Genomic DNA, 144,179 nt, shown 5'->3' on the forward strand with positions numbered 1-144,179 from the left:
TGAGGCGGGGGTAGCAGTACATACCTCGGAAAAGATAGCGGAGGCTTTCCTACAATATTATAGAGCATTGTACAACCTCCCCGCTCCGGCGGAACCCCAGAGCCAGTTTGGGGAATCCCGCTCACTGCCGAAGTACGTGCTAGACACAGCTCTTCCCACGTTGGCCACTGCAGATATTGAGCTATTAGAGTCCCTCTTTACACTAGAGGAGTTAACGAATGTAATTAAACAGCTGCCAATGGGTAAGAGTCCGGGACCAGATGGGTTCACAGCAGCCTTTTATAAGTCTCTGTCCGACGGGATTTCTCCAACATTGTTACGTTCCTTACAGGCGCTGTCTGGGGGGGGGGCACCGACACCACCTGAGTTTTTACTAGCTCATATCACCGTTATTCCCAAAGAGGGCAAGGATCCACAATTGTGCACTAGCTACGACCTATCTCCTTGATAAACACAGACGCAAAAATATACGCAAAATTATTGGCGAATAGGTTGGGAGGCCTGCTGGGGTCCCTAGTCCACCCGGATCAGGTTGGCTTTGTCCCCACCAGAGAGGCCCGAGACAACACGTTGAAATCTTTCTCTCTTATAGACCATGCAAAGCGGACTTCACTCCCCTGCATGTTGCTCTCACTCGATGCTGAGAAAGCCTTTGACCGGGTGGACTGGGGATTTATGTGGAAGACTCTGGAACAGATTGGAGTAGGCGCATCTATGTTGCACAGTATAAAAGCGCTGTATTCGGGCCCGCAAGCTAGGGTCAGGATAAACGGTCAGCTATCCTCTACTTTTAAAATAAACAACGGTACCAGACAGGGCTGCCCCCTATCTCCCTTTCTCTATGCCTTAACCATGGAGCACCTTTTACAGGCGATTAGGCGTAACCCGGACATCAGCGGCATACAGGTCGGGGCACATCACGTCAAATGCTCCACTTTCGCAGACGATGTACTGGTATACATCACGCAACCTCGTATCTCCCTGCCGGTACTGATGTCCACTATTGAGGAGTATAGCCGACATAGCAATTTTAAGATCAACCTCACTAAGAGCACAGCGTTGAACGTATCTCTTGATAGCAGCACCTTACAAGACTTGCAGTCCTCTTTTGGCTTTATCTGGCAACCTAGGGCGATTAAATACCTGGGTATAATGATACCCTCGGACATAACGCAAATATATGCCTTGAACTATGTTCCCCTCTTACAAACTATAAGACGAGACTTGTGCACATGGGAGGGAAAGTGGCTGTCCTGGCTAGGGAGAATCAATGTCTTAAAAATGAATGTATTACCCCCCTTACTATACTTATATCAAACGCTACCCTGTACCCCCCCTAAGACGCTGTTTCGAGATTTAAATGTTTGCTTTAAGAAATTTGTCTGGGCTTCGAGAGGGCCAAGGGTGGCACGCCACATCCTGGTACAACGGAAAAATAATGGGGGGTTGGCTTTACCGGACTGCTTCTTTTATTACATGGCTGCAACCTTGGCGAGGTTACTTGACATTGCTCGTACCCCATCGGACAAGAGGTGGATACAGTTAGAAGCAGCCCAGACAAAACTACCACTGATCACCCTTCCTTGGGCGCCTAGGCCACCAGGCAGTAGGATGGCATCCAAGTCCTTACCTATGGTAGTAGGGGAGCTATTGCGTACCCTAGACAGGTACCTTGCCAGGACTGGCCTGTTCTCTAGAAATGGGCCGTTGACGCCAGTAGTAGGGAACAGGGATTTCGCCCCGGGATTGCAGCCATCCTTTTTGGGTAGACTGGGAGGTGATGGGGTCTTGGGTGTCCCGTTTAAAAACGTGATGGTATCGGGTCAATTAAGACAGTATGAAGATTTGGTCACAGTAGACGCCAGGTCCTTACGGTCGAAGTGGGACTATCTTCAGCTGCAGCACTATTTTAGCAAAAATAAACACTCCCTACACCTGTCCAGGGAATTGACCCCTTTCGAGTCTCTGGTCTCCTCGTCTTCCGCAGCGCCGAGACCGATAGCGCTGGTTTATGCTCTTTTACTGGAAGAGAAGAGGATATCCAAACCTTCCTATGCCCTAAGTTGGGAAAAAGAACTGGGGGCATCTATTCCACCCACTGACCGGTCCAGGGCATTTACTTTATGCCATAAATTCTCAATCTCATGCAAAGCGCAAGAAACTAATTTTAAAATCTTGTCTCGGTGGTGTAAGGTGTCCTGAATCGGATATACCCGTCTACATCGGATCGGTGTTGGCGCTGTGGACTAGCGAGGGGAACAATGACCCATATATGGTGCGATTGCCCTATCCTTCGCCCATTTTGGGGATCGATACTATCTTTGATCAAGAACATCCTAGACATATCCTTAGAGGACAGCCCAGAAGTATTACTCCTATCCATAATACCGGGGGCAACCAAGGGACGGGCCCGCTCGTTATTGGGCTACATACTGGTTGCAGCTAGAACGGTGATCCCCAGACATTGGAAAAGTCCTGTTATCCCTACGGTGTCGGAATGGATTAGGGAAATGTCACATATACACGACATGGAAGAGTCGATAGCTATAGTCCACCAGCGCTCTGTCTCACACTTTCAGACTTGGCAGAAGTGGCATGATTTCCGTGCCACTCCAGAGTTTGAGGCGCTTAACTCTTAGGCCTGATTTACACGAGCGTGTGCATTTTGCGCGCGCAAAAAACGCTGCGTTTTGCTCGCGCAAAAGGCACTTGACAGCTCCGTGTGTCATCCGTGTATGATGCGCGGCTGCGTGATTTTCGCGCAGCCGCCATCATAGAGATGAGGCTAGTCGACGCCCGTCACTGTCCAAGGTGCTGAAAGAGCTAACTGATCGGCAGTAACTCTTTCAGCACCCTCGACAGTGAATGCCGATCACAATATACACCAACCTGTGAATAAAGAAAGACGTTCAAACTTACCATGAACTGCCTGCTTCCTCCAGTCCGGTCTCCCGGCCGTTGCCTTGGTGACGCGTCCCTCTCTTGTTGTCCGGCCCCACCTCCCAGGATGACACGGCAGTCCATGAGACCGCTGCAGCCGGTGATTGGCTGCAGCCTGTGCTTGGCCTGTGATTGGCTGGAGCTGTCACTTGGACTGAACTGTCATCCCGGGAGGTCGGACTGGAGGAAGGAGCCGGGACTTATCGGTAAGTCCGAACTTATGTTTTTTTTTACACGTATATGTATATTGTGATCGAAAGTCACTGTCCATGGTGCTGAAACGGTTTAAGTCTTTCAGCACCGTGGGCAGTGACTGTCTCCTGACGTCGCGTACCCGAACATTTTTTGCCGGGTTCGGTCAAAACGAGTTCGGCCGAACCCGGTGAAGTTCGGTGCGCTCATCTCTAATTTGACACTCCGTTTGGATGTTTGTAAACAGAAAAGCACGTGGTGCTTTTCTGTTTACATTCATCCTTTTGACAGCTCTTGCGCGAATCACGCAGTTCGCACGGAAGTGCTTCCGTGCGGCATGCGTGGTTTTCACGCACCCATTGACTTCAATGGGTGCGTGGATGCGCGAAAAACGCACGATTATAGAACATGTCGTGAGTATTACGCAACGCACTCACGCTGCGCAAAATTCACGCATCGTCTAAACTGCCCCATAGAGTAATATAGGTGCGTACGACATGCGTGAAAAGCACGCGCGTCGCACGCGCGTATATTACGCTCGTGTAAATGAGGCCTTAGGGTATGTTCACACGTAGTCAACAAAAACGTCTGAAAATCCAGAGCTGTTTTCAAGGGAAAACAGATCCTGCTTTTCAGACTTTTTTTACCAACTCGCATTTTTCGCGGCGTTTTCACGCCGTTTTCGCGGCGTTTTTTACGTCCGTTTTTGGAGCTGTTTTCATTGGAGTCTATGAGAAAACAGCTCCAAAAACGTCCAAAGAAGTGTCCTGCACTTCTTTTGACGAGGCTGTATTTTTACGAGTCGTCGTTTGACAGCTGTCAAACGACGATGCGTAAATAACACGTCGTCTGCGCAGATGTTTGCCGACGTATTGGAGCCGTATTTTCAGACGTAAAACGAGGCATAATACGCCTCGTATACGTCTGAAATTTGGCCGTGTGAACATACCCTAAGGCTGTGTTCACACTGAGTTTTTTGACACGTTTTTTGACGCGGAAAACGCGTCGGAAAACGCGCCAAAAAACGACCCAAAATGACTCCCATTGATTTCAATGGGAGACGGAGGCGTTTTTTTTACCGCGAGTAAAAAAAACGCCTCGCGGCAAAAAGAAGGGACATGACCCATCTTGATGCGGTTTCCTCGTCCAAAACCGCATTGAAATCAATGGGGACACGTAAAAAAACACCTCGAACTAGTGAGGTGTTTTCTGACGAGTATATTGCCGAGTGTTTTGGAGGAGTTTTTTGCAGGAGTCGTCTCCTGCTGCTAGTCCAGCCCAGAAAGGGGCTGTCATTTCCTGTCTGCTCGTGGAGCCTGAAAAACATCGTGGACAGAACTCGGGATACAGAAAACCGAAGTCCTGCATCCAAATACAAGTAAGTGCAATTGCTCCTATGTTCCATACATGCTATACATGTATGGAGCTGTGCATTTTATTTGTAATATTTTTTTTTAATATTTTTTTTTTCAATTTTATTTTTCAATTTATTTTTTTTAAATTGTTAAATTTTGTTATGCAGTTGTTCATGTATGTCATCTCTCTTTTTTTTTTTTTTTACATTTCAGGAACAGAAATGACGACAGCAGAGGTGTACCATCGAATGGACATTGATGTTGGGAAATTGATTCAAGAAGTAAGTATACTTTTTTTTTTTAATGTGGGCCTGTTCACATCTGCGTGGTTTCCGCCGGTGCTTTCAGTCAGGGGAACCCCTCAACGGAAAGGCAAGTGTGAAGTGGTGACAGATCCGTTGCTAAGGGTATGTTCACACGCACTAATTACGGACGTAATTTGGGCGTTTTTGCCCCGAATTACGTCCGAAAATAGCGCCTCAATAGCGCTGACAAACATCTGCCCATTGAAAGCAATGAGCAGACGTTTGTCTGTTCACACGAGGCGTAATTTACGCCCCGCTGTCAAATGACGGCGCGTAAATAGACGGCCGCGTCAAAGAAGTGACCTGTCACTTCTTTGGCCGTAATTGGAGCCGTTATTCATTGACTCCAATGAATAGCAGCGCCAATTATGTCCGTAACGGACGCGGCGTTCAAGCGCCTGCACATGCCGTTACGGCCGAAATTACGGGGATGTTTTCAGGCTGAAACATCCCTGTAATTTCAGCCGTTACGGACGCCCTCGTGTGAACATACCCTAATGGTTTCTGTTTGTCCCCGTTGTGCAAAGGGTTCTGTCGTTTTGACGGAACTAATACCGCAGTGTAGGGAATCCCATTAGCAACGCATCCATCAGCATTGAAGTCAATGATGATGCAAACAGAAAACAATGTTTTTTTTAATGTGGGCCTGTTCACATCAGCGTGGTTCTGCTGAGGGGTTCCGTCGGTGCTTTCAGTCAGGGGAACCCCTCAACGGAAAGGCAAGTGTGAAGTAAGTTCCGTTTGCATCACCATTCATTTCAATGGTGACAGATCCGTTGACAGAAGGATGTCATGCATGTGAAAACCTCGGCAAAAACAGCCTGAAAAACCGCATGGAAAACCGCCTCAAAAACCACGTCAAAAACCACGTCAAAAACCACATCAAACATGAAAACCTCCAGGGTCAGTTTTTACAGGAGGAATTTTCCTCCTGCAAAAAACTCTGTGTGAACACAGCCTTAGGCCTCATTTACACGAGCGTATTATACGCGCGTGCGACGCGCGTGTTTTTCACGCGTGTCGTACGCACCTATATTAGTCTATGGGGCAGTTTAGACGATGCGTGAATTTTGCGCAGCGTGAGTGCGTTGCGTAAAACTCACGACATGTTCTATAATCATGCGTTTTTCACGCAACACGCACCCATTGAAGTCAATGGGTGCGTGAAAACAACGCATGACACACGGACGCTCATGCGTTGCATGCGCGAAAATCACGCAAGAGCTGTTATGTCCATGCCAAACAATCTATAAAGCTAGACAAAGCAAACCAAAACCAGGAAGTGCCTGCCTTTCCAGTGCGAGGGGGCAAGTCTAGCCAGTGCCTGGAGACTTCAGTCAAGAATTCTTGGAGTTTATCATCTATTCTACAGCCATGCCGCGCGGGATGGATGTGGAGCGCCTCATCCTGTTTGTCCAGGACCATCGTGCTATATGGGACACCAGATGTGAGGAGTACCACAATAGGACGGTAAAAGAGGACGCATGGGAGTTGGTGGCAAAAAACATGTTTGAGCAAGAGTGTGAGACTGCCAGAACCCGGGACCGCACTCGGTTGGGTGAGTACCACGCATTTTCTGTAAATGCCTGTCATGCCTATTGTAAACCTGGGGCCCTGTATGTTTATTCCGCTCATTAGTACGAAAAACTTAGGTGGAGCAGGTGCTTCCCCGTGTCCCACGTCATTGCCACTGCAGGGCCCTTCATTTAGAAGTGAGAGGTTATAGTTCTGATGGCGTGTTATGTTTTTGTTATATCCTACAGTCCAAGATATCAAGACACGGTGGCGGAGCTGCCGTGATCAATTTAGGCGAGAGATGGGTGACAAGGGACGCAGCGGAGATGGGTCATCTCGCAAACGGCCCTACATATACACCAAGCAGCTCATGTTCTTGAAGGACATCATGGATATGCGCACGTAAGAGTTAATGCCGTTGCATGAGTCTAATGTGTGTGTGCCAATGTCCTGTTTGCCAACGTGTTGTTGTCGCCAATGTTAGATATTGGATTCATACGTTTTTTTCTCCTTGTAGAACCACCGACAATTTGGAGGACACAGCAGAGGAGACTGACGTGGGGGAGGCTATGGGAGAACCTCCTGCTCCCAATGTCCTGCCGCCCAGCCCCGAGCCGACACCCCAGGAGCCCGCACCAGGGCAGTCTGCACGGCCGGTCGCCTCTCCAGCCCAGGAGCGCCCCGTGCGAGCCCGCAGTCGGCGTGTTCGTGCACCACAGCCCTCCACAGCAGCCCAGGTCGATACTCGGGTACTCGACTATCTGAGGCGAGCGGCAGAAGAGGACGGAAATGATGCCTTCGGCCGCAGCATTGTCCCCCTCCTACGCCTGGTGCCCATGGACCGTATGGGCCGTCTGCAGGCGTCGATCGTCACTTTGATCGACGCTTGCAGACCGCCCCACAATCCCCATATGTGTTTCACGGCGATAGAGCAATGGCGAAATGCATACATGCCGCCATCCACGCCCCAGGTGGCTGGCCAATTCCACCCTGTTCCCCAGATGGGCCGGCCGCATCCATACATGCGCCCTATGGCTCCCCACTTCGCAGGGCCCACATTCCACCCACCACATCAGCACCACTATGCTGGCGAGGAACAACCTACCCAGCTCCAGGTCCAGCATAGTGGTGCTGAAATGCAGGCATATGCCTCCCCAGGACAACTATACCAACACCTCTGAGTGTGTTGGTGCCAATATATTTGGACGGCACTGTTGTGTGTGGTGCAGGCCTGGCCACGTTTGTTGTGGGATCATGTTTTTATTTTGTATTTCGTTACACCATGTTGGTGTCTACGTTTTTGTGCCCAAAATTTGGGTTTGGTCCTAATCCGAAAATAAAAATATTCATGGTTAATGGTTTGATTTCGTTTTATTAATCATTTATACCACACAACACAAGGTTTGCCACACATTTCCTTTGCCTACACTCTCACACACTTCTGGCCTTTTGGACCAATGCATGCCCATGTGATATGAGGTTTTAGTTAATCTCTCGGGGTTTGACATGGCTTGAAAGGGATTGCAAAGTTTAGGTCCTGCCATGGGTCCCGAAGCAAAATAAGTACACTTGCAATTGGACTTCCCTAACTGGAGTCCGCACAACAGGATATATGGGGAAAGTAAGTCGGCAACTGTGTAAAGTTCTGCTCAAACCCCGAGAGATATAAGCCCGCAACCCGCGTCAAGGGTCCTCATGTTTTGCGAGTCCCTACCCCAATCCCAACCCCCAAAATAAACCCAAAAAAAAATGGCCACATCTCACGTGGGTAGTGAAGCCTCAAAAGAACATTCACCCCTTCAAAGGTCATCAGCCCCCCACGGTGCTGGTCCAGATGGGCACTCAAAATATGCGGCAAAAGTATCACGCACTCGAAGGCCGGAAGAGACAGATCGGCCTAGAGGATTCACCGGGACATTGTCAGTGGTGCCTGCATGTGTTAGGATATATTCTGCATCAAAGTTAGCATCATTAATGCGGCAGAAGTTATGCAGAACTACACCCGCTTGTATAACACGTGTGACATTCGGCATGGACAATTGCATTGTTGAGAGAAAGACACGCCACCTGTTTGACATAATGCCAAAGGCACATTCCACACATCGCCGAGCTCAGCCCAGGCGGAGATTGAACATGCGCCGACGGTCATCCAAGCCCCTTCTTGCAAAGGGACGCATGACTTGCCTTGTGAGTGCAAACCCCTCATCCGCCACGATAACATACGGGATTGGGGGCCCGCTGGAGCCCGGGAGGATGGAAGGTTCCGGCACCGCCAATCGCCTATTCACGAGTCGTTTTCCCATTCTTGATGAACGGAATATGCGTGCATCTGCGGAGCTGCCATACGAGCCAATGTCTACAATACTGAAACAATAATTCGTGTCCGCCAAGGCTAACAATACCATAGAAAAATACTGCTTGTAGTTAAAGTATTGGGAGCCACTGCGTGGGGGCTTTCTCACACGAATGTGTTTGCCATCTAGGGCACCAATGCAATTTGGAAATTCTGTAGCTCGAAGAAATCCCTCTGAAATACTTAGCCACTGTTCTGTCGTGGGCTGAGGCATGACCGTGCTCTTTAACCTCTGCCACAACACGACACAGGTGGATATGACAATGAACGAAATGGTGGTCACTCCCAAAAGAAATTCAAAATGCAACGAATGATAACTATTGCCTGTGGCCAGAAATCTAGAAAACAACGAGAAAGAAAAACAAAGGCAGAACACATGTTAGTGGGGGGCTGTTGAAGCAGACAGCGGCATGGACTAAGTTCTAGCAGTTTCACACATACCTCAAGGTCACAAGCAGCCGTTCCTCGGCCGAAATGCAGCGTCTCATGTTGGTATTCTGGTAGGTGAGACCAGAGCGAGTTTGCGCAAGCAGAAGGTCAAATGTGGCCACAGACATGCGGCAGAAGGCACGAAATTTGTCTGGATGCCGGCGTAAGTCCTCATACAGGGTATGAAAATGGCCTTTTATAGTACGTTGGGCCACAAGTGGATGAACCCAAATGTGACTTCTTACAGGCGTTTGCTCCTGCAGCATGTGTCGGCGCTCGCCAAACCGACGTGAGATCATCCAGACAAGAAGCACACGCGCCAGCGCTGGCGAAGCCATAATAGTTGGGTGGCAAGGCAATTCCAACGTGAAAGGAAAAACACACACGGTGGTTTCTGCAGAGGCGGAAATAAGGTTCTAAACATGCTTCTACCAGCAAGCATGGGTTGGGCCAGCTGGCCTATTTGTAGGCTGGCGTACCACTAATCCCCTGTGCGTTTTTTACGCGCGATGCAAACGCTAGTCGTGCGCGCGTTTAAAACGCAACAAGGCTGCGTATACGCAGTGCATACGCAATACAAACGCGCGCAAAACGCGGCGTTTTTTGCGCGCGCAAAACGCACACGCTCGTGTAAATGAGGCCTTAAACATACGTCTGTCTGATGCATTTTAGTTTGTTCTTTGTCTTTTTCTTTTCTCTCTCTGTTTTATCCATGCCGAAAGGTGCCTATTCCTGCCTACCCCCTAATCCTATGAACAGTAGGTACCTGGATTACTCCTGGTAGTAAATTTTAGTAGACGTCACGAGTGTTGTCGGTAATTATAAGATGATTGGTTCTCTGTGAAATAACAGCATATCAGATGCAATGTTAGGAATATTTTATGAGAACTTGTGATATTTGCTGCATATGCACCTATGTACTATTGATAACTTGTTTTATGATATGACAAATTTGAGATATGTATCTACCCCCCTTACTGTGTATTCCCCCTTTGTTTTTTCCTTTCTGTATCCCCTTGCATATGTTATGGAAAACTTTAAAATAAAGAATTTTAAAAAAATAAAAAAAGTGTAAAAAAGTTACAAAAATAAAATTTTGAAAACAATAAAAGTTTCAAGTAATAAAATAAAACAAAATCGCCCTGTTCCGTTATGAAGTCCTTTATTATTGAAAAAAATAAATAAACCATACGTATTGGTATTGCCGCGACCATAACGGCCTGACCTATAAAAATATTATATTATTTATTGCTCGCGGTAAACAGCGTAAAAAAAAACTATACCAGAATTTCTATTTTTTGGTCACTTTGCCCTTTAAATATTGGAATAAAAAGCGATCAAAAAGTCGCACATATCCCAAAATTGTACCTATAGAAACTATAGCTCTATAGTTATGGCTCTCACAACTTGGCGACAGAAAAAAATACATTATTTTTACAAAAGTAATTTTATTGTGCAAAACGTTGTAAAACATAAAAAAGTGCTATAAATTAGGTATCGCCGGAATCGGACTGACCCGCAGAATAAAGTTAACATGTAGGATAAAAAGTGATCAATAAGTCGCATGTACCCCAAAATGGTACCAATAATAACTACACCTCGTCCCGCAAAAAAACAGCCCTCATACCACTACGTCTAAGAAAAAATAAAATTAGTTAAGGCTCCAATACGTCAGGAAATAAAAAATATGCAGTTGTGCAGGTCCGAGGCGAACATTTCTTCAAGAGGCGATTTATCAAGGCCCTAAAATTAGGGAACCAGGAAGGGTAGGGCCCAAACATATCCGCTGGAAGCGACGGTGCCCGTATTATACCAGGACAACACTTCCCAGTAAAATTCACTAAACTGCAAAGGTGTGGAGCGTGTACCAAAAGGGGGATAAGAAAGGACACCATTTATCGATGCGAAACCGGCCTGTGCAGAAAGGATTGCTCCACAGAGTAACACACATCTATGGATTATTTTATTGTTTTTTTACCCCATTATTATACCACTTGCCTATGCCCCTGATATACTCTGCCCAGCTTACATATGCCACCACATTATAATCAGAAACACCAGCAATACTCAAACAAAACTACTACCAAGCAAAATCCGCCCTCCAAAAACCAAATGGCTCCCTCCCCTCTGAACCCTACAGCGTGCCCAAACAGCAGTTTACTTACACATATATGGCATCGCCATACCCGGGGGAACCCTTTTAATAATTTTTGGGATGTGTGTCTCCAGTGGCATAAGCTGGGCACTACCTATTTGCCACTGAAATTGCATATCTAGGGACAAATATACATTTTTAATTTGCACCATCCGCAGCGCAATCATTTATGGAAAAGACCTGTGGGGTGAAAATGCTCACTACACACCTTAATAAATGCCTTGAGGGGTGCAGTTTCCAAAATGGGGTCACTTTCTTTTTATTATTTCACATCTGAGCCCTGCAATTGTAAATGCTCACTACAGCCCCCCAATACTTTGTAAATCGCCAAATTGGGCCTCAATTTTACATGGTACTCTTTCACTCCTGAGCCCTGTCAAATGTCCAGGTAAAAGATTAGGGTCACATGTAGGGTTCTAAAACCAGGAAACACTGCATAATAATTAGAGAGCTGTCTTGTTATGGTGGCACAAGCTGGGCACCACATATTGGCATATCTATGAAAAAAATCCCATTTTCACTCTGCAACATCGAGTGCAGACTAATTTCTACAAAACACCTGCGGGGTTAACATGCTCACTACACCCCTAGGTGAATGCATTGAGGGGTGTAGTTTCTAAAATGTGGTCACTTCTGGGGGGTTTCCACTGTTTTGGTCCCACAGGCGCCCAGAAATCAATCCAGCAAAATCTGCACTCCAAATGGCGCTCCTTCCCTTCTGAGCCCTGCAGTGAGGCCAAACAGCCGTTTATGACCACATATGGGGTATTGCCGTACTCTGGAGAAGTTGCTTTACAAGTGTTGGGTTCTTTTTTCCTTTATTTGTTGAGAAAATGAAAAATGTTGCGCTAAAGCTACGTCTTTTTGAAGAAAAAGGATTGTTTTTATTTTCTCTGTCCATTTCTAATGAATTCTATGAAACACCTGTGGGGTCAAAATGCTCACTACACCCCTAGATGAATTCCTCAAGGCCTTAGTTTCCTAAATGGAGTCACTTTTTGGGCGTTTTCATTATTTTGTCACCTCAGGTGATTTGCAAATGTGACATGGCCTCCGCAAACCATTCCTGCTAAATGTGATCTCCAAAAGCCAAATAGCTATTTTTCCCTTCTAAGCCTTGCCGTGTTTCCAAACAGCCATTTATGACCATGTGGGGTATTGTTTTACTCGGGATAAATTGCTTTACAAATTTTGCAGTGCTTTTTCTCCTTCAGTCCTTGTGGAAATTAGAAAAAATTAGCTAAACCTACATTTTCTTTGAAAAAATGTAGATTTTCATTTTCATGGCCTGCTTCCAAATATTTCTGCAAAAAAACTGTGTGGTCAAAATGCTCACTATACCCCTAGATAATTTCCTCAATCGGTGTAGTTTCCAAAATGGGATCACTTGTGGGAGGTTTCCACTGTTTTGTCCCCTCAGGGGCTTTGCAAATGTGACATGGCCTCCGCAAACCATTCCTGCTAAATTTGAGCACCAAAAGCCAAATTGCGCTCTCTCCCTTCTCAGCCCTGCCGTGTGTCCAAACAGCCGTTTATGACCACACGTGGGGTATTGTTTTACTCGGGAGAAATTGCTTTACAAATTTTGCAGTGCTTTTTCTCCTTTAGTCTTTGTGGAAATGAGAAAAAAAAAATTGCTAAACCTACATTTTCTTTGAAAAAATGTAGATTTTCATTTTAATGGCCTAATTCCAATAATTTCTGTAAAAAACCAGTGCGGTCAAATTGCTCACTATACCCCTAGATAATTTCCTTGAGGTGTGTAGTTTCCCAAATGGTGTCACTTTTGGGGGATTTCCACTGTTTTGGCACCGCAAGAGCCCTTCAAACCTGATATGGTGCCTAAAATATATTCTAATAAAAAGAAGGCCCCAAAATCCACTAGGTGCTCCTTTGCTTCTGAGGCCAGTGCTTCAGTCCAGTAGCACGCTAGGGCCACATGTCAGATATTTCCTAAAACTGCAGAACCTGGGAAATAAATATTGGGTTGCATTTCTCTGGTAAAACTTTCTTTGTTACAAAAAAATGGATTAAAAATTAATTTCTGCAAAAAAATATGAAATTTGTAAATTTCACCTCTACTTTGCTTTAATTCCTGTGAAACATCTAAAGGGTTAAGAAACTTTCTAAATGCTGTTTTGAATACTTTGAGGGGTGAAGCTTTTAAAATGTGATGACTTTTTGGGGGTTTCTAATATATAAGTCCCTCAAAGTCACTTCACAACTGAACTGGCCCCTGTAAAAATAGCCTTTTAAAATTTTCTTGAAAATGCGAGAAATTGCAACTAAAGTTCTAAGCCTTGTAACGTCCTAAAAAAATAAAAGTATGTTAAAAAAACTATGCCAATCTAAAGCAGACATATGGGGAATGTTAGTTATCAACAATTTTGTGTGGTATAACTGCCTGTCTTACAAGCAGATACATTTAAATTGACAAAAATGCAAATTTTCGCAATTTTTCGGCAAATTTTGGTGTTTTTCACAATTAAATACTGAACGTATCGAGCAAATTTTGTCAGTAACATAAAGTCCAATGTGTCACGAGAAAACAATCTCAGAATCGCTTGGATAGGTAAAAGCATTCCTAAGTTACATAAAGTGAAACATGTCAGATTTGAAAAATGAGGCTCTGTCAGGAAGGTCAAAAGTGGCCAAAGTGGGAAGGGGTTAAAATTATAGCTAAATGTCTTTAAGTGCACATTCAGACATGGCGGAATTGCTGTTGAATTCCGCTGCGGACAGTCCGCAGTGGAATTCTGCAGCGGACGTTTTTTTCATTTCTTTCTATACATTTTTAGGAAAGTTAGTTCAGACGTTGCAGAAAATAACTGCGGAAATTAGGCTGCGGTGCAGATTTTTCCCTCCGCAGCATGCTCATTCCATTGTGGAGAAGAAGCGGAATTTCACTGCAGATTTCATCCTTTGCAATGCAAAAATAGAAATCTGTGGCAAGTCCGCTGTGATATCTGTAACGTCTGAATTACCGGTCAAATATGCAAATGTTGGTGCAGATTCGTTGCGTAATTGCCCCAAATCTGCACCAACATTTGCAGCGGAAAAATTCCGCCACGTCTGAACATGGCCTAAGACTAACTCCACCTTAAGCAAACAAAAACTTTTGGGTGAATTTATGCGAGTATCAAAAATGTTTAACCCCTACCCGCACCAGGACGTAACTGTCCGTCGTTGCGGGAGGTTACTTCCCGCACGAGGACGTATAGTTACTGAGCTTTTCCCGGTGCACACTGTCGGCGACTGTCGGCGACAAACAATGCCATCGACGGTAGCCCCTCAGGACCAACCTTCGGCTGGTCCTGATAGGCTTCCTGTCAGAGTGACAGGAAGTCACTGTGTCGTTCCCGATGGCACACTGTCGGCGACAGTGTGCATCGGGAACTTGGAGATCAGCTGTCCCCGACAGCTGACACTCCAGTGTTGCCGATCAGCGGCTCATCGCCGCTGATTTCGGCAATTAACCCGTTACATGCGGGGCTCGATTGCGATCTCCGCATGTAGCGGGTTTGTAGCGCATCAGCAGCCCCCATGCAATCGTGGGGGCTTCTGATGCTTGTGATGGCACCCGGGGGCCAGACAACGGCCCCCAAGTCTGCCATGTATGTCAGCCTATGAGGATCAGCCTCTGCTGATCCTCGTAGACCAACTGTCAGAGTGACTGTGATGTCACACTAACAGTTGGAATACGTTACACTACCTAGGTAGTCTAATGTATTCTAGCAGCGATCAGAGCTGCAGGTCAAAAAATGAAAGTGTAAAAAGTAAAAGAAAAGTTAATAAACAAAAATATAAAGTGTAAAAAGTAAAAAAAAAGTTAATAAAAATGTTTTATAAAAGTGTAAAAATAAAAGGTTTTGTTTTCCTATAATAAGTCATTTATTATAGGGAAAAAATGAAAGCGTTAAAAAATGTACACATATTTGGTATCACCGCGTTCGTAATGACCCAAACTATGAAACTATAATGTTAATTTTTCCGCACGGTGAACGCCGCAAACAAAATAAACGGAAAACTGTCAGCATCGCTATTTTTTGGTCACCACCCCTCCCAAGATATAGAATAAAAAGTGATCAAAAAGTCGCATTTACCCCAAAATGGTACCAATAAAAACTACAACCCGTCCCGCAAAAAACAAGACCTCCCACAGCTTTTTTGACGAAAAAATAAAAAAGTTACGGCTCAGAATAGCGTGTCTCAGAAAATAAATAATTTTATAGAAACGTAATTTTATTGTGCAAACGCTGCAAAACTTTAAAAAAACTATATACATATGGTATCGCCATAATCGTACTGACCAGCAGAATAAATTAAAACATAATTTATTGCGCACGGTGAACGCTGTAATAAATAAAGAATTTAAAGCGCCAAAATCGCAGTTTTTTGGTCACCTTAGCTCTAAAAAAGATCCTGAGTGTCCAAAATGCTCACTATACCCCTAGAAAAATTCCTTGAGGGGTGTAGATTCCAAAATAGGGTCACTTTTGGGGGGTTTCCACTGTTTTGGTCCCTCCGGGGCGTTGCAAACCCGACACGGCACTGAAAACCAATCCAGCAAAATCTGCGCTCCAAAATCCAAAAGGCCCTCGTTCCCTCCTGAGCCCTGCTGTGGGTCCAAACATCAGTTTATGACCACATATGGGGTATTGCCGTAATCGGGAGAAATTGCTTTACAAATGTTGGGCGGCTTTTTCTCCTTTATTCCTTGTAAAAATGAAAAAATTCTATGTTTCCACAGAAAAATAGGTGATTTTCATCTTCACAGACTAATTCCACTAAATTCTGCAAAAAAACTGTGGGTCAAAATGCTAAGTATACCCCTAGAAAAATGCCTTGAGGGGTGTAGTTTTCAAAATGGGGTCACTTTTTGGGGGTTTCGACTGTTTAGGTACCACAAGACCTCCTCAAACCTGACATGGTGCCAAAAATATATTCCTAAAAAAAAGGAGGCCCCAAAATCCACTAGGTGCTCCTTTGCTTCTGCTGCCTGTGTTTCAGTCCATTTGGACACTTGGGCCACATGTTGGATATTTCTAAAATCTGCAGAATCTGAGCAATAAATATTGAGTTGCGTTTCTCTGGTAAAACCTTCTGTGTTACAGATTTTTTTTTATTACAAATGAAATTTGGCAAAATTTGTAAATTTCACCTCTACTTTGCCTTAATTCCTGTGAAAATACTTTCTGAATGTGGTTTTGAATACCTTGAGGGGTGCAGTTTTCAAAATGGGGTGATTTATGGGGACTTTCTAATATATAAGGCCCTCAAAGCCACTTCAGAACTGAACTGGTCCGTGAAAAAATGGCCTATTGAAATTTTATTGAAAATATGAGAAATTGCTGCTAAAGTTCTAAGCCTCGTAACGTCCTAGAAAAATAAAAGTACGTGAAAAAAAATGATGCAAACATAAAGTAGACATATGGGGGATGTTAACTAGTAACTATTTTGTGTGGTATTACTATCTGTTTCACAAGCAAATACATTTAAATTTAGAAAAATGCTAATTTTTGCAAATTTTTGCTAAAATGTTACGTTTTTCACAAATAAATATTGAATTTATCGACCAAATTTTTTCACTAACCTAAAGTACAATATGTCACGAGAAAACAATCTCAGAATCGCTTGGATAGGTAAAAGCGTTCCGGAGTTATTACCACATAAAGTGACACATGTCAGATTTGAAAAAATCATCTGTGTCCACAAGGCCAGTGGCGTAACTACCGCCGTAGCAGCCGTAGCGGCTGCTACGGGGCCCGCATGAGGGGGCCCGTGTCGCCCGCCGGCACGGGCCCCCACCATGGCCGGAGGCTCCGCTAGCAGCCGCTATGGCTGCTACAGTGGGACGCTACTGAACACTACGGCAGAGCAGGGAGGTATCTCCCCGCTCTGCCATTAAACAAAAGACATGTATCCCCTATCCACAAGATAGGGGATACATGTGTGATTGCTGGCAGCGATAAGGAGAACGGGGGACAAAGTCCCCTGAAGTTCTCCATCACAAACCTCGGACTTCCGGGGTCTGTGTCGGCAGCTCCGTAGAAATGAATGGAGCGCCGGTCACGCTTGTGCGCATGCGTAACCAGCGCTCCTTTCATTTCTATTGAGCTGCGCAGACGCCGGAAGTCAGAGGTTAGTCATGGAGAACTTGGGGGACTTTCGGTCCCCCGTTCTCACTATCAATGCCAGCGATCACACATGTATCCCCTATCCTGTGGATAGGGGATACATGTCTTTTGTCTTTTCACACTGTAGGTCGCATTTTTTGGGGGGGTTGGGGACGCTGTATAGCGTTCACTACAGGGGGGGGGCTGTATGGCGTTCCCTACAGGGTGGGGCTGTATGGCGTTCCCTACAGGGGGGGCTGTATGGCGTTCCCTACAGGGGGGGCTGTATGGTGTTCCCCACAGGGGGGGCTGTATGGCGTTCCCTACAGACCCCCCCTGTAGGGAACGCCATACAGACCCCCTGTAGGGAACGCCATACAGACCCCCCTGTAGATAATGCCATACAGCCCCCTCTGTAGAGAACGCTATACAGCCCCCCTGTGGATAGCGCCATACAGCCCCCCTGTAGAGAACGCCATACAGTCCCCCTGTGGATAGCGCCATACAGCCCCCTCTGTAGATAACGCCATACAGCCCCCTCTGTAGATAACGCCATAAAGCCCCCCTGTAGATAACGCCATACAGAGTCCCCCCTGTGGATAGCGCCATACAGCCCCCCCCTGTAGATAGCGCCATACAGCCCCCCCTGTAGATAACGCCATACAGACCCCTTTGTAGATATCTACAGGTGGGGCTGTATGGCGCTATCTACAGAGTGGGCTGTATGGAGCTATCTACAGGGGGGCTGTAAAAAAAGGCACTATCTACAAGGGGGGGTTGTGTGACACCCAATGGATGGGGGGGGGGGGCCCAGTCAAAAGTTTGCTATGGGGCCCAGTCTTTCCTAGTTACGCCCCTGCACAAGGCCAAAACAGGCTGTGTCCTAAAGGGGTTAAATGGTACAATAACAAAAAATAACAACAATTTACTAAATCTGTCATTAGAGAAACCATCCGATTCACTTCTGAGACAGCTGTAGATCTTTATGAGATCTAGTGCAGCCAGAAATAGTGTGTGTAACCTGCATATTTTGGGTAATTTTCTCCTGGCTTCACACCCATAATGTTAGTCTCATGCACTGGCGTAGCTATAGGGGTCGCAGCGGTCGCAATTGCGACCGGGCCCCGAAGCCAGGGGGCCCACGGCCCCCCACACCACATCAATAAAAAGTTACTATAGTAACATACTTTACTTACCTTCCTGGTTCCGGATCGCAGCGGAGGTCCTGACGTCAAGCGCTGTGCGCAGCGCATGACGTCACCACGCTATGCGCCGCGCACAGCATCGAGACGACAGAACTCCCGCCGCGGCCGAAGAGGAAGGTAAGGTTAGCCCTGACTGGCGGGGTCCGACTCCCGGGACCCGCCAATCAGCTGTTTTGAAGGGGCCGCAACACTCGTACGAGAGCTGCTCCCCTTCATTCCTGTCACTTCATTCCAGTCACACTGTGAATCCGTGTCGGCGATTCCCAGTGTGAGCGAGTAGTGAAATGAAGGGGAAGCAGCTCTCGTACGAGTGCTGCGGCCCCTTCAAAACAGCTGATTTGCGGGTCCCGGGAGACACATCAGCTATTGATGGCCTATCCTGAGGATAGGCCATCAATGTTTAGGGACTGCACAACCCCTAAGCCTACGATGTAGCAGGCTTAGGGGGCCCATGAGACCGGATCACAGATTGTGTGATCCTGTCTGCTGGGCCCTGAATCTAAGCCAATCACATGGTAGGCTTAGATACATGGCCCATGCGTGATCCTGTCTGCTGGGTCCTGTATCTAAGCCAATCACATGGTAGGCTTAGATACATGGCCCATGCGTGATCCTGTCTCCTGGGCCCTGTATCTAAGCCAATCACATGGTAGGCTTAGATACATGGCCCATGCGTGATCCTGTCTGCTGGGCCCTGTATCTAAGCCAATCACATGGTAGGCTTAGATACATGGCCCATGCGTGATCCTGTCTGCTGGGCCCTGTATCTAAGCCAATCACATGGTAGGCTTAGATACATGGCCCATGTGTGATCCTGTCTGATGGGCCCTGTATATAAGCCAATCACATGGTAGGCTTAGATACATGGCCCATGTGTGATCCTGTCTGCTGGGCCCTGTATCTAAGCCTACCACACTGTAGGTTTAGATACAGGGCCCCAGCACACAGTAATCTTATACTGTATAAGATTACTGTCTGCTGGACCCTGTATCTAAGCCTACGTTGTGGTAGGCTTAGATACAGGGTCCCACAGACAGTATCACACATGGGCCCTGTATCTAAGCCTAACACATGTGTTACTAATCGTTTTTTGTGTGTTTTCTTACAGGTTCGGTCGTTGGACTACGTCGGATTCCAGGACTACTTCGGACGACGGCTTTTTTTTTATTAATAAAATGGTTAATGAGGGCTGTGTGTTTTTTTTTTATTTCAATAAAATATTTTTTCTATGTCTTTGTGTTTTTTTTTAAACTATATTACTACCGCCTTAGTAATGGCCGCCGGCTGATTGACAGCGTCCATTGCTAAGGCGGGGCTTAGTGTTAGCCGGTGCAGAGGCGAACACTAACCCCCTTTATTACCCCGGTACCCACCGCCACCAGGGGTGCTGGGAAGAGCCGGGTACGATCCAGTACCTGACCATCTGTAGTGATGGTTGGGCACTAGGGCGGCCGCAGGCTGGTATTATCAGGAGGGGAAAGGCCAAAAACAGTGGCCCTTCCTACCCTGGTGATGCTAGGCTGCTGTTGCTTTATTGTATCTGGCTGGTTATGAAAAATGGGGGGGACCCCACGTCATTTAAAAAAAATAATAATAATAATTGGAAAGAACGATGTGGGGTCCCCCCCATTTTTCATAACCAGCCAGATACAATAAAGCAGGAGCAGCCTAGCATCACCAGGGTAGGAAGGGCCACTGTTTTTGGCCTTTCCCCTCCTGATAATACCAGCCTGCCACCACCCCAGTGGCCGACCGTCACTACAGATGGTCAGGTACTGGATCGTACCCGGCTCTTCCCAGTACTCCTGGTGGCGGTGGGTACCTGGGTAATAATGGCGGTTAGTGTAACCTCTGCACCGGCTAACATTAAGCCTCGCCTTAGTAATGGAGGTTGTCAATCAGCCAGCGGCCATTACTAAGGCGGTGATAATAAAGTTTAAAAAGATACAAGCACATAGAAAAAATGTTTTATTGAAATAAAAAAACACAACCCTCATTAACCATTTTATTGAGAATAAAAAAAACGCCGTCATTGAAGTCCTCGTATCCGAAGTCCAACAACCGAACCTGTAAAAAAACACAAACACACAAAAATAATCAGTAACACATAAAGAAGCAAAATTATTATTCTTACCTATCCTGGGTCCAGCGCTGGAGACGCAATGTCAGCGAGCTGGGCCCTGTATCTAATCCAATCATGTGTGATACTGTCTGCTCGGCCACTGTATCTAATCCTATCATGTGTGATACTGTCTGCTGAGCCCTGTATCTAATCCAATCATGTGTGATACTGTCTGCTGAGCTGTGTATTTAATCCAATCATGTGTGATACTGTCTGCTGGGCCACTGTATCTAATCGTATCTTGTGTGATACTGTCTGCTGGGCACTATATTTAATCCGATCATGTGTGATACTGTCTGCTGAGCCACTGTATCTAATCGTATCTTGTGTGATACTGTCTGCTGGGCCCTATATCTAATCCGATCATGTGTGATACTGTCTGCTGAGCCACTGTATTTAATCCTATCATGTGTGATACTGCCTTCTGAGCCACTGTATCTAATCCTATCATGTGTGGTACTGTCTGCTGAGCCACTGTATCTAATCCTATCATGTGTGATACTGTCTGCTGAGCCGCTGTATCTAATCCTATCATGTGTGATACTGTCTGCTGAGTCATTGTATCTAATCCTATCATGTGTGATACTGTCTGCTGAGCCACTGTATCTAATCCTATCATGTGTGATACTGTCTGCTGAGCCACTGTATCTAATCCTATCATGTGTGATACTGTCTGCTCAGCAACTGTATCTAATCCTATCATGTGTGATACTGTCTGCTGATCCGCTGTATCTAATCCTATCATGTGTGATACTGTCTGCTGAGCCACTGTATCTAATCCTATCCATAGTTTATAGGGTCGTAGTGCTATAGATATGCTATGCTGTTTCCTATACACACATTTTTTTGGGGCGGACACATATGTATTGGGGCTATTTCCCTGACATTTTAAGCCCTGAGGGTATGTTCACACGGCAGCGTCTGTTACGGCTGAAATTACGGTGCTGTTTACAGGAGAAAACAGCACCGTAATTTCAGCCGTAATGGCATGTGCAGGCGTCTTTCGCTGCGTCCATTACGGACGTAATTGGAGCTGTTTTTCTATGGAGTCCATGGAAAACGGCTCCATTTACATCTGAAGAAGTGACAGGCACTTCTTTGACGTGGGCATCTTTTTTACGCGCCGCCTTTTGACAGCGGCGCGTAAAAAAAATGACCGTCGGCACAGAACATCGTAAGACCCATTCAAATGAATGGGCAGATGTTTGCCAACGCTTTTGAGCCGCATTTTCGGACGTAATTCAATGCTAAAACGCCCGAATTACGTCCGTAAATAGGGTGTGTGAACCCAGCCTTAGTGACGCCCCCGGCTGCTAGTGCTGCATTGTTGGGTCACTTAGGAGACCCAGCGATGCAGCTGAAGGCTGCGGACCGTCAGCCATGAGAAGTTTGCGCGGGGGGGGGCACAGTAAGAATTTTTGCATCGGGGCCCATGAGCCTTTAGCTACGCCCCTGGTCTCATGCATATGTTGAGGCAGCAAGGGGGAACCATACGGAAGCATATAGGATGCCTATGTCTCCGAAATGCGGTGGGACTCTGTGTCACTATACAGGCTGGATGCACACAACTTTGCCATGTGCATGGGACCTAAGGCTTTGCTTACATCAGCATCAAGACTTCCCTTTCTAACGGATCCTAAGGGTATGTGCACACCACAACGCCAAATACGTCTGAAATTACGGAACTGTTTTCAGGAGAAAACAGCTCCTGAATTTCAGACGGTTTTGCATGTACTCGCGTTTTGCGCAGTGTCTTTTACGGACGTAATTGGAGCCGGTTTTCATTGGAGTCAATGAAAAACGGCTCCAATTACGTCCCAAGAAGTGTCCTGCCGTAATTTTAGGTGCCATCTTTTGACAGCGACACGTAAAATGACAGCTCGTCTGCACAGAACATCGTAAGACCCATTGCAAGCAATGGGCAGATGTTTTTTCGACGTATTGGAGCGGTCTTTTCAGGCGTAATTCGAGGCGTAAAACGCCTCCATTACGCCTGAAAATAGGTCATGTGCACATACCCTAACAGATGCCATTGAATTTAAATAGGTCTATCAGGTTATCCGATTTTTTTCGCTCCCATGAGTAAGCAGAACCGAGATTTGGAGACACACGAGGGGCTTGCTTTGTAGTGTCCCTCTTACCAGACCATCACCATTCCCTATCATCATCAGATAGTTACACTTTCAGCACTTTCTCTTTTTCACAACATTTGTGGCCAAGTAGTTCAACAGTAAGGGCCCTTTTACACGGGCAAATGATCAGCAAACATGCTTTTATATGAACGCTCGTTCCCGATCATTGCCCTGTGTAAACAGGGCAACGACCAGCCTATGAATGGGCAAACGGTCGTTCATCAGCTAATTGTATCATTTATGCACCAAGAAATATTATCATCGTCAGTAGCAAATCTACCTTTGTAAATAGGGAGATGACCAAAAACAAAACAAAAACCATTGTTGGACATAAACCATAAAATAGGGAGATGTGCTGCTGACATGATGGAGATGGATGGATAGTAATAATCGCTCGTCCCTGTACATTACTGATTATTGCTTCTATTGAAAGGAGCTTTGTTGATCCGCACTCATTTTCAATGCCATAGCGAGATATGTAAGAGGACCTTAAAGGGGTTGTATCAACTATTTGATTGTTTGTAACTATTTCTGTCTGGTTATTCTCATATTTTTGTCGCTACAAAAGGGTTACATTATTGACAGTTACTCTTATGATATATATTTTTTCCAATGTTTTTAACCTTTTGTCAGATGTATTGTTTGTTTATAATGAAATAAAAATTAATGTCTAACTATATAATATCATGGGTAAGCACACTCTTTTTTGTTTTATCGCTCACTACTATTGTCCATTAGACACTAGTGTTGCACCCCTATTGTTTGACAATTTGTTGTATGGTTCACAGCATTTTCTACAAGTTCAAAACTAAAAAAAGATTTCTTATACTGCTAGCTCTGGATATCATGGCTCATATTTTTCTTAATGAATGCCTGAGTATTGCTATTGACATATGCCTGCATTACAATACTATGGAATATGCTACTAAGTTATCATTGAATTTTTCATTATAAGGGTATGTGCACACGATAACGTCAATTACGGCTGAAATTACAGAGCTGTTTTCAAGAGAAAACAGCTCCTGCATTTCAGACGTAATTGCTCGTACTCGCCTTTTGCGAGGCGTCAATTACGGACGTAATTTGGAGCTGTTCTTCACTGGATTCAATGAAAAACGGCTCCAATTACGTCCCAAGAAGTGTCCTGCACTTCTTTGACGAGGCTGTTATTTTACACGCCGTCTTTTGACAGCGACGCGTAAAATTATAGGTCGTCGGCACAGTACGTCGGCAAACCCATTGAAATGAATGGGCAGATGTTTGCCGACGTATTCAAGGCTTGTTTTCAGGCGTAATTTGAGGCGTAAAACGCCTCCAATACGTCTGAAAATAGATTGTGTGAACCCAGCCTTATTCATAATAATAATAATAATTCAAAACTAGAATGAAGGTCTGCATGTCCTGTAATCAAATAGTGAAACTAAATATAATCCATACAGCCCAGAGGATTACGCTGGAGCATTGCTGCGTACACAGACGTCAGCCTTTCTGGCGTTTTTCTAAAATAAGTGTCACTTTGAATATGAGTGACTCAGTAGACAGAGACAAGGAAGACTGGGAGCACACTGGCAGTCAGTCCTTGTTTGAAGGGTGAGATGATGAGTATTATCAGCAGGCAGCTCAAACCTAGCCTGTACCTTGATGACTGCAGTTCTTTGTAGTCCTGTTAACTCATTGTTTACCAAGTAAACAGATATTTTAGGAAGCTAAGCTAAATGATCATAGGGAAATGTTAAGTTTGTGGATGTCTGAAATCAACTGTGAATGTCCACCTTTCAGGACCATGTCTTTTAGGTAAGAAAAATTCTGTGCCTAATAGAGTCCTAATATAACTTCACTGTGGTCTTATATCTAATATATCTTTACTGTGGTCTAAACTCAGTTTTCCTCATGCACAGCTACGAACCCCCTGCATAGACATACGTTTAAAACATGCTGTAACATTCTGACTGCCTGCAGCAAACCCCTAGAGGGAGCTCAGGAGTTTACTGCATACTTTGTTATTATTACTGCATTATCATTATTACTGTTTTATTATTACTGTATTATATATTTTTTTTCTTTATAAACAGTATATAGTAAACTAATGTTTTAAACCTATGTCTATGCATGGACTTTGGAAATACAGTGCCCGACCACTATAAAGATATATTAAGAAATGTATCAGCACAGAATTTTGGACCTATTTAGATTTAAAAAATAAAATTATATTCAAGGGTGCACATTCACTTTAAATCTTGCAAGGTATACTATTAATGTAATGACAGGGATAGGGAAACAGACAAGTGATCCCTAATCTACCCGCCACTCAGTCCCTGCCTACTTGCAACGACCCGCCCTTGGCGACGGGGTACAACTGGGCGACGGTCCCTACACTCAGTAAGTGCACGACAGACAACCAGACAAGGAAACACATAACAAGGGAAACGGGGCAGTTTCCCACGGCAACACCGTGAGCAACAAGAGTGGTGAACGAGCCGAGTCAAACCAGGAGAGAACGAGGTGCCAAACGCAGAGCAGGAGAGTAGTGAACAAGCCGAGTCAAACCAGGAGTGTACGAGGTACCAAATGCAGAGCAGAAGAGTAGTCAGAAAGCCGGGGTCAATACGAAGCAGAGACAAGTAATTCAAGATGCTGCAGCAGGGCCAGGAAACCAACAGAGAAGAATCACAAGCAAGGAGGAACAGGAAAGGCAGGTATAAATAGACAGAGGGCGGGAGCTAGCTCCGTCTGGCCAGGCTGTGATAGGCTCTCCCACTCCTAAGCCTGCCATCCTGAGTGGTGGAAGATGGAGTCAGTCTCACAGATATAGAAGCAGGTGCAGACTGATTACCTATTGGCGTGGATACAGAAGCTGTGTCTGGCAGATCCTTAACAATTAATGCAAAGAAATGTACACTTTTATAACAGTTCTAGGAGTAATGGGCATTATTGATAGTGCTATTAACATATTTTATTAAAGAAGATATGTGGGGACTGAAAAGTATTAGCAGTGTACTCACTGCAGTATGTGAGCACATTCGGGTATTACAGCGCTGGCGGGGGACCAGAATTCTGCAGTATTTTCCAAGTCTGGCAAATAGCTGGTACTCAAATTCTCTTCACAAATCATGGTGTAACTTTGTTGGTAAGCCAAAGTTTAGCACAAAATTATTAAATATTTTGTCTGCAGCCGTTCTACCAAATTTGCTTGTGGTTGCATATGCCTGTGCTAATCTTGTAAAGTGATCCATTACAACAAGGATGTACTCATAACTAGGGTTGCACGATGCATCGAAACTTCGATACTGTTTCGATACCATGCACCCTCAAACTGTTTAATACCATTATTTCATGTATTTCGATACTACACATCTTAGCATTGTAACACATGAATGTATTTAGAGCAGGACAGCGGCTGTGTAATACAGCCATTGCTGCGCTCCTGAGTCCTGACAACTGTGCGCGTGGTCAGCATGATTTGATGCGACCAGCGCTGCACTAATGAGCACTGTCACTGAAGAAAGAACATGGCCGGCGCCCTACAAAACACCCCCATGTTTTGCCTCCAGTGACTGCGCCGCTGCTCATTAGTGCAGCATCGGCCGCATCACCTTATGCTGACCGCGCACTCACAAATTGTCATGAGCGGTGCAATGGCTGTATTACACAGCCGCAGCCCCATGGCGGAGATCAGAGAAATCTCTCATCTCTGCCGTTATTCCCATGAATGCTGCAATCAAAGCTGACTGCAGCATTTAAGGGGTAAATGAGAAGGGGGGGGGGTGCCCTTTGGATCGCGTCACAGGGAATTCCTTTGAGCGATCGAGGGACATACCATTTATGGGCAGACAGCCCAGGGTCAATTGAAGGACCCTAGGGCTGTCTGTCACGAAGCAGGTTAGTGGACCCACTAGGCCGTACCGCCATAGCGGGAAGGCAGCTGGCAAAACCACAGGAAACCCCAGAAATACAATGTCCCGCACAAGGGTACCTGAATAGTCCAGACGGAGCAGAAACTGGAAACGGGTGAAGAACAGTGACCACCTGGCTTGACGAGGATTCAGTCTTTGAGCGGACTGAAGGTAAGTAAGATTCTTGTGGTCGGTGAATATCAGGATGGGGTGAGCAGCGCCCTCCAGAAGATGTCTCCACTCCTCCAGAGCCAATTTGATGGCCAACAGCTCCCAATCTCCAATGGAGTAATTGCGCTCAGCAGAAGAAAATAGTCTTGAGTAGTAGCCACATACTACTGCCTTCCCTTTGGAGCTCCTCTGGAACAGAAGTGCACCTGCACCAACAGAGGAAGTGTCCACTTCCAGTGAGAACTGCCGAGATACGTCAGGATGATGGAGGATCGAGGCTGAAGTGAAGGATTTCTTGAGGCTAATAAATGCGGACTCTGCCTCTGAAGTCCACACTTTGGCGTTCACACCCTTCTTGGTAAGGGTCGAGATGGGAGCCGTCAGAGAAGAGAAGTTAGGAATAAACTGCCGGTAGAAATTGGCGAATCCCAGGAATTGCTGTATGGCCCTTATGCCTTGGGGACGTGGCCACTCCAGGACAGCCTTCACTTTCTTAGGATCCATTTTGAGGCCTTGATCCGAGATGATGTAGCCCAGGAAGGGCAGAGAGCTCTTTTCAAAGACGCACTTCTCCAACTTGGTGTATAAATGATTCTCCCTCAATCGTAGTAGAACCTGACGGACATGCCTCCGATGAGTCGTCGGATCTGGGGAGAAAATCAAAATATCATCAAGATAAACAACAACACAGACATAGAGTAGATCCCGGAAGATATCGTTAACGAACTTCTGAAACACTGCGGGAGCGTTACACAGTCCGAAGGGCATCACTAGGTATTCGTAGTGCCCGTCCCGGGTGTTAAATGCCGTCTTCCATTCATCATCCCGGCGAATCCGGACTAGATTGTAAGCCCCACGCAGGTCTAGCTTAGAAAAAATTTTGGCCCCTCATATGCGATCAAACAGCTCAGAGATGAGTGGCAACGGGTATTTGTTCTTGACTGTGATCAGGTTGAGGCCCCAGTAGTCAATGCAGGGACGAAGGGATCCATCCTTCTTTTTAACGAAGAAGAATCCAGCCCCGGCCGGGGAGGAAGATTTTCGTATAAAAACCCTCTCCAGATTCTCCTTGATATTGGCCGACATGGATAGAGACTCAGGCAAGGAGAGAGGATATACCCGTCCAAAGGTAGAGAGGCATTAGGAACCAGTTCAATGGAGCAGTCATAAGTCCGATGTGGAGGCAGCGTCTCAGCCTCCCTTTTGCTGAAAACATCTGCATACTGAGCAAATTGGGAAGGAAATCCCGCCAACGACTGAGGCAGAGGAGGCTTGACAGGATGGATCTGCAACAGACAACGACCATGGCACTTGGAGCCCCATTGGAGAACCTCTCCAGAATTCCAGTCCAGGACTGGGGCATGTAGTCGAAGCCAAGGCAGGCCCAGCAGAACGGGATTGATGGCCTTGGGCAAAACAAGGAAAGAAATAAATTCAGAATGAAGTACTCCAACCTGGAGCTTCAACGGCTTGGTTTTAGAGATGATGGGATCAGGCAGAGGCAGTCCATTAACAGCCAAAGATGTCTCCAGGGGAACTGTGGGCAACTGAAGATGATCCACCAGCTCTTTCTGGATGAAGTTTGCAGCAGAGCCAGAGTCAAGATAGGCAGAAACTTGATGCGTCCTCTCGCCGGATACCAGGGTCACAGGAATAGTAAATTTGGAAGCGAATGCTCTGTTAGACTCCGTTCCACCTAAGGTTGTCTCTCCAACCAATCCTAGGCAATGGGGTCTCTCCGGCCTCTGGGGACACAGACGCACAATATGGCCTCCATGGCCGCAATACAGACAAAGTCCAGAAGTGCATCTGCGTTGTTTCTCCTGGGTGGACAACTTGACATAATTACCCTGCATCGGATCCACTGGTGGGATGACTGAGGAGGATTGCGGGACAGCAGAATCCAGCCTGGGAAGTTCTCTCCCCCGGAGAACATATTGGGAACGTTCCCGGATCCTCATGTCGACACGGGAGGCGAGTAGGATAAGATCGTCCAGGGTAGATGGCAGATCGCGAGCAGCCAGCTCGTCCTTGATCCCTGAAGACCGTCCCTGCCAGAATGTAGCCACCAAAGCCTCGTTGTTTCAGGTCAATTCAGCAGCCAGGATACGGGACTGGATGGCATACTCGCCCACGGAGAGGTCTCCCTGGTGTAGGGTTAGCAAGAATGCAGCAGCCGAAGAAACTCTTCCAGGTTCCTCAAAGATCGAGCGGAAGGTCCGTAAGAAGCACAGCAAGTCCCGGGTCTCTGGTCCCTGATGTTCCCACAGAGGATTGGCCCATGCCAGGGCTTTGCCAGTAAGGAGAGAGATGATGAAGGCGATCCTGACGTCATCTGAACAGAAGGACCTGGCATGTAGTCTGAAATGGATCAGGCACTGATTCAAAAATCCCCTGCAGGACCTCGGATCTCCGTCATAGCGTGGAGGTAGCGGCAAGAAACACAGGGGGTTGGTACCGGTACAGACAGGAAGTGTAGCAGGCGGAAACGCAGGAACGGGTGCGGTGACGACTGTGGTTGGAGCGAGCAAACCGATGGGCTATGGCGTTCACCGACAGGAGGAGCTGGTCTTGTCGTGACTGGAGATCCTCCATCTCAGCCAGCATGGCTTGTGTCGTCAAAGTCTCAGGTTGACCATCGGGGTCCATGGCCTGAGCGTAATGTCACGAAGCAGGTTAGTGGACCCACTAGGTCGTACCGCCGTAGCGGGAAGGCAGCTGGCCAAACCACAGGAAACCCCAGAAATACAATGTCCCGCACAAGGGTACCTGAATAGTCCAGACGGCCGCAGCTCTGGCACAGATGAGATGGGTGCAGCAAATGGCGCCAAATGTGGCGGATGACACAGGAGCCGCAAGTTGCGCCAGACGTGGCGGATTCCTCCGGACGTGGCAGATGACACAGGATGTGGCGGATTCCTCCGGACGTGGCAGATGACCCAGGACGTGGCGGATTCCTCCGGACGTGGCAGATGACACAGGACGTGGCGGATTCCTCTGGACGTGGCAGATGACACAGGACGTGGCACGACTTGATACTAAGGCAAAGCACGGGAAACAGGAACGGGGAACAAGGCACGGGTAACAACAGGAACGGGAAACACTAAGGGACCATTTGCAAGACAGACTGGGAAAACTAACAACGCTCAGGGGACCTGCGCTCACAGATCCATGGCTGCGGGCGTCGGGAGATGAGTGAACCCGACGGCCCGCGGCCATGGACGTTACACTGTCTAACCATATTTCCTGTTGTTAGGGCATACTTAGGTATGTCCAAACAAATGCCTCTGTACTATCCGTACACAGGATAATGTACTGGCATATAGATATATGCCAGTACATTAAAGTTGAAAAAAAAAAAGTAAAAAAATAAAAAAAAAAGTAGTGTTAAATAAAAAATACAAAAAAACTATTTTTTTTACAATAAACATTAAAATAAGTCTCAATACAGAAGACATACACATATTCGGTATCGTCGTGACCGTAATAACAGATTTCTAGCTTTCACTTAGGCCTCATTTACACGAGCGTGTGTGTTTTGCGCACGCAAAAAAACGCAGCGTTTTGCGTGCGCAAAAGGCACTTGACAGCTCCGTGTGTCATCAGTGTATGATGCGCGGCTGCGTGATTTTCGCGCAGCCGCCATCATAGAGATGAGGCTAGTCGACGTCAGTCACTGTCCAGGGTGCTGAAAAAGTTAACTGATCGGCAGTAACTCTTTCAGCACCCTCGACGGTGAATTCCGATCACAATATACAGCAACCTGTGAATAAAAAAAAGATGTTCATACTTACCAAGAACTTCCTGCTTCCTCCAGTCCGGTCTCCCGGCCGTTGCCTTGGTGACGCGTCCCTCTCTTGACATCCGGCCCCACCTCCCTGGATGACGCAGCAGTCCATGTGACCGCTGCAGCCTGTGATTGGCTGCAGCCTGTGCTTGGCCTGTGATTGGCTGCAGCTGTCACTTGGACTAAATTGTCATCCCGGGAGGTCAGACTGGAGGAAGAAGCCGGGAGTTATCGGTAAGTCAGAACTTCTTTTTTTTTTTACACGTTCATGTATATTGTGATCGGAAGTCACTGTCCAGGGTGCTGAACCAGTTTAACTCTTTCAGCACCCTGGACAGTGACTGTCTCCTGACGTCGCGTACCGCAAAATTTTTTGCCGGGTTCGGTCAAAACGAGTTCGGCCGTACTCGGTGAAGTTCGGTTCGGTTCGGTTCGCTCATCTCTAAGACACTCCGTTTGGATGTTTGTAAACAGAAAAGCACGTGGTGCTTTTCTGTTTACATTCATTGTTTGACAGCTCTTGCGCGAATCACGCAGTTTGCACGGAAGTGCTTCCGTGCGACCTTCGTGGTTTTCACGCACCCATTGACTTCAATGGGTGCGTGATGCACGAAAAACGCAGAAATTTAGAACATGTCGTGAGTTTTTTTCAGCGCACTCACGCTGAGCAAAACTCACGGACTGTCTGCATGCCCCCATAGACTTGTATAGGTCCGTGCGACCCGCGTGAAAAGAACGCGAGTCGCACGGACGTATATCACGTTCGTGTAAATGAGGCCTTATGATGTTTGCGCTGTTATAAAATATAATAAAACCTGCTTTCTTTCACTTATTAATGTGAGGCACAAGGTATTATGAATTTTGAACCTCCATGTGCCTCACATTAATAGTAATTAACCCCATCATGTTCCTCACACATTAACCCAATGTTGTCCATTATGACTGAGGAACATGATGGGGTTAATTACTATTAATGTGAGGCATATGGAGATTCAAAATTCATAATGCCACGTGCCTCACATCAGAAAATGGAAGAACTTTTTTTTTTATTGTTGGCAAAATTATCGTTTTGGTATCGAGTATCGCAATACTCCACGAAGTATCTGTATCGAAGTCCAAATTCTGGTATCGTGACAACCCTACTCATAACCACCTTTACACGTTTCCAGATGCAAAAAGTCAATGGATACCAGTTCAAAAGGATACGTTGTGACAATGTTGTTTAATGGTGCTCTAGTTGGTTTGTTGGGACGTATATCTTTTAAACAGCTGCATTCTCTGATGACATAATGCTAAATATCCTTCTGCATATATGGACAGAAGAATTGTTCTCTTACAAGATTTACAGTTCTTTCTACTCCCACATGTCCCATTTGCTCATGGAGTTCTCGGAATACTGTCCGGTGATATACTTTTGGCAAGACTAATTGTAAATTATGCCTAGTCTTCCTATACAGAATACCATTAGAGTTCACGTACAATTTAGGCCATTCTCTGAATAACGCAGCTACAGCAGGTAGTTCTGTTTTTCTCTCCTTTCTACCTGGAAATCTTTTATTACTTTTGTAGTGTAAGGGTATGTGCACACGACCTATTTTCAGACGTAATGGAGTCGTTTTACAACTCTAATTATGCCTGAAAAGACGGCTCCAATACGTCGGCAAACATCTGCCCATTGCTTGCAATGGGTCTTACGATGTTCTGTGCAGACGAGCTGTAATTTTACGCGTCGCTGTCAAAAGACGGCACGTAAAATTATGCCCACATCAAAGAAGTGCAGGAGACTTCTTGGAACGTAATTGGAGCCGTTTTTCATTGACTCCATTGAAAAACAGCTCCAATTACGTCCGTAATGGACGCCGCGAAAAACGTGTGCAGTTGTAAAAACGTCTGAAATTCAGGAGCTGTTTTCACCTGAAAACAGCTCCGTAATTTCAGATGTATTTTGCGTTGCCGTGTGAACATACCCTAACACTCTCCCAATGATCTTGTCCTCTTCTTGTGGTTTTCTGATTGTATCTTTTGGGAGCTGGTTAACTGTTGTTGTAGAGCAGTGTTCAGCTTCCATAGCGGCAATATCTACTGTTAGAGGATACGATCATAGCGTACACTCTTCCTGTTGTATTTGAACTGCCTGCACCGTGCTAGCAATAGCTTCCATGCTATCATCTCAGGAACATTGCTGCATGTACTTCTCAGGATCCATCATTGACAATCCATTAGAATCTCCATTAACTTTTCCTGGACGGTATTTGATGGTAAAGTTAAAACCTGCATGTTCTGACACCCACCTATGGCCAGTTACATTTAATTTCGGTGTAGTGAGAAATTAGGTAAGTGGATTGTTGTCTGTATATACCACAAATGATGAACTGTAATACAGGTAGTCTCACATATTGCCCATTTTATGGCTAAGAACTCAAGTTAACCAGAATGCAAGTTTTTCTCTGCTGCTGTAAGAGTTCTTGAGCCATATCCGATCACTCTCAATTTGCCATTTTGCCTCTGATATAATACAGCACCAAGTTCTTCCTGGGATGTGTCACATTGAAGTATAAATGGGCTGTCAAAATCAGGGTACCCAATCACTGGTGGCTGAACCAAAGAATCAATTTGTTTCTTCAGTTTTTCTTGATGGTTCCACATGTTCACTGAAAAACTTTCTGTGAACCAGGTTGTCATCAAGATATGGTTGACAGATATCATCTCTTAGGCCTTCTTCCATGCTCCTTTTGAATTCTGCAGGGGCTGAGCTAAGTCCAAAATACGGATCCATTCATATAATCCCCAGGGTGTAATGAAAGCTGTCAGAGGCCTACTGGATTCCTCCATAAATCTTTGGTGGTAGGCCTTTCCTTGATCAAGCACAGAACACCAAGAACTTCCTGATAAGCTATCCAGCATATCTTGAATTCGAGTTATTGGATGACGGTCAGGGACTGACTTTTGGTTTAGTTACCTATAGTTACAGCAGAGTCTCAGGGTGCCATCCTGTTTCCTTCCCTATACTATAGGGGAGGAATAGGAGGATTTGGACTTTTTAATCCATCTTCTATTTATCAGGTCTTGAAGGTATTATTTTACCTCTCTGTGCAGTGGTTTTGGTGCAGCCGTATAAGTTTTTGTAACCAGTGTTTTTACGTTTAATCGTCAATTGGAGGGACGGAATGTATCCAATATCAGAGTCGTCTTTGGAGAATGCATGACATTCCTTTCTTAACATCTGTTTTACTATACGTCGTTCTTTAGCATCAAGATGATTTATAGGAACTGGAGGATCTCATTCCTCTTTTACTGGATACAATTTACTCTCTGGTTGTTCAACATTTGCCAATTTTTGTGTTCACAGAAGAAACCTGAACAGGTTTTATACTGGCTGGGTATACTGCTTTGACTGTTTAAATGTGACCCAACACAGGTTTTTTTATTCAATGCAATATCATGTTTAGTGGAGTTCATTACCGGAATGGTTACCCGAGCAAAGTTGTCATGAGGTACAGTCACAATAGTCTCACCTGAAATAATTCCCTCAGGTAGTTGTGCAGTGTCACTCGGCACAAAGAGCATTTTCTGGTTCTTTTGATGAGGTCCCACATGAACACCATACCTCACTCTCGTTATAGTGCCTGCTGGAATAATGGTATACCGTCCTACAGTTCTTGCCTCCTTAGAAAATGTCTCTGTTTAACTCACTTGGACAAATTTCACCACCATCTGCTTTTCTTGCTGGCAGTGAAAACGATTAGCAAGTGAATCCACTAAAGTTGCTGAAGGCGTTGTTCTAAGGACCACTTCCTCAATCATATTATATCCAATAATCGGCTCTTCGGCGACATTGATGTCATTAGATACTAGGAAAGGCACCAGAAGTTCTACTATGTTGTCTTTATGAGAGTTTAGTTTGAAATTCACTTCAATCCATCCAATGAAGGGAATTTCTGTCTGATTTACTGCTCTTCCATTTAAAGGTTTAGGACTTAATAATTCTTCCACTGCCCTGACTTTTGTTTGGGGAAGGTAGTGCTGCCTCCAACTTTCATTGATGATACTTGCTTGAGCTCCAGTATCCCATAATGCCTGGACTGGAACACCATTCGGTTTACATAGGATGAAACATCTTTTTCCTATTACATTGATGAGCTTTCTTTGACCTTTGATACATTATTGCATATCTGTAAGTTAGTTGTGGTGCTCTTGCTATTTGTAACTTGCTGTGTGTTGCTCTGTTGAAGCTCCAGTTGTTTGATGCGCTCCCACACATTTTGGAAAAGAGTGTGTCTCTGGCTTCCATACCTGAGGATGTCACTTGCTGTGGTTGGGAATAGAGCTTGGCACAGGTTACTGGTTGTGCCTCAGATCTGGGTGCACAATGTCCTCCAGAATAATGTCCCTCTTTGCCACACTTGTAGCAATGACAATAAGTGTTACTTTGGTTTGTTGCTTTACAGGCCTCACATGGATTCCGCTTACTTGAAGTTACTTGGGATGTGGCAGACCTTGGCACTTGATAAGTAATGAGTAGTTTTTTAATTTCTGCCATCTCATTCCTCAGTTCTTTCAAAGCCTCCTCCCAATTTCTCCCTGCTGTATTCCCTGCTACGTGGGACTGTTGTGCACATGTGAAGCGACTTGAGTATCAGACACATCTACTTTTGTGGGCACTCCTTGTTGGATGGTCTGAGTACCAGCCGCATTTCATTCAGTTTGGTGATCTTGTTGGAGGAGCACTTCTTTAATTTCTGTTCTCTCTCTAGTTCTAAACTGGCAGCTTCATTAATTTTCTCAATTAATACATCATCAGTGACAGTGGGATCATCCAAATAGTGTTTCAGTTGGAATTTAATGTGTTCACTAAGTAGCCCTGTTCCCACTGACCTCAGAAATTTAATTTGAATCAAATCAGCTCCAAATTTCTCCTCTGCTCCCACTTCTCTAGAAGCAAAGATAAGTTTGTCTTTAGATCTATTGCCCTGAAAAAGACTATTTAGCAAAATCAGCGAAAAATAACATTTGCATAATAATTTGGAACGCGGTGTAGTGTCATATTACAGGACCGGTATATTGCTATAATACGAGCGTGTTCGGTCCATGATATACGGTCTGCATGTCGGCTGCATTTTCCGGACCGAACACGCTGCAGGGAGCTGGGCTTCTAGCGTCATAGTTATCTATGACGCGAGGAGTCCCTGCCTCGCTGTGGAAAACTGTCCTGTACTGAAAACATGATTATAGTACGGGACAGTTTTTCTGCAGCGAGGCAGGGACTCCTCGCGTCATAGATAACTATGATGCGAGGAGCCCGGCTCCCTGCAGCGTGTTGGCTCCGGGAAATACTGCTGGAATATCACGGACCGTATGTCACAGACCCAACACACTCGTGTGAATCCGGCCTTAACATCATAATTTTATGGGGGTGGGTAATTCTCAGAGATGAACTTAAAGAGGCTCTGTCACCAGATTTTGCAACCCCTATCTGCTATTGCAGCAGATCGGCGCTGCAATGTAGATTACAGTAACGTTTTTATTTTTAAAAAACGAGCATTTTTGGCCAAGTTATGACCATTTTTGTATTTATGCAAATGAGGCTTGCAAAAGTCCAAGTGGGCGTGTTTGAAGTAAAAGTCCAACTGGGCGTGTATTATGTGCGTACATCGGGGCGTTTTTACTACTTTTACTAGCTGGGCGTTCTGACGAGAAGTATCATCCACTTCTCTTCAGAACGCCCAGCTTCTGGCAGTGCAGACACACAGCGTGTTCTCGAAAGATCACGCTGTGACGTCACTCACTTCCTGCCCCAGCTCCTGCATCGTGTCGGCCACATCGGCACCAGGGGCTACAGTTGATTCTGCAGCAGCATCAGCGTTTGCAGGTAAGTAGCTACATCGACTTACCTGCAAACGCCGATGCTGCTGCAGAATCAACTGTAGCCTCTGGTGCCGATGTGTCCTCGCTCGTCCGACACGATGCAGGACCTGGGGCAGGAAGTGAGTGACGTCACAGCGTGATCTCTCGAGAACACGCTGTGTGTCTGCACTGCCAGAAGCTGGGCGTTCTGAAGAGAAGTGGATGATACTTCTCGTCAGAACGCCCAGCTAGTAAAAGTAGTAAAAACGCCCCGATGTACGCACATAATACACGCCCAGTTGGACTTTTACTTTAAACACGCCCACTTGGACTTTTGCAAGCCTCATTTGCATAAATACAAAAATGGTCATAACTTGGCCAAAAATGCTCGTTTTTTAAAAATAAAACCGTTACTGTAATCTACATTGCAGCGCCGATCTGCAGCAATAGCAGATAGGGGTTGCAAAATCTGGTGACAGAGCCTCTTTAAAGGAAATGTGTCGCTAGAAATGTTATTTTTTTTTTTCAGTTAAACAGTTAGTATATAAATGAGGGGGTTGAATGTTCAAACCTCCTACACTGTGTGCCGCCATTTTCTGAGCGAATGCACAGTGTAGGAGGATTAGATACAGTGGTAATCAGACAGTATAACACTAACATACACACACATCACATACACAAACATAACTTACCTGCTCCTGCCGCCGCTGCCGCCTCCGCTCCTAGTCCTTGCGTCTGCGCTGCCTTAAACATATGGCCGGAAGACGCGACCGAAAGTCATCATCTTACTGTCCGGCCGCGGCTTCCGGTCCACATGAAAATGGCGCCGGATGTCGCTCTACCAAAGACCTTCCTTTTGGTTTATGTGGGAGCGGCGCATGCGCCGTTCCCACACAGACGGCGTACGCTATAGTGAATGGAACGGCTCCCATTCGCATTCTCTATGGGGATATATGTGCCGTATTCCATCTCTGTATGTGTCGTTAATCGACACATACAGAGATGGAAAAAAAATGTCAGCCCCATAGAGAAGTAAAAGAAAGAAAAAAGTAAAAAGTACAACACAAAAACACAAATAAATAAAATGTATTTTATTGACACTAAAAGCAATATTATATAAAAAAAATAAATTCGTGACACCTTCCCTTTAATGGTACACAAGCTAAATGGGATATTTGTAAAAGCCTCTTAAATAGGTGCTGTGAAAGATATATATGTTATAGGAATAAATTTCTTAGAAACAGGAGGAAACAAATCTGCTTAAATAAAACTGTAAGGGAAGTAATAAATGGCAACATAAAAGCATTTAACCTACTAAAGCAAGAAGGTAACGTCGAGGCATTAAAAAATTATAAAGGAATTAATAAATTGAGTAAAAGACATAAAGGCTGCACAGATTGAAACAGAGATTTTTTGCAATGGAATGTAACAAATAACACTAAAATATTGTTCAACTACATAAATAATAAGAAACTTATCATGGATCACACACAGTTTTGATGCAGTTGTGGCAGTTTTTGGCAGATTATTTTTTTTAGCCAAAACCAGAAGTGGATCCATAAGGAAGGAAAATTAGGGCACGGCCAGACGTGGCAGAGTTTTTCATCTGCAAATGTTGGTGCAAATTTGGGGCAATTACGCAACGAATCTGCACCAACATTTGCATATTTGACAGGTAATTCAGAGTTTGCAGATATCACAGCGGACTTGCCACAGATTTCAGTTTTTGCATTGCAAAGGCTGAAATCCGCAGTGAAATTCCGCTTCTTCTCCGCAACAGACAGTGCATGCTGCAGAAGGAAAATTCCGCACGCAGCCTATGGTCCGCAGCGGAGTTTTCCGCAATGTCTGAACTAACTTGCCTAAAAATGTATTGAAACAACTGTAAAAAACGGCCGCTGGAGAATTCCACTGAGGACTTTCCGCAGCGGAATTCCACAGCAATTCCGCCACGTCTGGCCGTGCCCTTAAAGGAACAGTGTCATCACAATTTTTTTTTTAATATGTTAAAGATGTTAGTGCTTTATTAAAAACGTTTATATTTATTTGTGTGTTTGTGTTTTACTTTTTCTTATTTTTACACTTTTTCTTCCCTATGGGGGCTGCCATTTTTTGTTCCATTTCTGTATGTGTCGATTAACGACACATACAGACATGGAATACGGCAGCCACAGTCCCATAGGGACTGCGAACGGGTCCCGTCCCATCCACTTCTGTGTACGCCGTCTGTGTGGGAACTGCGCATGCGCCGCTCCCACACAGTCCAATTTGAAATGCGCGCCGTCCGGCGCCATTTTCCTGTGGACCGGAAGTCGCGGCCGGACAGTAAGATTACTACTTCCGGTCGCGGCTTCCGGACTTGTGCACTTGGACCAGCGGCAGCAGACGGAGCGGACGAGCCGGAGGGAGCCGCGGCGGCAGGAGCAGGTAAGAGATTTCTATGTATGTTCGTGTTTGTGTACGTTTACTACTGTATGTAAACCTACTACACTGTGTGTTAGCTCAAAAAATGGCGACACACAGTGTAGGAGGTTAGACCGTTCAAACCCCTCGTTTATCCCGGCACTAGCCAGGATAAAGGAGGGGGGATGCTGAGAGCTCACTAGAGCGAGGGCTTTTTACCCAATTTTGCAATGCTGCAATTTTGGGAATAGCTCCATCTAGTGACCAGCAATGGGAAATATCATAAATTAGAATCTAATTTATAATATTTCCTGACTCGTGAAAAAAATAAAAAAAATTTGAACAATGTTTAATCACCTACACACTAAATGTTTAATTAAAAAAAAAAAAACATGTTTTTCTGGCAACACATTCCCTTTAAACAGAAAAACTGATGCATCTCCTTTCTTTTGTGTTCTTATCTGTGTTTGGCTCAAAAAACTGAGCCAAAAACTGCATAAAAACTATGTGTGATCCCGGCCTTACAGAAATGATCTGGGTATAGCGGTGGATGAGGAAAAGGCTAATATTAAAAAATGCCTTCTTCTCCACTGTATTTACACAGCAAAATCAAGTGATAGATGACATGATTAGGCATAAAGAAAACTTTTTATTAAATATCACCTGCTTCACCCAGCAGGAAGTGCAGTGCCACCTTAAAAACACTAAAATAGACAAATCACTGGGTGTGGATGGAATGCTCCCTTTTCTGCATGAATTAAATATAGTGATAGACAGACCATTATTTCTAATATTTAAAGGGGTTGTCCGGTTTCAGCAAATTAATGTTATTATTTTATTTTTTGTATAATTAGAATACAATTTTCCAATATACTTTCTGTATTATTTCCTCACAGTTATCAAGATCTCTGCTTGTTGTTATTCAGTAGGAACATTCATTGTTTACAATTACTTAAAGGGAATGTGTCACGAATTAAAAAATTCAAGCAAGTTACTTATGTTTATTATGGTTTTTTTGGTGTATTTTTTTTTTCTTCCACAAAGTGGAAAGTATTAAAAATTAAATAATAAATTGACATGTTTTCCTAAATTGGCCACCAGAGGGAGCACTTCCCAGAATTACAGCAAGGTGAATCAGGCAAAGTGACCTGACTCACAGCGCTGTAAATGTGGGAGGGAGGGAGGGAGCCAAATATAGGGAGCCCACAGACTCACCCCCCCCCTCCCTATATTTGGCTACAAGTGAGGAAAAGGTGTCTCCGAATTGTCAACTAGTGTCTAACTGCCATTTTTTAAGAGATTGTACAAATGCTAGCTGGCAGAAGCTCTAGAACACACCAAAAGGCTGAGAATGATGCAAGTTAAGAGGGAGACTCTGTGGTGAATGACTTGACAGGTTGACAGTTGACAGCTTCACACGGCATGTACTTTACATGTTTTGTGGCACATTTTATGCGCCAAAAAAGTGTAAAAAAAATGCTGGATTAGGCTTCCCATTTACATCAATGGTAAATTGCGCTGTTAGTCCATACAATGCGCTTTTATACGCGAGCATTGTTAAAAAGCACGTTGCGTAAAAGAGAGGCGTTGGGTCAACTCTTTGGTGCGTAAAATGCTCCAAATGTTCCCATAGTCAGTGGACGTCCTAATTTTGCAAAAAACTTGCAAAAAGCGCAAACAAAACTGTCAAAAAACGCTTGTATTTTAAAAAGGGAGAAGACAGAAGTCTGCTGTAGGTAAGTTTTTTATTTTTCATATTACTCACTTGGCCAAAAACCGCATCGAAAAAATTGCCATAAAAACGCATGCATTTTTCGATGTGCTTTTTCGGCCACGCAGGAAAACCGCACTGTTCACACAGTTTTTTTGCAAACAGAAAAAAAATCTGACTCAGAATTCCTTCAGGCAGAATTGAACTGCCTGCGCTTTTTTGTCCGCGGTTTTCGATGTGGCTTTTGCCAGCGGCGATTAAATCTAAAGCAAGGACTGCGGTCAAAAAACACCACGAAAAAAAGCTATGGAAACGAGTGCCGACGGTTTTTTCTGCCTCCAATTAATTTCAATAGGAGGTCAGAGGCGGTAGCTGCACCAGAAAGGACACGCCGCTTTTTTCCCCCGCGAGCCGCAAAAAAACGCCCGGGAAGAAGACGCATCTACATTACATTTTATTGTGCTGATTCCAATGCGGTTTCTGCTGCAAAAATCTCTGTGTGAACAGGGAGTTATTTCTGTTTACTTTATTAGCACCTTAGTAATGGCAGTTGCCTGTTTGACGACGTCCATTACTAAGGCAAGGTTTAGTTCTAGCCAGTAAAAAGGCTAGCACTACCCCCCCATTATAAACCCACTACCCACCGCCACCAGGGGTATCTGTAGTGACGGTCGTGCACCGTGGTGGCCGCAGGCCTGGTAATGATAGCCTTCTGCTGCTGTGTTTTATCTGACTGGTTCTGAAGATGAGGGGGACCCCACGTCATTTTCGTCAATTATTTATTGATTTTTTTCTTTAAAAAAACAATGTGGGGTCCCCCCATTTTTCATAACCAGCCAGATACTATAAAGCAGCAGCAGGCTAGCATCACCAGGGTGGGGAGGGCCACGGTTTTTGGCTCTTCCTAGCCTCATAATACCAGCCTGTGGCCGCCCCAGTACCCGACCATCACTACAGATGGTCAGGTACTGAATTGTACCCAGCTCTTCACGATTACCCTGGTGTCGGTGGGTACCAGGGTAATAATGGGGGGGGGGGGGTTACTGCTAGCCTTTTTACTGGCTAAAGGGGCTTTTACACTGGGCGATTATGGTGAAGACGAGCGTTCATATAACGCTCATTGCCAGGGCAACGATCAGCAGATGAACCAGCAAACGCTTGAGTGATCGGAGTAACGACCGCTCATCCCCAAGCATTGCTCCTTGTGACAGGAGCAAATGAGCTCCATTTAACGATATCTAGTTGATCGGCACTCGCTGCACCGGCCAATTATCGGCCGGTGTAATAGGGCCTTTACACTAAGCGCCGCCTTAGTAATGGACATCATCAAACAGACAACTGCCATTACTGAGGCGCTAATAAGGTATTAAAAAAACACAGAGACATAAGAATATATTTATTTATTGAAATAGAAACTCGCCCACAAGACCCACGTTAACCATTTTATTCATGTGTAAAAAAAAAACTTAGATCATCGCAGTAGTCCACCGATCTATGATGTAGTCCAACGAATCTACGATGTAGTCCAATAGGTCCAGCGGAACATGCAAAACAAAAAAAATAAAGTTAGTAATATGAAAAAGAAAAATACTAATACTCACTTACAGCAGACATCTGTCTTCCCCCCTGTGCCGCAAAATAAACTAGAGGACAATGAACTGGGACGGGAACTAGACATGCAGCAGAAATATTAATAGTTATTAATAATTCTGGTGCATCATGGAGCTCCCCCCACAAACCTCCCCCACACGTGCAGCCACTCCCAAAAAAAAAAAAAAAACACACTACCCCAATGTACTGCCCCACACACACATACACGTACCCCCCCCATACACACACGTACCCCCAAACACACACACGCACACCACCGCACACACATACTCCCCCCCACACACACCCTCCCCACACACAAACACGTACCCCCCACACCCCCGCACACACACGTAACCCCCAAACACATACACACGTACCCCCACACAAACGTACCCCACCACACACAAACACACACACGTACCCCCACATAAAAAACGTACTTCCACACACACAACTCTCCCACACACACAACTGCCACACCCACGCCCATCCTCACACAATCCCCCTCCACACACAAACCCCCCCAAACATTCAGCCGTGCCACACACAACCCCCCCCACATGCACACCCGCACACAAACCCCCCAAACATGCAGCCACACTGCACATAACCCCCCACATGCACCAACACCACCCCACCCCGAACAAAAACCCCCCAAACATGCAGCCGTGCCACGCACAACCCCCCCACGCAGCCCCGCCCCCCACACAAAACCCCCAAAACATGCAGCCACGTCACACACAAACTCCCCCACACGGAAGCCCCCACACACACACACAAACCTTCCCAAACATGCAAAACATCCGCACGCACGCACACACACACACACCTTACCTGCAGTGTGGCCGGTCTTCACTAAAATGGCACCGACTTTCCCCCTACAAACCAAATCTATGCTGGGTCGCTCTGAACTGAGTATGCCACAGAGCATGCGCAGTACAGAGCTAGACGGCAGAAGCACAGGAGATAGGACACAAGCAGCCCCCCTTATAAATAGTGCCCCCTGTAGAATGTGCCATACAGCCCCCCTGTAGACAGTGCTATATAGTCCCGCCTATAGACAGTGTCACACCCCATTTGTAGATAGCGCTCCCACCTCCCCTTTGTAGATAGTGCAATACAGCCCCCACTGTATATAGTGCCACACAGCCCCCCCTTAGTAGAAAGTGCAGCACAGCCCCCCTTAGTAGAAAGTGCCACACACAGACCCCTGTAGATTGTGCCACACTCAGCCCCCTGTAGACAGAGCCACAGCCCTCTCCCTTGTAAATAGTGCCATACTGTTCCCCCATGTGTATAGTGCCACACAGCTCCCCCGTGTATAGTGCCACACAGTTCCCCCTTGTGTATAGTGCCACACAGACCCCCCTTTGTGTATAGTGCCACACAGCCCCCCCCCCACCCTTGTGTATAATGCCACAAGGCAATCGCGCATCCGAGAAAGTTGTATCAGCCAGGGAGATGTCACTCAAACATGGAAAGGTGGGTTTGGAGGCAGGACTATGTGACTCTTCAGGATAGCGGCACTGCCCCATGACCCTCTAATGAGTAATAGGCATATAGCGTGCTTCGTTATAAAAGTGGATTTTAAGAATTTTGCTGCATATGAAAAAAACATACAAGGGAATGTTTGGAAATATTGTCAGGTCATGTATTACTGCATGGTGGCGGTTCAAGGGGTTAAAACTACCTGACAGATTCCCATTAAATATACAATGAATTGAGAACAATTCCATCTGCCCTGCAATTTTGTTACTATAAATATATCCTATATAAACTACAGATCCAGAACCAAGCTCGGACATATATACAGTACCACAACCAAGCTCAGTACATAAATACAGTACCACAACCAAGATCAGTACATAAATACAGCACTAGAACCAAGCTAAGTACATATAGACAGCACCAGAACAAAGCTCAGTACATAAATACAGCACTAGAACCAAGTTATGACATATATACAGCACCAGAACAAAGCTCAGTACATACATACAGCACTAGAACCAAGCTCAGTACATAAATACAGCACTAGAACCAAGCCCACATATATATACACAGCACCAGAACCAACCTCAGTACATAAATACAGCACCAGAACCAACCTCAGTACATGAATACAGTACTAGAACCAAGCTCAGTACATATATACAGCACCAGAACAAACTTCAGTACATAAATACAGCACCAGAACCAACCTCAATACATAAATACATCCCCAGAACCAAGCTCAGTACATATATACACAGAACCAAAACCAATCTCATACGTATATACAGCACCAGAAGCAAGCTCAATACTTACATACAGCATCAGAACACGAACAATGGTGAGGATATGCTGGGAGATGCTGTTTCACAAAAAAAATCATATCATAATCATCTCGCTGCAGATCACACAGTGACTACAGTGCTGATTAGAGGCAGAATAAACATTTACATTAAGTGGCTCACTGGTGACATCTCAGATTCTAGTTCTTTTCTTCTCCCTCCGGTACAGACATCTTTGATAAATTTCTACCGGCCATGACCCATTTCTGCAGTTTTCCGCTCAGATGCCTTCAGCTTCTCACTTTTAAAACATTTCTGCACCTATAAACAAAGTTAAAATTCTCAACACCTCTTGCACCTCTAACTATAATAGCGCCATACACTGTGTCCCTGATTATAATAGTACTATACACTGTCACAAACACACCGTGCCCCCTGTAGATAGTGCCCCCATAGCCACCGTGCTGCCCTACATATAGCTTCCCCTATAGGTAGTGCTCCATGTATAGCCCACCTCTGTAGACAGTGCCCTACATATGGCCACCCTGTTGCTAGTACCCCACAGGTAACCCACCCCTGTATATAGTGTCCCACATATAGGCCACCCCTAAAGAAAGTGCCCTAAAAATAGCTCCCCTATAGATAGTCCTCTACATATAGCTCACCCCTGTATAGTGTCTCACATATAGCTCCCCCTGTATATAGTGCCCCACATATAGACCACCCTGTAGATAGTGGCCCACATATAGACCCCCCTGTAGATAGTGGCCCACATATAGACCCCCCTGTATATAGCGGCCCACATCCCCACATATAGACACCCCGGTAGATTGTGCCCCACATCCCCATATACATACCACCCCTGTAGCTAGTGACCCACATCCCCACATATAGACCCCCGCCCTGTATATAGTGGCCCACATATAGACGACCCCCCTGTAGATAGAGCCTCCACTATAGATAATGCCATTAACAGTTTTATGAGATAAAAATAAAAAAAATCTTTACATACTCACATGATCCCGTTCCTGTTCACTGGCGATGCAGATCTGCTCTCTTCTGAGCAGGTCTGCAGGAGCTGAACGAGCAGCGTCATTGTAAGGTGCTGAATGGTCGGGCATGAGAGGGCCTGTGTAGCCCGGCCCATACTTATTGGAGGCTCGGCGGCGTGGGCCCCATAGTAGCGGCGCTACTGCTGTAGCAGCCATAACGGCTGCTGGCAGCGCCACCGGGCATATGGGGGGTGTGTCGGCTGGTGGCACTGGCCCTTTCAAGCCACGGGCCCCGTAGCAGCCGCTACGGCTGCTACCGCGGTAGTTATGCCACTGGGCCTCATGACTGAATAACTTTATGATTAATGAACAGTTTCTGAATGTGTCCTATCTGATTTGCAGGTGAAGTTTTTCAATGTCGGGGTCCTGTGAAGTTTCACATTTGGCTGAAGGTCTTTTTACATGGAAAGGTTTCTGCCCAGTAACGAGCGCCGATTGACGATAATGACATGTCAATTGGTGCTCATTTGCTCCATTTACATGAAGCATTGATAGAGGCTATATATGGGGACGAACAATCATTAATACAATCGTTCGTACGCATACAGTTTTCATATTGTCAGCAGCACATTCCCTGTCTACACGGGGAGGTGTGCTGCCGCCAAACGATACATTTTAAGACAGCATAAAAGATCTGATCAGCTGACAAATGAGAGTTTGCCCGTTCCTTTGCTGATCGCTGCCTCGTTTACATGTGCTGATGATTGGGAACGAGTGTTTATATGAACGCGCTTTCGACCGATCATCGACCCATGAAAAAGGGCCTTAACTCTAGCTCTTTCCCTTTTATCTCTTCTCTCTCTCTCTCTCTTTTTTTTCCTCTCTCTCACACTATTAGGGTATGTTCACACGCTTAGCAAAAAACGTGTTCCCCCACAGCTCCTGATTTTCAGTTGTTTTTTAAGCCACTCGCATTTTTCGAGGCATTTTTTACGGCCGTTTTTGGAGCTGTTATTCAATCAATGGAAAACGGCTCCAAAAACAGCTCAAGAAGTGACATGCACTTCTTTTTGGCGGGCGTCTTTTTACGCACAGTTTTTAGAAGATGAGGCGTAAAAAAAAAATGCCTCGTCGGAACAGAACGCCGTATTTCCCATTGAAATCAATAGGCAGATGTTTATAGGTGTTCTACTTACGTTTTTTCAGACATTTTTCAAGGCGTAAACGCCCCGAAATACGCCTGAAAACCAGGGGCGTAACTAGGAAAGACTGGGCCCCATAGCAAACTTTTGACTGGGGCCCCCCCTCCCCTGGGTGTCACACAACCCCCACCTTGTAGATAGTACCTTTTTTACAGCCCCCCCCCTGTAGATAACGCCATACAGCCCCCCCTCTGTAGATAGCGCCATACATCCCCCTGTAGATAACGCCATACAGCCCCCCTGCAGAGAACGCCATACAGCCCCCCCTGTAGAGAACGCCATACAGCCCCCCCTGTAGGGAACGCCATACAGCCCCCACTGTAGGGAATGCCATACAGCCCACCCCTGTAGGGAACGCCATACAGCCCCCCCCTGTAGGGAACGCCATACAGCCACCCCTCCTGTAGGGAACACCATACAGCGTCCCCCCCTGTAGGGAACGCCATACAGCGTCCCCCCTCCCAAAAAAATGCGACCTACAGTGTGTCCTACAAAATACATGTATCCCCTCTCCACAGGATCTCCACAGGATAAGGGATACATGTGTGATCGCTGGCAGCGATAGGGAGAACGGGGGACTGAAAGTCCCCTGAACTTCTCCATGACTAACCTCTGACTTCCGGCGTCTGCGCAGCTCAATAAAAATGAAAGGAGCGCTGGTCACGCATTCGCACAAGCACGACCGGCGCTCCATTCATTTCTACGGAGCTGCCGACACAGACCCCGGAAGTCCGAGGTTTGTGATGGAGAACTTCAGGGGAATTTCAGTCCCCCGTTCTCCCTATCACTGCCAGCGATCACACATGTATCCCCTGTCCTGTGGAGATCCTGTGGAGAGGGGATACATGTCCTGTGGAGAGGGGATACATGTCCTGTGGAGAGGGGATACATGTCCTGTGGAGAGGGGATACATGTCCTGTGGAGAGGGGATACATGTCTTTTGCTCTATTTTGCGCCTTCAGGACCAGACACCGTTTAGCCATTTTTAGCACGTGTTAGTTAAATGGGTATAACTTTTTTATTTGTTGGGCTAACGACGTGATTTTTGCGACGTTTTTTCCGTAAACAATGCAGGTTTCATTTTTTATCGTTTTTATAGACACCTTTTTTGCTATTTTAGAATTTTTATTCATAAAGTTTGAAAATAATAGTAAAAAAATAAGCTTTTTTACAATTCAGCTTTTTTTTTTTTGGTAATAACATAGTTTTACCCTAAAATAGACCTTTTATTTGTGATCGCCATTGTCTACGGTAAATTTTTATATATTACATGTCTATATTAGGGTAATTGGGTCAGCGCTAGCGTTACAACAATGATTGGCGGGGGGGGGGGGACGTTTTTTTTTTGGGGTGGGTATTTTATGTGCATTTATTATTTCAATTTTTTTGCACTTTACTTTATTATTTTTTTATTACTATGGTCTGTCCCCCAAAGGTCAAAGAAGACCTTTGGGGAACTTTATATATTTTTTTTCTTTCTTTTAGGCCTCATGCACACGACCGTAAAAACTCCCGTTATTACGGGTCGTAATTACGACCCGTAATAACGGGCTCATAGACTTCTATTGGCGACGGGTGCCTTCCCGTTTTCTCACGGGAAGGTGCCCGTGCCGTTGAAAAAGATAGAACATGTCCTATTTCAGGCCGTAATAACGGCACGGACAGTCCATAGAAGTCTATGGAGCTCTCGTAATGACGGGTGGCTACATGTGTGCACCCGTCATTACGGCAGCGTTGCTAAGCAACGTCAGTAAATAGTCACTGTCCAGGGAGCTGAAAGAGTTAACTGATCGGCAGTAACTCTTTCAGCACCCTGGACAGTGACTACCGATCAGTATAAACCTGTAAAAAATAAAAATAAAAGACTTTCATACTTACCGACAACTTCCTGCTTCCTCCAGTCCGGTCTCCCGCCCGTTGCCTTGGTGACGCGTCCCTCTCGACATCCGGCCCGACGTCCTGGATGACGTTTCAGGCCATGTGACCGCTGCAGCCAATCACAGGTCAATCACAGGCTGCAGCGGTCACATGGACTGCCGCGTCATCCAGGGATGTCGGGCTGGATGTGAAGAGAGGGACGCGTCACCAAGACAACGGCCGGGTAAGTATGAATTTCTTTAACTTTTATTACAGAAAAGGCTGTCCCTTCTCTCTATCCTGCACCGATAGAGAGAAGGGGCTGCCGATTAGTGCAGTGCTATTTTGCCGCCAAAAACGTGCCTGTAAATACGGGTGGAATACGGGTGACACCGGACCCATATTTACGGGCACGGGTTCGTAAATACTGGTGCAAAACGGGTGGAATACGTGTGACACCGGACCCGTATTTACGCCAGTATTTACGGGTGGGAAAAAATACGGTCGTGTGCATGAGGCCTTACACCATGTTTTTCCACTGTAACTGGAGCTGCACAGCAGCCCCAGTTACAGGGGAAATCAGCCCTCTCATAGTGACGATTGTCACTAATAGGGCTGTGCTGGGTCTAGTAAGACCCAGCAACAGTCTGTCACTAACGGCACCCGGCGATCATGTGACCAGTCACATGATCACCGGGAGGAATAGAGACAGCGCCGCTGCTGCTGTCTCTATTCTTCGGGTATGTGCACACACACTAATTACGTCCGTAATTGACGGACGTATTTCGGCCGCAAGTCCCGGACCGAACACAGTGCAGGGAGCCGGGCTCCTAGCATCATACTTATGTACGATGCTAGGAGTCCCTGCCTCGCTGCAGGACAACTGTCCCGTACTGTAATCATGTTTTCAGTACGGGACAGCAGTTCCACGGAGAGGCAGGGACTCCTAGCATCGTACATAAGTATGATGCTAGGAGCCCGGCTCCCTGCACTGTGTTCGGTCCACTACTTGCGGCCGAAATACGTCCGTCAATTACGGACGTAAATAGTGTGTGTGCACATACCCTTCCTGTACACAGCGCGCATTGAGCGCTGTGTACAAGTGATCAGAGAAGACAGAAGCAGCGAAAGCTGCTTCTATCCTCTCCTCAGGGTCCCCGGCAGTCACTGACAGCCGGAGACCGGACATTCAGCTGCCCGATCGCGCGGGCAGCAAGTTAAAACCCGAGCCGTAGAAAGTCTATGGCTCGGGTTTTAAGGACCCGTCCCTGACCGCTGGCCGTAAAAATACAGCCAGCGGTCGGGAACCAGTTAATGGCAGAGCGGGGAGATACCTCCCTGCTCTGCCGTAGTGTTCAGTGGCGTCCCGCTGTAGCAGCAATAGCGGCTGCTAGCGGAGCCTCCGGCCATGGTGGGGGCCCGTGCCGGCGGGCGACACGGGCCCCCTCATGCCGCGGGCCTCGTAGCAGCCGCTACTGCTGCTACGGCGGTAGCTACGCCACTGCTGAAAACACTACGTGTGCACATACCCTTACTGTTTCCATTTAATCTCCCCAACAAGGGCTTTCACTGCACACAACTCAAATTGCTTCTCCTCTTTTCCAATATATTTCTGTTTCCTGATATAAGCGCCAATTCCACATTGCGGTTACATTATTGTCTGGTTGTTTTCATGACAAATGTTATACTATGTACTTACAATTTACTAATATAGCCTTTGGGATATTTCTCTACATTTATCTACTGTTTATTTTTGTATTATCTGTGCTGAATGAATTTGCTGTGCTTCCCTTTGTTTACTTATGTGTGAAAGTGAATAAAAATGTATTGAAAGTGTTGGAATTATCTCGATGACACATATGGATTCCCAGACATACCTTTAACAGGTTGGATAAAATAAAGGAGAACTGAACTGTGATAATAAATAGACCTGAATTGCCCTCTGTTAAAATCCAGTAGGTTGTATCTTGCTTCATAAAAACACAGACAATCCCTGCTTGTTTCCACACACTGGATGTTTATATACCTCTACCAGACTTCTCTAGATCTGACCGATTAGCATGTTTCTACATTCAAATGCCTAATCCCAAATCCCTGTATTCATTTATAGTAGCAGAGGACAGGTCAGATTAATGCCTCCTCCCCCAACTATACACTGTTGCACAAAAAACAACAACACTATTCAGTATTTAGACAAACTCCTTATCTTACAATAATAATACACAAAAAATGGTTTTCCGCAACCAATGTCCTTACAATATAATGCCCCTTTCACTTACTTACATCAGGAATGTTATATTATCTTATTTTGGAGATGGCAAGGTTTGTTATTTGCTTAAAGGGGATGTTCCACAATTAAAACGACACTCCGGTTTTACATAAAAATTTAACCGTAGCTGGGGAATGAATTGTTCATGTACGTGGTGCTCTCTTTTGTTGCTGTTGTGCCGCCGATCCACTGATTTCCCAGGCCCTTCTTCTTTCACCCAAAATGGCCACATCGCTTCTCAGACTTCCCAATGCATACTGTGCTTTCGGAAGTCCAAGACACTGTACCCTGCTCTCGGATTGGCCAGAGCTGCTGACAGTCCTTTTTTCTGAATGTTATTTATCATTATCTTTGTTCCACGGATGTTTTCTTCTGAGAGATTCCAGTCCAACTTTCCTTTATATGTGTATGACATAAATTATCATCATCTCTCGCTGCCAGTTAAAAAAACATAATGAAAAAAGATGCCCTTGTTCACCATGGATGTAGGATAGCAAATACATGGAAGCCATATCATGAAACAAAGGGCACATATCTGATGCTTTTATAAAACTTGTGCAATAAAAGATGAAATTGTTAGTTTGGTCAATGAGGTGTACGCTCGAGAACAATTGTTTTATCTGCACAAATGTCATGAAGGCCTCATGTGTGCCCTCAGTCAACAGACTTAAGATCCTTACATGAATGTAAATAGACAGAATGCAAGGGAAGAGAGGCTTATGTTAATCATTCAGTTAATAGCAGTAATTGAATTACAGACATTTAGAAGACTCAGGGTTCAGGTTGAAGACAGTCTTCAGAGCTTGTGTTTCCTTCTCTTTTAAATATATAGTGATACAGTCATTACATACTAAGTCGAGTCAAGACCAAAAGATGATGTGACAGCTGAATGAGGAAGATCTAAACCACCACATCACCGTTATTTAGTTATCAATATAAATATCTTTAAAAGTGGAGTTAGTAAAGGAGGTGATGCCACAAGATATTCTCCAGCCTGGGAAGATCCCAGATCCTATAGAACATGGGACCTTGTGGGATGCATCGCTTGAACTACAAGACAATGGAAACATTGGTAAGATACCCACTGTATGTGTGGAAGAGACAGATCCACAACAAGATGAATACAGGGAAAATGAAAGGCTTCTGCAAAGGATACCTAGTTTTGGAAAGACAGTCAAATTTATTTTGCCGCCCATCACCATTGAGGACAACGCACCCCAAGAGGAGGAGATGCAGTTCTTTCAGGCAGTGGAAGATGTTCTGGGAGGTAGAGCCTACAGCTTCAAAGATATTTTCTCCGCAGGCCGCTGGATAGATATTACAGGTATTGAAATATTTTATTTTATGTTTTCATTATGTTACTAGTGTAAATTATATTCTTACTTTGAACGTATCATACATTAGAGGTAAGGAATAATGCAGCTGCTGCTGTTGTCCTCCTTGTGAAGTCTTTTAATATTCCATTAAGTTATGTCTGACGTATATCTTGTTCTCCCACTGGTGATGTGATACTGGGGGGTGACAATTTGTGGCAGTAATTTCAGTGCCTAAGCAATTTGCCATACAGCTTTCCACAGACATATAAATGCTGCATCAATCTGAATTTCTAAACAGTGAGTTGTATTAAACAACTAGTTGGGTGACACTGTAATGGCTGCATAAAGCAGTTGTCAACCACCATCTATTACCCATGCAGAAAAAAAACAAATAGATAAAATATTGAACAACTCTGCTGAAGTAATTTTATCTAAATTACCAAATCTGATGAGTGCATAGCAGAGATACGTATAAAATGCCACATGCTTCAATGAAGTAAAATATACCATACTTACAATATGTACGATTTATAGTCAATGCTAATAATTCGTAACGCTTCAATACTGTAAAGACAGTACAATGCAATGCTGAGAACCTACTACATCATACGTTATCATGGATCATTAGCAAAATGGTCCATTATTTTCCAAACATATTTCCTAATGTTTCTAATACTTGTTTTTTGCTATTGTACTCATTTGTCTGTTCCAGGTATGATTAAAATAAAAACTTCTTGGTAGGCTAAAGTTTTGCTAATGGCCAGTAGACTATTGCTGTATTATTGTAGTTGCATGGCTGATAAAATGGGCTTACTGCAATGCAACTACAGGTGCCCATTCACGTTAGATGAACGTAGGCCGAACCTGCAGCAGGAACGGCCAACCATCTAATGTGTATGGGGGTGTCGAAGGATCGATCATGATGGATCTCATGGGATATAAGCCATTTCCGAAGGTGTTTGGTAGTGGCTTATTCCCCTCTCTTCTTCTTAGCGGAGCTTGACTGTGTATGGGAGGGGGGGGGGGGTCTGGAGAAATAGCTGTGGGCTGAACAAGCATTTGGCCGACAACTAAGGTGTATGGCCACCTTAAAGGAACAGTGTCATCACAAATTATTTTTTTATATGTTAAAGATGTTAGTGCTTTATTAAAAACGTTTATATTTATTTGTGTGTTTGTGTTTTACTTTTTCTTATTTTTACACTTTTTCTTCCCTATGGGGGCTGCCATTTTTTGTTCCATTTCTGTATGTGTCGATTAACGACACATACAGACATGGAATACGGCAGCCACAGTCCCATAGGGACTGCGAACGGCTCCCGTCCCATTCACTTGTGTGTACGGCGTCTGTGTACAATATAGGCCACTTATAACGTGGTGACAGAGCCTCTTTAACATGCTACAAGCATCCTTATTTCTCTTTTTCTGTGTCATTATTTTTAAGGATCTGCCAGGCACAGCTTCTGTATCCACGCCCATAGGTAATCAGTCTGCACCTGCTTCTATGTCTGTGAGACTGACTCCATCTTCCACCACTCAGGATGGCAGGCTTAGGAGTGGGAGAGCCTATCACAGCCTGGCCAGACGGAGCTAGCTCCCGCCCTCTGTCTATTTACACCTGCCTTCCCTGTTCCTCCTTGCTTGTGATTCTTCTCTGTTGGTTTCCTGGCCCTGCTGCAGCTTCTTGAACTACTTGTCCCTGCTTCGTATTGACCCTGGCTTACTGACTACTCTTCTGCTCTGCGTTTGGTACCTCATACACTCCTGGTTTGACTCTGCTTGTTCACTACTCTCCTGCTCTACGTTTGGCACCTCGTACTCTCCTGGTTTGACTCGGCTCGTTTAGTACTCTTGTTGCTCACGGTGTTGCCGTGGGCAACTGCCCCGTTTCCCTTTGTTCTGTGTTTCCTTGTCTGGTTGTCTGTCGTGCACTTATTGAGTGTAGGGACCGTCGCCCAGTTGTACCCCGTCGCCTAGGGCGGGTCGTTGCAAGTAGGCAGGGACTGAGTGGCGGGTAGATTAGGGCTCACTTGTCTGTTTCCCTATCCCTGTCATTACAATTATCTTTTAAACTACTTTTTTTTTATTCCTATATACATACACCATTCAGCCATACAATTAAAACCAATGACAGGTGAAGTAAATAACATGGATTATCATGTGACAATGGCACCTCTGAAGCATATATTAGGCAGCAAGTGAACAGTCAGTTCTTGAAGTTGATGTGTTGGACTCAGGAAAAATGGTCAAACAAAAGGATCTTCATGGCAGGAGCATTACGTAATGGCAGTGGACTTTTCCAGTAGGACACTGCAAGAATTGTTCAAGAATGGTTTGAGGAACGTGACATAAGAGATCAAGGTGTTGACTTGGCCTCCAAATTACCCAGATGTCAATCTGATTGAGCATCTGTGGGATGTGCTGAAAAAATAAGTCTGATCCATGGAGGCCTCACCTCACAACTTACAGGACTCAAAGGATCTGCTGCTAAAGTCTTGCTGCTAGACACCACAGGACACCTACTGAGATCTTGCAGAGTATTGTGGGACCTACACAATATTAAGCATTTGATTTTAATGTTATGGCTCATGTGTATATCTGTATTATGTTCCGTGGGGCTTTTCAATGTGGTAAACAGGGATAACTACATAATGATACACATACAAAGAAGCAAAAAAACAACAACGACAAAAAAAGTAGAAGCAAGAGTCAGTCTAAAGCAGGAGTGCACAAACTTTTCACTCCCAAGAACCGCAATAAAATTTAACGTTGTTTTCCAAACGGAAACTTTTATGGCATATCGACATAATACGCTATAAATGTCTGATAGGTGGGGTTCCACTTCTAGGACTCTGATCTATCAGAAGAATGGATCCTAATCCGCTTGTTTGTCGGTCCTGAGAAGAGGAGACAAGACGGCAATTGTTTTACAATTCCTATAAACTGCAATGGGAAGAGCTGACAGGGCCGGCCTTAGGATAGATGGCGCCCCATGCAAAATTATCTTTCGGCGCCCCACCCCATCATAAAAAAATGCCCCATAAAAAAAGTATACTGCCCTTTATAGTGCGCCCACATAATACAATGCCAATTTAGTGCCCCCCATACAGTATAATAATAATATAATATATTATAACATCTCCATGGACAGTATTTTGTCCTCTAATTGTGCCCACACAGTATTATGGCCCCTAAGTGCCACACACAGGATATTGCCCTCTGTAGTGCCCTTGCACACTATGATGTCCGCTTAGTGGCCTCCACACAGTATAATGCCCCCCCTTATAGATAGTGCCCCCCTGTAGATTTTGCCATACAGCCTCCCTTTAGACAATGCCATATTCCCCCACCTCCTACTTGTACATAGTGCCATACAGTTCCCCTCCTCCCCCTTGTAGACAGTGCCCCCCAAAAAAATGTTTTACTCACCTAGGCCCCTTTCCCATGAAGAAACTGAGTAGCCCCACAACGCCGACGACTGGATCCTTGTGTAGGCCAGCGTGATGCTGTAGCCTAGTACAGAGTTTCCCAACCTTTTCGGACTCGAGGCACCGCTGGCAAAAAATAAATCCTCAGGGCACCCCTATCAAAAATTGTTTTGAGAAAGACAGAAAACGGCTAAAAACAAGCACTACACTCTTAGGGTATGTTCACACAGTGTTTTTTTCTTAATTGACAGCGTTATTTGACCTTTTTTTGACATTTTTTAAAGCCGTTGAAGCTAATGCAAAAGACGCAGGCAAAAAAGCAATCCAAACGAGCACCGCAGGTATTTTCTGCCTCCTATTAATTTTAATTCGAGTTCAGAGGTGGAAACCACATCAGCCCCCCACTCACAGTAATATGACCACCAGCCCGCCACCCACAGATGCCCCTTGTAGATATTGCTACACAGCCCCATAGATAGTGGCACACAGCCCCTTGTAGGTAAGGCCAAACAGCAACTTGTAGGTAGTGCCACACAGCCCCCTTGTAGGTAGTGCCACACAACCCTGTGTGGGGGAGAGAATTCTAGCTGGGGTGGCAGAGTATTTAAACTAGGGCTGAGGAGGGAGGTCAATGTAGAAAAAAAAGGGGTAGCCAGGTTAGAGAGGGGTCAGACTATATTGGTGGGGGGAGAAACAGAATGTGGGGAGAGGACTAGACAACAAGATAAGGAGATCCTTTCGTTACAAAACATCAGTGTAAATAAAAAGGCCCGATTAATGTCAAATCACATTTCTGATAATAAAAGTGAAAAACTGACAGGCAAGTTAAAGTGTATGTTCACAAATGCCAGAAGTCTAGCAAGCAAAATAGGGGAGCTGGAGGCCTTGATACTAGAAGAAAATATAGATATAGTTGGTGTTGCTGAAACATGGCTGGACTCTTCACATGACTGGGCTGTAAATCTACAGGGTTTTACACTTTTTCGGAAAGACAGGACAAATAGGAAAGGTGGTGGTGTATGTCTGTATGTGAGAAGTGATATGAAGGCGAGTGTGAAAGAGACAATAGTGGGTGAATACTGTGAGGAGGTTGAAACCTTGTGGGTGGAACTAGAAAGGGAGGTAAACACTGAAAAAATTACTTTTGGTGTAATCTATAGACCCCCCAATATAACTGAGGAGATGGAAGGTCAGATATATAAACAGATGGAGCAGGCTGCACAGGCGGGTACTGTAGTGATAATGGGAGATTTTAATTTCCGGGATATTAATTGGTGTCATGGTTCGGCTTCAACTGCAAAGGGGAGACATTTCCTCAACCTGTTGCAGGAAAATTTTATGGGCCAGTTTGTGGAAGACCCGACTAGAGGTGAAGCTCTGTTGGGTCTGGTCATTTCTAATAATGCAGATCTTGTTGGGAATGTCAATGTTCGTGAAAACCTCGGTAACAGTGATCATAATATAGTTACATTTTACCTATACTGTAAAAAACAAACGCAGGCTGGGAGGGCAAAAACATTTAATTTTAAGAAAGCCAATTTCCCCAGGATGAGGGCGGCAATTCAGGATATAGACTGGGAAGAACTAATGTCAAATAATGGAACAAATGATAAATGGGAGATTTTCAAATCTACTTTGAGTTATTATAGTGCAAAATGTATTCCTATAGGTAACAAGTATAAACGACTCAAATTAAACCCCACATGGCTTACACCTTCTGTGAAAGGGGCAATACATGACAAAAAAGGGCATTTAAAAAATACAAATCTGAGGGTACAGCTGTAGCCTTTGTAAAATATAAAGAGCTTAATAAAATCTGTAAAAATGTAATAAAATTAGCAAAAATACAAAATGAAAGGCAGGTGGCCAAGGATAGTAAAACAAATCCTAAAAAATTCTTCAAGCATATAAATGCAAAAAAGCCCAGGTCTGAACATGTAGGACCCCTAGATAGTGGTAATGGGGAGTTGATCACAGGGGATCAAGAGAAGGCAGAGTTACTAAATGGGTTCTTTAGCTCTGTACATACAACTGAAGAAGGAGCAGCTGATGTAGCCGGTGCCAGTGCTGTTAATATATCAGTTGATATACTGAATTGGATGAATGTAGAGATGGTCCAAGCTATATTAAATAAAATAAATGTGCACAAGGCCCCGGGACCGGATGGGTTACACCCTAGAATTCTTAAAGAGCTTAGTTCAGTTATTTCTGTCCCCCTTTTCATAATATTCAGAGAATCTCTAGTGACTGGTATAGTGCCAAGGGACTGGCGCAGGGCAAATGTGGTGCCTATTTTCAAAAAGGGCTCTAGGTCTTCCCCAGGTAATTATAGACCAGTAAGCTTAACATCCATCGTGGGGAAAATGTTTGAGGGGCTATTGAGGGACTATATACAGGATTATGTGACAATAAATAGCATTATAAGCGACAGCCAGCACGGTTTTACTAAGGACAGAAGTTGTCAAACTAACCTAATCTGTTTTTATGAAGAGGTGAGCAGAAGTCTAGACAGAGGGGCCGCTGTAGATTTAGTGTTTTTGGACTTTGCAAAGGCATTTGACACTGTCCCCCATAGACGCCTAATGGGTAAATTAAGGACTATAGGTTTAGAAAATATAGTTTGTAATTGGATTGAGAATTGGCTCAAGGACCGTATCCAGAGAGTTGTGGTCAATGATTCCTTCTCTGAATGGTCCCCGGTAATAAGTGGTGTACCCCAGGGTTCAGTGCTGGGACCACTATTATTCAACTTATTTATTAATGATATAGGGGAAGGGATTAATAGCACTATTTCTATTTTTGCAGATGACACCAAGCTATGTAGTATAGTTCAGTCTATGGAAGATGTTCATGAATTGCAGGCAGATTTAAACAAACTAAGTGTTTGGGCGTCCACTTGGCAGATGAAGTTTAATGTAGATAAATGTAAAGTTATGCATCTGGGTACGAAAAACCTGCATGCATCATATGTCCTAGGGGGAGCTACAGTGGCGGATTCACTTGTTGAGAAGGATCTGGGTGTACTTGTAAATCATAAACTCAATAACAGCATGCAGTGTCAATCAGCTGCTTCAAAGGCCAGCAGGATATTGTGGTGTATTAAAAGAGGCACGGACTCGCGGGACAGGGATGTAATATTACCACTTTACAAAGCATTAGTGAGGCCTCATCTAGAATATGCAGTCCAGTTCTGGGCTCCAGTTCATAGAAAGGATGCCCTGGAGTTGGAAAAAATACAAAGAAGAGCAACGAAGCTAATTAGGGGCATGGAGAATTTAAGTTATGAGGAAAGATTGAAAGAATTAAACCTATTTAGCCTTGAAAAAAGACGACTAAGGGGGGACATGATTAACTTATATAAATATATTAATGGCGCATACAAAAAATATGGTGAAATCCTGTTCCTTGTAATACCCCCTCAAAAAACAAGGGGGCACTCCCACCGTCTGGAGAAAAAAAGGTTCAAGCTGCAGAGGCGACAAGGCTTCTTTACATTGAGAACTGTGAATCTATGGAATAGTCTACAGCAGGAGCTGGTCACAGCAGGGACAGTAGATGGCTTTAAAAAAGGGTTAGATAATTTCCTAGAACAAAAAAATATTAGCTCCTATGTGTAGAAATTTTTCCTTCCCTTTTCCCTTCCCTTGGTTGAACTTGATGGACATGTGTCTTTTTTCAGCCGTACTAACTATGTAACTATGTAACTATGTAACTATGTAACCCCCTTGTAGGTAGTGCCACACAGTCCCCTTGTAGGTAGTGCCATACAGCCCCCTGTAGGTGGTGCCACACAGCCCTCTTGTAGGTAGTGCCACACAGACCCTTTAGTGCCACACAGCCCGCTTGTAAGTAGTGCCACACAGCCCCCTTAGTGCCACACAGCCCCCTGTAGGTAGTGCCACACAGCACCCTTGTAGGTAATGGCACACAGCCCCCTTGTAGGTAGTGCAACACAGCCCCCTGTAGGTAGTGCCACACAGCCCCCTTGTAGGTAGCCACAAAGCCCCCCTGTAGTTAATGCCACACAGTCCCCTTGTAGGTAGTGCCACACAGCCACCTTGTAGGTAGTGCCACACAGCCCCCTTGTAGGTAGTGCCACACACCCTCCTGTAGGTAGTGCCACACAGCCCCCTTGTAGATAGCACCCCCCTCCTGTAGATAGCGCCACTGTAGCTCTCTGAAGGAGCGGAATACCCGTGTGGCCGGGGATTCCGCTCCTGGACGAAGCTCTTGATGTCCCTGTCCATATATGGCTATAAAAAGGGCTCTGCCCTCTTGCCCTTTGCCAGAGCGTTGTTAGTTTTCCCGTTGTTCGTCTTGCTTATGGTCTCCCAGTGTCTTCCAGCCTCCCAGTGTACCTTGCTCCTGTATCCCGTATCCCGTATCCTGTTTCCGTGCTACCTAGTGCTATAGCCGTGCTGTGCTACCTACTGTGCTGTGCTACAGTCTACGCTACCCTACTACGCCTCACCGAACGACTTCCCACCGCCTGGTTCTGGACGTGTCCGCCTCGCCACTGCCTACGATTGCCTCAGGTACTCTCGCTGAACCATTGAACTGTGTACTTTCCGGTTTGGCCAGCTGCCATCCCCGCTACGCGGTACGGCCCAGTGGGTCCACACCCCGCATCGTGACAGTACGCTCTGGCCATGGACCCCGCTGGCCAATTCAAGGGCTTGACACCCTCCCAAGCCATGCAGGCGCATCTGTTGGATCTCCGAGCTAGGCAGGACCAGCTCTTCGTGGCCGTGGACTCTATGGCACAGCAGTTAGGGACGCTAGTTGCCTCCATTCCTGCTTCTATGCAAGTTCCTCAAGCCGACCCTCCTGTTGCTCCTCCTGGCAGTTCCTGTACGGACCCTCGGTTCTCGCTGCCATTGCCCTCTCGGTTCGATGGAGACGCCAGTGCTTGTCGGGGGTTCCTGAACCAATGCCACATTCATTTTACCCTGCACTCTCGGGCATTTCCGTCAGATGGAGCCAGATGGAGACTTGATTCTGCTTGCCACTCGGGTTGACGTAAGGCTGAGGGAGAGATCCCATGAGGTTCGTCAGGAGCGCCGGCGCCCTAGACTGGCGCCCAACTTTCAGCAACCCATCTTGCCTGCTTCTATCGCTTTGCCCGAGGTTCAGATGCAAGTTGACCGACTAAAATTATCGGTCCAGGAGACGCCAGTGCTTGTCGAGGGTTCCTGAACCAATGCCACATTCATTTTACCCTGCACTCTCGGGCATTTCCCTCAGATGGAGCCAAGATCGCATTTATCATCTCCCTCCTGACCAGCAAGGCCCTGGCATGGGCTAACCCTATCTGGGAACGTCAGGGACCCGAAACCCGAGACTTCCAGGAGTTCGCACGAATATTCCGAACCGTTTTTGAGGAGCCAGGGCGAGTCTCATCAGCCGCCACCGCCATCTTCAACCTTCGCCAAGAGGACAACTCCGTGGGCGAGTATACTATTCAGTTCCGGACTCTGGCTGGAGAGCTATCCTGGAACAATGAGGCATTCGTGGCATCCTATTGGCATGGCCTGTCGCCCGAGATCAAGGACGAACTGGCTGCTCGAGACCTGCCTCCCGCATTGGACGACTTGATTCTGCTTGTCACTCGGGTTGACGTAAGGCTGAGGGAGAGATCCCATGAGGTTCGTCAGGAGCGCCGGCGCCCTAGACTGGCGCCCAACTTTCAGCAACCCCTCTTGCCTGCTTCTATCGCTTTCCCTGAGGTTCCGATGCAAGTTGACCGACTAAAATTATCGGTCCAGGAGAAACAGCGCAGGCGCACCTCTGGACTTTGCTTATATTGCGGCCTCGCTGGCCACGTCGTGTGTCTGTGTCCTCACAAGCCAAAAAACCCCAGCGCCTAGGCTTGGTTGGAGAGACAACCCTGGGCGTCAACATATTGAAGCAAGAACTCTCCTCCAAACTATTTATCCCTGTAACCACCAGTGCTGGCGAGAGGCCCCATCAGGTCTCCGCATATCTGGACTCCGGCTCTGCAGCCAACTTCATCTGCCAGGATCTTGTGGATCTCCTACAGTTGCCCACTATCCCGCTTGAAAGGCCGCTGATCGTTGCCTCGGTGGATGGACTGCCATTACCAGACCCAGTTGTGTCCGTAACCAAGCCGTTGAAACTCCAAGTGGGAGCCCTTCATGCTGAGATCATCTCTCTGTTCGTCCTGTCCAAGGCCGTCAACCCCGTGCTGCTGGGGTTGCCTTGGCTTCGTCTGCACGCCCCCGTCCTGGATTGGAACTCGGGAGAGGTTCTCCAGTGGGTCCCGAAGTGTCTTGACCGCTGTCTGAGTCACATTCAGTCTCCACAGCCCGCTCCTCTTCAGTCGTTGGCAGGTTTGCCCCTCTGTTTCTCCATGTTCGGCGATGTCTTCAATAAAAAGGAGGCCGAGACCTTGCCGCCACACCGGGCATATGACTGCCCGATCGACCTGGTTCCGGAATCGTCTCCTCCTCGTGGTAGAGTGTACCCTCTCTCCTTGCCAGAGACCCAGTCCATGTCGGCTTACATCAAGGAGAACCTGGAGAGGGGTTTCATTCGTAAATCTTCATCCCCGGCCGGAGCAGGGTTCTTCTTTGTTAAAAAGAATGATGGATCATTACGACCTTGCATTGACTACCGAGGCCTAAACCAGATCACGGTGAAGAACAGGTATCCTCTGCCTTTCATTTCTGAACTGTTTGATCGCATACGGGGGGCAACATTTTTTTCTAAACTGGACCTGCGGGGGGCCTATAATCTGATCCGGATTCGTCGAGGTGATGAGTGGAAGACTGCCTTTAATACTCGTGATGGGCATTACGAATACTTAGTCATGCCCTTCGGCCTGTGTAACGCCCCCGCAGTATTTCAAGAATTTGTCAATGACATTTTTCGTGATCTCCTGTATGTTTGTGTTGTGGTGTATCTCGATGACATTCTGATTTTTTCCCCAGACCCAGTAACTCATCAAAGTCATGTCCGCCAGGTGTTGCTCCGTCTAAGAGAGAATCGACTTTACGCCAAGTTGGAGAAGTGTGTGTTCGAGAAGAAGTCTCTATCCTTCCTGGGCTATATTATCTCTGATCAGGGCATCAAGATGGATCCCCAGAAGGTAAAGGCCGTCCTGGAGTGGCCACGCCCCCAAGGCTTAAGGGCCATCCAACGCTTTCTAGGATTCGCCAACTTCTACCGACTCTTCATCCCCAACTTCTCATCTTTGACAGCACCTATCTCCACCCTCACTAAGAAAGGTATGAATGCCAAGATGTGGACCCCGGAGGCTGAAGCCGCATTTGAATCCTTAAAGAAAGCCTTCACATCTGCCTCCATTCTGCACCATCCGGACGTATCCTTACAGTTTTCGTTAGAGGTGGACGCCTCCTCGGTGGGTGCTGGTGCACTGTTGTTCCAGAAAAGACCGAAAGGCAACGCCGTGGTATGTGGCTACTATTCCAAGCTGTTTTCTCCCGCAGAGCGTAACTACTCGATTGGGGACCGGGAGTTACTGGCCATCAAACTGGCTCTGCAGGAGTGGAGACACCTACTGGAAGGCGCGGTTCATCCTATCCTGATCTTCACGGATCACAAGAATTTGACCTACCTACAGACGGCCCAGCGGTTGAATCCTCGTCAAGCCAGGTGGTCGTTGTTCTTTGCTCGGTTCCGGTTCGAACTCCACTACCGTCCCGCCGACAAGAATGTGAGGGCCGATGCCTTGTCTAGATCTTTCGAAACTGAGGACACCATGGAATCTCCACAGAATATCATTGACCCATCCTGTATATTCTCTGTGAATCCCCTGCAAGTCAGAGACATTCCTCCGGGTAGGACTTTTGTGCGTCTGGTTGACCGAGGAAGAATTCTTCGCTGGGGTCACAGCTCTAAGCTGGCAGGTCACGCGGGTGCTCGTAAGACCCAAGATCTAATCACCCGTCAGTTCTGGTGGCCCACGTTGCACAAAGATGTCATGGACTTTGTCTCCTCTTGCACAGTCTGTGCAGAAAAAATAAAGTTGCTCACTCCAGACCTGCGGGCCTGCTCTAACCACTGCCTGTGCCCGTTGCCCCGTGGCAACATGTCGCTATGGACTTCGTCACGGATCTTCCTCCTTCTGCGAGTTGCAGTGTGATCTGGGTGGTGGTGGATCGATTTTCCAAGATGGCTCACTTCATCCCGTTGACCGCTCTGCCGTCTGCTACGCGATTGGCTGACCTCTTCATACAGCACATCTTCCGTCTGCACGGCTTGCCCCTGCATATTGTCTCGGACAGAGGTGTCCAGTTCACCTCAAAGTTTTGGAGAGCACTCTGCGGGCTCCTTGGTGTGAAATTGGACTTCTCTTCGGCCTATCATCCCCAGTCCAACGGGCAAGTCGAGAGAGTTAACCAGATTATGGAGAACTACCTACGTCACTTTGTGTCCAGGCGCCATGATGATTGGGTGCAGTTCCTCCCGTGGGCAAAGTTCTCCTATAACAACCACACCAGTGAGTCGACCACATCCAGTCCATTTTTCATTGTCTACGGCCAACATCCTCGTATACCTCTTCCTGTTTCTACAATGTCCCAGGTGCCTGTAGCCGACTCCACCTTCAGGGACTTTCTACAGATATGGCAACAGACCCGATCTTCTATCCTCTTGGCGGTGGACCGCATGAAGAGAAAGGCAGATACAAGAAGACGGGCGCCTCCGCAGTTCCTTCCAGGGACTAAAGTCTGCCTGTCTTCTAGGAATATCCGGCTGAAGGTGCCGTCATGCAAATTTGCCCCGAGGTTCCTTGGTCCCTTTGAAGTCCTGCTACAAATTAACCCGGTATCCTACAAGCTGCGGCTCCCCCCCACTCTCAGGATTCCTAACTCCTTTCACGTCTCCCTGCTAAAACCGGTGGTCCTGAACCGCTACTCCAGGACTCCTAGTCCCACAGTGGTTCCTGGCGGCCCATCTGGGACTTTCGGGGTAAAGGAGATTCTGGCTATCAAGAAGGTGGGAGGAAGGACATTTGATTTGGTGGACTGGAGGGGGTTCGGCCCAGAAGAGAGGTCTTGGGAGCCAGAGGAGAACATCGATGCCCCTGTCCTCGTGAGGAAGTTTCTCTCTCGCTCTGGTCCCAAGAAGAGGGGGCGTAAGAGGAGGGATACTGTAATGTCTATGGCCACGGCCCGTCGATTGGTCGTTAACCCCGACGGCCGTGGCCATGGACAGCTTACCTGCCTGCAGCGTCGTCCCCCAGTCAGGTGCCGGCACTCTCTTCCGGATTCCGAGTGTCTCCGGCGGGCGCCCGCGCGTGCACGGCCTTAAAGGGCCAGTGCGCGCGTTTTTGCAAAAAACTGCAATCTGGCCCAGGATGCCCTGGGCTATAAAAAGGGCTCTGCCCTCTTGCCCTTTGCCAGAGCGTTGTTAGTTTTCGCGTTGTTCGTCTTGCTTATGGTCTCCCAGTGTCTTCCAGCCTCCCAGTGTACCTTGCTCCTGTATCCCGTATCCTGTTTCCGTGCTACCTAGTGCTATAGCCGTGCTGTGCTACCTACCCTGCTGTGCTACAGTCTACGCTGCCCTACTACGCCTCACCGAACGACTTCCCACCGCCTGGTTCTGGACGTGTCCGCCTTGCCACTGCCTACGATTGCCTCAGGTACTCTCGCTGAACCATTGAACTGTGTACTTTCCGGTTTGGCCAGCTGCCATCCCCGCTATGCGGTACGGCCCAGTGGGTCCACACCCCGCATCGTGACAGTAGGTAGTGCCAGACACCCCCTTGTAGGTAGTGCCACACAGCCCCCTTGCAAATAGCACCACTCTCCTGTAGATAGTGCCACGATAGTTCCCTGAAGGAGTGGAATCTCCGTGTGGCCGGGGATTCCGCTCCTGGACGAAGCGCTTGATGTCTCCATTCATATATGGACAGTGACATCAGGGGTAACTCCTGAAGCGGAATCCTCGTCCACAGTGTTGCCGACGCTGTGAATGGGGATTCCACACCAGGAGAAGTCCCTGACGTCTCTGTTAATTTATGGACAGTGATGTCAGGGGCTTCTCCTGGAGGGAATCCCTGGTCACAGTGCTAGGGATTCCACTCCAGGAGAAGTCCCTGTCTTCTCTGTCCATTTATGGATAGTGACGTCAGGGGCTTCTCCCGGAGTGGAATCCCCGGACACAGCGTCGGCAATGCTGTGGACAGGGATTCCACTTCAAGAGTTGTCCCTGATGTCACTGTCCATATATGGAGAGAGACATCAAGTGCTCCGACCAGGAGCGGAATCCCCGGCCACATGGGGATTACGCTGCTTCAGGGATCTACAGTGGCGCTAGTAGATAATAGAGCAGGGAGATACCTCCCCGCTCTGTTATAGTGTTCAATAGTATCTGCGTTTTAAGGACTGATATACTATTGAATGTGGAATCGCTACCGCTGTAGCAGCCACAGCGGCTGCTAGCAGTGCCGCCGGCCATAGGGGGGGCGTCCTGACGGGCGGCACGGGTGCTCTCGTGCCCGATGTCGCTGCTAACTGCCGCTACAGCGGTGGTGACGCCACTGAGAGAAGCGCCTGGGCGGATTGGCAGCTGCTGAGTACCGGGCCAGGCGCTTCTGAAACACCAGCAGGGGAAGGGAGTCAGCGCAGCGCCCCCTTCCACCTGCTGAATTGATGTGCCCTGTGCAATGGCACAGGTCGCACACCCCTAAGGCCAGCCCTGAGAGCTGAACATGTGCGCTCTTCACCTCAACATGTAGAGTATATCCTTTGGGTATGGCATGAATATCTCAGATGCGAATAACCATTTAAAGTAGCAATCTGGGTAAAACTGATACACTGGGGCAGATTTATTAAGACTGGTATTTCATATGACAGTCTTAAAAACCAATTCACTGGCATAAGGTGCAAAATATTTAATAAGAGGTGTACGTACGCCTCTTAATAAATGTTTTGCATCTTTCCGCTGGCCGTGCACCGCAATTTTGGCCAGCCATGCTCAATAATTGAGGTGTAGCAACTGCACCTTATTGATCCCCAATCACATAAAAAATACATACTCACCCCTTTTTGAACTGCCTGCACTTTTTTCCCGGCGTTTTTCGCAGAGGTTTTTGCACGGGGCCATTGAATCTAATGCAAGGACCGTGGGCAGAAAACGCCACAAAAAAACGCTAAAAACCGAGCACCGCAGGTTTTCCTTTGCCTCCCATTGATTTTAATGGGAAGTCAGAGGCAGAAACCGCGGCAAGAAAGAACATGCAGCTTTTTCCTCCCTCCAGCAGCCAAAAGCCGCATGGGAAAAAACGATTCTGCTTCCCATTGAAATTAATGGGAGGCAATTTTGGAAGTTTTTTGGTGCTGATTCTGACATGTTTTCCATGTCAAAATTAGCTCCATAAAACCCTGTGTGAACTGACTCTATCTTGACTAGATCTATGCGGAAAATGTTTTTTTTTTTGCTTTTTTTTCAGAATAAGCAGATATGTAGACAAAAACCTGGTTGCTCCCAATGTAGAAATACGTTCCAGGCCCCCCACAAACACCAAATAATATTTGTAGTAGTGGTATAGTTTTAAATGACGTAAGGGCTTCTATGCCTCCTCAGATTCCAGGGTCCAGGTGTGGCTGCAAACGCTGCATCTCCTAACACCTCTTGCACACGACTGAGTTCGGGCCGGCTGGATTTCTCGGCCTGAACACGGTACAGGTGAACGGGACTCCTGGCATCATATACATTTTATGATGCTAGTAGTCCTTGCCTTCCCGCGGAAGTCCTGTTCCGTACTGTATCATTTTGTTCAGTACCAAACAGCAGTTCCATGAGGAGGCAGAGACTCCTAGCATCATAAATGTTTATGATGGCAGGAATCCCGTTCACCTGTACTTCGGTCGGGCCGGGAAATCCATCCGACACACGGACCGTTTTTCACGGCCCAAACTCGGTCGTCTGCAAGGGGTGTTAAGCTACAGTATGACACTGTGAAAAGGCATTGAAGATTAAAAGAGGTTGAAAAAACGCATGTGAAAACAACTTCTCTCAGTTACATCACTCTGCTCAAACACAAGGATCCCTTCACACATTGCGGTAAAAACGCATGCGGTTTCCAGATGCATTTTTACATGTGGTTCCAACCGCAGCTAAATGCAACCAGTGAATGGACCCTAAGGCCGTATTCACACGAATGGGTGTCAAATCAGCCGTTAAAAACAGCACGGATGTGGGACCCGTTTTACGAATCCCTCAAAGACTTGAGTTTATTGAGGGATCCGGGAAAACGGGCAAAAATAGGACATGTTTTATTTTTTCACGGGCTGCTCACGCGGTCTGTTTAAAAAACGCCCCATAGACGTTTATTGATTTTAATGCAGCCGCATGACCGCTGTTAAAAAAGAACGATCGTTACACGGCCAATTATCCATGTCATGTAAATAAGCCCCTAGTGGAGCAGCTGCTCCTATCTCACTCAGAGCAAGAAGTGTTAGCGCTGTATGAAGTGCCAATCAGCAGCTGTGTTACATGAGCCTTGTCTCGCTATATGCTTGGAGCTGGGGAAACGTCTTCAGGCATATATCACCATGCACACAGAAACCAGCACCTTAATTTATTCTCTGCTTAGAATAGAAGATGCCGTTTTTAGTGCACCAGAAATAGTTTTTATCTTGCTGGACTGCTGACTCTCCACTGAATCCTAATATAATACAGTATTTTATAAATGAATTGTTTACAACCACTTTAATTATATTTTCTCAAATCCACAGAGGTTACTCACCATGAAATCCCATGAATGACTCTCATTTTAAAGGCTGAACACCCTGTTCTTATTTGAGGATATTCTGTAGTAACACAATGTGCAGAGGTTCTAAGATTCTGGCTCATGTGCTGTATTATCTGCAACATCCCTGAATTTCACATTGTCCCTATGTCAAAGTAACATGAGCCTTTATGAAACTTATTAGATGACAGTATACCATACTTTTTTTGTTTAACCAGTTCAGGACCGGGCTATTTTGAGCCATTTAGCCGTCTAGCCATTTTTCGCACACGTTAGTTAAATGGCTATAACTTTTTTATTTGTTGGGCTAGCGACGTGATTTTTGCGATGTTTTTTCCGTAGACAATGCAGGTTTCATTTTTTAGCATTTTTATACACATCCTTTTTGCTATTTTAGAATTTTTAGGCTTAAAGTTTGAAAATAATAGTAAAAAAATAAGCTTTTTTAGTTTTACCAATTTTTTTGGTAATAACATAGTTTTACCCCAAATTGACCTTTTATTTGTGATCGTCATTGTCTACCGGAAATTTTAATATATTACATGTCTATTTTAGGGTAATTGGGTCAGCGCTAGCGTTACAACAATGATTGGCAGGGGGGAACGTTTTTTTGGGGGTGGGTATTTTATGTGTATTTATTATTCATTTTTTTTGCACTTTACTTTCCTTTTTTTTTTTTTTTTTTTTATTACTATGGTCTGTCCCTCAAAGGTCAGGAAAGACCTTTGGGGGACTTTATATATATATTTTTTCTTTCTTTTACACCATCTTTTTCCACAGCAGCCCCAGTTACAGTGGAAATCAGCTCTCTTATAGTGAATTTTGTCACTAATAGGGCTGTGCTGGGTCTAGCAAGACCCAGCAGGAGTCTGCCACTAACAGCACCCGCCGATCATGTGACTAGTCACATGATCACCGGGACCAATAGAGACAGCGGCGTGGCCGCTGCCTCTATTCATATACACAGCACTCATTGAGCGCTGTATAGAAAAGTTCAGAGAAGAAAGAAGTAGCGAAAGCTGCTTCTATCTTCTCCTACAAGCAATATTGTGGTCAAATGTCTGGGTCGGTAAGAGAAACGGTGCAGAAACGGTATCTGGAGGCAAGGTCAGTCGCGGGGCAGAGGTAGTTACACCGATTATCAGATCAAGTGAAGTCAAGTCAGGTTTTAACACAGGAAATCACAAGAAAAATGTCAGAAAACTCACAAGGAATATGAGGAGCAGTACCCTTTTAAGGACTCCAGCCTCTGACGTAATTTCCTGTGGCTAGGACTTGATCCTGCGGCTGAGCTGCACAGAGTGCAGAGCAGAGAGCTTTGGCATAGCAACAGGATAGCACAGTTGCAGATTCATAACTGCAAGAGTCAGCAGGGCTCACATGCGCTACACCGGGCAGATGGAGTGCTGTGGTGGGTCGAGTGTGTTCCCTGAAATGCCCCCGTCAAAGATGTAGAGTGACGCGTAGGATTGTGTCGTGACGTAATCCCCGACACCTATTACCAATCAGCATCCAAGTATACATAACATTTTTTTAGTGTGGTCCTGTCAATTCACTGTATGAGTATATGGCAAGTGCAATGTCACGTGACCCACATTACAAAACAGGGAAACAACATATATACCTCCCTTTATTCCCAAATATAATACCAGGATAACAAGAAATGAAACCATAAAATCAAAGCCTGCACTCTATGATATGGCTGACTGGAAAAACTTAAGTACCAAAGAGAATTGGTCAAGATAACTATAAAAAAAAAATGTAGACACTGCTCACCTACAAACTAATAATAATAATACTTAGTACTGGATTTACATTTCAAGAGCCTGCAGGCGCAAAATGCATTGTGCCTTAGGGTCCTCCCATTAATAAAGTCACAATGAAGACAACATGAAAAAAAAAGCACATACGGTACATTTATACGGAATTGAATGGGGACCACTACTGCATCAACAAACAGCATCATAATATTGTACTAACCCCAATAAAAAATAGCTTCTTTCCCCAAAAGCTCAATTTCTTTTAGGAATCAATAATTGTAAGGTGGCTTAATATATATACCTATTACACATTTCGTTAAAGTAAAAGACACTAAACCCAAAACATAGACTCCCCAAAGATTCTCATAATTTATGTCTTTCATGTCAACTTTTAGATGACAAACTGTTAAGAAAGAAAATTCTGAGGCCAGGTCGTGGTGAGGACTCAAGACCACTCCCTGGGCAACAAGTAACTGTCTACCTCATGGGAATTTTGGAAGATGGAACTCTGGTGGAGAAAGATCCAAAGCTGTCCTTTGTTCTGGATGAAGGTGACGTTATACAGGTAAAGATATATGAAATTCACCAGTTTATAATGCAGGGCCGGGACAAGGTATTTTTGTGCCCTAGACAGATTAAGCAAATGGTCCCCCCCACACAAACACACTGTGCCCCCTGAATACAATCGTGTCACACACTGTGCCCCCTGAATACAATCGTGTCACACATACAGTGCCCCATAAAAATAATGGCACACGCTGTAACACCGGAATATAGTGCCATAGGCTGTGCCCCATGAAAATAAAGCAGCCAACCACGGTACCTGCTTAAAAAAGTGCTTAATGCCGTGCACCCTGAAAATAGTACCGTAAGCTGTGCCCTATACAAGTAAAGCACCGCTTGCACATGCTGTGCCCCCTATAAAAAGTGCCACACACTGTGCGCCATACAGTACCACCTGTTGACAGTGCCACACACACCACCCCATTTAGTTATTGCCACACACAGTGCCCCTGTATAGTGGCACACAGTGCCCACTGTAGAGAGTGTCACACACAGTACCCCATGTAGATAATCCAATTAATCGCTAACTACGCTCATCACTCCATGGGATGCCTGTACCAATGAGAGCTTCCATCACTGATGGAATTGGTCATTAAAAAATTGCGGCCCTTCTCAGTATGGCAAGGTGGCGTTGTAGGCGGCTGCCTACCTTCACCTACCCCTCGTCCAAGCCCTGTTTTAATAGAGCCATGACAGCTATGCTGAATCCATTTGCAAGCAGAATTAACCTAAGAGGTGTGGCTTAGTGGCCCTCTACGCAAAGGCTGAAAATTATGTTTTTGCCTGCAGGCAAGGGGCTCACTCACGAGGGCTTTCATATACGCGGGTCCTTCATCAGTCAGAGAGCAGTTGTCATAAGCCACCAGGAATCTGTAGAAGGAAACAACCTTTTGCGCACTGGCAGAGAGATAATCACAGCCGGAAGCTGTCTTTGACAGTCAGAGACAGTTGTGGTTGCAGATGGTTAGGGGAGCCAAGGAAACAGATTAGTAAAACAGATTAATGACGTTTATTTGGAAGGCACATCAGTTAGAAAGTCCTGCACGGTAATATTTCAGCACATAATTGTAGACTAATTACATACATTAAATAGGTGAAGACAATAATGCAGACATCTAAATAAGTACAAAGGGTTCACTTTTTTACATTGTAATGTTTTGTGTACACAGGCTTTAGAGTTGGGTGTTCGATCGATGCAGTTGGGAGAAGTGGCATTCTTGCTGACAAATGGCCTTTATGCCTTTGGTCTTCTGGGAAGGTATTTATTTTGAGATATTTCATTAAACACCAGCAATAAATAGGTATTCCTAAGCAGCATTCATTTTGAGCAATAACAAATAATTAGAGACTTGTCTAGTACAGTGAAATTACAATATTGTGTATAGTGTTGTGCATTATTTGTACCCATTATGCCTAGGTTATCTAAGGCTTCGTTCACATTTGCGTTGGGACTCCGTTCATAGGTTGCATCAGAGCATTCCGTCAGGGGAACCCATGAATCGACTCCATCTTTTGCTGTAATTACAGATACAAGTCTCTTGGGGTATGTCTCTATTAGCTCAGCATATCTAGACACTGGGATTTTTGTCCGTTCTTTCCAGGCAAAACTGCTCCAAATCCTTCAAGTTAGATGGGTTGCATTGGTGTAGAGCAGTCTTCAAGTTATGCCACAGATTCTCAATTTGATTCAGGTCTGGGCTTTGACTAGGCCATTGCAAGACATATAAATGTTTCAGGTTAAACCACTCCAGTGTAGCTTTAAAAGTATCTTGTCAGATCATTGTCCTGCTGGAAGGTGAACCTCCATCCCAGTCTCAAATCCCTGAAACAGGATTTCCTCAAGATTTGCTCTTTATTTACTGCAATCCATCTTTCCTTCAATCCTCACCAGTTTTCAAGTCCCTGCCGATGAAAAGCATCCTGAAGACAAATTGCTGCCACCACCAACACCACCACCACCTCCATGCTTCACTGTAGGAATGGTGTTCTTTGGGTGATGGGAAGTATTTGGATTGCACCACACACAGCATTTCCCATAATGGCCAGAATGTTCACTTTTAGTCTTATCTGACCAGATAACCTTCTTCCACGTGTTTGGGGAGTCTGCCACATGATGTTTGGCAAACTCAAAGCGTGTTTTCTTATGTTTTCTGGAGACTCTTCCATAAAGACCCATTCTAAGGAGTGTACGGCTTAGACTTTGTTAAGTTTTTCCACTCTTCTGTTCCGCCAGCCATTGCAAAGACAGAACCCATTGACTTTAATCGGTTCCATCATGTTTCTGTAAGGGTGTCCATAGTTTTACTGGAAATGCAGTGCTGTTTGTTCCGCCATTATTCACTGGAACTGCAATGGAGGTCCCTAACGGACCTAGTGAACGGAGCCTTATAGTGGTCCTATGGACAGATACTTCCATCTCCGCTGTGGTTCTTTGGAGCTCCTTCAGTGTTATCGTTGGTGTATGTTGAATCTCTGATTAATGCCCTCCCTGCCCAGTCTATGAGTTTTGGTGGCTGGCCTTCTTTTGTCAGGTTTGCAGTTAAGCCACATTTTTTTGCCATTTTGTTATAATGGATTTACTGGTGCTCCATGGGGTGTTTATACTTTGGGATAATTTTTTAAAACCCAACTCTGATCTATACTTCTCCACAACTTTGTCTCTGACCTGTTTGGAGAGCTCCTTGGTCTGCATGCACAATTCGTGCACACTTCAGACACCATTTTCACGGTCGTTTTTGACGGATCCGTGTGCACTCCGTGTTTCCGTTTCCGAGCATGGTACTGTCCAGGGTGCTGAAAGAGTTAATGGGGTGTACTGATCGGCGGTATCTCTTTCAGCACCCTGGACAGTACCATGCTCGGCGCTCGGAAAATAAAATTTTAATGTAATAAATTTTTTTTTAAAAAAAGTTAATACTTACTTTCCTCCTGTCCGGCCTCCAGCGATGATGTTTCATCTATGTCGCCGCTGCAGCCAATCACAGGCTGTAGTGGCAGTCACGCACGTCAGGATGACGTCAGAAGGCCGGCCTCCAGGGATGACGCTTCATCCCACATGACCGCCTCTACAGTCAATCACAGGCTGCAGCGGCCTCTGCAGCCAATCACAGGCTGCAGCGGCCTCTGCAGCCAATCACAGGCTGCCGCGTCAGAAAGGAAGGTCAGACTGGAGGAAGAAGAGGGACTCGTCACCAAGACAACGACCGGGTACGTATGAACTGCTTTTTATTTTATTTTTAATCAGCAGCCTCTTTTCTCTATCAGTGATTGATAGAGACAAGTGGCTGCCGATTACTGTAATATTTCTGTAATGTATTTCTGTCCGCCCGGCCGTTGCTAGGCAACGGCTCCGTCACACACGGACGGCACACGAATGCCTTCTGTGTGCCTTCAGTTTTTTTGACGGCCCCATTGACTTGCATGGGCGTGAGGGTCACGGAATCTTGGACCAAAGTAGGACATGCTCTACTTTGGATCGGAACGGAGCAACGGGACGTTCAAAAAAACTGAAGTGTGCATGGCCCCATTGAAATGAATGGGTCAGGGTGCTAGCCGTCAGAAAAAGTGCTAGCACCCTGAAGGAAAAAACTGAAGTAGGCATGGGGCCTTACTTAGTGGATGTTGCAGACTCAGGGGCCTTTCAGAACAGGTGTATTTACACTGATTGCACACAGGGGAACCATATTACACTTATTATGTGACTTCTGAAGTTAATTGTTTGGACCACACCTTATTGAGAGGTTTCATAGCAAATTGGGTTAATACATGGGCACTTCCACTTTGAAGTTTCAAGTTGTTTTTTTTCTTTTTAAACAAGTTCTTTTTCCATTCCATTAACAACTTGGACTATTTTGTTAGGCCCATTACATAAAATCAAATTAATAATTAATTCCAGGCTGTAATGTAACAAAACAGGAAATACACTCAGTGGGTGAATACTTTTGCAGGACACTATGATTATGAATATATAAATAAATAACTATATAGTATATATATCGTGGATATAAAAAGTCTACACACCCATATTAACCCCTTCCCGACATTTGACTTATCCATACACCAAAGTCTGGTAGGGGAAGTATGGAACGGGCTCACGGAGTGAACACGCTCCATACGATGCCGATGTCAGCTGTATGCTACAGCCGACTCTTCAGTGTAACGAGCGGGATCCCGCTCGTTTAACTACTTAAATGCCGTGGTCAATAGCGACCGCAGCATTTAAATCGTTAGAAAGAGGAGGGCGACCCCCCCAACAGCTCATCACGCCCCCTGCAATGCAATTGCGGGGAGGCGATGGTTGCTTTGGCTGCCTGGGGGCCTAATGAATGCCCCCATGTCCGCCATCTTTGTGCTTCTCCGGCAGGGCTTAATAGAAGTCTGTCAGAATCACGATATACTGCAATACATTAGTATTGCAGTATGTTGTGCAAGCGATCTAATGATCGCTGGTTGACTATTAAAAAAAGTTAAAATTAGTAAAATAAAGTTAAAAGTTAAAAAAAAAAACCTTTTCCCATTTCCCCCCTAGAGCATAGTAAAAAAAATAAACATAATTGGTATCTCCGCATCCGTAAAAGTCTGAACTATCACAATATATCCTTATTTAACCCGTACGGTGAACGCCGTAAAAGAAAAAAAAATTGTAAACGCCAGAATCTTTATTTTTTGGTCACCTAATCTCCCACAAAAAATAAAATAAAAAGTGATCAAAACGTCGAATGTACCCCAAAATGGTATTATTAAAAACTACATCTTATCCCGCAAAAAATAAGCCCTCATACCACTTAATCGACGGAAAAATAAAAAAAGTTATGGCTCTCAGAATTTGGCGACACAAAACACATTTTATTTTTTACACTTAGGACTTTACTTGTAAAAGTAGTAAAATATAGAAAAAACTATATATATTTGGTATCGCCGTAATCGTATTGACCTACAGAATAAAGTTAACATGTTGTTTTAATTGCACATTGAATTCCATAAAAACGAAGCGCAAAAAACAATGGAGGAATCGCTGTTTTTTTCATTTTCTACCCCGCAAATAATTTGTTACCGTTTCCCAGTACACTATATGGCACAATAAATGATGCTACGAAAAACTACAACTCGTCCTGCAAAAATAAAGCCCTCATAGGACTATATACATGGAGAAAACAACGGCTACGCGTTTCAACACTGGACAAGTGTCTTCCTCAGGCCGTTAAAAAGACACTTGTCCAGTGTTGAAACGCGTAGCCCTTCATGTGTTCAATAAATATCTTTTATACATTTCCTACTATTATTTACGATCTACTTCAGCCACGCAGCAGCGCCCTATAGGATCCTTCTTTTTTTGTTTTCTCCATGTGTTCTAATTAGCGGTGACTGGTTGTTTCAAATGGGTTAAAATGCCAATTTTTGTCATGTTACTAAATCTGTACAAGATGAATAATTTCAGAACTTTTTACACCTTTAACGCCACCCATAACCTGTACAATTCCATTGAAAAACAAACTGAAATCTTTTAGGCCTAATTCACACGAGCGTATTTCACGTCCGTGTTACGAGCGTGAAAATAACGCATGTCACACAGACCTATGCAAGTCAATGGGGCCATTCAGACATTCAGTGTTTTTCACGCAGCGTGTGTCCGCTGCGTGAAACTTACTGCATGTCCTATACTTGGTACGTTTTTGAAGTCAATGGGTGCGTGAAAATCATGGATAGCACACAGATGCACATCCGTGTGCTGTGCGTGATTCACGCAACAGTTGCTAAAGAAATGATTTTAAAAAAGAAAAACACCTCCTTCAGTTTATTTTGCTGACGAGAAACGCGTGACATACTGATGACCTACGCGCGTAAAAAATGCACACACGCACTATACACTGTTGTCACACGGAACTGCAACGCAGGAAAAACGCTGCGTTTTTTACGCGCGCAAAACGGACACGTTCGTGTGAATATGGCCTTAGGGTGGAAAAATAAAAAACAAAAATAATGTGGTTGTGCACATCCCTAAACCCTTCCCTCTTTAGCCACTTTTGACCTTCTTGACAGAGCCTCATTTTCCAAATCTGACATGTTTCACTTTATGTGGTAATAACGTGGGAATGCTTTTACATATCCAAGCGATTCTGAGATTGTTTTCTCATGACACATTGGACTTTAGGTTACTGACAAAATTTGCTTGATACATTCAGTATTTAATTGTGAAAAAACAACAAAATTGAGCGAAAATGTGCAAAAATTAGCATTTTTCTAAATTTAAATGTATCTGCTTGTAAGACAGGCAGTTATACCACACAAAATAGTTGCTAATTAACATCCCCCATATGTCTACTTTAGATTGGCATCGTTTTTTGAACATTTTGAACATTTTTCTAGGACGTTACAAGGTTTAGAACTTTAGCAGCAATTTCTGACATTTTCAAGAAAATTTCAAAAGGCTATTTTTACAGAGGCCAGTTCATTTGTGTAGTTGCTTTTAGGACCTTATATATTAGAAACCCCCAATAAGTCACCCCATTTTAAAAACTTCACCCCTCAAAGTATTCAAAACAGCAATTAGAAAGTTTCTTAACCCGTTAGACGTTTCACAGGAATTGAAGCAAAGTAGAGGTGAAATTTAATTTTTTTTTTGCAGAAATTCCTTTTTAGTCAATTTTTTTGTAACACAGAAAGTTTTAACAGAGAAATGCAACTCGATATTTATTGCCCAGGTTCTGCAGATTTAGGAAATATCCCACATGTGGCCCTAGTGTGGTAATGTACTGAAGCACAGGCCTCAAAGAAAATGTAGATTTAGCTATTGTTTTTTCATTTCTACAAGGACTAAAGGATAAAAAGCACCACAAAATTTTTGAAGCAATTTTTCCCGAATAAAACAATACCCCACATGTGGTCACAAATGGCTTTTTGGACACACGGCAGGGCTTAGAAGGGAAAGAGTGCTATTTGGCTTTTGGAGACCACATTTGTGACCCCCTTTTGGAAACTACACCCACTGAGGAAATTATCTAGGGGTATAGTGAGCATTTTGACGACACAGTTTTTTTTTGCAGACATTATTGGAATTAGGCCGTGAAAATTAAAATCTAAATTTTTTCAAAGAAACTGTAGGTTTAGCAAATTTTTTTTTCATTTCCACAAGGACTAAAAGGGAAAAAGCACCTCAACATTTGTAAAGCAACTTCTCTGGAGTAAAACAATACCCCACATGTGTTCATAAATGCCTGTTTGGACACACGGCAGGGCTTAGAAGGGAAAGAGCGCTATTTGGCTTTTGGAGATCACATTTAGCAGGAATGGTTTGCGGAGGCCACGTCGCATTTGCAAAGCCCCTGAGGGGACAAAACAATAAAAACACCCAAAAAGTGACTCCATTTAGGAAACTACATCCCTTGAGTAATTCATCTAGGGGTGTAGTAAGTATTTTGACCCCACAGGAGTTTCATAGAATTTATTAGAATTGGACAGTGAAAATAAAAACAATCTCTTTTCTTCAATAAGACATTGCTTTAGCTCAAAATGTAAAATTTTATCAACAAATAAAGGAAAAAAAGAACACCAACATTTGTAAAGCAATTTCTCTCGAGTACGGAAATACCCCATGTGTGGTCATAAACTACTGTTTGGGCACACGGCAGGGCTCAGAAGGGAAGGAGCGCCATTTGACTTTTGGAGTGCAGAATTTGCTGGATTGGTTTATGGTCACTATGTCGCATTTGCAAAGCCCCTGTGGGACCAAAACAGTAGAAACCCCCCGGAAGTGACCACATTTTGAAAACTACACCCCTCAAGGTATTCACCTAGGGGTGTAGTGAGTATGTTAACCCCGCAGGTGTTTTGCACAAATTAGTGTTGTAGAGTGAAAATTTGATTTTTTCCATAGATATGTCAATATGTGGTGCCCACCTTGTGCCACCATAACAAGACAGGTCTCTAATTATTATGCTGAGTTTCCCGGTTTTAGAAACACCCTACATGTGGCCCGAAACTTTTGCCTGGACATTTGACACGGCTCAGGAGTAAAAGTGCACCATGTAAAATTGAGGCCTAATTTGGTGATTTACAAAGTATTGGTTAACAATTGCAGAGGCTCTGTGAAATAATTAAAAAAAACCCTGAGAAGCGACCTCATTTTGAAAACTGCACCCCTCAAGGCATTTATTAAGGGGTGTAGTGAGCATTTTCACCCTACAGAACTTTTCCATAAATGATTGCGCTGCGGATCGTGCAAAGTAAAAATTTACAATTTTCCCTAGATATGCTATTTCAGTGGCAAATATGTCATGCCCAGCTAGTGCTACTGAAGACATACATCCCAAAAATTGTTAAAGGGGTTCTTCCAAGTTTGGCGATGCCATATATGTGGAAGTAAACTGCTGTTTGGGCACGCTGCAGGGATCAGAGGGGAGAGACCACCATTTGGCTTTTGAAGCGTGGATTTGCTTGGTAGTAGTTTGAGTATTGCTGGTGTTTACGTTTATAATGTGGGGGCATATGTAAGCTGGGCAGAGTACATCAGGGGCATAGTCAGGTGGCATAATAGTTGGGTTACTAAAAAAACAGTCAAATAATCCATAGATGTGTGTTACGCTGTGACACAATCCTTTCTGCACGGGCCGGTGTTGCACTGATAAATGTCCTTCCTTATCCCCCTTTTAGTCCACACTCCGCACCTTTGCAGTTTGGGGAATTTTGCTGGGAAGTGTTGTCCTGGTATAATACGGACAGCCTTGCTTACAGCAGATATGTTTGGGCCCTCCCCTTCCTGGTTCCCTAATTTCAGGGCCTTGATATTTCGACCTCTTGAAACAGAAGAAATGTTCCCCTCTGATCTGCACAACTGCATATTTTTTATTTCTTCACTTATGGAAGCCTTAACTAACTTTATTTTTTCATAGACGCAGTGGTATGGGGGCTGTTTTTTTTTTGCGAGATGAGCTATAGTTTTTATTGGTACCATTTTGGGGTACATGCAACTTTTTTGATTACTTTTTATCCTATTTTTTGGGAGGCAAGGTGACCAAAAAAACAGCAATTCTGGCATAGTTTTTTTTATACAGCGTTTACCATGCGTTATAAAATACATGTTCACTTTATTCTCCGGGTCAGTCCGATTCCAGCAATACCTAATTTATAGCACTTTTTTATGTTTTATAACTTTTTGCACAATAAAATTACTTTTGTAATTTGCCAAGTTGTGAGAACCATAACGTTTTAATTTTTTAGTCGACGGAGCTGTATGAGGGCTTGTTTTTTGCAAGACGAGCTATACTTTTTATAGGTACCATTTTTGGATACATGCGACTTTTTGACCACTTTTTATTCCAATATTTGTAGGGCAAAGTGACCGAAAATCAGAAATTTTGGTATAGTCTTTTTTACGCTGTTCACCGCGTGGAATAATAATATAATATTTTTTATAGCTCAGGCCGTTATGGTTGTGGCGATACCAAATATGCATGGTTTATTTATTTTTTTCAATAATAAAGGACTCGATAAGGGAAAAAAGCGATTGTGTTTGATTTGTTTACTTGAAACTTTTATTACATGTTTTAAAACACTAGGGGACTTGAAGGTCCAACTGTCTGATTTGTTTTTCTAATACATTGCACTACATATGTAGTGCAATGTATTAGATCTGTCAGTCATTCACTGACAGCAAGCCGATTAGGCTTCGCCTCTCGGCGGGGCCTAATCGGCTTCTGTAATGGCAGAGCAGAAGGCCATTGTTAGGCCTCCTGTTTCCATAGCAGCTGTCGCAGCCCTGATTGCATCGCAGGGCTGCCGATCTGCTAGCAACCTCGCTGAATCTAAGCGATTTAATGGCAGGAATTGGAGCTAGCTCCGGTTCCTGCCGTTACAGGTGGATGTCAGCTGTAATATACAGCTGACATCTACCGCTGATGACGCCGGCTCAGCTCCTGAGCCGGCGCCATCTTGCTGGTGGCTATGGAAGCCTTTCAGGCTCCGCCTCCGGCAGGGCCTGGAAGGTTTCCGTGCTAGGCACACCAGGAGGCCAGTATTGGGCCTTCGGTTACCATCATTGCTAGGGTGCCGATGAGCTGCAAACAACTTAAATGCAGCGATCGCTTTTGACCACTGCATTTAAGGGGTTGATGGCGGGGATCGAAGCGAATTTCGGTCCCCGCCGTTACATCCGGATGTCAGCTGTAATACACTGCTGACATCCAGCGATGATGGCACGGACTCAGCTTCTGAGCCAGTGCCATGCATTTGTCGTATGTATACAGCAAAACGCGGGAAGCACTAGCTTTCCCTGACATATCCATACTGCAAATGTCGGGAAGGTGTTAAACTAATACTTTGTTGAATTACCCTTTGACTTTATGACAGAATTCAGTCTTTTTAGGTAGAAGTCTATCAGCATGGCACATCTTGACTTGGTAATTGTTGCCCACTCTTCCTTGCAAAAGTGCTCCAAATCTGTCAGATTGTACAGCCCTCTTCAGGTCACCCCACAGATCTTCGATGGGATTCAGGTCTGGGCTCTGGCTGGGTCATTCCTAAACTTTAATCTTCTTCTGGTGAAGCCATTATTTTGTTGATTTGGAGGAATGCTTTGGGTCGTTGTCGTGCTGAAAGGTGAAATTCCTCTTCATCATCAGCTTTTTAGCAGAGGCCTGCAGGTTTTGTGCCAATATTGCCTGATATTTGGAACTGTTCATAAATTCCCTCCACCTTGACTAAAGCCCAAGTTCCAGCTGCAGAAAAAACAGCCCCAAAGCATAATGCTGTCTCCACCATGCTTCACTGTGGGTATGGTGTTATTTTGGTGATGTGCAGTGTTGGCTTTGTGACAAACATACCTTTTGAAATTGTGGCCAAAAAGTTCAACCTTGGTCTCATCAGACCATAACACGTTTGCACACCTGCTTTTGGTAGACTTGATATAGGTCTTTACAAAACATAGCCTGGCTTGGATGTTTTTCTTTGTTAGAAAAGGCTTCCATCTTGCCATCCCACCCCAGAGCCGAGACATATGAAGAATATGGGAGATTGTTGTCACATGCACTATACAACCAGTACCTGCCAGAAAGTCCTGCAGCTCATTTGATGTTGCTGTAGACCTCTTGGTAGCCTCCCAGACCAATTTTCGTCTTGTCTTGGTAATGTAAAGGATCTGCCAGGCACAGCTTCGGGGTTAACTCCCATAGGTAATCAGTCTGCACCTGAATCTACGTCTCTGAGACTGACTCCATCTTCCACCACTCAGGATGGCAGGCTTAGGAGTGGGAGAGCCTATCGCAGCCTGGCCAGACGGAGCTAGCTCTCGCCCTCTGTCTATTTATACCTGCCTTTCCTGTTCCTCCTTTGCTTGTGATTCTTTCCGTGTGGTTTCCTGGCCCAGCTACAGCTCCTAACTATTTGATCCTGCTCCATACTGACCCTGGCTTACTGACTACTCTCCTGCTCTGCGTTTGGTACCTCGTGCTCTCCTGGTTTGACTTGGCTCGTTCACCACTCTGGTTGCTCACAGTGTTTCCGTGGGCAACTGCCCCTTTCCCTTTGCTTTGTACTCTCTTGTATGTTTGTCTCGTGCACTTACTGAGCGTAGGGACCGCCGCCCAGTTGTACCCCGTCGCCTAGGGCGGGTCGTTGCAAGTAGGCAGGGACAGAGTGGCGGGTAGATTAGGGCTCACTTGTTCGTTTCCCTACCCCCATCGTTACAGGTAATGTCACTGTTGTGCCAAACGTAATCCACTTCTTGATGACTGTCTTCACTTTGTTCTATGCTATATCTAAGGCCTTGGAAATTCTTTGGTACCCTTCTCCTGAATGATGCCTTTCAACTATCAGATCCCTTTGATGTGTTGTAAGCTCTTCAAGGACCATGGCTTTTGCTGTCACAAAGAACAACAAAGATGCAACAAAGAAAATGTCAGGAAAATTCTGATAGAACAGCTGAACTTTATATGGGGTTACTCAGGATCACTTTAAATAATGGCTGCTGTGTACTGACTACTATTTAACATGTGTTTGATTGTGATCAGCTAATTCTGAACACAACCACATCCCAAATTATAGGAGGGTGTTCACACTTATGCAACCACATTATTTTTGTTTTTTATTTTTCCCCTCTAAATGATTTCAGTTTGTTTTTCAATGGAATTGTACAGATTATGGGTCACATTAAAGATGGAAAAAGTTCTGAAATTATTCATCTTGTGCTGATTTTGTAACATGACAAAACCTGGCATTTTAACAGGGGTGTGTAGACTTTTTATATCCACTGTATATACTAGTCCTTCTATAAATAAAAAAAATGCTGGAATTGGATCACTCTGTGTGTAATGAATCTATATAATATATGAGTTTCCCTTTTTGAATTGAATTACTGAAATAAATAAACTTTTTGATGGTATTCTAATTAATTGAGAAGGACTAGTATGTGTATTTGTTATACAACATACCTGGAAGTGGATCCTAGCTTTAAATCTTTCTGCCCAAAATCTTTCCTTTAGGCCTTATTCACACGGACATGTCCGTTTTGTGCGTGCAAAAACGCTGCATTTTGCGCGCGCAAAAGGTCTGTGTGTCATCAGCATATGGTGCGCAGCTGCGTGATTTTCGCGCAGCCGGCATCATTATGACACTCTGTTTTTATGTTTACAAACAGAAAAGCACGAGGTGCTTTTCTGTTTTCATTCATTCATTTGACTGCTGTTGCGCGAATCACGTGTGCCGAGCGCGGTATGCACGCACCCATTAACTTCAATGGGTGCGTGCTACGCGAAACACGGCCAAATATAGAACATGTCGTGCGTTTCACGCAGCATACATATGCTGCATGAAATTCACTGACAATTTTAAACGGCCCCATTCAGTAACATAGGTCCGTGCGACACGCGTGATTTCCACGTGCGTAGCACGGATGTATTATACGTTCGTGTGAATAAGGCCTTATACTCTCTCTCCCTTTTGGATTAATTCCTGGCTTTGGAAAAAAAAAACTGCATCAAAACCTACATGAATGAATCCAGCTTCAGGTCTCTTTCAGACAAGAGTATTTAACAGCCACAGTTTTACTATATTTAGTTAGATCCATATGTTGTATAAAAACAGCAAACAAACGCCATCTTTGGCATATGCTCGCTTTTCCATACGGTGACTGCAGTTCCAAAATCCCAACATGCACTATTGCGTGGTGTATTATAGAACTTTACACACCATTGAAATTAAAAGGATGTGTGTAAAATACGTGACTCACATATTTCATTAAATTTAGCATGTATTTCATGCATTTTTGGTGTTTTTTTTCTCTGTATTTCTAAGGCTCTGTTCACATGTCCATTAGGGTCCCGTTCTGACGTTCCGCAAGAGGTTTCCGTCAGAACGGAACCCTGAGTAGACATAATGAAATCAATGGTGATGGAGACTGAAAACCTCTGGTTGCCGTTGGTGTCAGTTTGTGTCTGCTCAGGGTCCCGTTCTGAAGGAAACCTCAGACGGAACGTCAGAACGGGACCCCAACGCAGATGTGAACAGAGCTTTAGTAAAACAATGTCAGGGAGAAGAGTTAGAAACCAGGAATAAACGGAAGAAAATACTGAATAAATACAGTTGTAAATATGGAACCAAATATGGAAGAAAATTTAAATACTGACAAAATACTGAACAAATTCTGACATTAAAATGGATGTACATAAGGAAAATAAGTGGCACATTTGTTTTTCGTATAGTGCTCCGTTTAACTTCTTAATTTAACTACGCTCGTCTGAATGAGGCCTTAGGCTGCTTTCACACAATTGTATTTTTCATCACCATTCCATCCATTTTTTTTCTGTCTGTAATACGGAGCTAATCTTAATCAATTAGGCTATTCACATTAGCGTATAAAATACGTGCATATTTAAAAAACGCAGTATGCACTACTTTTATCCGTATTGCAGAAGAAAAACGCCCAATGAAGTATGTGGAGAGTGATTAAAATATGGATGCATCCGTATTTGATCCATATGTCATCGATATTACATTTGTATTGCATCTGTTTTTCAAAGGGATTATCTATGTAATTTAATTATCTCCCTAGAAGAAATCGCATCAGTATTAGGCCTTATTTATACGAGCGTAGTTCACGTGCGTGAAAATCACGTGCGTCGCACGGACCTATGTAACTCAATGGGGCCGTTCAGACAGTCCGTGATTTTCACGCAGCATTTGTTCGCTGCGTAAAACTCAAGACATGTCCTATACCTGATACTTTTTGCGAATCACGCACCCATTGAAGTCAATGGGTGCGTGAAAATCGCGCACGGCACACGGACACACTTCCGTGTGCCGCGCGTGATTCGCGCTACAGTTGTTGACGAAATCAAGGAAATAATAAAACGACCTCCTTCATTTATGTTTCTAAACATTAAAACCACATTTCATAACGAGGCCAAACGCGCAAAAAACATGCAGCCACGCACCAAACACTGATGCCACACGGAACTGCAATGCGCTCAAAACGCTGCGTTTTTTTCGCGTGGGCATGTTCTCACGGCTTATTTTCGGCCGTTTTTCGATCCGTAAACGACCGAAAAATGGGCGATAAATCGGAAGCAGAATGCCTCCAAACATCTGCCCATTGATTTCAATGGGAAATTCTGTTCCGACGGAGTGTTTTTTACGTGGCCGTTTTGAATGCCCACGTAAAAAATCGCCCACGAAAAAGAAGTGCATGTCACTTCTTGAGCCATTTTTCATTGACTCTGTAGAAAAACAGCTTCAAAAACGGCCGTAAAAAACACTGCGAAAAATGCGAGTTTGCTTAAAAAACAACTGAAAATCAGGAGCTGTTTTCCCTTGAAAACAGCTCCGTATTTTCAGACGTTTTGGATTTTGTATGTGCACATACCCTTACGGATCTGTAATACTGATGGTATACTGATGAAATACTGATGACATATTGATGCAAAATCACCCGTAATATGTCCGTATGATGGATCCGTATTAGGGACATTTACAAACACACTTATATAACATAGGTCATAGGGTGATTGTTTGCTTCCATTTCACACTGATAAAACAAGAATAAAATAAATAACAATAATAAAACCTGTTTAGTAGGAGTGCTAGATCACATAGACATTTAGACATTTCCAGCTTTTAATATGATTGAGATATTTTCTTTTTTTGCATATTGTGAAATTTCACAATAAAAGTAGTGCCAAATAATACTTATAATGTAAAAGTTTGATATATATAATATTTATGTAGTAGTTCATTTTTTCTGCTCTACTCCTCATTGTAGGGACCCGGACATTTCATCAGATGCCTCTCTTCTCTATAAAGTGACTTTACTTGGAGTTAGAGACAAGCCCAGCCTGATCGCCCTCACCACTGCTGACCGCATTGCTCTTGGGAACCAGAAACGAGAATGTGGAAATTTCCATTTTGAGCGCGAAGAATATCGAAGTGCCATGCACTCTTATAGCCAAGCACTGACTATCCTCACACCGAGCACTGCAGGTAACAAACTAATATATGACACAGAAAACTTGATGGCACCTCATTTATCATCATTGTATAATTCTAAAAGGCCTGCATCTTTGAGATAGCTGGTATTCTTCGCTAGGATACCCAATCTTCTGTTCTTCAGTTCTTGTGTGGCTGCGCTCACAAAATTATCAATATAGGTGGTATATCAGATATAAAAGCCTACCTGATGCTATTTAACAATAAATTCATAAGTATCTCAGGCCATCTAAGGGCACATTCAGACGTGGCGGAATTGCTGTTGAATTCCGTTGCGGACAGTCCGCAGTGGAATTCTGCAGCAGACGTTTTTTTCATTTCTTTCTATACAATTTTAGGAAAGTTAGTTCAGACGTTGCAGAAAATAGCTGTGCGGAAATTAGGCTGCGGTGCAGATGTTTCCCTCCGCAGCATGCTCATTCCATTGCGGAGAAGAAGCGGAATTTTACTGCAGATTTCAGCCTTTGCAATGCAAAAACTGAAATCTGTGGCAAGTCCGCTGTGTTTTCTGCAACGTCTGAATTACCGGTCAAATATGCAAATGTTGGTGCAGATTCATTGCGTAATTGCGCCAAATCTGCTCCAACAATTGCAGCAGAAAAATTCTGCCACGTCTGAACATGGCCTAAGAAGTGTGCTGTGCTCATACTGAGGAAAGATTCTTATCCAAACTAACCATAAATAATTTGATCATAGTATTTGAAAAGCTACCCGCTCAAAAAAGTTTGAATACATATTCTGATGGAATTTCCTAAGGACAAGTGTTCAGTAAAGGGGCGGACATACCATTGGCGCAACCCGTGCAGCTGCACAGGGGGTCAGTAGGTAGGGGGGCCCACTGCCACCTTAAAAACAGATTTGCGCTGTCTATTAGGGTATGTGCACACACAAACTCAAAAACGTCTGAAAATACGGAGCTGTTTTGAAGGGAAAACTGCTCCTGATTTTCAGACATTTTTTGAGCAACTCGCGTTTTTGGAGGCGTTTTTGGAGCTGTTTTTCTATGGAGTCAATGAAAAACAGCTCCAAAAACGTCCCAAGAAGTGACATGCACTTTTTTTTTCACAGGGTCGTTTTTTTACGCGGCCATTTGTCAAAACGGCTGCGTAAGAAAACGACCCGTCGGAACAGAACGCCGATTTACCCATTGAAATCAATGGGCAGATGTTTGGAGGTGTTCTGCTTCTGATTTTTCGGCTGTTTATTGGCAGTTTTATGGCCCGAAAAATGCCCGAAAATAGTCAGTGTGAACATATCCTTAGATTGCATGTATGGACTGAGCTATTGACAATGGCTCAGAATTATTGATGAATTATTAGAGAGACATGATGGGGGGGGTGTTCTTTGGTGAGCTAATGGAGAGTAAGGGGCCAACATCCGCACATAAGTGCGGATATTGCTGCGGAAAAATTTGCAGTATTTCCGTCCCATGTGAATCCAGTCCTAGTCCTTATGCACACAACCGTGCTTTTGCGTACGCAATTTATCCACATTTTTGCAGATAAATTGCAGACCAGGTCATTTCTATGGCCCTATGCACAGGACCGCAAAAACGTAGGACAAGTCTTTATTTGCAGCTTCACTAAACTGGTAAAATATTTTTTTTTGTATCGGATCCATGAATCCTAATGAAACAGAGATGCACAACAAAGGTTTTTTGCAAATGGACCGCAACGGCTTAGTGGATTTGCGGCCCGCAAAACCACTACGGTTGTGTGCATGAGGCCTTATGCTGCTGTAACGCTGTGATCGGCGGGTACCAGCAGCACAGCAGTGTCCATGTTTGACAGTAGCTATGAGGACCTGAACCAATGACCAATCATGTCCTAATGAGGGAACTCGGAACAGACTGTTACTAAAGAAAGTCAAATATAATAATAAATAAGTAAAAGTGTATACAATTAGAACAAAATAATAAAAAAAAATGAAAGAAATTTAGAAAGCCCCCTTACCCTCAATAAAGTGCTTACCTCTCCAAACTCACATGCACAATTTTAGATCTCCTGCATGACATAAAATAATTTTGCATGGGCATCAGGTGCTCAAGCATTCAAACGTCACATTCCTGTCACGCAGGATGTAAGTTACCGCAAATAATAACCACAAGACACCAGATTTTGCCCGTTCTACATTTCTTCTTTTGCGCATTCACTAAAAAAACATTCTGTGGTTGGATGATTATCATCTATGTACAGAGGCTGCATCTAATGTTAAGGAATTGAGATACATGTAAAACTAAAATAGGGTTTTTGTTCTCGGCGCTATAGCGATGTCATGCGTTAAACAATGTACACATATATGGCATCTTAATGCACAGAGAATTGGGGGATTCCTTTTTGGGGTAGAAATTATAGAATGAACAAACTTCCAACATTTTTCCCTAAATAAGGCTTACAAAATAAAATTATATGAGCTACCATATTAAATAATAGTAAACCGTATGTATTCAGCAAAAAAAAAGAAAAAAACATTTGGAGGTAAACGAAGAAATAAAATGTAAAAAATCACCTTTAGAATACAGCATTCCAAAATGTGAAAGTTTGCTCTGGGCGTCAAGTCCCAAACATTTTTTTCATATCTGGACAATCCCTTTAACTATAGAAGCGGGATGCTTTGGTCTGCTGTGTGCCATGTCATACATAAAGCATTTCTAGACCATGGACAGCATTTCTATACTATAGATAGACAATTATGCAATGCTCCTCACTATATACATTCGGGTCCAGAAGTATTTGGAAAGTGACACAATTTTCATAATTTAATTAACCGTTTAGGAATTGCAGCTATTTTTTTTACATAATCCCTCCATTTTCACAGGCTTAAAAATAAGACGACAACTGACTGATAAGCAGTTTCATTGCCAGTGTGACTTGTTCCCTTTTAATTTCATGAGAAATGATGGAGATAAAAGGTCTGGAGTTGACTCCAAGACTTGAATTTGCATTTGGTAGTTCATGGGAACTCTTAATATGTGGTCCAAACAGGTGTCAATGCAAGTGAAGAAGAAACCAACCTATAGATAAACAGCAGAAACTTTAGAGGCCAAATCAACAATTCGGACGTTCTCAAAAAAATGGAATTCACTGGAGAGTTCTGCAACACCAAAATCCCTGGAAGGCAACTAGAGTGGATGATCACAGAATAATTTTCTTGATAAAGAAAAAACCCCTACAACATGTAGCCAAATCAAGAACACTCTACAGGAGGTAGACGTACGGTATAGTCGATAAAGTCTGCAATCAAGAGACGTCTTCATCAATGTAAATACAGAGGGTTTATCTTAGGATCCAAACCACTGGTAACACTTAAGAACAGAAAGTCCAGATTAGACTGTGCTAGAAAAGATCTAAAAAAAAGCCGCCCAGTTCTGGAACAAAATTCTGGGCACAGATTAAACCAAGATTAATTTGTACCAGAATGATGGGAAGAGAACTGTATGAAGAAGGAAAGTCTCATGATCTGAAACATACCACATCATCTGTCACACATGGTGGTAGCATTGTTATGGCACGGGCATGGATTGCTGCCAGTGGAACATTGATGATGTAACTGCGGACATAAGTAGCAGGATGATTTCTGAAGTGCATAAAGCGAGACTTTCTGTTCAAATTTAGTCAAATGCTGCAAAACTGATAGGGCGGCACTAATCTGATTTGAGCCTGCGAAACTTGAGGGACTATGTAAAAAATGGTTGTATTTTGTAAATGGTTATTGGTTAATGCAATATTTTTATTAAACCCATCAAATTAAAGCTGGAAGTCTACACTTCAATCTCATCTTCATTGCTTTGTTTTAAATCCATTGTGGTGGTGTTCAGAGACTAAATCATGAAAATTGTGTCACTGTCCAAACATAAGTGACCAGGAACCAATCACTTCTTGCCGATGCCCTGGCTTGGAAATCCACTCTTAGAAGGAACCCCTGACGTCACTATCCTTATATGGACAGTGACGTCAGGGGCTACTCCTGGAGCGGAATCCCCTGCCAGAGCGTTGTTGAAGCTCTGGCCGGGGATTCCGCTTCTAGATGGATCCCCTAATGTCACTGTCCATATATGGACAGTGATGTCAGGGGCTTCCCCTGGAGCAAAATCCCCTTCCAGATAGTTGCCGACGCTGTGGCTAGGGGGAGTGCCAATTGTGCTATCTACAGGGGGGTATCGCTATCTACGGAGGGGGGGGGTGGCACTAATTACATGTGCACTGTGGCATTATATGGGGGACTATCTGCAGGGGACACTGTGGTACTATCTACATGGGCACTGTGTGTGGCACTATCTACATGGGCACTAGCACTTTATATGTGGGCACTGGCACTAGGGGCATTATACAGTATGGGTTAGCTATGGGGCATTATACTGTATAGGGGTGGCTATGGGAGAATTATGCTATATGGGGGCAGTATGCTGTATCGGGCAGCTATGGGGGCATTATACTATACAGGGGCATCTGTGTGGGCATTATACTGTATGAGGCAGCTATGGGGCATTATGCTGTATAAGCATTATACAGCATGGGGGCATCTGTGTGGGCATTATACTGTATTGGAGCATCTGTGTGGGCATTATGCTTTATGTGGGCATCTGTGAGGGCATTATACTTCATGGAGGCATCTGTGAGGCCATTATAGTGTATGGGGGCATCTGTGTTGGCTTTATACTGTATAGGTGCATCTATGGGGGCATTATACTATATGGTGGCAGCTGTGGGGACATTATACTGTATGGTGGCAGCTAGAGGGCATTATACTATGTGGGGGAGCTATTTGGCATTATACTGTGTGGGAGGAACTATAGGAGCATGATACTTTGTGGGCTGAACCGGGTGTATATAAGCAGGGATTGGGCGGGATTAGAGGCGTGGCTTAAAAGCTACACGCGCCGCATCGGTTGTCAATCTTTGTGATACTTGAAAGTTGGAAGGTATGAGAATAAACAATGCTTGGGCCCCTTAAAGAGGCTCTGTCACCAGATTATAAATCCCTATCTCCTACATAATCTGATCGGCACTGTAATGTAGATAACAACAGTGGTTTTTATTTTGAAAAACAATAATTTTTGATAAAGTTATAAACAATTTTCGATTTATGCTAATTCGTTTCTTAATAGACAACTGGGCGAGTTTTTACTGTTTACCAAGAAGTTGTGAAGAGAAGTTTATGACGCTGACCAATCAGCGTCATACACTTCTCATTGTTCCAGCCCAGCTTCTTTCACTGCACAATCACGCTGTAACAATGAGAAGTGTATGGCGCTGTGTAACGTCTATGGCCACGGTCCGTCGTTCGGCCGTTAACCTCGACGGCCGTGGCCATGGACATCTTACCTCGCTGCAGCATTGTCCTCCTGTGAGGCGCCGGCACTCACTTCCGGACTTCGAGTGTCTCCGGCGGGCGAGTGCGCCCGCGCGTGCACCGCCTTAAAGGGCCAGTGCGCGCATTTTTGCAGGAAGTCTGCAATCTTGCACAGGATGCCCTGGGATATAAAAAGGGCTCTGCCCTCTTGCTCTTTGCCAGAGCATTGTTTGTTTCCCATAGTTTGTCGTGCTTATGGTCTCCCAGTGTCTTCCAGTTTCCCGGTGTACCTTGTTCCTATATCCTGTTTCCGTGCTACCCAGTTCTAGTGCCGTGCTGTGCTATTGCCGTGCTGTGCTACAGTCTACGCTTGATTTACTACGCCTCACCTGACGTCTTCCCGCCGCTGGTCCTGGACGTGCCTGCCTCGTTACTGCCTACGATTGCCTCATGTACCCTCGCTGAACTATTTGAACTCTGTACTTACCTGTTTGGCCAGCTGCCATTCCGCTACGCGGTACGGCCCAGTGGGTCCACACCCCGCATCGTGACACGCTGATTGGTCACTGATTGGTCAGCTTCATACACTTCTCTTCACAACGCCCAGTTGGTCAAAAGTAAAAACACGCCCAGTTGTCTATTAAGAAACTAATTAGCATAAATCTAAAATTGCTCATAACTAGCCCAAAAATGATAAATAAAAACCACTGTTGTTATCTACATTACAGCGCCAATCAGATTATGTAGGAGATAGGGCACTTATAATCTGGTGACAGAGCCTCTTTAAGCCTTAGGGCCCAGGTGTGACTGTACCTCTGCACTCCCTATTGTTATGACTCCGACTGTGTGTGCCCCAGCTGCCAAAGGACCTTGTTTTGAGAAGAATAAGCCAATTTATGTTATCCAATCAGTGATTGACATGAAGGAAGTGGGGTATGGTAGATGAACCTTACCAATATTTCAATCAAATACATTCATCAAAAATTTTATTTTACAATAACCTTTGTTTCATGTCAATTTGAAAACATAAGTGTATGAGTAATATCGTACAGTGCACATGGAAAATGATGTGTAATATGTACTTGTATGCATCAGATCAAATATTCTGTCTACGTCACCTTGCATAACTAATCTAATCATGAAATTGTTATTCTGTCTTAGTATTTGCTGCACCCAGAATCTGTCTCCTATAGGTGCCACTGCCTAGCTATATCTTTTTTCACTTTCCTTTGCATGCTGGTATTCCACAATATAACGTAATGTCTGATTATATTGTCATGGTACCATGCAGCAGGATGTTCATACACTTATCTGCTGGATAATGACTCACCATTATCTGTATTACTCAGACCCACTGAGCTCAGAGGAAGAAGAGGAGATTTGTGAGCATCGAATCAAATGTCTGAATAACCTGGCAGCCACCCAGCTGAAGCTTCATCACTATGATGACGTCATTAATTCCTGCAATGCGGTCCTAGAGATGGATATAGACAACGCAAAGGCACTTTATAGAAAAGGCAAGGTAATGTCACCTTACCCTTTTACATATGACTAAGATAAACACTACAAAGTAATGTTTTCTAGCTCCATAATTCATTTCAAGTCTGTTTGAGCTTTGGGAAAGTACATTTCAACCTGTTCTCAAGAGTCTTAATTACAAAAATAATCTGTGACTGTTGTTTCAATTATTTTTAAAATAATTTGCTTTCACTAATGACTGTTATATGTTAGGTTTAATTTACTATGCTGTGACGCTGATATATGACACTATAGGTCATTCAACATTAAAATGTTTCCCCATTGCATTTGAACAGAATATGCATTGAGTTCACATCCAAATATGTCAGAGCCAGAGCAAGCGAATGAGTATGTTGTATTCTACCAAACAGATCCTAACATATTGCTGTTAATGGAATTATAATTGTTTGCAGTGGGAGTGATCCAAATATAGTCCAAGGCCATTTTAAGTCCCTAATGGTTACCCTGAGTTCCCATGAGCAAGGTAGTCTAAGACAAATTGGACACATCTCAAAGTATGGACATTAGTCTCAGTTGCCAATTGTTTGTGTCCACATCAGGTCCTATCAGAAAGAGGCGACTATGAAGAAGCCATGTCTATCCTTAAACAAGCACTTAAGTTGGAGCCTACAACAAAGGTAAGCTATAGGATATGAAATAAAACAGAATCTTAGACATGATTGTTCCCCAGGAGATGCAAGATGGGCTTAATTTTTTTAGCACTGTAAAAAAACAAAAACAACAGTCACGTTATAGTCATATTACAGCAAAAGATCTATATTTATTGTATATCTATCTTGATTGTATACTCAATACAAGGGCATATATACCATAGAGGTAACCCATGCACCTGCTATGGAGCCCCTGCAGAAGGGGCCCATTCTAGTTTGGTCTCATTCCTATTTTAATGGGTGGTGAGAATTTGCACAGCTATGTGGTCTTCATAGGTGCTGCAATGTTATCAAACAAGGTACAAAATGTACTCAATTCATGAAAATAGGATGGAGTCAAAAGGGCCTCCTGTGTTGGGTAATTAGGAGTGTGTCGATGTCAGCAGAACATGGAAGGGGCCTAATTTCTATCTTTGCTAAAGCGCCACAAGTCAAGTATACACTCTTTTTTAAATAATTCCACAGCATTTTTGTGGTATATCTTGTATTTACAGGCTTTTATGATAATAACCATACTGTTTCTTGCTCTAGTGCTGGCTATGTGTATTAAATAATACATTCATATCATTTTTACAAATAATTATTATCCATTTACATAGTACGTACACCTTCCTTAGTGTTGTGCAGGGTAAAGATAACATACATTATAACACTAGGTAATTATTTCACTTAAGGTAACATAAGATATGATACAAAGAAGATCCTGTAATTCAGATGGATGCCGAGTAGATTGTGGGCAGGAGTTCAGTCAGTACTGCAGAATAAAGTTTATTCTGCAGTACTTTCTGAACACTGTCCAGGTCACCATGGAGCCATACATGTCGACGCATTGCTACTATAGCAAAGGAGCTTGGGAAAGGAACGGGCTCCCCTGCTGTAGCATCAGCGAACATTACCCATCTCCATAGAAGCCTGCACCGCATCACTGAATGTGACGTGGAATGAAAGGTGAGTTTTTATATTTTCCCCCCTATTTGGTAAGCTTTTAGAGTCATTATGAGCAAGCACTATTTATGGGGGCACTGTGGGGAAGCACTTTTACTACTGAGGGCACTATGAGGGGCATTATTACTAATGGGGGCACCCTGTGGGAGCACTGTTACTACTGGGGACACTCTGGGAAAACAATATTATTAGGGGCCTCTATTACTAATGGGGGCACTTTGGGCTAGCATTATTATTATTGGGGGCCACTTTTACTAATGGGGGCACTCTGTGGGACTATTATTACTAATGTGGGCCCTATGGGTGAGAACTGTTATTAATGGGGGGCACTCTGCTTCCCACAATTATTTTTGGAAGCACTGCTTGAGCACTACTATTGTCAGCACTATCTACTTGTCAAAATTATTTTTTGGGTTACTTAGTGGGCATTATTACTGTCAGGGGCACTATTTGCTGCACAAGTTATTTTTGTGGGTACTATGAGTGGTACCAATTACTGTAGGGGGTACTAGTATATACAATGGTACTATCTGTATGTTTCTGCAGTACAGTATTTTAGGGCCCTGGGCAGCACTGCATGTACATTATTTGGGGTAGCAGCCGGGTTACACAGTTAGCGGGCACCAGGATGGGGAGTATGCGTTGAAAAGGTAGAGAAGAAGATGGAAAAGTGAGGAAGCTAAGATGTCCAGCAAGCTGCCGAGACGAGTAGTGGCCGGAAAAAGCATTTATGGCCGTCTGGGCCTGAAGATGAACAAAGCTTAACAAAAAATAGAAAAAGACTCTAGTAGTTGGTGGGTAAAAAACTTAGAATATATAGAGAAATTGCCAGAGGCAATACAAACCAGTTTTTTTCCCAACTACTTGCCTCCTAGTAGAATAGTAAAATTGTAAAAAATACCTTTATTTAAATCAAGTACGGACAAACAACATAGAATTTAAAACCACAATCTGTGCTGACCAGTAATAGTATCAAATTTCCTATGCCATGCAAGAGATAAGAATGACCCAATGCAAATGATAAGCACTGAGTAACAGTGCTAGCTGTAGTCAATAGTATAGATCAGCTATAACTAAGTAAAGGTAATAACTATGGTTAATAGTAAAGGTCAACTGTTAACATTGCTCTAAAATAGGATTAATATAGCCCCCCCGACATGTTTCACTGCAAATGCAGCGTCCTCAGGGGTTTTGGGGAATATAATGGCACGCTCCAAACAAAACAACCTCTTTATTATCTACCACTTCGATTAAGCTAGGTGTGTAGTTACATGTAACCAATCTCATCTATCCCTTGCCAAGAAATCTCCTTCCCTCATGACAGACTTAGCATATGGCCAATAGAGGGCTAGCATGGAATTGCCAATGGCATGGAAACGCCCACATCTGCACATTAATGCCGGAGACACACTCCGAGACTAAGTTACAAAAACCACTGCTACTGGGTATGTCAAAAGACTTAGAAAAAAATCATCAAAAAGATAGTGCGAGAATATGTAAAATAATATTATTGAATGATATACTGTCTTTCACAAGACCACAACCTCTTTTATGTATTGGATGTCATTAGTATCCCTTTCTCCTTATCCCTCTAGCTATTGTCATACTTCAGACTTAAAGAGGCTCTGTCACCACATTATAAGTGGCCTATATTGTACATAATGTGATGGGCGCTGTAATGTAGATTACAGCAGTGTTTTTTATTTAGAAAAACGATAATTTTTGACAGAGTCATGACCTATATTAGCTTTATGCTAATGAGTTTCTCACCGGACAACTGGGTGTGTTTTACTATATGGCCAAGTGGGCATTGTGGAGATAAGTGTATGACGCTGACCAATCAGTGACCAATCAGCGTCATACACTTCTCTCCATTCATTTACACAGCACATTGCGATATAGCTATATTGCTATGTGCAGCCACATACACAAACACTAACGTTACTGCAGTGTCCTGACAGTGAATATACATTACCGCCAGCCAGGACGTGATGTCTATTCAGAATCCTGACACTTCGCTAACGTTTCTATGAGATTTACAGCAGGGCAAGCGTAATCTCGTTTTAAATGACAGTTTACAGCGTAATCTCGCGAGGTTACGCTTGCCTTGCGGTAAATCTCACAGAAACATTAGCGAAGTGTCAGAATTCTGAATAGACATCACGTCCTGGCTGGAGGTAATGTCAGGACACTGCAGTAACGTTAGTGTTTGTGTATGTGGCTGCACATAGCGATATGTGCTGTGTAAATGAATGGGGAGAAGTGTATGATGCTGATTGGTCACTGATTGGTCAGCGTCATACACTTCTCTGCACAACGCCCACTTGGCCAAAAAGTAAAACACTCCCACTTGTCTATTAAGAAAGTTATTAACATAAATCTAAACTCCATTTTTCTAAATAAAAAACACTGCTGTAATCTACATTACAGTGCCGATCACATTATGTACAAGATAAAATGTGGTAACAGAGCCTCTTTAATTATGATCTGTGAGTTGTTATAGATTTAATATTTTATTGTTGGGAGGGCTATATTAATCCTATTTTAGAGCAATGTTAACAGCTGACCTTTACTATTGACCATAGTTATTACCTTTACTTAGTGATAGCTGATCTATACTATTGACTACAGCTAGCACTTTTACTCAGTGCTCATGGCATAGGAACATTGATACTACTACTGGTTGGCACACATTGTAGTTTTAAATTCTATGTTGTTTGTCCCTACTTGATTTCAATAAAGGTATTTTTTACAAATTAATTATTCTACTAGGTAGCAAGTAGTTTGGAAAAAAAACAGGTTTCTATTGCCTCTGGCAATTTCACTATATATTTGAAGATGAAGAAAGAGACAAATTCTCCATTCAGAGAAGACGTCACCTGTGAGTCACTTGATGTAATTGTTGTGTATTTTGCCCGTGACTGCGTCTGATCAGTGCTTTATTCTCTTGTATGTTCTGTAGCACTAATTTCAAGTTAAAAACTAATATCCATCCTGGGACCTTTTCTTTTAAGACCCTTTCACACCATTCCCACCATGGTTCTGTCACATCTTGGTACCAAGTAGATCTGTAACACAGGCCTAAGAAAACCTCAGTTGCGATGGTGAAAATCTGTCCTTTGAACGAGTTTTGCTTTCTGCCCATCATGCATTCAGAAGGCGGATGTGTCCACACTGTGTCAAATGCATGGAGCTGAATGCTGCATCCAGTTTCTTCTCTCCCAGCAGAATCGATCACAGAAAGTACTTGCAGAGCACGGCCGGCCTTAGGGGTGTAAGACCTGTGCGTTCACACAGTGCGCATCAGCTCCCCCTACAAACATTTACCTAGCTCCCGAGGTTGGAGACCACCAGGGGAACACTTAGGGTAATAGAGACCCCACCCATGAACAATTTATAAGCCAAGTGAATTAATGTAGTTCTTTCAGCTGCCAATAAGGGAAGCTCACTGCACATGGATTTTTTTCTAGAGTACAATGGTAGCTGTACTAATTTCTATGCAGTGAGCTCCATCTAGTGAAGGTTACAGGCATACAGAATTCTATCATGTAACCTTATTACCATGCAAAGGAAAGTAGGGTATTTGGAGCTCTGCATCAGAGAAACAGATCTCTCACTCCTATATAGAATTTTCGACCTAATTAGATTAAGTAGAATGAAAATATGGGTACATTTTACTGCCTCAAACCATCTCCATTAATCCCAGCACCATCCCAAGCGATCAGGAATGCTTGCTATTAATCAGGGTAACTAACCGTCTGTAAATTCCTGGACTTTATGTATGGAGCTGTTATTTGATTAGTCTATGTTTGTATTATTTAAGCATTGTATTGCTGTATTTACTTAGGTATTGTGTGGCACTGTGGAAATGTACAGTATATAATTTTTGCAGTGTAAGTTGGAGACAGCACTGTTCAGCATTGTGATTAAGGAAACTGTATGAATGTGCCCACGTACTGCATGGCACTTATAATTAGGTACTATATGGTTAATTGCACACTATATGACGGTATACCATAGGGGTCAGGTGTGCCAACATATGGTGTTGCACAGGGCACCATCTAATGTAAGACTGGCTCTGCTGCAGAGTAAGCAAACAGCTGCTGTCCTAGAATGAAAGTGCTATGTGCTCCCCTAGCATCAGGGCAGGAAGCTACATACACCAGCTGGCAATAGACTGCTGTATGTAGAATTACGGGAGACTGTCGGAGGTGAGTACATGGGGAGAGAGGCAGGGGGGAACCTTTGCTTTTGATTAATAGGAAGAAGGGGATATTGAGAGGCTTGCTGTGTCCAAAGGAATGGGGTGGATTGGGAGAGGCATGCTGTGACTATTAGGCAGAGAAGGGGGGCTGATGGAGACTTGATGTGACTATTGGTCGGGAGGAAGAGGGCTGAAGGAAGCTTGCTGTGAGTACTGGGAGAGTTGCTGGGCAAACTTGCTGTGACTACTGGGTGGGTAGGGGCCTGAAGGAAACTACCTGTGACCAATGGGATGGAGGGGAACTAGGGGTGCATCCAATGAAAACTCGGAGGGGAGGGTGGGCTGGAGGCTTGCTGTGACTACTTAGAAATAGCTGGAGGGGCTTTCTGGGACTACTGGTGGGGAGGCGGAGGGCTGAAGGAAGCTTGTTGTAAATACTGGAAGGGGTGCTGGGGGGGTTGCTGTGACTACTGGGTGGGGACGGGGCTGAAGGAAACTTGTTGTAACCAGTGTGATGAAAGAGAACTGAGAGATGCATAATGTGACTACTAGGAGGGAAGGGTGGGCTGGAAGAGGCTTATTGTGACTACTGGAAGGGGGCTACAGGAGGCTTGCTGTGATTACTGGGAGAGGAGGCCGGGCTTGCTGCTAAATGATTTCTGTACATGGTCATCTAAGAGGAGGCTTGAAGTTAATGTTTACTGAGGAAGAGAGGCTGCTGTAACTAATATAAGGGGGGCTGGGGCATGCTTGCTGTGACTACTGGTCGGGAGGAGGAGGGCTAAAGGAAGCTTGTGACTATTGGGAGAGGAAACACATCAGTCTTGCTGTGACTACTGTGAGAGGAGGGGGTTTGCTGTTAAATAATTACTGGGGAGGGTCCTCTAAATGGAGGCATTATGTTAATGTTTAGTGGGGGAGGTGGGCTGCGGTAATTACTGGGGAAAGGTGGCTGCTGAGACCAATGGCTGGGAAATTCAGTTGCTGTGAGTACTGGGAAAGTATTGAGGGCTATTGTGACTACTGAGGAAGTGAGGGACTGCTGTGACTACTGAAGAAGTGGGGGAGGGCTGCTGTGGCTCCTGGGAAAGTGGGGGCATGAAGCACAATTTGTACTATTAGAGGGAAGGGGGCACTGTTGCAACTATTAAGAGAAGCTTTAGTCTGACCACTGGAGGGGGCAAAGCCTTAAAGGGAATGTGTTGCTAGAATTTTTTATTTTTTTTTCAGTTAAACAGTTAGTGTATACGTGATTACACATTGTTTTAATTTTTTTATTTTTTTCACAAGTCAGGAAATATTATGAATTAGTTTATAATTTATAACATTTCCTTGTGCTGGTCACTAGAGTGCAGATCTGTCTGTGGAAGCTATCAAGTCTTTGCTGGCTCCTAACTTTTGGAGCTGGTCCCTAAACCTAGTAGAGAATTGTCCAGGTTTGTTGTAATATGATATTTATGGGACAAATGCTACTTGCAGCCTATAGGATGTTCTGACACAACCTAATTTTCTTGCTTTTTTCACTATGTTTCGCCATTGCTTCTTCTGGGGACATTTTTCACTATGTGATAGTATCAGACGATCTTTCTTTGTACATTGCCAGATGTGTGAAAACTGGGTGAAACTGTAGTCATATGACCAAATAGACTAAATGTTCCTTATGAAAGATTCCTATCTAATGTCTATGGCTAGTTTAGGACTAGAGACATGATACATATTCTGTTTGGTCTCCTACTTTGCCGTGCTACAGATCTGCAATAACAGGACTTGCTGTTCTGACGCCTGATGTCTTCCTCTGTGTAATGCAGTAATTCATATGTTGGCTTCTCCATTCCTTTAATCTTATAACACCAGCTATTGTTTTGCATAAGAATATATTAAATCAAGGACAATCACAGATGTTTTCCTGAGTCTCACTCCCAGCTAGTGGGTCTAGTTTTCCATTTCATTTGTGAAGGAGAGCATTTTGGCTGATAAGCTTGTTCAGGCATTCCTTTATCATGGGGATAGTAATTCACACTTGATGGAAAATAAAACAGCAAGATATTACTGATAGTTTCCACTGTATCTGAAAAGAATATAATAGTTATACAGTGAGGTAACCTAAATGGAATTTACCTCATCATTCTTCTGCAGATTAATGCTCTTAGGATCAACATGTCAGTATTCAGCACTGTACGCTAAGCCCCATGATTATAGTAGGTGCATGAGAGTTGTTTTTAGGGTTAGGAACACTATCCTTAGGATAGGCCATCAATATTTCATCGTGGGGGTCCGATTTCTGGAACCTCCGTGGAACAATAAAATGAAGGGGCTGGGCCCGTTCCTTTGCCTGTTGACACAGGCACAGTCAAGGTTTCTCCGTGTTTTTTTTTAAAGAAACAGTTCAAGGAAATTTGCTTACAACTTCTTCAGTGTACAAAAACACATTCACAATTCTTTAACATCCAGGCGCTACGGTTTTTATTGCACAAAAACGCAACCTGAAAACTGCTGCAAAAGGCAAATTCTGAACTTGTGTTTCCCTTGATTAATTGATCACATTCCATATAAGTACAATAATCCCTGTAGCGACATCTTCCAAAAGCATGATAAACCTGCTCTGATGAAGTGTATTGTAATATAAATGGGTGTTACATTTCTTTGTTATGTACTTTCATCACTTTGAACCCAAGACAGGTCTATGAGAATAGGGTGACCTATCAATATGACCCGATTCACCTTAATATAATGAGAAATAGCAGGAAGAGGGCAATGTTGAAAGAAAATCCTCTATTCTAATTGGACATTTGTAGTAATTACGCTTTTTGGCATATGACCACACACGTGATAAAATGGCATCTACTTATGAGAAAATAAGGCTATGTCTCTGGAGTGTCTGCAAACAAGCATATGGGTGGCACAATGGTGAGTACGGCCCATGTTTGCTTGAAGTGCTCCAGTTTCATCCTAAACTCTACAATCTAATAGATTATTTAGCCTCCCAGGGAATTGACCCTGAGATGGTAAAATTAGATTGTGAGACCCGTGTAAAGACACTCTCTAATCAGTACTGCTACTCTGGGTTCACACCATATTTGTGGCCTACATCAGAAGTATATGCAAATTGTATCCAGACATTTTTTGGGAAATTCTCACTATATGCCCCAAAGTTTTTTGGGGAAACGCAGAGTTAGTCTCTGTTCACATCATGCTGGGGCTATATGTTGGGTGTATTCTCCAATGTGTACCTTCGATGTATGCCCATCTGTAGCCATACAATGGCATACATCACCCATTAGTGAAGGCGCATAACACCCCGATAACGTGATGTGAATATAGTCTTACAAGCATGCCTTTCTTGTGACACACTTTGGAATAAATTAGTAGTGTGGGTGACCATTTTCAGTGTTGTCCTATATGTGCCTAGAGTGTAAGTATTGGGTTATGTGTAATGATAAAGCTATGTTGGATAGATTTACACACATGCACGTGTAGTTAACCAGAGGCGCCTAGGACAGTGTTTGGTTTATATGAATATTTGGAACAACTTACTGTAGTAGTATGTTATGCAAGGGTATAAAAATGTTCATAACTAAGGCTGGGTTCACACGAGCGGGGCCGCCATCAGGGGGGTATTAGGGGTACTTCTGTAAGGGGCCCGGCCAGTGGCCCGCGGCATGAGGGGGCCCGTGTCGCCCACCGGCACGGGCCCCCCCCCATGGCCGGAGGCTCCGCTAGCAGCTGCTATGGCTGCTACAGCACGACGCCACTGAAAGCGTTGTTCCTACAAAAGACATGCATCCCCTATCCACAGATTGCTGGGACGCCCAGCGATAAGGAGAACGGGGGACCGAAAGTCCCCCGAAGTTCTCCATGACAAACCTCGGACTTCCGGGGTCTGTCTGCAGCTCCATAGAAATGACTTGCACACCGGTCGCGCTTGTGCGCATGCGTGACCAGCGCTCCTTTCATTTTTATTGAACTGTGCAGACGCCGGAAGTCCAAGGTTTGACTTTCAGTCCCCCGTAATCCTTATCGTGTATCCCCTATCCTGTGGATAGGGGATGCATCTCTTTTGTAGGACAAACTATAGGCCGTTTTTTTTGGGGGGTCTATATGGCGTTATCTACAGGGGGGGCCGGATGGTCGTTATCTACAGGGGGGGAGTTCTGTATGGTGTTATTTACAGGGGGGTCTGTTTGGCGTTATCTACAGGGGGGTCTGTATGGCGTTATCTACGGGGGGTCTGTATGGTGTTATCTACAGGGGGACTCGGTATGGCGTTATCTACAGGGGGTCTGTATGGCGTTATCTACAGGGGGGGCTGTATGGTGTTATCTACAGGGAGGCTGTATGGCGTTATCTACAGGGGGGGCTGTATGGTGTTATCTACAGGGAGGCTGTATGGCGTTATCTACAGGGGGGGCTGTATGGTGTTATCTACAGGGAGGCTGTATGCCGTTATCTACAGGGGGGTCTGTATGGCATTATCTACAGGGGGCTGTATGGCGTTATCTACAGGGGGCTGTATTGCGTTATCTGCAGGGGGGATTTGGGGCTGTAAGATGTTATCATCTACAGGGGGGCTGTAAGGCGTTATCTGCAGGGGGCTATGTATGGTGTTATCTATAGGGGGCGCTGTGTGGTGGGATCTATAGGGAGGCACTATCTACAAGGGGGGGGGTTGTGTGATACCCAGCGGAGGGGGGGCCCAGTCAAAAGTTTGCTATGGGCCCAGTCTTTCCTAGTTACGCCCCTGGCCCTAGGTGTGATTTACCGAAGTCAAACTTGTTTCATGGCATGTGGACCTGCCCACTTATAAAACCATGCTAGAAGGACATTATATCGTTAATAAAGGATACATGGGACATAACATTGGAAAACTGCCCGTTGCCTTTATTATTCAATTAATTCTCAGAATCTTGTCCTGGCCCTTTGGCACTTCATGCCCTGTTACTTGTAGCCAAGAGGTGTGTACTTACACAGTGGCTTACATCTGAAATACCGTCTATCAATGAAGTTTTGGTACAAATGAAGAGATATATTTTAATGGATAGATTGGAAACGGAGAGGGTAGCAGAAATGCAGTCTACAAAATTTCTTGGGGGTGGGGGGGGAGTACTTTGGGTATGGTTAAGTTGTATTTTTTATGATAAAATCTTTGTACTTTATTTATAAGGCATAGGTATAATCTTTTGATACGTGACCCTAATGTGGGGTGCAATTATTGTATTATGCCCAGTCAAAGTGTATATATTGTGGAAATATACGGTTTGTTTTTCTATTTTCTTGCAAGTCAAATAAAAAAAATATTTAATAAAAAACAACAGTACTCTCCTATTATGATATGGACATTCTGGTTTTAGGCTAGAAAACTAAACTATGACTAACACAATGAATAAGGCTAACAGGAAGATTTTTTTTCCTTTAAGGCAATCCATGCAGAGCTTTCCAAGCTGGTAAGGAGACAAAAAGGACAGCCTGAAGTCACCAAATCCCTGGTGAGAACTAAACCCAAAGCTCATCTTAAGCTTAGAGATGACTTAAATCCGCTTACACGTCACAGCACAAAACAGAGGGTAAGTTCTGTCTCCCATGTAATACATCACCTTTCTATTAATGTTATATTCTTCTATTTGCATACTTTTGTTGTACTTGTGTGGTTCTTCCATGACCAAGGGTCACTGAGGAGTTTTAGAATAATGCATTCTAAATGTGAATATATTGTTCTTTTTTTTTGGTAGGCCGCCCTATTTTTGTTTTTATTTTTTGTGTGACAGATTGACCTTTTCCTATAGTACCCAAATAAAACCAATATCCCTATAGAGGTATAAGTGCGGATCTCCCATTTGACATGTATGCAACATTTATCGTGTGTGGGCAAATTGTACACGCATGGAATATACACGCATGTACAGAAAAGATTTCGTTAACAAAAGCAGGGGACGGGGCTGCACTTATAAAAACGGAGGGCAAAGGTTCTTTCTTGTAGGTTTGTGTGGGAAACCTCCATTCTGCTTATTGTGGGCCCATTTTGTATGAGTGCATGGCATTGTGAATAGTGCACCTGTTTTATGCAGGATGCACAATGAAAGTATAAATGAACAGCAAGATGTGTATGATTTTTTGTTATTTTTTTTACTTTAGAATTTTTCTCTCTTATAAGAAGACTGTCTATTTCTGAATTCTTGAACACAGATGATTTTTTTATACTGTGGGTGAATGTGGTTTGTTAAAACCCCTTCTATTAACATTGTACTGTACTTTATTGCGGATTTTCGGTGCAGATTCTGCAATTGGAACTCGGCAACGGGTTTTATACTGTATGGTGGCAGCTAAAGTGGCATTATACTGTATGTGGGCAGCTATGGGGGCATTATACTGAATGTGGGAGCATCTGTGTGGCCAATATACTGTATGGGTACAGCTATGAGGGCATTATACTGTATAGAGGCAGCTATGGGGGGCATAATTCTGTATTGGACATCTATGGGGCATTATACTGTGTGGGGGAATTTGTGTGGGCATTGTTCTGTATGGGGCATCTGTGTGGGCATTATACTGTATAGGGGCATCTGTGTTGGCTTTATACTGTATGAAGGGCGTAACTAGGAAAGACTGGGCCCCGTAGCAAACTCTTGTCTGGGCCCCCCAGGTACCACACACAGCCCCCCTTATAGATGGTGCCCCCTGTAGATTGTGCCATACAGCCCCCCTGTAGACAGTGCTATACAGCGCCGCCTGTAGTCAGTGTCACACCCCACTTGTAGATAGCGCCTCCAATCTCCCCCTTAGTAGATAGTGCCATACAGCCCCCCTGTAGATATCACCATAAAGCCCCCCTGTATATGGCGCCATACAGCTCCCCCTGTATATGGTGCCACACAGCCCCCCTCCTTTGTATATAGTGCCACACAGCCCCCCCCCTAGTAGATAGTGCCACACACAGACCCCTGTAGATTGCGCCACACACAGCCTGCTGTAGATAGAGCCACAGCCCTCCCCCTTGTAAATAGTGCCATTCAGTCCCCCTAGTATAGTGCCACACAGCCCCGCTTAATAGTGCAACACAGCCCCTTGTATATAGTGCCACACAGCTCCCCCATGTGTATAGTGCCACACAGCTCCCCCTTGTGTATAGTGCCACACAGCCCCCCCTTGTATATAGTGCCACACAGCCCCCCAAGTAGTACAAGGCAATGGCGCATCCGAGAAAGTTGTATCAGCCAGGGGGATGTCAATCAAACATGGAAAGGTGGATTTGGAGGCAGGACTATGTGACTCTTCAGCATAGCGGCACCGCCCCATGACCGTTTAACGAGTATCTAGCATATAATGTGCGCTGTTTAAAAAGTTGATTTTATAGATTTTGCTGAATCTGAAAAAAACATACTGTTTTTTTGTTTGTAAATATTGTTAGATCATGTATTAATGCATGGTGGCGGTTCAAGTCGTTAAAACTACCAGACAGGTTTCCATTAAAAATACAAATTCCATCTGCCCTGCAGTTTTGTTATTATAAATATATCCTATATAATTACAGCTCCAGAACCAAGCTCATACATATATACAGTACCACAAACAAGATCAGTACATAAATACAGCACTTGAACCAAACTCAGAAATACATACGGCACGAGAGCCAAGCTCAATACATACATACATACATACATACATACAGCACCAGAACAAACCTCATTACATAAATACAGCACTAGAACCAAGCTCAGTACATATGTACATATATATAATACCAGAACCAAGGTCAGTACATATATACAATACCAGAACCAAGATCAGTACATAAATACAGCCCCAGAACCAAGCTCAGTACATAAACACACCACCAGAACCAAGCCCAGTACATATATACATCCCCAGAACCAAGCTCAGTACATATATACAGCACCAGAACAAAGCTCAGTATATAAATACAGCCCCAGAACCAAGCTCAGTACATATATACAGTACCAGAACCAAGCTCATACATATATACAGCACTAGAACAAAGCTCAGTACTTAAATACAGCATCAGAACAAAGATCAGTACATATATACAGCACCAGAACAAAGCTCAGTACAAATATACAGCCCCAGAACCAAGCTCAGTACACATATACAGCACTAGAACAAATACAGCTCAATTTAGTCCAAACCCTGCTGTATAGGTTTGTACGGCAGAAAAGTACAGCTCCCAGCATGGCCCGAACAATGGTAAGGATAATGCTGGGAGTTGCTGTTTCACAAATAAAAATCATGCCACCCATCATCTCGCTGCAGATCATACAGTGACAACAGTACTGATTAGAGGCAGAATAAACATTTACATTAAGTGACTCACCGGTGACGGCTCAGATTCTAGTTATTTTTCTCTTTTCTTCTACCTCCGGTCCAGACCTCTATGATGGATTTCTCCCGACCATGACCCATTTCTGCAGTTTTACGCTCAGATGTCTTCAGCTTTTAAAACATTTCTGCATCTATAAACGAAGATAAAATTCTCAACACCTCTAAATATAATAGCGCCAATCACTGCACCTCTAATTATAATAGCGCCATACACTGTGTCCCTGATTATAATAGAACCATACACTGTGTCCCACACACACACATGATGCCCCCTGTAGATAGTGCCCCCATAGCCCCCCTGTAGATAGTGACCTACATAGAAGCCCCTTTAGATAGTGCCCCACATACAGCCCTCTGTAGATAGTGCCCATATATGGACTCCAGAGCTGCAAGGCATTAGTGCTAACCAATGAGCCACCGTGCTGCCCTATATATAGCTTCCCCTATAGATAGTGCTCCACATATAGCCCACCTCTGTAGATCGTTCCTCACATATAGCCCAGCCCTGTAGACAGTGCCCTACATATAGCCCTCCTGTAGATATTGACCCACAGGTAACCCACCCCTTTATATTGTTTCCCACATATAGCCCACCTCTGTAGATAGTGCCTCACATATAGCCCCCCCTGTAAATAGTGACCAACATATAGCCCACCCCTGTAGACAGTGCCCTACATATAGCCCTTCTGTAAATAGTGCCCCACAGGTAACCCACCCCTTTATATAGTGTCCCACATATAGCCCACCCCTATAGATAGTGCCCTACAAATAGCTTCCCTATACATAGTGCTCCACATATAGCTCACCCCTGTATATAGTGTCCCACATATAGCCCACCCCTGTAGATAGTGCCCTAAATATAGCTCCCCTTGTATATAGTGCTCCACATCCCCACATGAAGACCCCCATGTAGATAGAGCCCCCACTATAGATAATGCCACTCACAGTTTTAGTAGAAAAAACTCCAAAACTTTACATACTCACATGATCCCATTTCCGCGCCGTCCGGTGGCAATGCAGATCTGCTCTCTTCTGAGCAGGTCTGCTGGAGCTGAACGACACATGCTGCAGATTTTGTTGCAGAAAATTCTGACACTGAAAATCAGTTCCATTCATCTGAATGAGGTTGTTTCTGCCCTCACAGGACTGGATCCAAGCATAAAGTCTGCAACAAAAATGCAGCTGTGCAGTACGCAGTTTTTAAGACCCTAACTGAACATTGATTCTAGAGATTATACAGGGTGGGCCATTTATATGGATACACCTAAATAAAATGAGAATGGTTGGTGATATTAACTTCCTGTTTGTGGCACATTAGTATATGGGAGGGGGGAAACTTTTCAAGCTGGGTGTTGACCATGGCGGCCATTTTGAAGTCGGCCATTTTGTATCCAACTTTAGTTTTTTTCAATGGGAAGAGGGTCATGTGACACATCAAACTTATCGAGAATTTCACAAGAAAAACAATGGTGTGCTTGGTTTTAACGTTACTTTATTCTTTCATGAGTTATTTACAAGTTTCTGACCACTTATAAAATGTGTTCAAAGTGCTGCCCATTGTGTTGGATTGTCAATGCAACCCTCTTCTCCCACTCTTCACACACTGATAGCAACACCGCAGAGGAAATGCTAGCACAAGCTTCCAATATCCGTAGTTTCAGTTGCTGCACTTCTCGTATCTTCACAGCATAGACAATTGCCTTCAGATGACCCCAAAGATAAAAGTCCAAGGGGGTCAGATCGGGAGGCATGTCTTCTGCGGTGTTGCTATCAGTGTGTGAAGAGTGGGATAAGAGGGTTGCATGGACAATCCAACACAATGGGCAGCACTTTGAACACATTTTATAAGTGGTCAGAAACTTGTAAATAACTCATGAAAGAATAAAGTAACGTTAAAACCAAGCACACCATTGTTTTTCTTGTGAAATTCTCGATAAGTTTGATGTGTCACATGACCCTCTTCCCATTGAAAAAACTAAAGTTGGATACAAAATGGCCGACTTCAAAATGGCCGCCATGGTCAACACCCAGCTTGAAAAGTTTCCCCCCTCCCATATACTAATGTGCCACAAACAGGAAGTTAATATCACCAACCATTCCCATTTTATTTAGGTGTATCCATATAAATGGCCCACCCTGTAGTTATTGAATGATTTCTTTCAGGTTCTGTTGACAACACTGTGCATGACTCCATCCAGTAAGGGTATGTTCTACAGTAGCTGCAGCGTGGATGAGATTTATTTATTTTTTAAAATTTTTATTCTTAAATTATATGATTACAAAAATAAAAATAACATTACATACTTATATTACCCACCCATCTCAGAAGGAGAGGAGTACTGAAGAGGAGGAAGGAAAAATAAAAATAATAAGAAAAAAACATCAATCCATTGTGGTCCTGTATCCGTCTTATGTTAGACATTATAACCATGGATTCTGGCCAGACAAAAAAAAATTTTTTTAAAAACCTGCTGATTTTTTTCTTATTGTATATCCACCTCACTCTAAATATAGTTATATAAGATTAAGTAGATTTTTCCAGATTGCAGAATATTATTTAACAGCCAAAGTCAGAGTCAAAATTTTTAACAAATCTCATCCACACGCTGCATAAAAAATCTGCCGAAAAAACGTACTTAAATTGATCTGTGATTTTTTTTTTTTAATCCGCAGCACGTCAATTTATCACTGGTTTTCTGTTGCGGGTTTTCCCCATTGAATTCAATGGGGAGGTAAAACCCACAACAAATAAGCAAATGTCGGGATTTATGTGGCGGTAAAAGATGCGATTCTGCCGCATAAGATCGAAACACAAAAAAATATATATACTTACACAAAATCATGGTGACTCATCCATCTGATGTCCTGCAGCCTGGCCTGACATTTTATCCCTTGTGATGGCTGCAGCCAATCACAGGCTTTAGCGGTCACATAGGATGAAATGTCATCCCAGGAGGCTGGGCCGCAGGACGTCAGAGGGATGCATCGCCATGACAACGGGTAAGTATAAGCTTTTTTTTTTAACCTGCTGTTTTACCCCTGAAAAATTCCACCACAATTTGGTGCAGTTTTTCAGCCAGAATTCCCTGCGGATACACTGTCTACTTTTATGTAGCGTATCTGCCCTGTGTGAACATACCCTAACTGTGAAGCAATATTGTCAGTCATTTATCATTTAGTCTTCATTGTTGTCATGGGGCCTAACCTCTGTATTTTCTGTGTCCTCAGGTAACCCACAGAATCCTGCTGATCGGAGCCGTGGCTGCAGCATTACTAAGTTTACTGGCAACTTTCATCCTTGTGCAGGACACCTGAATATTAATGTTTGACGGACAATGTTCAGTCATAATTTACATTTAGCATTGTCTACATGTGCAGATAATATATAATGACTGAAGACATACTTTTATATTGATGAAGTTGTGTCTAGTACATTCTCAGTGACCACCTCTGCCACCACATGTGGAGCCAACAGGCTATGCTCTCCATAATTATCAGCAGAGGAAGGGCTGACCCATGGTGTTGTAGTTGTAATTTGGGCAAGAAGGAAACTTTAATTTTATTCCTGTACTAATGAAAGAACTCTGTTTTTCTAAGTATGGTAAGGGTTATATTCTGCTTTCAACATGCCTAGCACTTTAACTATTTAAAGGGGATTTCCCACCTTAAAGTGAATGTCCACTTTTTAATACCATGTCATTTTAAGGTCCAAATCCGGTGCTGATTAATCTCATAATCTATCTTTAGAGTGGTTGGAGCACTGTTATTCTTATACAGAACTCCAAATTTACTGCATACGCCTAGAAATAAAACAACATTCTGGCTGTCTGCAGCCACCACTAGGGGGAGCTTAGAAGATTACTGCAACCTGATTTATTATTGGGTTCAATTTATAAACAGTTGGGGGAATTTATGAAGCCCCCTTTGCCGGTTTTCCCTCTTTCCTGGTTTGGGCGGGGATTAGTGGGAGTGGCGGGGACACCATGGAAGAAATTGTATAAATTATAGCACAATTCTACTCTAGCTCATAGCTGGTGCATGGACGTCCAGAGATGCGCTTAATTTATTTAGAGGCGTGCGCCCTTTAATAAATTAGACGCATCTTGCTCCAACTTTCTTTAGATTAAGACTGGGATGAAACGCCAATCTTGTTGAATTGCCCCCATAATGTTGTAACTCATACAACCCCTCTAGTGGTGAATACAAGCATCCAGAGTTTCAAGTTTTCAAGGGGTTTGGACGTCCAGCCTCTCTGTCTGATCTGACATCGGGCGTGGAGAGTTGCTTCTACAGGCCGAGCGGAACAGTTGCCAAGACAACTTTCCGGCACCCAAGAGGTATTGTATATGTGTCTTGTTAATTAGAATAAGACACGTGCACGGTACATGCCACGATACATGCTGGTCATTGGGCGTTGCCTCGGCAACTGTCCCGCATCGCATCTAGCAGTGTTTTCTCCAAACCAGATGTCAGATTGGGGTGGGAGAGAGGGCCTAAACAACCCCTTAAAATCTATGTCTATGCAGAGGATTTGGAGCTTTGTATCAGAAAAATAATGCTCCAACATCAAGATATATAGTATAGAATTTCTGACATATTTAGATAAAAAGGAAAATGGTTTTCAAAAGTAGACATTTACTTTAAGCAAGGATGGCATATCGATTATATATAGCGTTAATGTCTGATACATTTATTTTTTTCCCCAAAACAGCACCTCTCCCAAGCCAGCACTGTGTAGAATTGCTTTTAAGGCCCCTTTACTTTAGACATTGATATATGTTAATGATATGCCATCATTGTGGGGAACCCATGTAAACCCCAGTGTAGATATTGTGCACATTAAACAGTATTACAATATTGTATATTATATATATTAAAATGTTAAATTATTTTGAGAAAGAAGAAAATATCTTTCAATAAATTACTTTTACATGTCATTTTACATGACAAGGGACCAAGAAATTGAATTGAGGGACCTAATAAATTTGTAGTAACATGAAGTGTGTTATTTTGTGATAGCTATTCAATGCTATGAAAACAGGGACCTTTGCAGGGACAAAAGTTTCCAGGGAAGAATCGAATAAACAGAAGATTGTCCCTGAAGAGAAGAAGGACAGTTGCCAGCTGACACTTGGTGCTGTAAATCGAAAGTTTTTGAACTTACTCTCCATTATAAACAGAGGAGATAAGAATCTATACTGTCAGATAGATCAGGTGTACAGATGGATCACATGCTAGCAGTGGCGAATTAAGAAGACCATGGGCCCTGGGCTCCACCGCCACCCTGCCGCGCCGTAACTATTGCTAACAGTACCTTTTTGCACAAGCATTAAAGGGAATGTGTCGCTAGAAAATATATATATATTTTTTTTAGTTAAACCGTTAGTGTATAAATGATTAAACATTGTTCTAATTTTTTACATTTTTTCACGAGTCAGGAAATATTATAAATTAGATTCTAATTTATAAAATTTCCCTGTGCTGGTCACTAGAGGGAGCAATTCCCAAAATTGCAGCATTGGCATGTGGTAAAGAAACCACAAACAATCGTCCTCAAACAATCCCCCCTCCTTTATCCTGGCTAGTGCCAGGAGAAAGGAGGGGATTGAATGTACAAACCTCCTACACTGTGTGTCGCCATTTTTTGAGCGAATACACAGTGTAGTAGGCTTACATACAGTGGTAATCACACAGTGAGGGTATGTTCACACGGCAGCGTCCGTAACGGCCGAAATTACGGGGCTGTTTCCAGGAGAAAACAGCCCCGTAATTTCAGCCGTAACGGCATGTGCAGGCGCTTGAACGCCGCGTCCATTACGAACGTAACTGGAGCTGGTTTTCCATGGAGTCCATGGAAAACGGCTCCATTTACGTCTGAAGAAGTGACATGACACTTCTTTGGCGCGGGCTTCTATTTACGCGCCGTCTTTTGACAGCGACGCATAAATATACGCCTCGTGTGAACAGACAAACGTCAGCCCATTGCTTTCAATGGGCAGATGTTTGTCAACGCTTTCAAGCCGTATTTTCGGACGTAATTCCAGGCGTAAAACGCCCGAATTACGTCCGTAAATAAGCCGTGTGAACATACCCTGAAACACGAACAAACACAGACATAACTTACCTGCTCCTGCCGCCGCCGCTCCCTCCGGTCCGTCCGCTCCCTCCGCTCCTAGTGCTTGCTTCAGAACACATGTCTGGAAGCTGCGACCGGAAGTAGTAATCTTACTGTCCGGCCGCGGCTTCCGGTCCACAAGAAAATGGCGCCGGATGTCGCTCGGCCGAAGACCTTCCATTTGGACTGTGTGGGAGCGGCGCATGCGCCGTTCCCACACAGACGGCGTACACCATAGTGAATAGAACGGGTCCCGTTCGCATTCTCTATGGGGATGCATGTGCCGTATTCCATCTCTGTATGTGTCGTTAATCGACACATACAGAGATGAAAAAAAAAATGGCAGCCCCCATAGAGAAGAAAAAAGTAAAACACAAACACACAAATAAATAAAAATTTAAAAATAAAACACTAAAAGCAAAGTGATATAAAAAATAAATTTTTCGCGACACCCTTCCTTTAACAAATGGGTGTTACGATTCCCCTTTCACAGGGCTGTGTCCCTACATACTGACAGTATCACACTGTGCAGGGGCACATCCTCCTGACAAAGGGATTGGTAACACCAATTTTTCTATCAGTCCTGGACTGCACAAAAACGTTATGTGGAATACAAGGATTTCCTATAATAAATATGTCAAGAGAGGGGACAGATTCTCTACAAATCCAGTGACTCATAGGTGACGACGTCTCAGATGCTAGTAGTTGTTTTTCCTCTTTTCTTCTCCATCCGGTCCAGAGCACATGACGACTTCTCCTGGCCATGACTCATTTCTGCAGCCCTTAAATATAATATCACCATGCACTGCGCCCCTGAATATAATTGCGTCACACACTGTAAAGTAAAGCACCACATTCACAGTTCCCTACGAAGAAGAAGCCAGCACCTACCGGAGAAGTAGAGGGGCGAATGTAACTCTTGGCCAGGCTTTCCTGGATATATTCTCTCATGGCTTCACATTCGGGACAAGAGAGACTAAATATCCTACCTTTAGGGAGCTTAGCTCCTGGTACCAAATCGATTGCGCAATCGTACTCTCTATGAGGAGGTAACTCTTCTGAGTTTTTTTTTAGAAAAAACATCAGCGAAGTCCTGAATAAACTCAGGTAGAGTGTTCACCTCCTCAGCGAGAGAAACCAAATTAATAGAAAAACATGACGTCATGCATTCATTACCCCATTTAGTAAGATCACCAGTATTCCAGTTAAACGTGGGATTATGTCTCTGCAACCCGGGAAGGCCTAAAACCAAATCGGACGATAATCCCTGCATCACCAACACAGAACACTGCTTCAAATGAATGGAGCCAACAATGAGTTCAAAAACAGGGGTATGCTGCGTAAAATAACCATTAGCAAGTGGAGTGGAGTCGATACCCACTACCGGGACAGGTTTTGGTAAATCAATCGATGGCATAGCTAGAGACATAGCAAATTCCACAGACGTAATATTAGCAGAAGACCCTGAGTCCACGAAGGCACTGCCGGTGGCAGACCTACCATCAAAAGAGACCTGAAAGGGAAGCAAGATCTTATTAGGTTTCATATTTACGGGAAATACCTGTGCGCCCAAGCGACATCCCCGATGGTCACTTAGGCGCGGAAGTTTTCCGGCTGCTTATTCTTACGCCTAGGACTGTCGTTCACTTGATGCTTGTCACCCCCACAGTAGAAGCAGAGACCATTCTTCCTGCGGAACTCTCTACGTTGTTGGGGAGACACGGAGGCCCCGAGTTGCATTGATTCATCCGAGTTTTCCGTGGAAGAATGAAGCAACGGAACCTCGGGAGCCATCATAGGGGAGCCACAGGAGAAGGCACACAAACGTTCAAGTCGTCGTTCCCTGAGACGTCGGTCAAGACGTACCGCTAAAGCCATAACCTGATCTAGAGAGTCAGAAGAGGGATAGCTAACTAACAGATCTTTCAGGGGGTTCGACAGACCCAATCTAAACTGGCACCTCAAGGCAGGGTCATTCCACCGAGAAGCTACACACCACTTCCTAAAGTCAGAACAGTACTCTTCAACAGGTCTCTTACCCTGACGTAAAGTCACCAGCTGACTCTCGGCAAAGGCAGTCTTGTCAGTCTCGTCATAGATGAGCCCGAGAGCAGAAAAAAAAGGTCAACATAAGAAAGTTCAGGGGCGTCAGGAGCCAAGGAGAAGGCCCATTCCTGGGGGACGTCCTGGAGCCGGGACATAATTATACCCACTCGCTGGCTCTCAGAACCTGAGGAGTGGGGCCTTAAACGGAAATAGAGCCTACAACTCTCCCGAAAGGAGAAGCAACTTGTAATGTCGGGGTAGGGAAACAGACAAGTGAGCCCTAATCTACCCGCCACTCAGTCCCTGCCTACTTGCAACGACCCGCCCTAGGCGACGGGGTACAACTGGGCGACAGTCCCTACACTCAATAGGTGCACGACAGACAAACAGACAAGAGTACAAAGAAGCCAGGGAAATGGGAAGTTGCCCACGGGAACACCGTGAGCAACAAGCGAGGTGAACGAGCCGAGTCAAACCAGGAGATGAGAGAGGTACAAAAACGCAGAGCAGAAGAGTGGTCAGAAAAGCCAAGGTCAATCACAAGCAGAGGATCAGTAGTACAAGAAGCTGCAGCAGGGCCAGGAAACAAACAGAGAAGAATCACAAGCAAGGAGGAACAGGAAAGGCAGGTATAAATAGACAGAGGGCGGGAGCTAGCTCCGTCTGGCCAGGCTGTGATAGGCTCTCCCACTCCTAAGCCTGCCATCCTGAGTGGTGGAAGATGGAGTCAGTCTCACAGACATAGAAGCAGGTGCAGACTGATTACTTATGGGCGTTGACACAGAAGATGTGCCTGGCAGATCCTTAACAGTACCCCCCCCCCTTTTATGAGGGGCCACCGGACCCTTTCTAGGTGGACCTGGTTTATTGGGGAAACGAAGGTGGAACATCCTGACCAATACCCCAGAGTGAACATCCCGGGCGGGTACCCATGTCCTCTCCTCAGGCCCGTATCCTCTCCAATGGACCAGGTACTGGAGGGAGCCTTGGACCATCTTGCTGTCCACAATCTTGGCCACCTCGAATTCTACCCCCTCAGGGGTGAGAACAGGGACCGGAGGTTTCCTCGAGGGAGCCAAGGACGGGGAGCAGCGTTTAAGGAGAGAGGCATGAAACACGTTGTGTACTCGAAAAGATGGGGGCAACTCCAGTCGGAAGGAGACAGGGTTGAGGACTTCAATGACCTTGTACGGCCCTATAAACCGGGGAGCAAACTTCTTGGACGGGACTTTAAGGCGCAAATTTTTTGACGATAGCCACACCAGATCCCCGACCATAAACAAGGGGTTAGCAGAACGTCTTCTATCAGCTTGAGTTTTTTGTATGCTCTGGGACGCCTCTAGGTTCTTCTGAACCTGGGCCCAGACTGTGCACAGTTCCCGATGAACGACCTCTACCTCGGGATTGTTGGAACTACCAGGTGAAACGGAGGAGAACCGTGGATTAAACCCAAAATTACAGAAAAAGGGGGAGACCCCTGACGAGTTACTGACCCGGTTATTAAGGGAAAATTCGGCGAGGGGAATGAATGAGACCCAATCATACTGACAGTCAGAGATAAAACACCTTAAATATTGTTCTAGAAACTGATTAGTCCTCTCCGTTTGGCCATTAGTTTCAGGATGGAAGACAGAGGAGAAGGACAGATCAATCTCCAACTTTTTACAGAAGGCTCCCCAAAACAATGAAACAAATTGTACCCCTCTGTCAGAAACAATATTGACAGGGACCCCATGGAGACGCAGGATGTGTTTGACAAACAAGGTAGCTAACGTCTTAGCATTGGGTAGTTTCTTGAGGGGCACAAAGTGGCACATCTCACTGTCTACTACAACCCACACCACCGACTTGCCTTGAGATGGAGGCAAATCGGTGATGAAATCCATGGAGATATGGGTCCAAGGTCTCTGGGGAACGGGCAAAGAACATAGTAAGCCCGCTGGTCGGGACCTGGGAGTCTTGGACCTAGCACAAACTTCACAAGCGGCGACGTAGGCCTTAACGTCTTTGAGCAACCCAGGCCACCAATAGTTTCTGGCAATGAGGTGCTTGGTACCCAGGATGCCTGGATGGCCAGATTGTGCAGAGTCATGATTTTCCCTAAGTACCCTTAGCCGGAATTGCAGGGGAACAAACAGCTTGTTCTCAGGAAGGTTCCCGGGAGCTGAACCTTGATCAGCCGCAATTTCAGAGACTAAATCTGAATCAATAGAGGAAATGATTATACCTGGAGGCAAAACACAAGCAGGATCTTCTTCCGAAGGAGGGCTGGCCATGAAGCTACGCGACAGTGCATCAGCCTTAATATTTTTAGACCCAGCCCTATAGGTGACCAAAAATTTGAATCTGGTAAAAAATAACGCCCATCGAGCTTGTCTCGGGTTTAGCCTACGGGCAGATTCTAGGAAAACCAGATTCTTGTGGTCGGTAAGGACCGTTACCTGGTGCCTAGTCCCTCCAGGAAGTGGCGCCACTCTTCAAATGCCCATTTAATGGCTAAGAGTTTGCGGTTGCCAATATCATAGTTACTCTCAGTGGGCGAAAACTTCCTGGAGAAGTAGGCACAGGGGCGGAGATGGGTGAGGGACCTGGTACCCTGGGACAAGACAGCCCCCACTCCCACCTCGGATGGGTCAACCTCCATGATAAATGGCTCCATTTGGTTGGGCTGAACCAGCACTGGGGCTGAGATAAAGCACTCCTTAAGGACCTCAAAAGCCTGGACAGCCTCAGGAGGCCAGTGGAGGAGATCAGCACCTTTGCGAGTGAGATCAGTAAGAGGCTTAGCGATGACCGAGAAGTTAGCAATAAATCTCCTGTAATAATTAGCGAACCCCAGGAAGCACTGTAACGCCTTCAGGGAGGCAGGTTGGACCCATTCCGCCACAGCCTGGACCTTGGCGGGGTCCATGCGGAATTCATGAGGAGTGAGGATTTTACCCAAAAACGTTATCTCCTGCACCCCAAACACACATTTTTCTGTCTTAGCAAACAGTTTGTTTTCCCGAAGGGCCTGGAGCACCTTCCTGACATGCTCAATGTGGGAGGACCAGTCCTTGGAAAACACAAGTATGTCATCAAGGTACACTACAAGAAATACCCCCAGGTAGTCTCTTAAAACCTCATTTATGAAATTCTGGAAGACCGCGGGAGCATTACACAACCCAAAAGGCATGACGAGGTATTCGAAATGACCTTCGGGCGTGTTAAACGCAGTCTTCCACTCATCCCCCTCTTTGATGCGGATAAGGTTATAAGCCCCCCGTAGATCAAACTTAGAGAAGCATTGGGCCCCCTGAACCTGATTGAAGAGATCAGGAATCAAAGGAAGGGGATACTGGTTCCTTACAGTGACCTTATTCAAGTTTCGGTAGTCAATGCATGGCCTAAGACCACCATCCTTCTTCCCTATGAAGAAGAAGCCAGCACCTACCGGAGAAGTAGAGGGGCGAATGTAACCCTTGGCCAGGCATTCCTGGATATACTGTCTCATGGCTTCACGTTCGGGACAAGAGAGATTAAATATCCTACCCTTAGGGAGCTTAGCTCCTGGTACCAAATCAATTGCGCAATCGTATTCTCTATGAGGTGGTAACACTTCGGAGGCCTCTTTAGAGAAAACATCAGCGAAGTCCTGAACAAACTCAGGTAGAGTGTTCACCTCCTCAGGGAGAGAAATAGAATTAACAGGAAAACATGACGTCATGCATTCATTACCCCATTTGGTAAGATCCCCAGTATTCCAGTCAAACGTGGGATTATGCAACTGCAACCAGGGAAGGCCTAAAACCAAATCGGACGATAATCCCTGAATCACCAGTACAGAGCACTGCTCCAAATGCATGGAGCCAACAAGGATTTCAAAAACTGGGGTATGCTGTGTAAAATAACCATTAGCAAGAGGAGTGGAGTCGATACCCACTACCGGGACAGGTTTAGGCAATTCAATCAATGGCATAGCTAGAGACATAGCAAATTCTACAGACATAATATTAGCAGAAGACCCTGAATCCACGAAGGCACTGCCGGTAGCAGAGCTACCACCAAAAGAGACCTGAAAGGGAAGCAAGATTTTATAACGTTTCATATTTACGGGAAATACCTGTGCGCCCAAGTGACCTCCCCGATGGTCACTTAGGCGCGGAAGTTTTCCGGCTGCTTATTCTTACGCCTAGGACTGTCGTTCACTTGATGCTTGTCACCCCCACAGTAGAAGCAGAGACCATTCTTCCTGCGGAACTCTCTACGTTGTTGGGGAGACACGGAGGCCCCGAGTTGCATTGATTCATCCGAGTTTTCCGTGGAAGAATGAAGCAACGGAACCTCGGGAGCCATCATAGGGGAGCCACAGGAGAAGGCACACAAACGTTCAAGTCGTCGTTCCCTGAGACGTCGGTCAAGACGTACCGCTAAAGCCATTACCTGATCTAGAGAGTCAGAAGAGGGATAACTAACTAACAGATCTTTCAGGGGGTTCGACAGACCCAATCTAAACTGGTACCTCAAGGCAGGGTCATTCCACCGAGAAGCTACACACCACTTCCTAAAGTCAGAACAGTACTCTTCAACGGGTCTCTTACCCTGACGTAAAGTCACCAGCTGACTCTCGGCAAAGGCAGTCTTGTCAGTCTCGTCATAGATGAGCCCGAGAGCAGAAAAAAAAGGTCAACAGAAGAAAGTTCAGGGGCGTCAGGAGCCAAGGAGAAGGCCCATTCCTGGGGGACGTCCTGGAGCCGGGACATAATTATACCCACTCGCTGGCTCTCAGAACCTGAGGAGTGGGGCCTTAAACGGAAATAGAGCCTACAACTCTCCCGAAAGGAGAAACAACTTGTAATGTCGGGGTAGGGAAACAGACAAGTGAGCCCTAATCTACCCGCCACTCAGTCCCTGCCTACTTGCAACGACCCGCCCTAGGCGACGGGGTACAACTGGGCGACAGTCCCTACACTCAATAGGTGCACGACAGACAAACAGACAAGAGTACAAAGAAGCCAGGGAAATGGGAAGTTGCCCACGGGAACACCGTGAGCAACAAGCGAGGTGAACGAGCCGAGTCAAACCAGGAGATGAGCGAGGTACAAAAACGCAGAGCAGAAGAGTGGTCAGAAAAGCCAAGGTCAATCACAAGCAGAGGATCAGTAGTACAAGAAGCTGCAGCAGGGCCAGGAAACAAATAGAGAAGAATCACAAGCAAGGAGGAACAGGAAAGGCAGGTATAAATAGACAGAGGGCGGGAGCTAGCTCCGCCTGGCCAGGCTGTGATAGGCTCTCCCACTCCTAAGCCTGCCATCCTGAGTGGTGGAAGATGGAGTCAGTCTCACAGACATAGAAGCAGGTGCAGACTGATTACTTATGGGCGTTGACACAGAAGATGTGCCTGGCAGATCCTTAACAGTACCCCCCCCCCCCTTTTATGAGGGGCCACCGGACCCTTTCTAGGTGGACCTGGTTTATTGGGGAAACGAAGGTGGAACATCCTGACCAATACCCCAGAGTGAACATCCCGGGCGGGTACCCATGTCCTCTCCTCAGGCCCGTATCCTCTCCAATGGACCAGGTACTGGAGGGAGCCTTGGACCATCTTGCTGTCCACAATCTTGGCCACCTCGAATTCTACCCCCTCAGGGGTGAGAACAGGGACCGGAGGTTTCCTCGAGGGAGCCAAGGACGGGGAGCAGCGTTTAAGGAGAGAGGCATGAAACACGTTGTGTACTCGAAAAGATGGGGGCAACTCCAGTCGGGAGACAGGGTTGAGGACTTCAATGACCTTGTACGGCCCTATAAACCGGGGAGCAAACTTCTTGGATGGGACTTTAAGGCGCAAATTTTTTGACGATAGCCACACCAGATCCCCGACCATAAACAAGGGGTTAGCAGAACGTCTTCTATCAGCGTGAGTTTTTTGTATGCTCTGGGACGCCTCTAGGTTCTTCTGAACCTGGGCCCAGACTGTGCACAGTTCCCGATGAACGACCTCTACCTCGGGATTGTTGGAACTACCAGGTGAAACGGAGGAGAACCGTGGATTAAACCCAAAATTACAGAAAAAGGGGGAGACCCCTGACGAGTTACTGACCCGGTTATTAAGGGAAAATTCGGCGAGGGGAATGAATGAGACCCAATCATACTGACAGTCAGAGATAAAACACCTTAAATATTGTTCTAGAGACTGATTAGTCCTCTCTGCTTGGCCATTAGTTTCAGGATGGAAGGCAGAGGAGAAGGACAGATCAATCTCCAACTTTTTACAGAAGGCTCTCCAAAACAATGAAACAAATTGTACCCCTCTGTCAGAAACAATATTGACAGGGACCCCATGGAGACGCAGGATGTGTTTGACAAACAAGGTAGCTAACGTCTTAGCATTGGGTAGTTTCTTGAGGGGCACAAAGTGGCACATCTCACTGAAGCGGTCTACTACAACCCACACCACCGACTTGCCTTGAGATGGAGGCAAATCGGTGATGAAATCCATGGAGATATGGGTCCAAGGTCTCTGGGGAACGGGCAAAGAACATAGTAAGCCCGCTGGTCGGGACCTGGGAGTCTTGGACCTAGCACAAACTTCACAAGCGGCGACGTAGGCCTTAACGTCTTTGAGCAACCCAGGCCACCAATAGTTTCTGGCAATGAGGTGCTTGGTACCCAGGATGCCTGGATGGCCAGATTGTGCAGAGTCATGATTTTCCCTAAGTACCCTTAGCCGGAATTGCAGGGGAACAAACAGCTTGTTCTCAGGAAGGTTCCCGGGAGCTGAACCTTGATCAGCCGCAATTTCAGAGACTAAATCAGAATCAATAGAGGAAATGATTATACCTGGAGGCAAAACACAAGCAGGATCTTCTTCCGAAGGAGGGCTGGCCATGAAGCTACGCGACAGTGCATCAGCCTTAATATTTTTAGACCCAGCCCTATAGGTGACCAAAAATTTGAATCTGGTAAAAAATAACGCCCATCGAGCTTGTCTCGGGTTTAGCCTACGGGCAGATTCTAGGAAAACCAGATTCTTGTGGTCGGTAAGGACCGTTACCTGGTGCCTAGTCCCTCCAGGAAGTGGCGCCACTCTTCAAATGCCCATTTAATGGCTAAGAGTTTGCGGTTGCCAATATCATAGTTACTCTCAGTGGGCGAAAACTTCCTGGAGAAGTAGGCACTGGGGCGGAGATGGGTGAGGGACCTGGTACCCTGGGACAAGACAGCCCCCACTCCCACCTCGGATGGGTCAACCTCCACGATAAATGGCTCCATTTGGTTGGGCTGAACCAGCACTGGGGCTGAGATAAAGCACTCCTTAAGGACCTCAAAAGCCTGGACAGCCTCAGGAGGCCAGTGGAGGAGATCAGCACCTTTGCGAGTGAGATCAGTAAGAGGCTTAGCGATGACCGAGAAGTTAGCAATAAATCTCCTGTAATAATTAGCGAACCCCAGGAAGCACTGTAACGCCTTCAGGGAGGCAGGTTGGACCCATTCCGCCACAGCCTGGACCTTGGCGGGGTCCATGCGGAATTCATGAGGAGTGAGGATTTTACCCAAAAACGGTATCTCCTGCACCCCAAACACACATTTTTCGGTCTTAGCAAACAGTTTGTTTTCCCGAAGGGCCTGGAGCACCTTCCTGACATGCTCAATGTGGGAGGACCAGTCCTTGGAAAACACAAGTATGTCATCAAGGTACACTACAAGAAATACCCCCAGGTAGTCTCTTAAAACCTCATTTATGAAATTCTGGAAGACCGCGGGAGCATTACATAACCCAAAAGGCATGACGAGGTATTCGAAATGACCTTCGGGCGTGTTAAACGCAGTCTTCCACTCATCCCCCTCTTTGATGCGGATAAGGTTATAAGCCCGCCGTAGATCAAACTTAGAGAACCATTGGGCCCCCTGAACCTGATTGAAGAGATCAGGAATCAAAGGAAGGGGATACTGGTTCCTTACAGCGACCTTATTCAAGTTTCGGTAGTCAATGCATGGCCTAAGACCACCATCCTTCTTCCCTATGAAGAAGAAGCCAGCACCTACCGGAGAAGTAGAGAGGCGAATGTAACCCTTGGCCAGGCATTCCTGGATATACTGTCTCATGGCTTCACGTTCGGGACAAGAGAGATTAAATATCCTACCCTTAGGGAGCTTAGCTCCTGGTACCAAATCAATTGCGCAATCGTATTCTCTATGAGGTGGTAACACTTCGGAGGCCTCTTTAGAGAAAACATCAGCGAAGTCCTGAACAAACTCAGGTAGAGTGTTCACCTCCTCAGGGAGAGAAATAGAATTAACAGGAAAACATGACGTCATGCATTCATTACCCCATTTGGTAAGATCCCCAGTATTCCAGTCAAACGTGGGATTATGCAACTGCAACCAGGGAAGGCCTAAAACCAAATCGGACGATAATCCCTGCATCACCAGTACAGAGCACTGCTCCAAATGCATGGAGCCAACAAGGAGTTCAAAAACTGGGGTATGCTGTGTAAAATAACCATTAGCAAGAGGAGTGGAGTCGATACCCACTACGGGGACAGGTTTAGGCAATTCAATCAATGGCATAGCTAGATACATAGCAAATTCCACAGACATAATATTAGCAGAAGACCCTGAATCCACGAAGGCACTGCCGGTAGCAGACCTACCACCAAAAGAGACCTGAAAGGGAAGCAAGATTTTATAACGTTTCATATTTACGGGAAATACCTGTGCGCCCAAGTGACCTCCCCGATGGTCACTTAGGCGCGGAAGTTCTTCCGGCTGCTTATTCTTACGCCTAGGACTGTCGTTCACTTGATGCTTGTCACCCCCACAGTAGAAGCAGAGACCATTCTTCCTGCGGAACTCTCTACGTTGTTGGGGAGACACGGAGGCCCCGAGTTGCATTGATTCATCCGAGTTTTCCGTGGAAGAATGAAGCAACGGAACCTCGGGAGCCATCATAGGGGAGCCACAGGAGAAGGCACACAAACGTTCAAGTCGTCGTTCCCTGAGACATCGGTCAAGACGTACCGCTAAAGCCATAACCTGATCTAGAGAGTCAGAAGAGGGATAGCTAACTAACAGATCTTTCAGGGGGTTCGACAGACCCAATCTAAACTGGCACCTCAAGGCAGGGTCATTCCACCGAGAAGCTACACACCACTTCCTAAAGTCAGAACAGTACTCTTCAACGGGTCTCTTACCCTGACGTAAAGTCACCAGCTGACTCTCGGCAAAGGCAGTCTTGTCAGTCTCGTCATAGATGAGCCCAAGAGCAGAAAAAAAAGGTCAACAGAAGAAAGTTCAGGGGCGTCAGGAGCCAAGGAGAAGGCCCATTCCTGGGGGACGTCCTGGAGCCGGGACATAATTATACCCACTCGCTGGCTCTCAGAACCTGAGGAGTGGGGCCTTAAATGGAAATAGAGCCTACAACTCTCCCGAAAGGAGAAACAACTTGTAATGTCGGGGTAGGGAAACAGACAAGTGAGCCCTAATCTACCCGCCACTCAGTCCCTGCCTACTTGCAACGACCCGCCCTAGGCGACGGGGTACAACTGGGCGACAGTCCCTACACTCAATAGGTGCACGACAGACAAACAGACAAGAGTACAAAGAAGCCAGGGAAATGGGAAGTTGCCCACGGGAACACCGTGAGCAACAAGCGAGGTGAACGAGCCGAGTCAAAACAGGAGATGAGCGAGGTACAAAAACGCAGAGCAGAAGAGTGGTCAGAAAAGCCAAGGTCAATCACAAGCAGAGGATCAGTAGTACAAGAAGCTGCAGCAGGGCCAGGAAACAAACAGAGAAGAATCACAAGCAAGGAGGAACAGGAAAGGCAGGTATAAATAGACAGAGGGCGGGAGCTAGCTCCGTCTGGCCAGGCTGTGATAGGCTCTCCCACTCCTAAGCCTGCCATCCTGAGTGGTGGAAGATGGAGTCAGTCTCACAGACATAGAAGCAGGTGCAGACTGATTACTTATGGGCGTTGACACAGAAGATGTGCCTGGCAGATCCTTTACACAACTCTTCCGGTCCCCTGAGAACAGGTCAGGCAACTTGAGGTCGGGTTCAAGAGGTGAGGTGGAAGGCACTACCTGGGTCGCATTATGCTGGTCGTACCTCTGAGCCAGGTCTTGGATCTGTAGGGAGAGACCCTGCATTTGCTGAGCCAAGGCCTCAAGGGGGTCCATATTTGTGTCAGGGACCGGGGTAGAAAAGGTATATGTGATTATGTAATGTCGGGGTAGGGAGACGGACAGGCGAGCCCTAATCTACCCGCCACTCAGTCCTTGCCTACTTGCACGGCCCGTCCTAGGCGACGGCGTACAACTGGGCGACAGTCCCTACGCTCAATATGTGCACGACAGACAAAACAAGACAAGGGTACTCAGAAGCAAAGGGAAGTGGGGCAGTTGCCCACAGCAACACCGTGAGCAACAAGAGTAGTGGACGAGCCGAGTCAAACCAGGAGAGTACGTGGTAGCAAAAACAGAGAAGTGGAATAGTCAGTCAAGCCAGGGTCAATATGAAGCAGAGGTCAATGGTAATAGCAGGAACAGCAGAGCCAGGAAACAAGAGAATCATAGGCAAAGGACAAGCAGCAAATGAAGGTATAAATAAACCAAGGGCGGGAGCTAGAACCGTCTGGCCAGGCTGTGATAGGTTCTCCCACTCCTTAGCCTACCAGCCTGAGTGTTAGCAGATCGAGTCACTCTAGCAGACCTAGGAACAGATGCAGGCTGATTAACCACGGGCGTCGACACAGAAGCTGTGTCAGGCAAATCCTTTACAGATGTCCTACTGGATTTTATGAAGCAGGTGTTATTATCCCACGTCCGGGACAGAAGTAGAGCATGGTGGGGAGTAACCTTTTTTCAAATGGGCCATGTGGTCCAATAAGCAGTCCAAGAATGCTTACGACGCACCGTACCGGTCACCTTGTATTTAGATTCATTGTTATCCCATAACAAAATGCATGGATTGACAGGAAAACAATGTGTCGTCAGCTCGGAACCCACAGTAGACATATATGCTCCTGAGATCAATTCTGCACCCATCCTTTCCCAAACCTCTCAATTTTCAGACAAACATAAGATGGACAGCAGCTTGCATAGCCCAGTGCAGAAATGTTTTTCAGTGTCGCACTTTTGGAGTCTCTCTAACAATGCCAACTACAGGGTGTAAATAAAGTAACTGCCACAGGATTTTATACAGCAATCGCTTAATGCCCCCAATTATAGTCATTGCCACATGTCCCACCATACAAAGTACCTGCTACATGTTGCCTATAAATGCACTCACATGTCCTCCCAGTTGCAATGCAGCCACGTGACCTCTCATAAGTATCAGCCTCATGTCACATATAATGTCAAAAACCCAGCCCCCCTCCCTATGTAGGTTTCTCACCTCCTCCTGTCTTCTCCCACAGGTCTCTCCATCAGCAGATACTGCCACCTGCTGGCCGTACTGACTATGTCTTCTCTAAAACCGAGGAGGCATCATTCCAGATGGGTCTCAGGCTCCAGGGATCTTTTGAGACTCAGCGGGACAGGACGCTTTGGTCAGTATTCACTAGACTGAAGTAATACAGATGTAGCCAAGTTTATCTTGACCGTGAGAACTTGCTGCAGCATGATATCACACAAAAAAAGCCATTGAAAACGTCTTGTCACTGTGTATTTAAAGGGAACCTGTCACCAGCATTTCACCTATTAAACGGACTATACCTGGTGGTAGTGGGTGAAAAATCATTTCTATATAACCTATAATTATCTTCTTAGTCGGCTCTGTAGCTTTAGTATTTAGCTTTTTAGTGTTCCCACACCGTATGCTAATGAGCAGAAAAGAGTCAGATCTTCATTTGAAAAGAGTCAAATCTTCGTTTGGAAAGAGTCAAATCTTCATTTCTCAAGTCTTTCCAAGTTTACTTCGCCTCCTTACTTTTGATTGAGAGCTCCTCGCCTTCCCCCAGCACACAATATCCCGCGCTTGTGCATTGATGTCCTCTTTTGGTGTGTGCGCACAAAGGGACACCACATAATTACGATAAAAGGCGCAAAACGTTTGCAGACCGATATTTACAGTCGGAAGAGGAGTTTAGGAGCGGGGATAACGGCAATGAACTTTTTATAGCAGCGGCCAGTGAGGGAGAAGTAAAGTTCAATAGGTGAAATGCTGGTGACAGGTTCCCTTTAATGCGTCAAAAGTCAAGACCACTGCTTTCCCCTATGTCCCACATTGTTGGCCCTTCTGAACCAGGAATAAATAAAACTACAGCTTATGAAAACTGGAGCATCACTTTAATTTTTCCTTTACAATAATCAAAGTGGCATAGATACCAATGCATTTTTATAAAGTGTTTCAGCTGTAATCTGGTTTACAAGTTAATGGTGATAGGCTTACGGCTGAAATGCTTTATAAAAATGCGCAGGAATTAAAAAAATACATGCATTTTTGTGAAAGTGATTAGAATATGTTTAAAAGATAACATTTTGCATGGACTCCATCTTGTATGGTAGGCGTCCATTTTGGATTGTTGGAATCCATCTTTTGGCCTGAAGGAGCCATCTTGAGATTAATAAGTAAAAAGTAATATGTCAGCAGATGTCTTGAAGCAATTCTATGTTATGTGTTCTTGAATTGAATGTTTTATTACTCTTGTAAGGAGCAGATCAAATAGCCTTGGCCGAATGAACAATGACATTGTTTACCATGAGGGAAGGGGATTCAGCCCTCTGTTTAAATGATTTAAACTTATCTGATAAGAAGGAGACAAATTAACTTGTGTCCCTGAAATGTGTGTCTTCCCATGGGACAAGGTTCAGGCCACCTGGGGCTTGGAGGGTGAAGAATTATTATAATGCATTGAAATATTCTCATTGGCTGAATCAGAGTCATTATCATATTGTAGATGATTGGCTGAAACCACAGCCTACACCTTTCCTGTCATTATACTTATATACTTGTTTGGATCAATAAACCGCAGAGAAGGATTTTGAGCATACAAGCATGGTCTCTTGTGTCGTCTTTTCTCTCAGATATATATATCTATTACCTATGATTTGGAAACTGGATAAATCACTGGAGGGCGGGTATCGGTTGACATACCCATTACAAATTTCAGTCTAATATATTTTGGCCCATGATTGCGTTAACAATTTTTATTTTTAAAAGAATGTGTATTTTAACCCTTTCACGACAAAGGACGAAAATGAACGTCATGGTCGGCTGCTAGTTCCCGCACCATGACGTTCATTTTCGTCCGCATTTCAAACTGTCACTCTGTGTAAACACAGAGTGACAGACGCGCGCTGACAGCTGTCCTAGACAGCTGAGACATCAGTCTCGCCGGACAGCGGACCATCGCCGCTGCTTTCGGCAGTTAACCCCTTAAGTGCGGCGACGGATTGCCGTCGCCGCATTTAAGTGGTTTGAAGCACATCGGCAGCCCCCACGAAGTGATCGTGGGGGCTACCGATGCTTGTCACGGCAATCGGAGGTCAGATAATGACCTCCGGGTTGCCATGTACGGAAGCCTCGGAGGAACAGCCTCCAGCCGTTCCTCCTCTGCTTCCTGTCAGTGTGACAGTCACGTCACAATGACAGTTAGAGTACATTACACTACGTGTGTAGTGTAATGTACTCTAGCAGCGAACAAAGCTGCAAGTCTAAGTGTCCCCTAGTGGGACAAGTAAAAAAAGTAAAAAAAAGTAATAAAAATGATTTAAAAAAAGTGTAAAAATAAAAGTTATAAGTTCTATAAACACTAAATGCTTTTTTCCCCTATAATAAAACTTTTATTATAGAAATAAAATGAACACGTTAAAAAAGTACACATATTTTGTATCACCGCGTTCGTAACGACCCCAACTATAAAACTATAATGTTATTTTTCCCGCACGATGAACACCCCAAAAACAATCAATAAAAAACTACGACAGAATCACAATTTTTTTGGTCACCACCTCTCCCTAAATAAAGAATAAAAAGTGATCAAAAAAAAGGACCAAACCTATATACAAATGGTATCGCCGTAACCGTACCAACTCGCAGAATAAAGTAAAAATGTCATTTATAGCGTACGGTGAGCGCCGCAAAAAGAAAACCTAAAAAACGGTGTCAGAATTCCTGTTTTTTTGCTCAGGATTGCAAAAAAATCGAATAAAAAGTGATAAAAAAAAATCGCATGTACCCCAAAATGGTACCAATGAAACCGACAGATTGTCCCGCAACAAATAAGCCCTCACACAGCTCCGGTGGTGAAAAAATAAAAAAGTTCTGGCTTTTAGAATATGGCGATGCAAAATGTGCAGAGTGTCCAAAAGTGGATAAGATCGGGCGCCATTTATCAGTGCGACACCGGCCACACATCTATGAAATATTATTTATTTACCCCATTATCATACCCTCTTATTATGCCCTGATGTACTCCGCACAGATTACATATGCCCCCCACATTATAAACTGAAATACCAGCGAAACCCAAAACAGAAACCTACCAAGCAAAATCTGCGCTCCAAAAGCAAAATGGCGCTCCCTCCCTTCTGAGCCCTGTAGCGTGCCCAAGCAGCAGTTTGCGCCCACACATATGGCGTCGCCATACCCGAGAGAACCCGCTTAACGTTTTATGAGGTATTTGTCTTCTGTGGCACAAACTGGGCACAACATATTATGCACTAAAATGGCGTACCAGTGGAAAATTGCAATTTTCACTTTGAACCATCCGCTGCGCATTAACCCCTTTTGCGCATTATGACTTAATTGCCCGTCATGGTGCGGCGGTTGATGTATGGAGCCGGCTGACGTGCTGAGCCCGCTCCATAAGCTGCGGGTGTCGGCTGTGTATTACAGCAGGCCCCCTCGGTACTAACGGACAGGTACAGCGATCGCTCTGTTACAGAAGCCTGTAAGAATAACAATATACTGCAATACATTAGTATTGCAGTATATTGACCAGTGATCCAATGATCGCTGGATCAAGTCCCCTAAGGGGATTGATTAATTAAATGTGTAGAAGAATTATAGTTATTAGTAGTGAGAATTTTTTTTTTTAAAGTTAAAAAAACAAAACACCTTTTCGCATTTTTCTTCTAAAGTAATGTAAAAAAATGATCAAAATTGGTATCGCTACGTCCATAAAAGTCCTAACTATTACAATATACCATTATTTCATTTGCACAGTGCACACCTTAAAAAAATGTAATAATTGAAACCGCCAAAATCGCTGTTTGTTTTTTTTTGTCACCTTCGCTCTAAAAAAAAATGTAATACAACTTTTGAATCACTTTTTATGTACCAAAAAATAGTACCAATAAAACTGCAGCTCCTCCCGCAAGAAATAAGCCCTCCCACCGCTCTATTGATGGAAAAATAAAAAAGTTATGGCTTTTGGAAAGCGGGGAGTGAAAATCTAAAATATGAAAGCAAAAAATGGATCAGTCCTGAAAGGGTTCATTCATTTCTAATGAAAAAACTTTTGACCACATGTGGGGTATTTCCGTACTCGGGAGAAATTGCTTTATAAAAAATGGTTGTTTTTTTCCTCCTTTATCCCTTGTAAAAATGAGAAAATGCAACATTTTAGTGGAAAAAATTTTGATATTAATTTTCGCGCCGTAATTCCAATAAACTCTGCAAAAGACCCGTGGGGTGTAAATGCTCACTATACCCCTAGAAAAATTCCTTGAAGGTTTTTCCAAAATGGGGTCACTTTTGGTGGGTTTCCACTGTTTTGGTCCCTCCAGTGCATTGCAAATGCGACATGGCACCGAAAACCATTCCAGAAAAATCATAAATCCAAATGGCGCTCCTTCCCTTCTGAGCCCTGCTGTGGGTCCAAACAGCAGTTTATTACCACATATGGGGTATTGTCGTAATCGGGAGACATTGCTTTACAAATGTTGGGGTGCATTTTCTTCGTTATTCCTTGTAAATAATAAAAATTTCTTTGTTGTTTCAGAAAAAAAGTACATTTTAATTTTTACAGACTAATTCCAATATATTTAGCGAAAAACCTGTGTGGTCAAAATGCTAACTATACCCCTAGATAAATACCTTAAGGGGTCTAGTTTTCGAAATGGGGTAGTTTATGGGGAGTTTCTATCGATCTGGCAGCTCAAAGCTTCTCCAAATATACAGTGGGGCCTAAAACATTTTCAAGCAAAATATGAGTTCTGAAAGCCTCCGGGTGCTCCCTTCCTTTGGGGCCCTGCCGTGTGTCCAAACAACGCATTAGGGCCACAATGTGGGTATTTTTGAAAAAAGGAGAAAGAGGGTGATAGATTTTGGGGTGTGTTTCTTCATTTTCATGTTCGCTTTACAAAGAAATCGGTCTTCAAACAAATACTTTTATGAAAAAAGTGAAATTATTTTTTTTTCACCTGATATGCATTAAATTTAGCAAAGAACTGTGGGGTCAAAATACTTACTATACACCTAATTAATTACGTTATGGGGTCTAGTTTTCGAAATGGGGTCGTTTATGGGGAGTTTCTATCGTTCTGGCAGCTCAAAGCCTCTCCAAATGTACAGTGGGGCCTAAAACATTTTCAAGCAAAATATGAGTCCTGAAAGCCTCCGGGTGCTCCCTTCCTTTTGGGTCCTTCCGTGTGTCCAGGCAGCGCATTAGGGCCACAATGTGGGTATTTTTGAAAACAGGAGAAAGAGGGTGATAGATTTTGGGGTGTGTTTCTTCATTTTCATGTTCGCTTTACAAAGAAATCGGTCTTCAAACTAATACTTTTATGAAAAAAGTGAAATTATTTTTTTTTTCACCTGATATGCATTAAATTTAGCAAAGAACTGTGGGGTCAAAATACTTACTATACACCTAAATAATTACCGTATATGTCGGCGTATAAGACGACTGGGCGTATAAGACGACCCCCAACTTTTACCCTTAAAATATAGAATTTAAGATATACTCACCATTTCGTGCAGGAGCGCTTCACTATGGCCATCGGCGGCAGGACCCAGGACTCTCTGTCTCTTTGAACTCGCGCATGCGCAGATAGGCTGCTTCATCGCGCGAGATCTGAGAGGCAGGGAATGAGAGGAAAGGGCGGGCCAGAGGATCTTACAGAGATGTTCCCTGGCGGCTAATACCGGCTTCCCTCAGATCCGTGGCGGATTCCGTGCATCCCGGGAGCCTGTGTACCGGACTGTAGGCTCACAAGGTAACACACAACCTGTGTGTAGACAATATGTAGACTAGGGATGTCACGATACCAGAATTTGGACTTCGATACCGATACTTCGTTTAGTATTGCGATTTCGATACCAATTTCGATACTTTTGCCAACAGTAATAAAAAAAAAAATCTTCCGTTTTCTGATGTGAGGCGCGACGTGTGATGAATTTTGAACGCGCCTCACATTAATAGTAATTAATCCCATCATGTTTCTCAGTCATATTGGGTTAATGTGCGAGGTACATGATGGGGTTAATTACTATTAATGTGAGGAACATGGAGGGTAAATTCATCGCACCTCGCGCCTCACATTAATAAGTGAATGAAAGCCGTGTTTATTTCATTTTTTTACAGCGTACACATCATAAATGATGCAAAAACATTGTTGTCCGCGCCATTACTGAATGTGTGTATTTTATGTATTGAGACTTATTTTAATGTTTATTGTAAAAAAGGTGAAGGTGTATTTTTTTTTAAATTTAACAATACTTTGTTTTTATTTTATTTTTAAACTTTAATGTACTGACATATATCAGATATGTGCCAGTACATTAACCTGTGGACGGATAATACACAGGCAGTTGTTAGGACATACTTGGGTATGTCCTAACAACATGAAATATGGTAAGACAGCCCTGGGGTCCGTCAATAGACCCTGGGCTGTCTGCCCATATATGGTATGGCCCTCGATCGCGTCACAGGAATTCCCTGTGACGCGATCCAGGGGCATCCCCCCTTCTCACTTTCCCCTGAATGCTGCAGTTAGCTGTGATCGCAGCATTCAGGGGAATAACGGCGGAGATGAGCGGTTTCTCTGATCTCCGCCGTTATAGAGCGGGGCTGCGGCTGTGTAATACAGCCATTGCCCCGCTCCTGACAGGAAGTGCGCGCGCGGTCAGCATGAGGTGATGCGGCCGGCGCTGCACTAATGAGCGGCAGTTCAGGCACTGAAGACAGAACATGGGGGTGTTTTGTAGCGCGCCCGCCATGTTCTGTCTCCAGTGCCGCCGCTCATTAGTGCAGCGCTGGCCGCATTGCATCATCCTGACCCCGCGAACTTATCATGACTCAGGAGCGGGGCTGTGGCTGAATTACACAGCCGCAGCCGCGCTCCCATGCATTCATGTGTTACTATACTGAGCTGTGCGGCTGCAACGTGCATCCCTAATGTAGACAATATCCGGCATATAAGACGACCCCACACTTTTGACATTTTTTTAAGGGTGTAAAAAGTCGTCTTGTACGCCGATATATACGGTACGTTATGGGGTCTAGTTTTCGAAATGGGGTCATTTATGGGGAGTTTCTATCGTTCTGGCAGCTCAAAGCCTCTCCAAATGTACAGTGGGGCCTAAAACATTTTCAAGCAAAATATGAGTCCTGAAAGCCTCCGGGTGCTCCCTTCCTTTTGGGTCCTGCCGTGTGTCCAGGCAGCGCATTAGGGCCACAATGTGGGTATTTTTGAAAACAGGAGAAACAGGGTGATAGATTTTGTGGTGTGTTTCTTCATTCTCATGGTCGCTTTACAAAGAAATCGGTCTTCAAACTGATACTTTTATGAAAAAAAAGTGAAATTATTATTTTTTTCACCTGCTATGTATTAAATTTAGCAAAAAATTGTGGGGTCAAAATACTTACTATACCCTTAGGTAAAAATCTTAAGGGGTCTAGTTTTCTAAATGGGGTCATTTGTGGGGGTTTCCAGCACTCTGAGAACTATGAGCCTCTGAAAACCTGGCTTGGTGCAGGAAAACAAAATGTACTTCAAAGTTTATAAAATTATTATTCAATTTGTAAGTCCTCTAAATTGCTGAAAATTTATTTTATTTTTTCAAAAGTGCTGCCAAAATAGAGTAAAGAGATAGAAATATATATTTAATTAAAAAAATTGTACAGTATTTGTGTACATATGTGACATATTGCAGTTAAAAATAGGGGAAAATGGTAATTTTTACAAAATTTCTTCCATTTTTCTATTTTTTTATTAATTTCCGCAAATCGTATCAGTCTACTTTTACCACTAAAATAAAGTACAACATGTGACGAAAAAACAATGTCAGAATTACTTGGATATTCAAAACTTTCACAGAGTTATTCTCTGATAAGGTCAGACATACCAGATTTGACAAATCTGGCTTGGTCATTAAGGTACAAACATGCCCGGTCACTAAGGGGTTAAGACAAATTTTTGGGGTAGCATTTCAAAACACATCAAAATGCACAATGTGAACCCAGCCTAACTGGCCCTGAGGTCAGTGAACAGGCGATTCAAATGAAGCAGTGTTTCCCAACCTGACAAGAAGTTCCAACTGAGTACCCTATAAAAAGTGATCAGTTATAAGGCTCTGCTCACACCACCGTGAGAGGCTCCATCACAGATTTTGTCAGATTTGACAGAAAGAATAGTGCAGTATGCAGCGCTATTCTTCCCATCAGAATGTCGGATAACTCGATTGAACTCTGACAGACCACATTATAAGTCAATGGAGCCCCTCAGGAGTTGTTGGTGTCTGTTGTGTGACAGTTACAGCAGAGTGTCATGATTTTTGACCAAAAGACAGAAAGAAAAAGCAGCACATGCAGCGCGCCAATAAATATTTTTCTCCTTATGTCCCGCCCATTTATAGAGTACATTCCCACAACTGACAGTATTTGAATTGTACATATGACTACCTTTAGTAGGCCTCTAAAATGAATACAGACCACGCATCAGATGTGGCCAGACCTTCCTTTATACAGACCCCAGGCCAGAACTCCCATGTATACAGACCCCATGGATATGGAACCCAGATCAGACATCCTAGTATCTACAGACCCATCTATATATACAGAACTCAGACCAGTCCTCCCCCTCTTACAGACTCCGGATCAGAACCCTAAAAATTAGACCCAGATCAGTCCTGTGAAAAATTATAAGCCCCAGATCCGACCCCTTAAAAATTACAGATCCCAGATCAGATGCCCTAATAATTAAAGACCCCAGATCAGATGCTAGGGCAGTCTTAGAAGCAGGGAAGTTCATTTCACTTACTTGATTTAATAGGTATTTCCTCGTCATCCTTCAGGCAGCACCACTGGGTATAACGTCACCTCCAACTCAGGACAGAAGGACACAATTGGTTAGCAATAAATACTTCAATAACTTTGAGGATCACGTGGACACTGATCATGTGAGTGTCTGTTTGGCAAGGTAGTACGCGGCATTTTCCAAAGAGACGGGCTAGGGTTTTGCAGAGCGTTCTGGACTTGGAAGTGATTTTAGAAGAAGAATTTTTAAACCCAGAAAATAAACCTGAGATTGGTTCTCGCTATAAAGCAGTATACAAACTGGATCCCAAAGAATCAGAACTCTGGGAGAATCCTTCAAAGCTCGACCTGGCTGTAGCTAAGTTGTCCAAAAAGCACTATTTTAAACAGAAGACTTCCCTGCTCAAGGACCTTCTGAAAAAGGCAGATTCAATGAGTAGATCCTACTTTACCTCTGTTTCTGTATGTAAGACCTCCCTGGCAGCAGTACCCATTTCATAAGTTCCCAGGTTGTGGATCAGTGAGTTAGGTCGTGCTATTGCTGACAGGGTAAGACATAAAGTGATTTTAGAGGGACTGCCAACCTTAAAGAGGCTCTGTCATCACATTATAAGTGCCCTATCTCCTACATAACGAGATGGGAGCTATAATGTAGGTGACAGCAGTGCTTTTTATTTAAAAAAACGATCTGTTTTCAGCACGTTATTAGCGATTTTAGATTTATGCTAATGAGTTTCTCAATGGACAACTGGGCGTGTTTTACTATTGACCAAGTGGATGTTGTACAGGGGAGTGTATGACGCTGACCAATCAGCATCATGCACTCCTCTCCATTCATTTACTCAGCGCATAGGGATCCTGCTAGATCCTTATGTGCTGTCTTATACTAACACATTAACGATACTGAAGTGTTTAGACAGTGAATAGACATTCCACGGGATGTCTATTCACAATCCCTGCACTTTGTTACTGTTTCTGTGGTAGTTACAGCAGAGCAAGCGTAATCTCGTTGTAGCCTGTCATTTACAGCGTAATCTCACGAGATTACTCTTACTCTGCTTTAACCCTTTCAAAACCGAGCTCATTTTGACCTTCATGACCAGCCCCATTTTCTCAAATCTGACATGTGTCAATTTATGTGTTAATAACTCTGGAATGCTTTTGCCTATCCAAGCGATTCTGAGATTGTTTTCTCGTGACATATTGTACTTTATGTTAGTGGAAAAATTTGGTCAATAAATTCATTGCTTATTTGTGAAAAACACCAAAATTCAGAGAAAATTTGCAAAAATTATGATTTTTCTCATTTTAAATGTATCTGCTTGTAAAACAGATAGTAATACCACACAAAATAGTTACTATTTTATATATTCCATATGTCTACTTTATATTTGCATAGTTTTTTGAACATTATTTTATTTTTCTAGGACGTTACAACGTTTAGAACTTTAGCAGCAATTTCTCACATTTTCAAGAAAATTTCAAAAGGCTATTTTTACAGGGGCCAGTTCAGTTCTGAAGTGGCTTTGAGGGCCTTATGTACTAGATAGACCCCATAAATCACCCCATATTAAAAACTGCACCCCTCAAAGTATTCAAAATAGCATTCAGAAAGTTTCTTAACCCATTAGGCGCTTCACAGGAATTAAAGCAAAGTAGAGGTGAAATTTACAAATTTTATTTTTTTGGCTGAAATTCATTTGTAATACATTTTTTTCTGTAAGGTTTTACCCGAGAAATGCAACTCAATATTTATTGCCCAGTTTTTAGAAATATCCCACACGTGGCTCTAGTGTGGTAATTTACTGAAACACCGGCCTCAGAAGCAAAGTAGCACCTAGTGGATTTTGGGGCCTCCTTTTTTTAGAATATATTTTAGGCACCATGTCAGGTTTGAAGAGGTCTTGTGGTACCTAAACAGTGGAAATCCCCCAAAAGTGAGACGGTTTTGGAAACTACACACCTCAAGGAATTTATCTAGGGGTACAGTTAGCATCTTGACCCCACAGGTATTTTGCTATATTTATTGGAGTTTGTCTGTGAAAGTGAAAATCTACTTTTTTTCTGAAAAAATATAAAAAAAAATAATATTTGCAAGGAATAAAGATTAAAAAGCACCCCAGAACTTGTAAAGCTACTTCTCCCGATTACGCCAATACCCCATATGTGGTACTAAACTGCTGTTTGGACCCACGGCAGAGCTCAGAAGGGAAGGAGCGCCATTTGGATTTTGAAGCGCAGATTTTGCTGGATTGGTTTTCAGTGCCATGTCGCATTTGCAACGCCCTGGAGTAAGCAAAACAGTGGAATCCCCCCAAAACTGACCCCATTTTGAAGACTACACCCCTCAAGGAATTGTTCTAGGTGTATAGTTAGCATTTTGACCCCACAGTTTTTTTGCTGAATTTAGTGGAATTAGGCCGTGAAAATGAAAATCTACTTTTTTCTGAAAAAAACATAGAAATGTTTCATTTTTACAATGAATAAAGGAGAAAAATTACCCCAAAATTTGTAAAGCAATTTATCCTGATTACAGCAATACGCCATATGTGGTAATAAACTGCTGTTTGGACCCACGGCAGGACTCAGGAGGGAAGGAACAATATTTGGCTTTTGGAGCTCAAATTTAGCTGGAATAGTTTTCGGGTGTCATGTCGCATATGCAAAGCCCCTGAGGTACCAAAACAGTGGAAACCTCCCAAAAGTCCCTTTAGGGGACTGGAACGAGAGATCATTAGGTCGCTGGTACAATACACTGCAATACTAATGTATTGCATTATAATGTCATTTTACAGGCTCCTGTAACAGCGCGATCGCTGTTCCTGTCCGTTAGTCCCGGGTGTCAGCTGTAATACACAGCTGACAGCTGCAGAATATGGAGCGGGCGCAGCGCGTAAGTCCGCTCCATATATAACCCCTCGCACCACGACATGCTATTAAGTCGTGGTGCGCCAAGGCGTTAATGCGCAGCGGATGGTGCAAAGTGAAAATTAAAATTTTCCACTGATATGCCATTTTAATGCACAATATATTGTGCCCAGTTTGCGCCACTGAAGACAAATACCTCATACAATGTTGAGCGGGTTCTCCCGGATATAAAATGTCATATATGTGGACGTAAGCTGGTGCTTGGGCACGCTGTGGGGCTCAGAAGGGAGGGAACACCATTTGGCTTTTGGAGCGCAGATTTTGCTTGGTAACTGTTCTGTTTGGGGTTTTGCTGGTATTTCAGTTTATGATGTGGGGGTATGTGTAAATTGGGCAGAGTACATCAGGGCATAATAAGAGGGTATAATAATGGGGTACATAAATAATAATCCGCAGATATGTGGCCAGTGTTGCACTTGTATTATAAATGGCGCCCGATCTTATCTGCTTTTGGAACACTCTGCACATTTTGCATCGCCATATTCTGAGAGCCAGAACTTTTTTATTTTTTCTCCAACGGAGCTGCATGAGTGCTTATTTGTTGCGGGACAATCTGTACTTTTCATTAGTACCATTTTATGGTACATGTGATTTTTTTTTATCACTTTTTAGTGACAAAGTGACAAAGAAACATAAATTCTGACAATGTTTTTTGTATTTTTTTTTTTTACAGTATTCACCGTGCGGTATAAATGACATTTTACTTTATTCTGCAGGTCGGTACGATTACGGCGATACCATATGTATATAGATTTTTTATGTTTTGTGGCGATTGCGCAATAAAATCACTTTGATAAAATTATTTATTTTTTGTGTCACCATATTCTGAGAGCCATAATTTTATATTTTTCCGTCAAAAAAGCGGTGTAAGGGCTTGTTTTTTGCGGGACGGGTTGTAGTTTTTATTGGTACTATTTTAGGGTACATGCGACTTTTTGATCACTTTTTATTCTATATTTTTGGAGTGTTGATGACCAAAAAAAGGTGATTGTGACATTGTTTTTTAATTATTTTTTTTGCAGTGTTCACCGTGCGGGAAAAATAATATTATAGTTTTATAGTTTGGGTCGTTACGAACGTGGTGATGCCAAATATGTGTACTTTTTTTAACATTTTCATTTTTTTCCTATAATAAAAGACTTATTATAGGAAAAAAAGCATTATTTTTTTTTGTAACTTTTATAACTTGTTTTTACACTTTTATAAAACTTTTTATTACTTTATTTTTTACTTTTTACTTGTTTTACTTGAAGCCTGGCAGCACTGATCGCTGCTATAATACATTACACTACCTAGGTAGTGTAACGTATTATAAACTGTCAGTGTGACGCTGAGAGTCACACTGACAGGAAGCTTATAAGGACCAGCATCCGGCTGGTTCTCATAGGCTGCTGTGAATGGCAGACCCGGGGGCTGTTATATGGCCCCCGGTTCTGCCTTATAACCGACTGCAGCACCTGCAATCGGTCCCCGGGAAAGTTTGTTGTAGCAACAAACTTTCCAGTTTGTTATAGCAACAAACTTTCCAGTTCGTTGTTAAAACACACTTTCCCTGCGATCACATGACCGGGACCTGAACTAATCAGGTCCCGATCATATCTCCGGGAACAGAGGTAGGTGATAACAGCGCGATCCGGGTGTCAGCACTACTCTGAGACACCCGGATCGCGCTTTTAACACCCACCGTGAATTCACGTCGGCACTGCAGAGCCCAGCAAGTGCTGACGTGAATATACAGTGGGTGGTCGGGAAGCGGTTAACTACCACAGAAACAGTAACGAAGTGCACAGATTGTGAATAGACATCCCGTGGAATGTCTATTCACTGTCTAAACACTTCAGTATCGTTAATGTGTTAGTATAAGACAGCGCATAGCGATCTAAAAGGATCCCTATGTGCTGAGGAAATGAATGGAGAGAAGTGCATGACGCTGATTGGTCACTGATTGGTCAGCGTCATACACTCCTCTGTACAACGCCCACTTGGTCAATAGTAAAACACGCCCAGTTGTCCATTAAGCAACTCATTGGCATAAAGCTAAAATCGCTAATAAAGTGGTGAAAATAGTTAGTTTTTCTAGATAAAAAGCATTATTGTCACCTACATTACAGCGCCGATCTCCTTATGTAGGAGATAGGGCACTTATAATGTGGTGACAGAGTCTCTTTAAGGACTGCTGCGGATTTCCTCTGCGATTTTCCCCTTGATGTTTTAACGACCGTGTGAAGGGTCTGTGGAAAAATAGGACATGTCCTATTTTCTTCTGTTTTCACGGATCTCTTAATAGACTAAAGTCTATGAGGGATCCACGAAAACGGTTCCCGCACGGGTATACTCGGTTGTGTGCATCCAGCCTAACTCTGCAAGACATGTCTTATGGATAAAATAGTGGTCTGGGAATGTCCCATCTACACACCACATTTTCTCTCTCCCCTTTCAACCTACCTCTCTATTTGGTTCAGAATTAAATAAAGTACAAAGTGTCACGAGTTAAAACCAAGGGAGACCATCATTTTTCAAATATACAGCGAGTGGAGTGCTTCTCTTAGGATAAAAAACCTTCTTTTGTTAGAGGAGACCTTACTGTCACGTTGGGTACGTTGACCCACTGGGCCATACCGTCTTGATGGTATGGCAGCTGGCCAACAGGACACAGGCTATAGTTCGTACAGTAGCAAGACAGGCTCGGCTGGGACTTAGACAGCAGGCAGACACAAGTCGTGGTGAAGCAGGGCAGGCGTGGTACTCAGCGCAGCACGACTCCAACTGAATACGGCACTTGACCGGGATAGCACGGGATACAGGTTACAGGTAGCAGGAACGGGAAACACTGGGAACTGGAAAACACTTAGGAGATCATTTTCATAGACAGACTAGGGTAACGACAACAAAGCTCAGGCAAGGCAGAAAGGGGCTGGGCCCCTGTTATAGTCCAGGGTGCTCATTGGCTAATTTGGCACTTTAACTCAAGTGCGTATGCTGGCCCTTTAAGAGCGGGCACGAGCGTGCGCGCGCACCCTACGGGAAGCGGCCGGGAGAAGCGTAAGTGAGCGCTGGCATCTCCTGAGGAGGATATGGGGACCAGCGCTCACAGATCCATGGCTGCAACCGTCAGGAGGTGAGTGAGCCTGACAGCCCGCGGCCATGGACATGACACTTACTTTATAAATATACGAGACATCAGAGAGCCAGTGAAGGTTCAGCAGTTTTATAGTGATATATAAAAGTCTGTGTACCCATCAGTCAGCAAATCACCAGTGTACCCAAAAACACATATGAATGGGTTCCTTGGGACAGCTACATTATAGGAGGTATTCGGAATATGTAGGATATCAGATCAGTAAGTATAAGGCTATGTTCACACGGAGTGCTTTCAGGCGTATTTCGGGGTAATTTACTTTCACAAAGCGGCACGTAAAAAGACACCCGCGAAAAAGAAGTGCATGTCACTTCTTGGGTCGTTTTTGGAGCCGTTTTTCATTGACTCTATAGAAAAACAGCTCCAAAAACGGACGTAAAAAATTAAGAGAAAATCGCGAGTGGCTTAAAAAACGTCTGAAAATCATTAGCTGTTTTCTTTTGAAAACAGCTCCGTATTTTGAGACGTTTTTGATTTTGTGTGTGCACATACCCTAAAGATGTGGAGTACATCAGCTTGGTCAATCACACATTAGTCAGTCTGAATCACCTTGCAGGCCAGCTTTAACCCCTTCGAGACTGACCCATTTTTTGCTTTTTAATTTTAGTTTTTCACTCCCCGCCTTCCAAGAGCCATAAAATTTTTCTTTTTCTGTCAATAGAGCGGTGTGAGGGCTTATTTTTCGCGGGAGGAGTTGTAGTTTCTATTGACACCATTTAGAGTACCATATAATGTATTGAAAAACTGAAAAGAAAACATTTTGCGGGCTGAAATTGGAAAAAACTGATTCCTCCATTGTTTTTCGGGTTTCGTTTTTACAGCTTCCAACGAGCAGTAAAAATGACAACTTAACTTTATTCTGAGGCTCAATACGATTACGGTGATACCAAATTTATAAAGTTTTTTAAAATGTTACTACTTTTTATTTAAAAAAAAAACCTATTTGTTAAAAAAAAAAATAGTTTTGTTTCACCATTCTGAGAGCTGTAACTTTTTTATTTTTCCGTGGATTGAGCGGTGTGAGGGATTATTTTTTTGTGGGACGAACTGTAGTTTTTATTGGTACCATTTTTTTTGTATATACAACTTTTTGATCACTTTTTATTAACCCTTTCACGACCAAGGGTCATTGATGCCCCTGTGTCCAGGTCGAATTTTCCATTTTTGTTTTTTTTAAATATATTTTTTCATTACAATTTAACAAATTAGTAGTAAACATCCAGAAAAAAATATTGTATGAATACAACATTTATACCCTCCCATCCAAACCCTAAGGCCTCATTTGCGCACGCAAAAAAATGCAGCGTTTTGCGTGCGCAAAAGGCACTTGACAGCTCCGTGTGTCATCAGTGTATGATGCGCGGCTGCGTGATTTTCGCGCAGCCGCCATCATAGAGATGAGCCTAGTCGACGTCAGTCACTGTCCAGGGTGCTGAAAGAGTTAACTGATCGGCAGTAACTCTTTCAGCACCCTCGACAGTGAATCCCGATCACAATATACAGCAACCTGTGAATAAAAAAAAGATGTTCATACTTACCAAGAACTTCCTGCTTCCTCCAGTCCGGTTTCCTGGCCGTTGCCTTGGTGACGCGTCCCTCTCTTGACATCCGGCCCTACCTCCCTGGATGACGCGGCAGTCCATGTGACCGCTGCAGCCTGTGATTGGCTGCAGCCTGTGCTTGGCCTGTGATTGGCTGCAGCTGTCACTTGGACTGAATTGTCATCCCGGGAGGTCAGACTGGAGGAAGAAGCCGGGAGTTATCGTTAAGTCAGAACTTCTTTTTTTTTTTTTACACGTTCATGTATATTGTGATCGGAAGTCACTGTCCAGGGTGCTGAACCAGTTTAACTCTTTCAGCACCCTGGACAGTGACTGTCTCCTGACGTCGCGTACCGCAACATTTTTTGCCGGGTTCGGTCAAAACGAGTTCGGCCGAACCCGGTGAAGTTCAGTTCGCTCATCTCTAAGACACTCCGTTTGGATGTTTGTAAACAGAAAAGCACGTGGTGCTTTTCTGTTTACATTCAGAGTTTGACAGCTCTTGCGCGAATCACGCAGTTCGCACGGAAGTGCTTCCGTGCGACCTTCGTGGTTTTCACACACCCATTGACTTCAATGGGTGCGTGATGCGCGAAAAACGCAGAAATTTAGAACATGTCGTGAGTTTTTTTCAGCGCACTCACGCTGAGCAAAACTCACGGACTGTCTGCATGCCCCCATAGACTTGTATAGGTCCGTGCGACCCGCGTGAAAAGCATGCGCGTCGCACGGACGTATATCACGTTCTTGTAAATGAGGCCTAAGACCTAATAAACGTCCTATTTTCCCTTTCCTTCCTCTCCTCTCCCCTTCCCATCCACCCATTTCTAACAACGGGATCAGTTGATTCCTCAGACTCATATGTCCTTGTAATTTATACCATTCCAAATAGTATTATGTAGGGGAATCAACAAAACTAAAGTCCTTCGTACAATCTCAATATCTACCTATTCATATATTAATTCTATCCATTTCCACTAACCTACTATAGAGTCACAATAAGGTTTATACTAACAGACATCATTTCAACAACCCTTCTACAGCATATAGTATGTAGAATACAACCATGTGTAACCAACCATGCCGCACCCCTTCCATGTGAATCTCCTGCATGCTACGCATGTGGAAACCTTCATCAAGATCAGGGTGTTGTTATACATATTAGGGAGACACTA

At 44.4% G+C, this 144,179-nt stretch overlaps 1 protein-coding gene across 1 annotated transcript; it reads left to right on the forward strand.

Moving 5' to 3' along the window:
• Nucleotides 1–51,783: 51,783 nt before the first annotated feature.
• Nucleotides 51,784–112,050, forward strand: LOC142748128 (peptidyl-prolyl cis-trans isomerase FKBP8-like). Its single transcript, XM_075855256.1, has 8 exons — nucleotides 51,784–52,135; nucleotides 70,450–70,619; nucleotides 71,788–71,876; nucleotides 85,866–86,083; nucleotides 92,731–92,903; nucleotides 93,460–93,537; nucleotides 104,134–104,280; nucleotides 110,279–112,050. Exons 1-8 carry the CDS (start codon nucleotides 51,784–51,786, stop codon nucleotides 110,363–110,365), a joined length of 1,314 nt encoding a protein of 437 aa, XP_075711371.1. The 3' UTR covers nucleotides 110,366–112,050.
• The last annotated feature ends 32,129 nt before the right edge of the window (nucleotides 112,051–144,179 follow it).

This window comes from Rhinoderma darwinii, chromosome 3, assembly GCF_050947455.1.
Source record: "Rhinoderma darwinii isolate aRhiDar2 chromosome 3, aRhiDar2.hap1, whole genome shotgun sequence".
Lineage (NCBI taxonomy): Eukaryota > Metazoa > Chordata > Amphibia > Anura > Rhinodermatidae > Rhinoderma > Rhinoderma darwinii.

Bases quoted from the DNA above. Each gene is read 5' to 3' on its own strand.
- LOC142748128 (XM_075855256.1), top strand. From the start codon at position 51,784: ATGCCACAAGATATTCTCCAGCCTGGGAAGATCCCAGATCCTATAGAA. The intron at 52,136-70,449 runs GTATTGAAATAT...GTCAACTTTTAG, and splicing joins CCGCTGGATAGATATTACAG to ATGACAAACTGTTAAGAAAG. The intron at 93,538-104,133 runs GTAAGCTATAGG...TTTTCCTTTAAG, and splicing joins AGTTGGAGCCTACAACAAAG to GCAATCCATGCAGAGCTTTC.